This window comes from Dendrobates tinctorius, unplaced genomic scaffold (genome assembly GCF_039654945.1).
Source record: "Dendrobates tinctorius isolate UK_male_01 unplaced genomic scaffold, ASM3965494v1 ptg000093l, whole genome shotgun sequence".
NCBI classification, from domain to species: domain Eukaryota; kingdom Metazoa; phylum Chordata; class Amphibia; order Anura; family Dendrobatidae; genus Dendrobates; species Dendrobates tinctorius.
The window spans coordinates 14049136-14193314 of NW_027361761.1; the positions used below are offsets into that span (position 1 = coordinate 14049136).

Sequence of the window (144179 nt, forward strand, 5' to 3'; positions counted from 1 at the left end):
GAGGAAGATGAGACACAGGCTCGTTGCCAAGAGACCATCCGCCAGCTGGCAGCTGAGCAGAGGGAAAGGGAACAGAGGAGGCTGGCTGTGCTAGGCCCAGATCTGGACTGGAAGGAAAGGTCCATGCTGGTCACTTTGGTCCCCGGGACTCGGCAGAATGGGGACAGGTCCTGAATGTCAACCAGGAACGGGGGTTCTGTTTCATCACCGACCCCAGCCGGATCTCCGACCTTTTCTTTAACCGGAGGGATGTGGAGTCACACCTGAGAAAGGGACACCCTGCTAGAGATCTGCAACCGGGGGAATATGTAACCTTCCCCCGGCATGAAGGGTTAAGAGGCTGGTACGCCATGAACATCCGCTGCATCCCTGAGGATTTTATTGCGGCCTATAAGAAGGAGAAGGCATATGTACCCCCAGCAGGAATACCTCCAACGGTAATGATTGCATCTACCAACACCAGGCAGGCTATATCAACCTCTGTCATCCACCCCATGGTACAGGTAGCTACACCCGCTGTACCACATGCAGCAATTGCACCAGCTGCCACCACCTCGTCCTATGTGAACCCACCAGCAGGAAGAGGATGCTCTAAAGTTCTTCCCTGGAAGCAGCCAAAGCAACCTGCTTCCAGCGCCCCAGGAGGGGAACACTAACACTAAAGATAAATAACTAACTCTTGTTACCCAGGAGGGTATTAGCACCATTGTGCCTATTTTTCTATTTTTGGTTCATCATGTTTTTCACGTTTAACTGTTTCCAGTTTTGTTGTCCAGTCTAATTGGCAGAGTTTACACTTGAACTGTGGAGATCATGGACGCTGAGTGATCCAGAACTGTCATGTAAATAGGTTGCACCTCTTTAGGTGCTCTCTCTTGGTTTTACATAGGACTTTCCTGGAATAAGGACTACCTCATTTCTTTGTTGAATAGGGACATTTCAAGACGAGTTGGCTGGACCAGTGTCTACTCTTTATAGAATTGCACTTAAGAAAAAAAAAATAATGATGCTTAGTATTTTTGTAATAAAGAAGTAAATAGTGATAGGGTTTACAGATTTTACAGAGAATGTTTTATGATGTTTAAGAAAAAAATATATATATCGAAGTCTGAATAAAGATTTAAGATTTCGGGTGACGAACCAGGTAGCCACGGTTGTCACTTAGGGTTTTAGAAAGTAGTAAATGTGAAAGAAAAGAGAAAGTGAAGAAGAAGCGTGTTAATGATGATACTTGAAGTGGTAGTGAGTTATTGCCAAAAGCACTTTTGAATTAGGTACTATAGTAAGGTATAGATATTCAGTTAAATTGTTTGTAACGTTCAAGAATGAGTGCCTCCCACATTGGGAAGTTTAGATAAGAACTGTTTATTAGCATTATAAAAATTTTGTATGTTCCTGTATTTCTACTTTTGTTTTCTTGCAGCCCGCGGACGTGCTGTGTTTAACGGGGGGGTATGTCATGCCCCTGAGGGTTCAGTCGCCACAGAGGTACTGCACCTCCTCCTGAGGTGTGGTATCCCACCATCGAGGTAAGGTGGAGACACCTGACCACGCTCCAATACCTGCATCCCACACAACATAGTAGTGTAGCAAAGCATCCTTTGGTGGCTCCCTGCTTGGAACACGAAGTGTGCTGGGAGGTGGGTGGAGTTTAGTTTGCACTCAAAAGAGCGGTAAGAGTTTAGGATTTAGTCAGTCAGTCAGTCAGTGAGTGTGGCAGACTGTGACAGGAGTGAGAGAGAGAAGATCCCCGAAGAGGGATAGATGAAGGAAGTGCTGCGGCCGACCTCAGTGATCTGGGTCCGCTGGCACAGGGAAGAGACACTAGAACGAAAGCTTGATTCTCCATATGAAAGAAAGGATTGTACGGAACATAAGGACAAAAGGCGGACTAAGGATTAGGGTTAGAGGAGAACCCTTCCCAAGTTCACAGCGCAAGGCCGGGGTCCGGTCCCTGAGGTTGTATGGATACTAATGGTCCTGCAGCAGACACCAGAGGAATAGAAGTAGTCACCACTTTATTCCAACACAAGACTTGGGGCACAACAGCAACGATAGTGAGCCGGGACTTAGCAGCAAGGAGTCCCCGAAGTAGGCTACAGCTGTCTGCCGTACAAGTAGAGTTCATAAGAACAGGACAGGAGGAGGAGCCCCAGTGTAACTCAGTGCTGGAGTACTTCATTTTAAAGGTGCTATAAGAGGAGACGTTCAGAAAAGGCACATATGTTGGCAGAGTGTTGGAAGGGAGTACTTCATCTTGCCTGGAGGTTGACTGAGCTCCTGACCCAGAGGACACGGCACGGATGTGGGCACCTGTACCACCACAGACTGTGAGTAAAGCTTTGGAACTACATGCCCTGGTGTCCTCCACTTATTCCTGCATCAACCTACTGAGCACTACTACATCTCCTGCTCCTGACACTACATCATCTACGTGTCACTTCACCTACACTGCCCTGGGACTACAGCCCTGCCTGTGGAGGGCTATAACATCACTGCTGCACCCCACCATCTGTCCCGGAGGATCTGTCTGCAGCGTCAGCTTAACATCTTCATTGCCGAACACCACAGGTGGCGTCATGAATCACTTATAAACTTTCATCACCATAAGTACACTGCAACAACCCCTTTTACAATGGAGCCCCAGGGCCACCGACCGGGTCGCCGCTGCCGTGACAACTCCCGCTGAGAAGATCAACCGGCCCGGTACCGAGTACCCCACTGCCCTGGTGTCGTGGGCGCTCCATTTATCCTAATTGGAGGCAGTATTAGCCTCCAGTACACATACCTTGGGACATCAAAGGCTTTAGAGAAGTTTATACATATAAAAGAGCCCACAGACATAAAGGGAGGGGGTCACACACAAAGAGCAGAGGGGAGATGTGACAGACAGAGATGATATGGAGATGAGAGAGGGATGGACACAGATGGATGGACTTTTCTACCTAAATATTGTAATGTATGAATAATGCATATGCATTTATTGTTTAAACTGTTTATTACTTAATCTAATCATTTATTAAGTAAATTCAACTAGTTTTTTTCAATTATTGTGTGAGCATTTTCTTATTCATTACAATCCATTTGAATCCGTTACAATACACACATATAGATGAAAAATGTCTAAATGTGAACTACAATTTGTGTTTCTACACAATCACTTACAGAAGGCGTTTGCACAGTAGTAAGAATCTTGTATTCTAGAAAAAAATATGATAGTTCGCAAGCATCAGATACAAGTAGGTAAAACGATAGTTAAAATCATTAAATCATTACTGAAACTTACTGTATACTAGAAAAGGGTGGAGGATGATAGAGATGAATTTGCCATGAATTTCTTGTAATTTGATTTGTCTGAATATAGAAAAGTGAAGGCCATCTTACCAGGCTTAAAGGGGGTTGAAAAGGGTATAAGAAAAGAAAACAAAAAATAATACTCAGTAGAGATGAGTGAGTCTTTAGAATACTAAATTTGACATTTTTGCTGTATTATACCCATTACAATACGAAGAATCAGGTTGGTTTCTCAACTACTGCTCTAGTCATTTTCTATGGGGCCAAGAGCAGCTCTCGAAAGCCCAATAGGGAGTACATGGAGAGGTGGTCGTGTATACACATTACATATCCATTCTAACAATCATAGAAGTGTCCTGTTCTGTTATTGGATGTGGTTCCCAGTGATCGGACTCCCACCAGTTAATAAATTCTCATCTGTTATTGACTCACTTGGTGAGAGACTGGGAGAATGGCTCGATTCTCTCCTGTAACTTATGGTCCATAGAGTCCTTCATAAAGGACACGTGTGACATTTTGCATATTTTTAATCACCTGAAATGGTCCTCTCAATGTTAATAGTTTGTGTGCGATGTAGTAACATTATACTCATCTGTTCCTCATAAGGTGGCTATAAGTGCAATGGATTTCCATTTAAAATAATACAATGTTTTTTCCACAAATCTTTAAAATGATTTCAATGATGTTGCTTATTTCTTGATTACCAACTTTAGCTTCAATGCCCTGTTCTGCTAAGGCATGGAGTTCTCAGTGTCTGGAGCCACCAATTCATAAATTATCTCGTAATCTGTGGATAGATGATAACTTGTTTTCACAAGAGAACCCTTTTAAAGTTTTTCTAAGTAGGTGACAAAGTGTTCACACACGAGGTATAGCACACATCTTATAGGGCATTGGACCGGCTGTGAATCCAACCGCGGGCGTCAGGTCTAGTGTAGCCCCAGGAGGAGCCTTAAACGTGAAGTTCTGCAGCAGTCTCGTGAAGAATAAGAACAGTTCCATTTTAGCCAAGTTCTCTCCAGGGCAACTTCTCTTACCTACAGCAATGAAACATGTGGAAAAGGATAAAAAGTTTATATTGTTCCATGGCTAAATCAAAAGATACTATATCATTTCAGAATGGGCTAGTCTAATAAAATTATAAGTCGGCGATTCCAATCTGAAATTCACAGCATAAAGAGAATACTTTGTACAGACTAAATGTCAGACAATTTTTTCACCACAAGCTTTCTGTATTTAAAAAATATGCTAAAATGTAATTATTATTTATTTAAAATTAACACATAAATGTACAAATTAGAACCACCAGCATCAAAAAGTATCAAAGGGAGATCACTGAAAACAACACACCAAAGAAGGAACAGTGCCTTACTATATAGAGTCACAGTAATATCCCAGCCTGGCTCCGGAGGTTGACAACCTATGTCAACGCAAATGACGCGCCCCCGCTCCACAGTGGCATACCCTACTGTCCCTGTTAGGCACTATTAAAAACAAATGAAAGCATCATTAGCCAAGTAAAATCACTTGACAACCAGGTAAAGTGCCCATCATATCTACATAGCATTTTGAAGAAGTGACCAAACCAAATTGCTAGATCAGATAAATATACTCACTTCATAAAAAATGTCATTTATCTGCATGGTTAATCCCGTGCTTTTTCAATATAGGTCAATACTGACCTCTGTGTAAGGGGGACAACAGTATCGTGGGTACCTGGGTGCTGGGTCCGGAACTGGTAAGGCTGCATCCCCTGTTCCCTGGGGAAAGCTTTAGTGAGGCGGATGTTCCTCCTGACCAATGGGGGATAAAAGGGAAAAGCGCGTGCAGCAGCGGAGTATGGCACGAACAGAGGGCAGTGTGTGGTCAGGAGACCGGTGGGCTCCGCTTCCCCTCCCCACAGAGTACTGGCACTGCAACAGAGCCCCACATTCTGCAGAGGGACCGCTGCCCGAAGAGAAGCCGGGTGTGCTGCAGCCATCGAGAGAGAAAGAGAGGGACTGCTGCACTCAGGGACGCTGCGTGTTCAGCAGCAGTCAGGGAGAGAAGTGCCCTGTCCTGCTAGCACTGTCAGTGTGCAGGTCAATGCCCGTTAGTTCTCCGCTACCGACAGCAGGTATTAGAGACAGACAGAGAGAGGTGCAGTGTGCCGGTGACTACCAGAGAGAAAGATACCATACGCTCCGTGTCCACGAGTATAGCACACGTGCCACTTAAGAGGGACAGGGTACAGGACTGACACTTGCCCCCTGAGTTTTGCCAGTTTTTTTGCTGAGCCACATTGGGCTCATACAGGTCTGTGGCCCTCAAGCTTGTCAGCCACTGCAGCATATGGTCTAGGGGAAGCGGAAGGTACCGGAGACCAACCGCTGCCACCAGAAGATGAGGCATGGCATTGATGCCAACAGAACTCCTTTGGAAAATACACCGCACCTGCCATTGTCGGCGGTATTGACTTCAGAGTCTGAGGAGCTACTGACTTTCTAACTGTATTCACCAGAACCGCCGTTACCTGATCCTTTATTCTTAAACTCTGCATATCCTTTTGCAATTAGACTATTTATTCCCCTGTTTGACCCATTACCTCCCTGCGTGGAATATTCCCTGTTCATTAAAGATTGTTATCCCTTGCTCTGCTCCTGTCTGTCACTGCATCTCGCAGCCTGCTCACATTTGGCATAGTCAGCAGGATGCAGTCCACTGGTGCAGAGGTGGCAGACCAAGCGGTCAGGGGTGTCCCAATGGTCAGTATACCGCTGGGACAGTGTTGAGCAACCTCCCAAGGTTTACAGGGAGCAACACTCTGTTGGGGGACTAAACTGAATGGGTCAGGGGTATGTTTAGGATGCACCCCATGACCCCTGCGATGGAGGCAGAGATTGCTGTGACGGCCCTGGACGGAGAAATGAGGAGCTCCGTCACGTTCCAGACCCCCATGAACAGGACACTTTTGATAAGGCGTTACAAATCTTAGAGAGAATGCATGGAGACCCCACGGATGTGGGAGAATTGCGCATGCACTTGTTCAGGAGTGTTCACAGGGAGGGAGAGTCTGTGACCCACAATATGAACACGCTGCAGGAGATCCACGCTGCGATTGCTAAGCGAGATGGTGTAGATGTAGGCCCTCCTGATATTGTGCTGCGAGACCAGTTAGTGACAGGCCTTAGAGATGTGCTGCTTAAGCAAGCCTTGTGTGAGTGCCTGCGAACTAATCTGCACATGACTTTTTCAGAATTGGGGCAGAAGCGCGCAAAAGGGAGCAGGAGCTGGGGACCGCAACCTTGACAGGGATGGTCCCGAGCCGCGGAGCGCCCACCCCGAACAAGGAAGAGCGGCCCTGTAAATTATGGAAGGGAATACTGAAAATGAGGGCAGAAATCGAGAGTCTGAAGGAAGCCCTTGCTGCTGCCTTGGAGTCCAAACCCATACCCCAGAGTAACTTATGGCAAGGCATAAAAGAAGCTAGAGTAGAGAAGTGTAGTATCCGAAAAACTTCCCATATCGCGGGTTTGAAGAGCGCTTGGAGAGGGGGTATGCTTCCCGTGGAGGACGGTGAAGAAGATGGAAGCACCCACCGGATAAGGGCAGAAGTGAGTGCTGGACGTGTGGAAAAATGGGACACCTGTCCAGACGTTGCCCTACAAGAGACAACCAATGGTGAAGATTCGCTCACCCTCCTGAAGTTCATGCCAACTGGATAGAGCGCTTCCCTTGGAGGAAATGGTACGGAGAGCAGAAGGGAGCTGCATTCAGAGCCAGACAGAGCCACAACATCGGATGCTGAGAAGTGAGGGAGAAGAAGTCGACTGTATCCAGCAAGATGTCTGCGCTGCTCAATCGCATGGAGGCGAATCAGGTGAAACACCAAATTGGATCCAATGGTCCAGTCTGTGAGATCCAACCCTAAGGAGGGGAGAAAATGTCAAGTGTCCCTGAAACGCTCACTCCCACGGTTCCTGACGGAGATGGGGAAGAATCCCTTGCCTAGTTCTTTGACAAGGATAGTTCACCGCTCGCTAGTCCAAGGGAAGTACATAGGCCTGAAGCTCCAGAGATAGCTGCTCCATTGAACCTGGATGTACTCCTGTCCCCTGCGACCCAACCTGACTCTACCACTCAACCTGAAGTTCCGAGTACTCCTAATGAGCAAAGTCAAGAGGAGTTTCGAGGTACTCTGTGTGACCATGCTGGTGATTCGCCCCTGCAGAATGCACAGGACAAATTCTTTTGGCAGAACGTGGTGCAAGAGAGGCAGGAATGGATGCGAAAATTGTGGGCATCGGTCTCATCTCCGAAGAACATAGAGGAGCATGAAGAACGCTTGCCCATGGAATGACGAGTTAAAGGAGAGGAGGAATGTAAGGGGGATGACAGTACCGCAGGTACCTGCGTGCCGGGTACGGAACTGGTAAGGCTGCATCCCCTGTTCCCTGGGGGAAACTTTAGTGAGACGGACATTCATCCTGTCCGAGGGTGGTGGGGAAATAAAAAGGAAAAGCGCACATAGCCTGGGCCGCCTTCAGGGCATGACAGCTCTTACAAGTGTATGGGGCCTGGATGAATAGGGGGGCCCACGGGGCCCGAAATTTTGTTCAGGCTTCTCTGCACTTTGCATGCTGTACCAACGGCCGCCTGCCGGGCCCTCCCCCTTCCCCCCGCTGCATCATGGTCCAGCCAAGCCAGGGCCACCCTCATATGACGTCACACGCTGCTCTTCCTCATTCTGGAGCAGAGGGAGCAGCGTGTGTGCGGTGTGTGCCACGTGGGCCATGGCTGGGAGCAGTGGATGGGCGGCAGACACCAGACACAAGGAGAGAAGAGGCAGCGTGCGCAGGCAGCAGACCAGACGTGGAGGCGGCAGGCGAGTGAGCAGGTGAGTAGTCTCAGGGCAGGGGGGCCCAGTGCAGAGCCAGCCACACTGTAGCAGCATTCCCACTATTGCCCCAGGGTAGGCAGCGGCCAGGGGGGCCCAGTGCAGAGCCAGCTGCACCCACCACAGCCCCAGAGCAGGCAGGGGCCAAGGGGGCCCAGTGCAGAGCCAGCCACACTGCAGCAGTATTCTCACCACAGCTCCAGGGCAGGCAGGGGCCAGGGGGGGCCAGCACAGAGCCAACCACAATCACCATAGCCCCAGGGCAGGCAGGAGCCAGGGGGGACCCAGGGCAGAGCCAGCTGCACCCACCACAGCCTCAGGGCAGGCAGGGGCCAGGGGGGGCCTAGCACAGAGCCAGCTGCAACCACCACAGCCCCAGTGCAGGCAGGAGCCAGGGAAGGCAAGGGCAGAGCCAGCTGCATCCACCACAGCCCCAGGGCAGGGAGGGGCCAGGGGGTCCCAGCGCAGAGCCTGCTGCATCCACCACAGCCCCAGGACAGGCAGGGGCCAGGGGGGGGCCGGCGCAGAGCCAGCTGCACCCACCACAGCCCAGGGCAGGGGGGACCAGCGCAGAGCCAGCTGCATCTACCACAGCCCCAGGGCAGGCAGGGGCCCAGCGCAGAGCCAGCCGCAGTTCAGCAGCATTCCCACGGTGGGGGCAGAATGTGAGGCATGGGGGGCCGGGGGCAGAATGTGAGACATGGGGGGCTGAATGTGAGACAAGGAGGGGGCTGAATGTGAGACACAGGGGGCTGAATGTGACAGTGAGACACAGGAGGGGCAGAATGTGACTGAGACATGGGGCAGAATGTGAGACACAGGAGAGGGCAGGATGCGAGACACATGGGGCAGGATGGATAGGATGTAGACAGTTAGGGCAGGATCGGGAGATCATATGGGGGCAGAATGGATACTCATGAGGGCAGAATGAGAGAAAATATGGCTGGAGTCAGGAATGAGACACATGGGGGCTAGGATGGGGGATATTATCATAGGGGCTAATTAAGGGATATTATTACTGCAGTGATGTATTTATTTTATTTTTTTGATGATACGGTTTTAAATGGGGTGGAGATCCTGTTACTGTGCAGAGTGACACTACGTCGCCTTGTTTTCCTCAACTGGTGTAGTGTAGAAGTTGGGAAAAAAATAAGTAATGTGTTCTGCAAGTGGCGCTCTAGATAACTGTGTTATTTCCTGCAGAGACGAGCCCTGGCTGGAAGACATGATGGTGTTCTGTGCTGGGTGAAAGATGAAAAGCAAAGATAAAGGACTTCACCTAGACACGTCACTGGTGAGTCAGTGTGTTACCTGTACACTTACACCATACGCTATATACAGAGTGCCTTTGTACAATGTCACCAGTGATCACTCTATTACCTGTACACTGGCACTATATGCAGAGGTCCTGTGCATAATGTCACCGGTGATCACTGTATTACCTGTACCCAGACACTGCATACTAAGTACAGATCTCCTGTGTATAATGGCACTTATGGTGATAGTATGGTTTTTCTTTATTAGTGATCAGTATTGTAGTATTCTGTCACTGTGGTGGTAATATGTGGTCTGGTCATGGTGCGGTGGTATTTGTTCCTTGTATGTGGCATTATAGGTCACTATGTGGTGGTAATATGTGGTCTGGACATAAAAATAAAAAATATACCTAAATTGTATTGGATATTTTAACAAATGTTTAATAGGTTAGAGTAGAGTAGGGCCTGGCCAAAAGTCTACCTTGTCGTGGTGGCAGATTTAAAATTTTTTTGACCAAAACTAGAGCTGTTTGCTATGTGTGTGATCTGGAGATGGGAACTGTTAATGTGTGATAGGTGAGAAGTGAAGAGAAGCAAGGTGTGCTGCAGTCATCGAGGGAGAGAGGGACTGCTGCACTCAGGGACACCATGTGTCCAGCAGCAGTCAGGGAAAGAAGTGCCCCGTCCTGCTAGCAACATCAGTGTGCAGGCCCGTGCCTATGAGTTCTCTGCCGACAACAGTGGGGATTAGAGACAGACAGAAAGAGGTGCAGTGTGCCGGTGACTACCAGAGAGAAAGACGCCGTACACTCCGTGTCCATGAGTACAGCACACATGCCACTTAAGAGGGACCAGGTACAGGACTGACACTTGCGCCCTGAGTTTTGCCAGTTTATTTGCTGAGCCACGTTGGGCTCGTACAGGACTGTGGCCAGCAAGCTTGTCAGCCACGCAGCATATGGACTAGGGGTAGCGGAAGGTACCGGAGACCAACCGCTGCCACAAGAAGACGAGGCATTGACGCCCATAGGACCCCTTTGGAAAATACACCGTACCTGCCATTTTCAGCGCTATTGACTTTAAGTCTGGGGAGCTACTGACTTTCTAACCGTATTCACCAGAAACACCGTTACCTGATCCTTTATTCTTGAACTCTGCATATCCTTTTGCAATTAGATTGTTTATTTATTCCCCTGTTTGACCCATTACCTCCCTGTGTGGAGTAGTTCCTGTTCATTAAAGATTGTTATCAGTTGGTCTGCCTCCTTTCCCTCACTGCATCCCGCAACCTGCTCACATATGCAACTAATGAGGATAGCAATAAATTAAGCCTGCAGAAACGTCTGGTCAGAACAAGAATAGGCAGTAACTATTAGGGTATGTGCATATGTTGCGGATTTGCCTATGGAATTTTCTGTGCAGATTCTGCATCTCTTGGCAGAAAACGCAGACAAAAATCAGCGCTTTTTGATGCTGATTTTCATGCGGATTTGTATGCATTTTTGTAGGCTAAATATAGATACATTATGTAACTAAAAAAAAGAATTGTGATGTAATTGCCTTGTCCAACCTCTTCTTTTACATACTCCATTGAAGAATAATGTTTACACACATAGATAGATAGATAGATAGATAGATAGATAGATAGATAGACCTATAGATAGATAGATCCATAGATAGATACTGTAGATATATCAATAGATAGATAGATAGATAGATAGATAGATAGATAGATAGATAGATAAATCAATTTTTTCCTTTTTTTCCTTTTAGATAGATAGATAGATCTATTTATAGATCTATCTATCTATAGACATATAAAAAGAAAAGGAAAAAAGCAGCACACAAACAAATTTCAACAGGGGTGCAGAGCTCTCCCAGGCATGTACCAAACCTTGCATGTAAGAACCTAGAAAAAATGGAGGCATCACACTGTTCAGATCCAGAGTTTAAAGTTGCTAAATTTGTGATGGGCAGCAGTGCCAGGTATTGAGGTGCGAGACTTGTGCGAGTTTCTTGCAAGCCTGACACCGGCCTTAAACACAATATCTGTTTAATTTAAAAAATAATTGAAAAAAAATGTTGTGGGCTCCCGTGCAATTTTCTGTGCCAAAGAGGGAAAGCCAGCGACTGGGGGACGATGTTTATAGCCTAGGAAGGGGTTAATACTCATGGATCTTTCCAGGCTAATAATATCAACTCTCAGCAGTATATTTAGCCTTTACTGGCTAATAAAATAGGGGGACCCCCCAAAAAATGATGTAATTAATAGCCAGAAAAGGCTTTTTCAGACAGCTGCGGGCTGATATTCATAGCCTAGAAAGGGGCCATGGCCCCTTAGGCTACAAACACCAACTCTCAGCCACTCCAGAAATGGCACATCTCTAAGATGCGTCAATTCCGGCACTTAGCCTCTCTCTTCCCACTGCCCTGTAGCGGTGGCATATGGGGTAATATTTGTGGGGTTGATGTCACCTTTGTATTGTAAGGTGACATCAAGCCCAGCTTAGTAATGGAGAGGCATCAAATAAGATACCTATCCATTGCTAATTATATAGCTGTGAAAGGGTTAAATAAATGCAAAGCCAGAATAAAGTATTTTAATGAAACAAAACACTAAACACAGCTTCCCATCTTTATTGTTCGGCTAATCCATGTGATGCCCTAGATCACCTGCAAACAAAAATAATAAACCAACAGTATTCTCCCTATTTCGATGTAATCCATTTAATAACGAGTGTCCCAGGATGATCTCCCCTATAGAGCTGTCACACCAAGAGATGTAACCACTCTACAGGGCCTCCAGTGACACACTGACAGGAGATAATGGCTCCTGCAATGTTATCACTGAGGGTTCACTGGAGTTCATACTCTGACTTTATGGCACAGCTGCATGAGAATTTTCCCACGCAACGGTGCCGCAAGTGACAGCATGAGCTCCACTGATCTCTGACGGTGGCGTGACCCACCGCGGGAGGATACCTGCCGTCATTTTATCACCGGAGGCCCCTGAGAACAGTCACATCTGCCGATGTGACTGCTCTCCACAGGAGATCGTTGTGGGACACTCGTTATTAAATGGATTATGTCTGAACAGGAAGTATAGTACACTATTGGTTTATTGTTTATTTTTCTGCAAGTGATCGAGGGCTTCGGGGATTAGCTGTATTATGAGTATGTACTGTATGTGTTTTTTTTACATTTGAACACACTAGTCGGTTGATGGGAATACTACTGTCCCATCATTGGCTAGCTGTCACTGTAGCAGGCATAGCCGTATGGGACTTGTTGTCCCATCAGACGATGCCTGCCAACACACAAACCTGCACAAACACACAGCCCCGCAGACACTCGCACACAGCACACACACATACACACAGACATGCACATATTCACCGCACACACAAAGTCTCCGCCCACACACTCTTCCTCCTCCCGATCTGCAGCTTTTCTCGCACGCAACTCTGCGGCAAAAGATCTTTTTAAACCTGCAGTTTTGCTGTGGATTTGCCTGACTCCATGGAAGTCAACGGGTGCAGAAACACTGCAGATCCGCAAAAGAATTGACATGCTGCGGAAAATAAAACACTGCAAATCCGCATGGATTCTTTCACAGCATGTGCACAACAAATCTCAATTTCACATTGACTTACAATGGTAGTGCACTACACTGTGGATTTGATGCAATTTCACGCGTCCAAAAATGCTGTGGAAAGGCATCAAAATCCTCAACATGTGCACATAGCCTTAAACTCTATCCAACTAGACACAATCAAAGCAAATAGCACTTAGATGTCATTGTGATCACCCTTTGCTACCATAGCACTCAGAGAAAATGCAGGATGTAGAGGGTGAGTCATTTATATGGATACACCTAAATAAAATGGGAATGGTTGGTGATATCAAATTCCTGTTTGTTGCACATTAGTATATGGGAGGGGGGAAACTTTTCAAGATGGTTGATGACCATGGTGGCCATTTTGAAGTCGGCCATTTTGGATCCTACTTTTTTTGTTCTAATGGGGACAGGGTCATGTGACACTTCAAACTTATTGAGAATTTAACAAGAAAAACAATGGTGTGCTTGGTTTCAACGTAACTTTATTCTTTCATGAGTTATTTATAAGTTTATGACCACTTATAAATGTGTTCAAGTGCTGCCCTTTGTGTTGGATTTTCAATGCAACCCTCTTCTCCCACTCTGATAGCCAGTGGCGTAACTAGAAAGTTATGGGCCCCGGTGCGAACTTTCAAATGGGGCCCCCACATGCCAAAATACATGCACATCTCCGCTCCGTACACCTCGCACACATGCGGCTCCGCTCCGTACACCTCGTACACACGCGGCTCCGCTCCGTACAACTCGTACACATGTGGCTCCGCTCCGTACACCTCGTACACACGTGGCTCTGCTCCGTACAACTCGTACACACGCAGCTCCGCTTCGTACACTTCGTACACACACGGCTCCGCTCACCTGGTACACATGCGGCTCCGCTCAGTACACCTCGTACACACGCGGCTCCGCTCTGCACACCTGGTACACACGCGGCTCTGCTTCGTACACCTCGTAGACACGCGGCTCTGCTCCTTACACCTCGTAGACACGCGGCTCCGCTCCGTACACACGCAGCTCCACTCCGTACACCTTGTACACACGCGGCTCCACTCCGTACACCTCATACACGCGCAGCTCCGCTCCGCACAACTCGTACACGCGCGGTTCTGCTCCGTACACCTCGTACACACGCGGCTCCACTCTGTACACCTCGTACATGCGCGGTTCCGCTCCGCACACCTCGTACACACGCGGCTCCGCACACCTGGTACACATGCGGCTCTGCTTCGTACACCTCGTAGACACGCGGATCCGCTCCTTACACCTCGTAGACACGCGGCTCCACTCCGTACACACGCAGCTCCTCTCCGTACACCTTGTACACACGCAGCTCCACTCCGTACACCTCATACACGCGCAGCTCCGCTCCGCACACCTCGTACACGAGCGGTTCTGCTCCGTACGCCTCGTACACACGCGGCTCCACTCTGTACACCTCGTACATGCGCGGTTCCGCTCCGCACACCTGGTACACATGCGGCTCTGCTTCGTACACCTCGTAGACACGCAGCTCCACTCCGTACACCTTGTGCACAAGCGGCTCCACTCGGTACACCTCATACACGCGCAGCTCCGCTCCGCACACCTCGTACACACGCGGTTCTGCTCCGTACACCTCGTACACACGCGGCTCCACTCCGTACACCTCGTACACATGCGGCTCCGCTCCGTACACCTCGTACACACGCGGCTCCACTCCGTACACCTCGTACACATGCGGCTCCGCTCCGTACACCTCGTACACATGCGACTCTGCTCCGTACACCTTGTACACATGCGACTCTGCTCCGTACACCTCGCACACACACGGTTCCGCTCCATCCAAAATTGTACACACACTGCTCTGCTACATCCACCCTGTAAACCCCTCCTGACCCCACATATAAACTTCACCTCATCCAGCACCATGACAACCATCACAGCAGAGTCCTGCAGACACCGAGGCCCCTGATCATGTGACACCTGACTCCTCCCCTCCTGTGACCTCATCACAGGTCCTGTGCTCACAGAAAAGTACAGCCTAGCGATGTCATTGCAGGCTGTGGGGGGCTTCGGTGGGTGTATCTGGGAGGGCGTGGATGGGGTGCAGGAAGAATAGACTCCCGGGTGGGCCGCCGGGGGGGTCAAAAACGGGACTGCCCCGCGAGAATCGGGACGATTGGGAGATATCATGGTCTGACCTGCCGGTCACCGTGGTAGTTACGCCCCTGCTGATAGCAACACCGCAGAGGAAATGCTAGCACAGGCTTCCAGTTTCCGTTGTTTCAGATGCTTCCACAAACAGGAAGTTGATATCACCAACCATTCCCATATATTTTGGGGTATCCATACAAATGTTTCACCCTGTTATAACACTATCATACACCTGCCTCGCTGCGGAGGTTGATGCCCTAGAATTCGCAAATGGCGCCTCCACTCATTGGCAGCTGGCCCTTCTGGCCTTGTTTAGTGTAGCTGATAGATATGTTCTAGGAACCTCCGCTACCAGGCAGGGATATTATAGTGACTCTATACGATAAGGCACTGGTCCTCCGTGGTGTGTTCTTTTCAGTGATCTCCCTTTGGTGTTTTTTGACAGTAGTGGTTCTAATTTGTACATTTGTGTGCTAATTTGAAATAATTAATAAACATTGCATTTTAGCATATCTTTTAAGATACATAATTCTTGCATTGAAAAATTATCCGATTCAATCTGAAAAGTGTCAACCCAACATTTAAATATGGAGGCACAACCATCCTCGCCTCCCACAAATTCCCCAAAAGGAAGAAACTGTCCCTTTATAGTTTTTCGCATTTTTCCAAAGCATAGTCCAAATAAATCATAAATGTATCCTCAGGGCATCTGCCGTAGGCAGCCTCATATTGAGGAGATTTAAAATATTTTCTAGTAATTTAATTGGTATGATGATGGAGAAATGTCCTTATTTGCTCTCATCTCTCCTCCAAAGTGCTAAAGGAAAGATATCGGAAAGAATAACTCACCGGCTGAGAAAGGTATGAACGCTTCATTCCTTACAAAATTTCCACTGGAATCCAAAAAGTGTTCTGGGTAGAAGTCATCGGCTTTTACAAAGTGATTCTTATCATAAAGTACGGAGGTCAGCAGTGGGATCACCTGTATTCCCTGAAAGTTTCAACATTTGCACAAGTCATATTTAATTACGAACCTCCCTCATTAGTCTTTATTTATTGAAAGGGCATTTGTCAGCAATTTTTTTCTACCTCATCTGAAAGCAGCATAATGTAGGCAAAGAGACTGTGAATCCAATGATGTATCACTTAGTTTACTTGGTGCAGAGATTCTGACTAAATCAGTGTTAAGCATGAAGCAGAGCTGAGAAAGCTGCCCTCACCCCACCACAGCTAACCCCCCCACCATACTCACTATTTACATTGTTTATTGAAAGTGAGCTTATCACAGGAGGGGGCGGAGTCAGGCCAGTGCTTACACTACCAGCTAACCACAGCAATGATAATGTCCTGGTGACAAAATCTTCACTGTATGTAAACAACAACACACTGCCTGATAAGTGACACATAACTGAAATCTGTGTTTTACCCAATCTCATGCTGTCATCAGATTACATACCAAACACCTGCTGACAGATTCCCTTTAAGGCTGGTAATGCAACTGAATAAAGTTTAGTAAAAATATTAAAATAAATAGATTAAAAATACAGACAAAAAACAAAGGCAGCCCACCAGTTCAGGGTAAAAAAATGTGGCTATTTAATTGCCCAAAATGGCGAAGTTTTGGCTCGGGATTGTGAGCCTTTCTCAAGACTGAGCACTGGCAGGTAGCGTAGTCAGGGATAGTCAAGGATAATAAAAATAATAATAATAATAATAATAATAATAATAATCTTTATTTATATAGCGCCAACATATTCCGCAGCGCTTTACAGTTTAACATTTTCAAAACACAAGTCATAAGTAACAACATTAAAAATACAATAATTAAAGCAAAATAAGATGACCCTGCTCGTGAGAGCTTACAATCTACAATGAGGTGGGGGAGATACAAAGCACAGGGGTGTATTTACAATGGTGTATTTGCAATGATGGTCCAGCCATCTTGAGGGCGTGAGGGATGGATGGAGATAATGAATGGGCTACACACGCACACTTACATATAGAATGACTTTGATTAGTGAACGTGATAGGCCGCTCTGAACAAATGTGTTTTGAGGGAGCGCCTGAAACTATGTGTATTGTGGATAGTCCTGATTTATTGGGGTAGAGCATTCCAGAGGATTGGCGCAGTGCGGGAGAAGTCTTGGAGTCGTGAATGGGAGATACAGATTAGTGCAGAGTGAATGGGCTACACACGCACACTTACACATAGAATGACTTTGATTAGTGAACGTGATAGGCTGCTCTGAACAAATGTGTTTTGAGGGAGCGCCTGAAACTATGTATATTGTGGATAGTCCTGATTTATTGGGGTAGAGCATTCCAGAGGATTGGCGCAGTGCGGGAGAAGTCTTGGAGTCGTGAATGGGAGGTACAGATTAGTGCAGAGGTTAGTCGAAAGTCGTTTGCAGAGCGCAGCGGTCGGTTAGGCCGATAAGCAGAAATGAGGGAGGAGATGTAGGGGGGTGCTGCACTGTGGAGAGCTTTGTGGGTGAGAACAAGTACTTTGAATTGGATCCTATAATTAATGGGCAGCCAATGTAAGGACTGGCGAAGAGCGGACGCGTCCGAGCACCTATAGATGACCCTGGCTGCTGCATTAAGTATGGACTGGAGAGGGGATAGTAGAGTGACGTGGAGGCCAATTAATAGAGCATTGCAGTAATCCAGGCGGGAGTGGATCAATGCTACAGTGAACATGTTTTAGGAGGGAAGGGGGTGAGGAGGGGTTAAAGAAGTGTCTGAAGAGACTTGAAGAGCAGTGCATGCTTTTGTGTGTTTATTACGGCAAAGTCACATGTTCCTGGCCATATAGAAAGTGGACATCTTGCTTTGCTGGCGCCATTTGCTCAGTGTTACAGTACAAAGATGTCTCTCTTGCGCTAGAGCTGTTGCTGCTGAAAGTGAACTTGCCCTGTGTGAAATCGATGTCCCAGAAGCAAAGTAGATTGTGTAAATACTGTTTGACCGCCTTCAGAAGCCCTATTAGCTACGACAAATCGTTTGCGCTAAAACTGTGTTTCAGTGGCAAATCAGAAGGCCAGATTTCCACTTAAACATTGTTAGGCCTAATACACTGTTGCAACCATGACGGCCAATTAGCTACTCCAAATAGTTTGTGCGAAAACTGTGTTCTAATGGCCTATCAGAAGGCTATCTTTTCACTTAAAATTTGTAAGTCATAACAGTGTTGTTCAGGCACAGTATCTATGAAAACGAATAGTGATTGTTTATATAGTAACAGGGGACTGACAGCTGTGGGCCTGACGTTGTGAAACAGCAGGGTACAAGAGGGGAAAGCTACTTAAAACATGAATGGAAAAAAATGAGGTCGTGTTGGAAGGTGAAATAGGCTTGGTGTTCGACTTGTATGTGGGTTAGGTGTTAATGTGAATGTAAGCCCATCTGAACAAACACTGTCTCATACTATCCAAAGACCACTGACAACATCAGCTACTTACTGGCCATCTCAACTAACTTTCTTTGGCAGCAGCACAGTGGTATGTCTTGTAGATGAGGCTCAGAAAGAGGATGTGCACCAGTGGATGGCAATCAAGTGGCCTCTCCTCCTCTTCCTCCACCTTAACATCACTTACAGTACAATCCTCAGAGGTGGCACCCCAATCATTCTTGTTTCCCCCCACGTCAAAAATTTCCAAACTCCCAACTTACTGTGGTGAACCTCAGATGGGCCATTATGAAGAGCTGTTCACAAATTGTATTTCATGGGCATCAGAAGTTTGCTCTGAAGAACCACAGAATCAAGAGGTGCAAAGCATCTGCACCAATGCTCAAACAATGCCCCAAATTTTCATGTTGGATCTGGGCAGGGTCGAAGTAGAGCCCAAGCAGAATCCAGACCCTCATCACCAGACATTAACCACTAAGGGTGGAGGTGATCCTAAAGAGACTCAGATACCAGAGGCACACACAGACTGTATTGTCGCATCAGGGCAGGAAGAGGAGGGTGACTTTCAGGGTGAGGAGTGTGAGGACAGATAGGATGACAATGAGGTTGTAGATCCCACTTGGTGTGAACCCTGAGGTATGCAGCTGCGTTGCCACGCAGAAGAGGTGGAGGAGGAGGAAAATGAAGAGGTTATGTTGTGGCATTCTAGAGAGACATGAAGTGAGGCAACCATCACAAGCACTGCATTCTCAGCCCCAACTCTGGCTGTGGCCAGCACCGGTCATGAGTGTGCAGTATGCAAGGGTGGCAATGGTTGCCTAGCCAGGCCATTTTTTGAGACCGCAAAGGATGGCCCAACACACAATATTTGTAAAATTTGCAAAAAAAATTCTGTAGAGTTAAAAATTGCAATAATTTGACAACTACATACATGAACTGGTACATGCATGATCAAAATGCCTTAGTATGGGAATCTCCCGTCCCATCAATCACATCTGCAACTTCTTCCTCCTCTGTCACCATTCCAAGTGTTCACACACAGGTCTCCGGCCGCAGAAATAACAATTGTTTACCCACCACAGTCGGGGTGAGTGAAAGCTGTTCAGCTGTTACGGAAGTAGATATGACTGCTGCTTTTGTGTCACCTAGCACAACACATCTTTCTCAATCCTCCATAACATTTCTGCCTGCACCTCACAGTCCAGCAGTTTGTCCTGTTCTCCATACTTCACCTTCTCTCAGCACTGCAGCCAGCTCTTGGTCCCACAGTTGTGGTCACGTAAAAGAATTTTCCTCTTACACATAGCAAAGCTAAGAGCTTAAACTCCACTATCTCCAATCGGTTGGCAACATAAATGCTGCCTTTCTGCTTCGTGGATACAGACGGTTTCCGAAAGTTGATGGCTGTCGCAGTCCCCCAGTATCAGTTGCTCATTCGCCATTACTTCTAAAAGAAAGCTGTGCCTGAGCTACACGAGCATGTCACCAACATCATCACCCATTCGCTGAAAAAATATATGTCTGCCAGGATGCATTTCACCACAGACACCTGGACAAGCAAACATGGGCAAGGGCGTTACATCTTGCTGACTGAGTACTAGCTGACTGGAGAGGCTGTCAAGGGGCTATTCCACAAGTCTTTGAATCCTCAAGGTTTATGGGGCAAAACTCTGTATTTACCAGTTCCTCAACAGCTTCTGCCTCCTCCACCTCCTTTAAGGCCTCCACCTTTGCCCTAAACCTCTCCCTTTATCAGACATGAGCTCCAACAGTGCAGATAGAATCTCCCCACCTGCATGCTGCACAGCTATGGCCCACCACAAACAGACAGTGTTTAAATTAACATTCCTTGGAGATCTGCGCCAAACGCAGCATGTTGCATTTCGGCGCACTCGGCGCACCTTCAAAAGTGCGCAGTGCACGCCAAAATCCTACTAGCGCATGGCCAGCGCACGATCTGCGCACCCTATGCTAAAGACAGGGTGCGCAGATCGCATGCGTCCATGTGCGATAGTAGGCGGCGATGACTGGATGGGGCGGGCAGGGAGCCGGCAGGGGGCGGGGCTTAGCAGCGCCGTGTGCTGCGTGGAATAAACGCTAGTGTGAAACTGGCCTCATCTGCATGATTTGCAACTGCTAGACAGCTTGAATACATGTGTGGAATGCCAGTTTGTTAGGGAATTCCCACATGTATTCAGCCTGCCTGCAAGTCGCAAATCATGCAGATAAGATGATGAAAACTAAATCTCTGAGCATGCCAAAATACTCGGGGGGGGACAACCGACCAAGGAATATACTCGCTCATCATTAATAACAATATCTCAAATTTCTTGACTGTTGTCTAACACAGGTGGGTGCCTTGGGAGGGTGGCTTATAGTGATCAAGGGGCACTTATGGTACCAGACAAACTGTTAGTGAATATGCAGGAGCTGAGGAACAAATTGAGGAGGAAGAGGTGATGGATGTGCAACAGTCAGGAGATGAAAAGGATAATTACATTCTCTCTGATGTGTGTGGTTGGCGGGAGGGGACAGAGGAAGCAACCTTGAGTGTTACTACGCCACCAACACAGCATGGACTTGGACCTCATGGAAGTGCCCAACATAAGACCACCTTCTTGCTGCACTATCTTCAACACGATGCACGTATTCTTAGGGTTAGAAATAGTGCTGAACACTGGGTTGCCACTCTGTTAGATCCACAGTACAAGAGTAAATTTAGCCAGATGCTTTTCCCCCTGGAAAGGGATGCGTGCATGCTTGAGTATCGAAATATGCTTGAGGCAAAAAGTGTGCATCCCAGTCGTGGACATCCAACCCAGGGAAAGTCAAGGCATCATCACCAAAACATCAGCAGCATCAGCAGTGTAAGTGACATAAGTAATTTCTGTGAGTCGCTTAACACATTTTTTTAGACAAGCCCATGCACTAGCAGAACAGAGTACAAGTCTGTCATGTTGTGAACGACTGGAGAGGATGGTGCAGGAGCATCTGGAGCTCAATAAAAATGCAATCAGGGGTGGTGTTGAGGCTTTTACATTTTGATCTTCAAAAATGGAAGAATGGCCTGAATTCGCCTGTCAAGCCTTGGAGGTTTTATCGTGCCCGGCAGCCAGCGTTTTCTCAGAGCAAGTCTTCAGCGCTGCTGGTGGTGTCCTGATGGATAAGTGCATTCATATGTCCCCTCAAAGTGTATATCACCAAACATTCATTTAAATGTGGTGTCAGAGCACCACTATAATATTTCTACTTTAGGGAAATTGATGCCATTTTAGGAGTGTGCACCAATTATTTTTTGAAATGTGGAGACACCAAGTTGGGTTTTCATCTGGTGGGTTGCCTGAGGAAGGGGTCTCAGAGCACCATTATACTTTTTCTTACTGGGGGAAATGGATGCCACTTTAGCAGTATGTGCCATTAATTTCTTCAAATGTGGAGACTCCAATTTGGGTCTGCTTCTAGTGGGTTGCCTGTAGTGGAAGCGGCCTCGGAGCACCATTATACAATTTCTTCTCTGGGGAAATTGATGCCACTTTAGTCATGTGTGCCAATAATGTTTTTGAAATGTGGAGACTCCAAGTTGGGTCCCATCTATTAGGTTGCCTCTAGTGGAAGGGGTCTCAAAGCATCAGGCCTACACATGTCACTCATCCACCTCTTACTGATCAATTTGTAAGCTAGAAACGCAGGGCCATGACCTGGACCATCCATCCACGCTGCACCATTATAAAATTTCTACTGTAGGTCAATTAATGCCACTTTTCCGGGTGTCTGCCCCTATTTCTTTGGAAAACGTTTGACTCCAAATTGAGTCTCCTTCATGAGTGCTGCCTGAAATTGTCAGGGCTCTCAGAGCACCAGGCCTGCACCACTTATCTACCTGTTACTAATCAATATTTAAGGCCCTGTCCCAGATGTTGTCCCATGCATCCATGATGTGCAATTATATTATTTGTACTCTGGGTCAATTGACTTACCACTTTTCCTGATGTCTTCCACTAATTTGAGTTGTTTGGCAGCTTTTAGGCCCCCCTGAAGGTGTCTATGCAGTTGGTTTTGCCTCCTACTGAATTTAACCCCATGAAGACCCTGCCCATTTTCGTTTTTGCGTTTCTGTTTTTTGCTCCCCTTCTTTCCAGAGCCACAATTTTCTTATTTTTCCATCAATATGCCATGTTGGGCTTGTTTTTTTTTTGTGGGACGAGTTGTACTTTTGAATTACACCATTGGTTTTACCATATCATGTACTCAAAAATGGGAAAAAAATTCCAAGTGCGGTGAAAATGCAAAAAAAGTGCACTTCCACAACGCTTTTTTAGATTTTTTTTTTACCATGTTCACCAAATGCTAAAACTGACCTGCCATTATGATTCTCCAGCTCATCATGAGTTCATAGACACAAAACATGTCTAGGTTCTTTTTTTATTTAAGTGGTGAAAAAAATCCAAAGTTTGTTAAAAAACAAAGAAAAAAACACAATTTTCCGAGACCCGTAGCATCTCCATTTTCCGTCATCTCAGGTAGAGTGAGGGCATATTTTTTGTGTGTTGAGCTAACGTTTTTATTGCTATCATTTTTGTGCAGATACGAACTTTTGATCGCCGTTTATTGCATTTTAATGCAATGTCGTTGTGACCAAACATTCCAGCGTTTTTACTTTATTTCTTGCTACTCCATTTAGCGATCAGGTCAATCCTTATTTTATTGATAGATCGGGCGATTCTGAAGGCAGCGATACAAAATATGTGTATGTTTGACCTTTTTATTGGTTTATTTTGAACTAGATGGAGGCCCGATTCTAACGCTTCGGGTATTCTAGAATATATATGCAGTTTATTTTTGAAGATTTAATAATAATGCAATAATGCACCGCCCAATCCTGATATGTATGGTTCTCTCACCGTCAATCCTGATATCCATGCTACCCCTCAACCCCCTATCCTGGTATGCATGGTCTCCTGACCCCCCAATCCTGGAATGCATGGTCCTCTCACCCCCCAATCCTGGTATGCATGGTCCTCCCACCTCTCTTTCCTGGTATGCATGGTCTTCTTACTGTACTCCCCTTTTGGGGTATGCATGGTCCCCTCACCCCCCAATCCTGGAATGCATGGTCCTCTCACCCTCCCAATCCTGGTATGCATGGTCCTCTCACCTGTCTTTCCTGGTATGCATGGTCCTCTTACCCCCCTTTCGGGGTATGCATGGTCCCCTCACCCCCCCAATCCTGGTACGCATGGTCCCCTCACCCCCCTTTCTTGGTATGCATGTCCCCTCACCCCCCTTTGCTGGTATGCATGGTCCTCTCACACCCCAATCCTGGTATGTATGCTCACCGTCACCCCCCTTTCCTGGTATGTATGGTCCCCTCATCCCCCAGTCCTGGTATGCATGGTATCCTCACCCCCCATTCCTGGTATGCATGGTCCCCTCACCCCCCTATCCTGGTATGCATGGTATCCTCACCCCCCTTTCCTGGTATGCATGGTCCCCTCACCCCCAATCCTGGTAAGCATGGTCCTCATACCCCCGTTTCGGGGTAAGCATGGTCCCCTCACCCCCCAGTCCTGGTATGCATGGTCCTCTCACCCCCCAATCCTGGTATGCATGGTCCCCTCACCCCCCTATCCTGATATGCATGGTCCCTTCACCCCCCTTTCTTGGTATGCATGGTCCTCTCACACCCCAATCCTGGTATGTATGTTCACCATTACCCCCCTTTCCTGGTATGTATGGTCCCCTCACCCCCCAATCCTGGTATGCATGGTATCCTAACCCCCCTTTCCTGGTATGCATGGTCCACTCACCCCCCTTTCCTGATATGCATGGTCCCCTCACCCCCCAATCCTGGTATGCATGGTCCTCTTACCCCCCTTTTAGTGTATGCATGGTCCCCTCACCCCCAGTCCTGGTATGCATGGTCCTCTCTCCCCTCAATCCTGGTATGCATGGTCCCCTCACCCCCAATCCTGATATGCATGGTCCCCTGTTATGATTGAGTCACCATAGGAGGCAAAAATAGAAATGCTAGCTAAGTCCAGAAAACCAGAGAAGTTGGCAGCTATCGGATTGCAGACCCCTGAACCTATCAACACAACTAGCAGTAGCCGCGGGGGGCTCCTACGATGCCCTAGGCCCCTCGATCACAGCCGGAGGACTACATAGCCTAAAGACAGAAAGGGAAATCTAAACTGCCCCAGAGCAGACCCCAAATCAAAAGGCAGCCCTCCACATATAATGACGGTGAAGCAAGAAGAAAGAACAAAACACAGAGAGAAAGATAGACTGAGCAAAGGTGGGGCCCAAGCTAGCTTAGATAGGAAAGGACAGGAAGGCTGCTGTCTGCAATCCGTGAAAAACCCTATGAAAATAAGAGCCAACAAACTGACAGTAAAAAAGGCTCTGAAGATGCTAGGCTTCAAAAAAGGCTATGTCAGTACTCAGGAATATTCTGAAGACAAAGCAACAGGCAAAAGGAGATTCAGCTCACCCCAGCAGGGAATGGCAGAATCCTTAAAAGCAAGGAAAACAAAACACTAATGCAAAAAGGCAAAGCAGAAATCTTAGCTTTAGATGAGCAGGAATCAGACTGGTTTCCTAGAAGTCCAAAGAGAAGTCACCCGCAGGCCAGAAGGGCGTCGGCAGCCTTATATCCAGTCATTAACTCCACTCAGCCAGTCAACATCATCAGCCCCAGGTGTTTGACAATCAGGCTCACTACCTTTCTTCACCAGAAGAGGGAGTTCCTCGGGCCTCAGTAGTGAAGGGGAAAATGAACTCACAACAGTACCTCCCCCTTGAGGAGGGGTCACCGAACCCTCTACCACGCCACCAGGGCGATCAGGGTGAGCCCGATGAAAGGCACGCACCAATCTTTTGGCATGAATATCAGAGGCAGAGACCCAGGAATTATCCTCCTGACCATAACCCTTCCACATAACCAAGTACTGCAGTCTCCGTCTAGCCAGACGGGAATCCAGTACTTTCTCTACCTCATATTCCATGTTACCTTCAACCAATACAGGGTCTGGAGGTGCAACCCCCGGAACAACAGGTTCAACAAACCTCTTCAACAAAGATTTATGGAACACATTATGGATTTTAAATGTGACAGGAAGAGCCAAACGAAAAGAGACCGGATTAATAATCTCCAAAATCTTGTAAGGTCCAATATATCTAGGCTTAAACTTAGGAGAAGCCACCTTCATAGCAATATTTTTTGATGATAACCACACCATATCACCAACCTTAAACTGGGGACCAATGGTCCTATGTCGGTTGGAAAACCACTGGGCCTTTTCCTGGGAGAGAGATAACTTATCCACCACTTGGTCCCAGATCTGGTGCATTCTTTCCACCACAGTGTCAACACCTGGGCAGGCACCACCTGCCCTGAAGAAAATCGAGGATGAAACCCAAAGTTACAAAAAAAAGGTGACATCAAAGTGGCAGAACTAGCTCTATTATTTAAAGCAAATTCGGCCAAGGGCAAAAATGAAACCCAATCATCCTGATCTGCAGAAATAGAACATCTCAAATATGACTCCAAGGTCTGGTTTGTTCTCTCTGTCTGCCCATTGGTCTGAGGGTGAAAAGCAGAGGAGAAGGACAACTGAATTCCCAGCTTGGAACAGAAAGTTCTCCAAAATCTAGACACAAACTGGACTCCTCTGTCAGATACAATGTTCTCAGGAATCCCGTGCAAGCGAACCACCTGTTGTAAAAACAGGGGCACCAATTCAGAGGAAGACGGCAACTTAGGGAGTGGTACAAGATGAACCATCTTAGAGAACCTATCACAAATCACCCAAATAACAGTCATCCTTTGAGAGACAGGCATATCAGAGATGAAATCCATTGAAATATGGGTCCATGGCCTCTTGGGGACAGGCAAAGGCATCAACAACCCACTAGAGCGAGAACACGATTTAGACCGGGAGCATGTCCCACAGGACTGCACAAAATTCCTGACATCACGAGACAAGGAGGGCCACCAAAAAGACCGACTCACCAGATCTCTAGTACCAAAAATACCTGGATGACCAGCCAAAGCAGAGCAATGAACTTCAGACATCACTCTCTTCTTCCACTGGTCAGGAACATACAACTTTCCACTGGGACAACGCTCAGGTTTGTCCTCTTGGAACTCTTCCAGAGCACGTCTCAAATCGGGCGAGATGGCAGAAAGAACTACCCCTTCGCCTAAGATGGTAGCAGGCTTGGTCACCACAGGAGAATCAGCAAAGAAGCTCCTAGAGAGGGCATCAGCCTTGACATTCTTAGTTCCAGGAAGAAAAGAAACCACAAAATCAAAACGTGTAAAAAACAAGGCCCACCTAGCCTGTCTAGGGTTCAAGCGCTTAGCCGACTCTAGGTAAATCAAATTCTTGTGGTCAGTGAGGACCACGACTTGATGCTTAACTCCCTCCAACCAATGTCTCCACTCCTCAAATGCCCATTTCATGGCTAACAGTTCCCGATTCCCCACATCATAGTTACGTTCAGATGGAGAGAACTTTCGGGAAAAGAAAGCACAGGGATTCATTTTAGATGTTACAGGATCCTTTTGGGACAAAACAGCTCCTGCACCAATCTCAGAAGCATCCACCTCTACCTGGAACGGAAGTGAGACATCAGGTTGCCGCAAAACCGGGGCGGAGGTGAATCTTCGCTTCAGCTCCTGAAAGGAAGAAACAGCCTCCGGAGACCAATTTAACATATCAGCACCCTTCTTAGTCAAATCAGTCAATGGCTTGGCAATACTAGAAAATTTTGCTATAAATTTCCGATAAAAATTAGCAAAACCCAAAAACTTCTGGAGGGCCTTCAAAGAAGTGGGCTGAATCCAATCGTAAATGGCCTGTACCTTGGCCGGGTCCATTTCAATAGTTGACGGGGACAAAATAAATCCCCAAAAAAAAATCCTCTGTACTCCAAAAAGGCATTTAGATCCCTTGACATACAGGAAATTCTCCCTCAAGATCCGGAACACAGTCCGAATATGTTCCACATGAGAATCCCAATCCTTGAAGAAGATCAAAATATCATCCAGATAGATAATCAAAAATGTATCGACAAAATCTCAGAAAATATCGTTCATGAAGCACTGGAAGACAGAAGGGGCATTAGTGAGCCCAAAAGGCATCACCAGGTACTCAAAATGTCCCTCCGGAGTATTAAACGCCATCTTCCATTCATCCCCATGCTTAATGCAAATAAGATTATACACCCCCCTGAGGTCAAGCTTGGTAAACCAGCAAGCACCTTTAACTCTGGAGAATAGATCAGAAATCAGGGGTAACGGATACTGATATTTAACAGTAATTTTGTTGAGAGCACGAAAATCAATACAAGGTATTAATGATCCATCCTTTTTGGCTACAAAAAAAAAACCGGCACCTAAGGGTGACGAGGATGGTCTAATATGACCCTTCTCCAACGCCTCCTTAATATAGGATCGCATAGCCTCGTGCTCGGGTACAGATAAATTGAAGAGCCGACCCTTGGGAAATTTACACCCCGGGCTCAGTTCAATTGCACAGTCATAACTCCTATGAGGAGGCAGAGACGTAGACTCATTCTCACTAAATACATCATAAAAGTCCGCCAAATAATCAGTAACATCATGCGACTGAGGAGAGGTGGAAAACACCAAAGCCTCACTAAAGGCACACCGACAACCCCAACTCACCACAGACACAGATTTCCAATCCAAAACTGGATTATGAATTTGTAACCAGGGAAACCCCAGAACAATAGTATCATGCAGATTATGTAACACCAAAAACCTGCAATTTTCTTGATGGTCTGGGGCGATCCGCATTACCACCTGGATCCAAAACTGAGGTTTATTTTTAGCCAAAGGAGTAGCATCAATCCCCCTCAAAGGGATAGGCGTCTGCAGAGGTGTCATCGGAAATCCACAACGTTTAGCAAAATCCAAGTCCATTAGGTTTAGAGCTGCTCCCGAATCCACAAAAGCCTTGGCGGAAAATGTGGACAGGGAGCAGATCAGAGTAATAGCCAGAAGAAACTTAGGTTGAACACAACCAACAGAAAACGTGTGTGCAAAGCGTTTCTCACGTTTAGGACAGACAGAAATAATATGCGAGGCATCTCCACAGAAAAAACACAAATTATTACGCCTTCTGAACTCCTGACGCTGCTCTCTGGAAAAAACTCTATCACATTGCATAGGTTCAGACATCTGTTCAACAGGTGGCAACACCTCTCGTGCAGCTCTGCGTTCGCGCAAACGCCGATCAACCTGAATGGCTAAAGACATAGAATCGTCAAGACCAGAGGGAACAGGAAATCCCACCATAGTATCTTTTACGGCTTCTGACAACCCCTTCCGAAAGAGAGCAGCCAAGGCATTATCATTCCAGGTAGTAAGTACTGCCCACTTTCGGAATTTTTGACAGTACAATTCTGCAGAATCACGACCCTGGTTCAATGCCAGCAGGGTCTTTTCAGCCTGATCAATGGCATTAGCTTTGTCATACAACACCCCAAGGCCTGAAAAAATGCGTTCACATTAGTCAGAATAGGATCATCTGGTTTCAAAGAAAACGCCCAATCCTGGGGATCGCCACGCAGCAAAGAGATGACAATTTTAACCTGCTGCGCGGAGCTTCCTGACGAGTTAGGCTTCAAGGCAAAGAATAATTTACAATTATTTTTGAAATTCAAAAATTTAGACCGATCCCCAAAAAATACATCAGGTGTAGGAATCTTTGGTTCAGCAGCATGTGAATGAGCAAGGTAGGCGGAAATTCCCCGCACTTCCGCAGCGAGCTGCTCCACACGATCAGACAATTGATTTATCTCCATTGAGAGAAAAAAAAATTCCCCCTACGGCCTCAGAGATATAGAGGAAAAAATATACACACTTTTTTTTTTTTTTTATACAATTCTTTCCTGCAATTGAGTACCCTAGGATCTGCGGTATGGCGGGTGATTCTGTTATGATTGAGTCACCGTAGGAGGCAAAAATAGAAATGCTAGCTAAGTCCAGAAAACCAGAGAAGTTGGCAGCTATCGGATTGCAGACCCCTGAACCTATCAACACAACTAGCAGTAGCCGCGGGGGGCTCCTACGATGCCCTAGGCCCCTCGATCACAGCCGGAGGACTACATAGCCTAAAGACAGAAAGGGAAATCTAAACTGCCCCAGAGCAGACCCCAAAGCAAAAAGCAGCCCCCCACATATAATGACGGTGAAGCAAGAAGAAAGAACAAAACACAGACAGAAAGATAGACTGAGCAAAGGTGGGGCCCAAGCTAGCTTAGATAGGAAAGGACAGGAAGGCTGCTGTCTGCAATCCGTGAAAAACCCTATGAAAATAAGAGCCAACAAACTGACAGTAAAAAAGGCCCTGAAGACGCTAGGCTTCAAAAAAGGCTATGTCAGTACTCAGGAATATTCTGAAGACAAAGCAACAGGCAAAAGGAGATTCAGCTCACCCCAGCAGGGAATGGCAGAATCCAGAAAAGCAAGGAAAACAAAACACTAATGCAAAAAGGCAAAGCAGAAATCTTAGCTTTAGATGAGCAGGAATCAGACTGGTTTCCTAGAAGTCCAAAGAGAAATCACCCGCAGGCCAGAAGGGCGTCGGCAGCCTTATATCCAGTCATTAACTCCACTCAGCCAGTCATCATCATCAGCCCCAGGTGTTTGACAATCAGGCTCACTACCTTTCTTCACCAGAAGAGGGAGTTCCTCGGGCCTCAGTAGTGAAGGGGAAAATGAACTCACAACAGTCCCCTCACCCCCCTTTCCTGGTATGCATGGTCCCCTCACCCCCCTTTCTTGGTATGCATGGTCCCCTCACCCCCCAATCCTGGTAGGCATGGTCCCCTCTCCCCCCTATCCTGGTATGCATGGTCCCCTCACCTCCCAATCCTGGTATGCATGGTCCCCTCACCCCCCAATCCTGGTATGCATGGTCCCCTCACCCCCCAATCCTGGTATGCATGGTCCCCTCACCCCCCAATCTGAGTATGCATGGTTCCCTCACACCCCTTTCCTGGTATGCATGGTCCCCTCACCCCCCTTTCCTGGTATGCATGGTCCCCTCATCCCCCTTTCCGTGTAGCTGCGACCAATCAGCTTCGCGGCCCTCTGCACAGGACCAATCAGCAACGCGACCCTGTAGCCACGATCAATCACTGCAGTGGCCCTGTACAAAAATAATGTTAAAAAATAAAAAAAAGCTATTCTCACCTTCCAACGGCCTCCTGTCTTCTTTCCACGTGCCTAGCCTCGCGTTCCCAGTAATGCTTTGTGGCTTAGACCGCTGATGATGTCGGTCTTCTTTATCGCTCTCACGAGAGTGACGTCATCAGCGGTCTAAGCCGCAAAGCATTACTGGGAACGCGAGGCCGGGTGCGTGGAAAGAAGACAGGAGGCCGTCGGAAGGTGAGAATCACCTTTTTTAAATTTTAATTCTCTTTTTTACAGATTAAGGCCTGTGCCTGCCACTGATTGGTCGCGGCCTAGTGGCTTACCGTTACAAACAGCTGGGCCTGTCGCTGATTGGTTGTGGCCTGGCGGGGGCCTGGCAGCCGCGACCAATCAGCGGCCTGCGATTTCGGCTACAGACAGACACGATAAGGCGTTTATATATATAGATGGGGCCAAAGAGGGGTGATTTAAACTTTTTTATTTTTTTGTTTTTTTAAAAACATTTTTTGTTACTTTTGGCATGCTTCTATAGTCTCCATGGGAAATTAGAAGCTGCCATACCCTGATCGGCTCTGCTACCCACAGGCTATTATCAGATCACCTGTATGTAGAATTACTGACTTGCTATGAGCGCCGACCACTTGGCGGTGCTTATACAGTAGCAATCTGGCACTGACAGCCATAAAGATGTCTAGGAGACCTCTGGTTGTCATTCCAACCCACCAGTGACCCGCGATCATGTGAAGGGGATCACCGTTGGGAGGATTTCCAGCCTGATGGCCAGAAGTGTGTGTTAAATGCCGCTGTCAGAGTTTGATATCGTCATTTAATGAGTTAATAGCCATGGATGGATCTCGATTCCACCCATGGCTATTCCGGGCACATGTCAGCTGTTCAAAACAGCTGACATGTCTCAGTAAAGATGTTGGCTCACTGCCGGAGCCCACATCAAAGGTAAGGAAGCGACCTCTGCAGTACTAGTACACCACAGGGCGTAAAGGGGTTAACGGGGTTTGGATTAGTTTGGTGAACTGTTCGGCGAACTTTTGGTGAACATCAGGAAGTTTGATGATCTGAACCAAACCAGACCTTAAAAGGTTCAATTCTATAGTCTGCACTACTGCCCATGCCCCAAATATCCTCCCCTTTCTGTCCCATTGCTTCATAAAATACTCCATCCATACTGGTTGAAATATAACATGACATCCCCGACTAGAAGAGGAAGGAGACTGGGGAAACTGGCCAAAGGCTGCTAAGTGATTATATAAATAGTGAAGAACCACTAATATTTAGTGATACTAAAAGATAAGATTCAATGTTTATTTTTTCACTTACTTTGGGAAGGAGATATCCTCTGAAGTTCACATCCTGAGTAGTAGCGTGGGGCAAATTGGTTGGAACAATGTTTCCAAATCGCTGAATCTCATGGATGACGGCATCAGTATACGGCATCTCTCTACGATGAATGACCTGGGGCGCATTCGATCCAATAACTTTATCGATCTCACTTTGGACCTTTTCTATTTTCAAAACAAATACATAAAACTTTATGTAAAAAAGAATATTTGGTGAGAACTTTCATCCAAAAAAAGATACCATTTCAGCCAGGCTTCCACTTTGGCATTTGATATCATTGTGGTTGCAGGTTACGTAACCATAATATTCCCCCTGTAGTAATAATTCTTTCCATATTCTTCTGTAGGGAAATGTTGAGAATGTAATTTTATCAAAAGCAAAAGTTATTTTTGACACCTAGTAGTTGTATTTGGAAGTTGCGACTTCTTAGACTTGCATCACTGTTACAAATTTTTTTTTTTCTGGTGGGAATTCGTGTGACCATTGTGGTTAGTAGGCCAAAGTAGTATACCATCAATTTTCATGATGGAGGACTTGACTGGTCCTTAGAAATTCTCTGTCTAGCCTCTTCTTTCCTACATTAGGCATGTTATGCACCTAGGAGGCCTCTGACGTCACAACACACCGTTAGGTTGTAAAATCACGACGTGCGTCACCCAAAGTTCTGACTTGTTCTCAAGTGGCACATCATGACTACAAGACATGTGTTGGGATGTCGGAGGCTTAACTCAAGCAAGAAGAGGACAGATCCCTGGCATCATGCTCCAAAGGAAAAAATAGGCCAGAGGTAGCTAGACAGTAGCTATGGTGGAGGGTCACAAGTACAAGGGTGATTATCATTAGTATTTTTTTACTGTATTAATGTTATGATCTGGGGTCTCATCAAGCCGCCAACAATAAACAACATTTGAATTGCATTGGAAGACTTCAGGTGAATGAAATTTCTTGTCTAAACTCAAGTGAACGGCCAAATTCAAATCACTACAACAAAAATACCAATAACAACAGGAGATAAGGAAATCTCCTCTCTCTAGTTTTGTCATAGATTATGCCCACTACATTGAAGTCTAAAGACTGTCTTCTGACTAAAGTTTGTTACGTCTGATGTTTTTATTATTTATCTAGAGGCCTTCAGCTGGATCTCGAGCAATGACAACTTCATGGATGAATGATCTGTAGGAAGTTTGATCTTGTGCCAGCCTGGATAAGTCGACCTTCATCTTGATAGCATAAAGCCATCGGAATGCTGGACTTCCTCTTCACCTTGTCCCTTTTATTTTTCCGAGCATGATGTCCTTCTCCAGTGATTGCTCTCTTCATATGATGTGTCCATAGTAGGCAAGGCATATGTAGCCGGTGTAAAATAAATGTCTGACCTGCTGAGTATAGCTGAGGGAATATGGCTGCTGCAATAATCATCCACAGAAAATAATATAAATACAGATAATGAGAAAATAATGTGTATCACTGTCTGATTTTAAAGCAAAAGGAAGTAAAACTGACACATTCCCACATATAAAGGTGGATCTCTTACTTTGGATTTCTGGATACTTCATCATTAGTAGAAAGCCCCATCTCAGGGTGGTTGTGGATGTTTCCGTGCCAGCGCCGAAGAGATCCGAAACCAGCATTGTTAGGTTTTCATTGGTGAAGTATAATTTAGGATTTGGCTTTTCCTAATATTTAAAATACATAAAGTACATGTTCTTTCAGAAGTCTCTTTGAACTGCTGCTCTAGCAAGAATCCAAACTCAAACATTAATTACAAACATGGAGGAGGGGAGCAGAGAAGCTAGCAAAAGGAGTGTATTTGTAAATATTGATAGCACATGGACTCTTGGCAAAGCAGCAGATCAGGGCAGCGTCTAAAACAGCATGAAATTGGTAGTTGAAACAGCATTTTCAGAATTGTTTTATAGCATTAGCGTTATAACAGTGTGATGAAAAGTCTTTGCATGCAACACTTTTCCCACTATATCTACAATATTGTCTACCATATGTGCTGGACTTCCCATTCACTAGATCGATCTATCTATATATCTATCTATCTATGAATAAATCAATGTAATAAGACTGAAGCATGTCTAGCATTTTGCAGTGTGACACCCTGGTATAGTGCTGATTTATCAGCTATACGGTATGCCAGGTTCATTGGTGCCTGAGTAGGTTTAACTCTACCTATGTTTTTATCTATCTATCAGACCAAAAAAAATGTGCAGCAGCAGCTAAAATGTAAATAGTGGATGCAAAGCCCCCCAGGAAAACCAAAACCTTAACAACTAAGCAAATAGAGGCAGCACTTTAAGGTCAAAAAGTACAATGGTTTATTGACCCAATGTGTTGACAATATTTTATTCCATGTGTGGAACTTTCTCAAGTCAAGAGAGATGGCGAGAGAAAAGAGAAAGAGAGAGGTATAAAGAGTAAAAAGGTGGGTGAGGCGAAGAAAAACTCAGGTTTTTATATTGCAAAAATGAAAAGAAATGTGTGGATACTTAAATATTTCAATCAATTACGAGTGTGGTCATAGTTTGTTCCAATTTTCTCAGATAAGGAGAAAATGGAGAAAGAAAATTATCTGTGTTCTCCATTCTGTCAGTTCATGGAAATCGGACTGCACTCAGATGTCATCCTAGGGCAGTCCAATATTTTCAATGCATTCAATGACTTGCAGGGCCGAGTGCGATCCAACAAAACATCGATATTAATGTATTAATGGCCATCCAAATATTCTTCAGCTGTAGTGTATTTTTCTGTCCTTATTTTGTAACATCTATGTACTTTGACCTGCCAATCCCTACTCTGCAAAAGCAGAAAATAGAGCTCCTTTACCAGCTCTCATCATTTATACAGGCCATCATAGTTCCCATGATTGGATGTGCTATAGAATGTTATGTGCTAGCAGGACCTTATGGGCAAATCTTTATATTAATAATTCTGTTTTATTCCAGGTAAGACTATGTGTTGAGATGTGATCTGGAGAGTAGAGAGGAAAGTTGATCTTATGTAATGGCAGGGAAGCATATTCTGAGGTAGGAAGGCTGTGTACGTTTTAGGAGGTGCTGTGGGGACTTTAGGCAAAAGCTTTGTCTGATGTTATCAAACTTTTGCTTGAAGAATGAGGCAAAGTCTTCAGCTGAGATGAGAGGAGAAGGAGGAGAGAATTGAAAGTATTGAATAGCTGTTTAGGGTTGTGAGACAGGGAGGAATTGAGAGATGAGAAGGTTTGTTTTGCTGCAGTGAGTGTGGACTTGAAAGTAGTGAGGGACTGTTTGATTGTGATGAAGTGCTCGTTGGAATGAGATCTTTTCCATCTCTGCTCAGGAACCGTGGAGGCCAACCTCAGTTTGTTAGTCAGGCTGGTATGCCGGAGTTGCCTGTTGATTGTTCGAGCTTTGGTATGTGTGAGGATGACTGATTCAAGAGCTGCAGCTGTTGTGGTGTTATATAAAGTGGCAACAGCATCTGTATTCTGTAAGGAACTTATATTTGCAAGAAGAAGCAATGATTCAGAGAGTGAGTGGAAATCAAGGTGTTTGAGATTTCTGCAATGATGTTGAGTGGGGATTGCGGAGGAGAGGGAAGAGAATGTAAGTAGGTTGTGGTCAACAAGAGGGAGAGGTATGTTAGAGAGGATAGCTAGGTAATAGAAGTTCATGAAGATGAGTTACAGTGTGTGGTGGTGGTTCTGGGGGTATGGGAAATCTGACAAGTTACCTTTAAGGCTCACCAGCTGAGGTGGATTATCTAAGCCTCACATATAGGTTAGCACATGAACCCTGGGTGTTGAAGTAAAAGAAGGAAGGCACATGGGCAGCGAGAACTGCATAGACTCAGCAGAAATCTCAGGGTCAGCATGATGAATGAACTGAAATCCAGCAGGGATGAAATCAACAAAAAGCACTGAACACAAACAGCACAGAGGGTGGATCGCACCTAGCATAGGACTAGGAGTCTAAGTCCCAAGAAACAGGTGTGTGTCAATGGGCCTTAAATAAGTGTAGGTAGATGATGTCATATATCCACGCCAGGCAGCTTGCAAAACCCAATATGGAGCACAACAGTGGGCAGCAAACTTAGGGGAAGGAAGTGGAGACTGGCATGTAATATAAGATATAAATAAATAATTAAAATTTGTGCTTAATAATGAACCCCTTTAACTTGCAGTGAACTAAAAAATACACACAAATGAATTGGATTGCTCCAAGTTAGGTAGTTATTACCTTGAGGTGTAATCTGAGCGAATGTCTGGACTCCAGAGGACCAGTAAAGAGCACTGTGTGTCTTGATGTGAAGTCAGATTGAATGATGTTTGCCAGATAAACGTGGGTTAATACCATGGCTTTTCAGGAGTGCTATCCCGGCTGGTGACAGACACTCCATGCTCCCCTCTACCAGCGGCACGCCGGCGTGCAGTGTGCACGATGTGAAGCTGTGGTGTGAGATAAGCCAACAGGACCTTCGTGATGTCACCGGTCATGTGATAGATTACAGGAAGCACAGTGGACCAATTCCTCTCCCACTAGTTTCAGAAAAAACACGGTATCCTTCATCAGGGATGGTCCAATGGAGGAATTGGTCACCTTAAATATCTTCTGGTACAACACTTGGGAATCTGAAGCCATCTACCTCAGTGGAGTGTGTGGCGCCCATGAGGGTTCAGTCGCCACAGAGGGAGGTACTGCACCTCCCCCTGAGGTGTGGTACCCCACTATCCAGGTAAGGTGGAGACACCTGACCACACTCCAACACTCACATCCCACACGCACACCAGTAGTGTAGCAGAGCAACCTTTGTGGCTCCCTGTTTGGAACTCGAAGAGTGCTGGGAGGTGGGTGGAGCTTAGACTGCACAAGAGAGCGGGAGAATATTAGGAAAAGGTCAGTCTGTGAGAGAAGATCCCCTGAGAGGGATGGAGTGAAGGAAGTGCTGCAGCAGACTCCTGTGACCTGGAGCTGCTGGCACAGGAAAGAGCCATAGAAAGCCAGATTCTTCAGAAGGAAGATAGTTTAGTACGGAACGTAAGGAGAAGAAGAGAACTAAGGACTAGGTTCAGAGCAGAGCCCTTCCTCAAGTTCTAAGTGCATGGCCGGGGTCCAGTCCCCGAGCTTGTATGGATACTGATGTTCCTGCAGCAGACACTGGAGGAATAGAAGTTGTCACCACTTTATTCCCACCTAAGACTTGGGGGCACAACAGCAACGTGAGTGAGCCGGGACTTGATAGCAAGGAGTCCCTGAAGCAGGCTACAGCTGTCTGCCATACAAGTAGAGTTCTAAGTAACATCAAGAAGGAGGAACTTGAGTTTAATACGCAACTACAAGTACTTCAGATTAGGCGCTGGTGTGGAGACGTTCAAAGAAGTCACATGTTGGAGGAGTGCTGGAAAGTTGAACTTTACCTTGCCTGTGAGTTGGCAGAGCCCCTGACCTGGAGGACATGGCACCAAAGTGGGCACCTGTATGCGCAACAGACTGTGAGTAAAGCTTTGGAACTACATGCCCTTGTGTCCTCCACTTATTCTTGCGCCTTACACCCGACTCTGCTACATCTGCCTCTTTACATCATCTTCCCACTTGCCAACCTTATCTACACTGCCCTGGGACTACAGCTCCACCTGTGGGGAGCTTCAACATCATTGCTGCACCACACCATCTGTCCCAGAGAAGCAACCCTGCAGCGCTGGTCAAACTGACCAGAAACCACAGGTGGCGTCACGAATCATCTCCAGAACTTTATCCCCATCACTCTACCCCTTTTACATTGACCGCCTGAGGCAACGGACCGGGTCACTGCCGCTGTGACATCTCCCATTGTAATCAACGGGCCCGGCACTGAGTAACCCACGGCCTCTGGGGGCGAGTCAAGTGCTGGGTGAGAGCCTGGTCCTCTGGCGTCACTTCATCGACGATGTCCTTTTTATTTGGTCAGGGGATCCAGATACATTGACACAGTTTTTAATGGACATAAATAAAAATCAATATTTTTTAAATTTTAATGCGGTGACGAGTAGGGTGTCAATAAATTTTTTAGATCTTAATATTTTTATAGACAATGGAACTATCCACACTAAAACATATCATAAACCGATTGACTCTAATATCTATATTTCGCTGAACAGTTGTCATTTACCCACTTGGCTCATCAATTTCCCAAAGAGTCAATTTATACGAGCACATAGAAATTGTTCACGAAAACAAGATTTTATAGATGAAACAAATATACTAATGGATAAATTTAAGGGGAAAGGATATAGAGAGGATTTCCTTCTGGCTGAAAGAGAAAAATAAATAATATTCCTAGGGATAACTTACTCCAATTCCTCCATTGGACCATCCCTGATGAAGGAAACCGTGTTTTTTCCGAAACTAGTCGGAGAGGAATTTGTCCACTGTGCTCCCTGTAATCTATCATGTGACCGGTGACATCATGAACGAACTGTTGGCTCATCTCACGCCACAGCTTCACATCGTGCACACTGCACGCCGGCGCGCCGCTGGAAGAGGGGAGCATGAAGTGTCTGTCACCGGCCGGGACAGCACTCCTGAAGAGCCGTGGTATTAACCCACATTTATCTGGCAAACATCATTCAATCTGACTTCACATCAAGACACACAGTGCTCTTTACTGGTCCCCTGGAGTCCAGACATTTGCTAAGATTACACCTTAAGGTAATAACTACCTAGCTTGGAGCAATCCAATTCATTTGTGTGTATTTTTTAGTTCACTACAAGCTAAAGGGGTTCATTATTAAGCGCAAATTTTAATTATTTATTTATATTTTATTGATCACATTGGAGGTGTGTGTTCCTAATTTGCAGCAAGTGTTCCTGTCTCTTTTCTACAGTTACTAGCGCCACCTACAGTCTATACTAGATGTAATATAAGATATTGTACAGATTTTCATGTGTACTACTGATGTATGAAATAATAATATTACAACAGTTACTCTTTCCATTTCCTGTAATCTGTAACAGCCCCAGCTACCATGTGCCATTTATAATACTACAAAATGTACAATTCTAAAATACACTAATGACATCTCAGCAAGCCATATAGCTCCACCACTAGACAAAGTTTTCATATAGTTCTTTAAAAAATAAAACTAAATTGTGTTTTCAACATGAATTATCCGAAACGACAAGGTCAGATCTATCACACATATAACAGTACGTATTTTAGTACCTCTCGTTGTTTCACCAAGAACGAGTCGATAAGATTCCTCTGGTCATTTACATCCAGTTGTTCCCTCTGGTTGGTGAAGGTCTCTCGAATGAATGCGTGTAGTTCATTCATATTCCTGCACGCCTTTTGTGACACATTTGTAAACCAGCGCATCACAGATGGATATGTGTTATAAAGCTGCACAGAAAAAAATAGATCCTTTTGTATTTCTATTTCTAACCAGTTCTTTCCTAAAACTCTTAGGGTATGTTCCTATGGTCAGTAACTGGCAACGCTTTGGATGCAGCACATATCCGCTCCATCGAAAGCGCTGCCGGCTTTTGAATGCAGGTGATTCCGTATGTGTTCACTGAACCTTGCGGAATCACCGCTTCCAATACATTGTGCGGGGATTTATCTTGTGGAGAATGAGCATCTCCACAAGATAAAGAGACATGCTGCAGTCAGCAAAGATGTGCCGCACGTGTGTCTCTTGCAGATAAGCCACGGGTACCGGAACATGCATATTGGAGATGGGATTTCTTCATATCTGGCCATTGCGGGTTGGACGCTGCGGATGTACGCAGCGTTCAACCCGCAACGTTTAATGACCATGGGAACATACCCTTATCCAAGTATACACAGGATAGTTGCAATTATTTTTTTTTTATTTGATAAAGACGCTAGTTCAGAGTTAATATGCATAGTGGAAATACAAACCTTCAACTCATCTTGGTCCTAAGCATTCTTCATTACAGCAGCGCAGCCTCATATCGTGTTATCTCCCAAGAAGTTAAACTTATCTCCAATGGCAGATATCATATGACAGAAGGATTTGGCATGTTGGCGTTCCTTAGTTTTTTAGCAATTTTTAAAGATGTACAGACTCTTAAAGCTACATTTACCCAGATTCCAGGAATCTGGGTATTTGAGATGGTAGGCAAGTATGGTTTCAGTGTGTCCAAACCAGTGTTTATGGAGGAGATAAGTAGGGAAATTTGGCAGCAGTTTATTCCCCTTTCTCCACTAAACACCAGCTGAGTCAATTGAGTATATGTACAGTGGTCAAACATCTGGACACACCTGTTTATGCAAGTTTTCTTTGTTCCTATTGGAATGTGAACATTGTAGAATCAGACTGAAGACAACAAAACCACAACGGACATACGAAGGAAAACGATGAGCAAAGAAATATGAATGAAACAAACCAGAATATGTGTTTAAGTTTATACATCAAAATAACCCTCTTTTAGTCTTATGACAGTTTACACCCTCTAGGCATTCTATCATGCTGCTTCATCAGATAGTCACCTGGAATGGCTTACAATTAGTGATGGGCGAACCCCCCCAAAGTTTGGGATCAGCGGCTTCACCTGAGTTTTTTGTAAAGTTTGTGTTCGGGGCCGGAGATGAAGCGAAGTTGTGTCCGAAACCCGAACTTAAACTTTACAGATATGGGCCATAATAATTATACTTACCTCCTGTCCAGCGACGCGTCCTCCCATCCCGCTTTCTCCTGGCCGCAGTAAATACTACCGGCAGTTAATGAGCAGCCCCGGAAGCAGATGCGGCCGAAAGACAGCGGGTCGGGAGGATACGTCGCTGGACAGGTAAGTATACTGTAATTAATGGCCCTGGACCTGAATCCGAACCAGACCTGAACTGTAACACGGGTTTCCCATGGAAACCCGTGTTCGGGACCATGTGACTTTACAGTTCAGGTTTGCCCATCCCTACTTACAATGAATAGGTCTGTCTCATTAAGAGTTTATTTGAGCAAGACCAAACATTCAGAAAGTGTCTGCAGCAATTAGGTGTGTTTTGCAGAGACAGTGTAGGACACTGTTCCTATTACATGACTTTTCTAAGCCAGAGTATGATAGGAACCACACAACTAAGAGAAATGACAGTCCATCATTAATATAAAACAAAAAGGTCAGCCAATCTAGAAAATTGCAAGAACATTGAAGGTATCTTCAATTGAAGTCATTAAAACCATATATTGCTATCCTGAGGACAGCCCCAGGAAAGGAATTCAAGTAATTAGCCTTGTTGCAGAGGATAAATTCATCAGAGTTACCAGCTTCAGAAATTGCAAATTGATTGCACCTCAGGTAATGTCAACATCAACTGCCCAGATTAGGCTTTAAGAGGTGGCCTTTTAGTTGAATTGCTGCAAACAAGCCACTGCAATGCATTGCAAAAAAGAAAAGCAGCCTTTTGTGGGATGAATAGCACAAGCACTGGACATTAGATCAGCGGAAATCTGTTCTGTGCTCAGCTATGTTTTCGTTTGTTGGATGGTTTCTAGATATGTGGTGCCCCTCAAGCAGCATAGATGGGGAGGTGCAATGGTGTCAGTGAGCTTTGCTGGTGACATTGATTATGATTTATTAAAAATTCAAGCATACTTAGAAAGCATGGCTACCATGGAATTCTGCAAAGATGTGCCATGCTTTCTAGTTTACACTTACTGGGACCATAATTTGTATTGCACCAGGACAAGGAACCAAAACCACATGTTCAGGTTATTTGAGGAATATGTGACTAAGAGGGATATGGATGGAGTGCTGTGAATGATGACATAACCTCCACAATCACCCAATCTCAACCCAATGGACATGGTTTGCAATGAGTTGGATGCAGAGTGAAGGCAAAGCAGCCAACAAGTGCTCAGCACCAGGATCAGACTGGGGTGTCTGGAGCCCACCAGAGGAATGGGTTCTAGGGGCCCACCCTACAGTTATATGGAAATATCTGTCAGTCCTTATGCCCATTATAGTGGAGCATTGTCTGGAAAACACAGGCGGCTCCTGCACATTTATCGTGCGCCCCCATAACTGGGATGTATAATTACAGTAGTTTACATTAATTGGGTTCTTTGGCTAAAACAAGTTATTACCGATCCATGGGCTCCACAGGATAGGTGATCGCTTAGGTCTGACCATTAGTGACTGCATTGATCGGATGAATGAGAAAGTTTGATTCGCCCATCACGATAATGGTATTTAACTATTTCCAGCAACTTCACTGAATCCTGCATGTGTCCAATCTCTATCATTCATCTTTGCAGCATATATAATGGTATTTAACTATTTCCACCAACTTCACTGAATCCTGCATGTGTCCAATCTCTATCATTCATCTTTGCAGCATATATAATGGTATTTAACTATTTCACCAACTTCACTGAATCCTGCATGTGTCCAATCTCTATCATTCATCTTTGCAGCATATATAATGGTATATAGTTATTTCAAGTCACCCTGCTTGTCCCCTTATGCTATTGAGGTCAAGTAACTTTTCAAAGTGGTTTATGATCCATGTAGGCCTGGACACTTGTTTATCTGCTAAATACATTTATTGTGACCTGCGGTCCTAACTTAGTTTGATTGATTGATAACAAGTAAGGAGAGAAAAAAAAAAGGAAGATCTTAGCAGTGGCCTTCTATAAATTCAGAGCTAGCCTGGGGAAAACATTTATGCAGGGGGGCATTTATGTACATGTAATTGAAGTACTCTGGCAGTTATAACATGGCAGTTAGTCAGGGCAGGAGGCAGGTAAGACATATAAATATATCTCTTCCCTGTACATTTGGGCAACCCCAAATATTTACCATATGCATTTGTCTAATTTATATCCTGGCCGCTGCATTTACACACATCCACCGCCCTGGCATTAACTATCTACACTCCATCCATATTGGCCCCTCACTCCTTTCCTCTCCTATGTATAGCACTCATGTTCTTTTCACATTGCTACACAGCACAGATCCATTCAGTCCCACCATTCAACATCAGAGACGCTCTCACAAATCACTTAACCATCTGCTCACTCTTTCTATCCTCCTTCTCCTAGTCGCAGGAGACATTGCTCCCATCCCTGGTCCCCCATGTTATAGAAAGTCAAACCCCCCAACTGCTACACTCAGAAACCCCTGTAATCTCATCAATATTCCCTGCCTTCCATCTGTCTCTCTTAATTGTGCTCTTTGGAATTCTCGCTCAGTGTGTAACAAACTCTCCTTCATTCATGACTTTTTCCTTTCTAATTCTCTTAACTTTCTGGCTCTTACTAAAACCTGGATCCAGCAGTCAGACACTACTGCTGCTGCTCTTTCAAATGGTGGACTACACTTCTCTCAAACCCCATGATTAGACAATAGAGCAGGTGGAGGCATTGGTCTGCTCCTATCATCAAACTGTACCTTTCAGGTTATCCTTCAAGTACCCTCACTTGTCTTCCCTTCTTTTGAGGTCCATGCTGTCAGACTCTACACCCCCTTCTCCATGCAAGTGGCTGTAGTATATCATCCTCCCAGCCCCTCCCATCAGTTCCTGGATCATTATGCCACTTGACTTCCACTGACTTCCACATTTTCTCTCCTGTGACATCTCAACCATCATCATGGGCGATTTCAACATCCCCATTGCTCTTCTCCTCTCCCCATCTGTTAATCACCTTTTATCTCTAACCTCCTCATTTGGCCTTTTGCAGCTTACTAATTCTCCAATGCATGAAGACGGAAACTCCCTCGACTTGGTCTTCTCTCGGCTTTGTGCAGTGGATGATTTTGCGAACTCCCCTCTCCCGCTCTCTGATCACAACCTTCTTTCATTCTCTATCAAGAACTGCCAGGCTGCTCAAGTCACCCCCACTGTCCATATTTGTAGAAACATACAGGCCATTAACACCCAGAAACTTATGAAGAACTTGCAGTCTTCATTGGCCCCTATCTCCTCCCTCTCATGTCCTGATTCTGCATTGAAGCATTACAATGAAACACTTCAAACTGCCCTGGATGAATTTGCTCCTCCTATACATAGAACACCACAACACAGATGGTGACAACCCTGACACACCCTGCAAACACATTTCCTGCAGAGGTGCTCCAGGTGTGCCGAACGTCTGTGGAGAAAATCCAACCTACCAGAAGATTTCATCCATTATAAGTTTATGCTTCGAACATACAACACTGCCCTTCACCTCTCAAAACAAACCTATTTCAACACCCTCATCACTTCACTGTCCAATAACCCTAAACGTCTCTTTGACACTTTTCATTCTCTACTCAACCCAAGAGTACAGGCCCCAACCGCGGGGCTCCGAGCTGACGATCTGGCCAATTACTTCAAAGAAAAAATTGACCAGATCCGACAGGAAATTATCTCCCAATCACCTCATTCCATGCACTGTCCTCCCTCCCCCACTGCACCTAGCTCACTCTCTGATATTGAACCAGTCAGAGAAGAAGAAATGAGCAGGCTCCTTGCATCTTCTCGCCCAACCACTTGCACCAGTGACCCATTTCCATCACATCTACTCGAGCCCCTTTTCCCTGCTGTCACACCTCACCTAACTAAAATATTTAACCTCTCTTTCTCTTCTGGTATCTTTCCCTCCTCATTTAAGCATGCCGTCATACATCCACTACTTAAAAAAACCATCCCTCGACCAAAACTGTGCCACTAGCTATAGACATGTCTCTAATCTTCCCTTCATCTCTAAACTCCTGGAACGCCTGGTCCACTCCCGTCTTATCCACTATCCCTTTGATAACTCTCTTCTCGGCCCTCTCCAATCCGATTTCCGCTCTTTACACTATACTGAAACTGCCCTCACTAAAGTCTCTAATGATCTACTAACAGCCTAATCAAATGGTCATTACTCTATGCTAATTCTCTTGGATCTCTCTGCAGCATTCGACACTGTGGATCATCAGCACCTCCTCACTATGCTCCATTCCATTGGCTTCAAGGACACTGTTCTCTCCTGGTTCTCCTACTATCTCTCTGACCGCTCCTTTACTGTATCTTTTGCTGGCTCCTCCTCCTCCTCTCATCTTCCCCTTACTGTTGGGGTTCCTCAAGGATCAGTCCTAGGCCCCCTCCTCTTCTCTTTGTATACTGTCCTTATTGGTCAAACAATCAGTAGTTTTGGTTTCCAGTACCATCTCTATGCTGACAACACCAAATTATACGCTTCTTCTCCTGACATCACGCCAGCCTTTCTAGAAAACACCGGCGATTGTCTAAATGCTGTGTCTAACATCATGTCCTCACTATATCTGAAACTGAACCTGTCAAAGACTGAACTCCTTGTGTTTCCTCCAGCTAATAATATACCTATACCCGACATTGCAATTTTTGTGTGTAGTTCCATTATTACTCCCCAGCAACATGCCCGCTGTCTTGGGGTCATACTTGACTCCGAGCTTTCCTTTGTCCCCCACATACGATCACTGGCTCGCTCTTGTTATCTGCACCTCAAAAACATTTCTAAAATTCTACCTTTTCTTACTTTTGACTCCGCAAAAACTCTTACTGTTTCTCTTATTCATTCTCGTCTCGACTATTGTAACTCCCTTCTAATAGGTCTCCCTCTTACCAAACTCTCCCCCCTCCAATCTGTCTTGAATGCTGCTGCCAGGATCATATTCCTCGCCAATTGTTACACCGATGCCTCTATCCTTGTGACAGTCATTACACTGGCTACCCATCCACTCCAGAATCCAGTACAAACTTATTACCCTCACCCACAAAGCTCTTCATGGCTCAGCACCACCCTACATCTCCTCCCTTGTTTCAGTATACCACCCTACCCGCGCCCTCCGTTCTGCTGATGACCTGAGGTTAGCATCCTCAATAGTCAGAACCTCCCACTCCTGTCTCCAAGACTATACATGTGTTGCACCAATTCTTTGGAATGCACTTCCCAGATCAATACGATTAGTCCCCAATCCCCACAATTTTAAGTGTGCCCTGAAAACGCATTTATTCAGACTGGCCTATCGCCTCAACACATTAACCTAATCTATCCCTATGTGGCACAGCCAAAAGTTTTTACCATAACCTGGTTCCCCGCATTATGTTCCCACATGCTTTATGCATCCATTAGCCCTCTGTGTCTGTACTGTTACACACTTAACATTATGGCTGGTCCATACAATCAGGGCAACTGTTACCACCCACCTTTCGTGTCTCCCCTTTTTTCCTCATAGATTGTAAGCTTGCGAGCAGGACCCTCATTCCTCTTGGTATCTGTTATGATCTATGTGATTATGGTTATGCTGTAATGTCTATTGTCTGTACAAATCCCCTCTGAAATGTAAAGTGCTGCGGAATATGTCGGCGCTATAGAAATAAAATTCATTATTATTATTATTATTATTATAAGTTTTATTGTTGATAGGACACTTATTCCCATTTTAAAATGGAGCGGCAGGTGGGATGTCTGACCGCAGCTCCATTCATTCTCTTTGGGGCTTCTATAAAAAAACAAGTGCAGCCACTGAGGGAATGAATGAATCAGTTATGAAGTCGGATATGCCACTCCAGTCTAATAGGGATAAAAAGTTCCACATTTTCCTGAATGGGTCCAAGTAGTTAGACTGCCATCAATAAATACGTTATCACTTATCCTTTGGATAGGTGATTACTTTTTTCCACAGGAAACCCCTTGTAAGTGCATCTCTGCCACTGTGTACAAAGTATTTAATCTCTAAGGCCGGAGTCACACTGGTGATTAAATCGGATGAATGCAATGCGATAAAAAATCTCATTGCATTCATCCCAATGTTATTCTATGGTGCTGCTCCCATCATGCGTTTTTTTTTGTCGGATCCATTCCTCGGAGTGAGACAATCGCAGCATGCTGCAATTGTCACCGATTTTCGGATCGGACTCGCCAATGCAAGTCTACGGGGGGCGAGAAAAAATCGGATGACAAACGGACCAGATGTGTGACTTGCGATAAAATCGCACCCAGTGTCCTTTACCAAAAGCCGGCAAATCTTTTTACAATACAGTAAAATCACAGAGACCGGTCAAATAAAGAAACGAAAGAATAGATCTAGACACACACATATATATATATACTGTATATATATATATATACATACATTTATATATATATATATATTTCTAATTCATACAGTTCTTCTTAGCAGTATAGCCGCTGAAATATTTGCCGGCTTTTGTAAAATCATTCTCCTACCTGACATGAAATGACACAAGGTTTGCATACAGTTAACCATTTAATTTCATGTTTTTTGTTAGATGTCTATCACTAGTAATTAGATGAGGGTTTGTGGGTTAAATTGTGGAGTTGTAGGGGTTAATTTAAGGGGTTAATTTGTTGTATAAAATTGCGGGTACTCCCTGCAGCCTCAGTGACGTCAGCGGGAAACCCCGCAATTTTATACAACGAATTAACCCCTTAAATTACCCCCTACAACTCCAAAATTTAACCCACAAACCCTCATCTAATTACTAGTGATAGACATCTAAAAAAAAACATGAAATGAAATGGTTGACTGTATGTAAACCTTGTGTCATTTCATGTCGGGTAGGAGAATGATTTTCCAAAAGCCGGCAAATGTTTCAGCGGCTATTCAGCTATGAAGAACTGTATGAATTAGAAATATATATATATATAAATGTGTCTCTATGACATGTATGTATATATATATGTATTCTATGTGTCTAGATCTATTCTTTAGTTTGTGTTGGAAAACCTGTCATTGGGCTCCATTATATGTCCATTTTGGAAGCCTGCGAGAAAATCTCACCAGACGGATGTCAAATGGATGCTTAGATGTGAGTAAAATCACATCATCACACGAAATTCGGCTGACAGATGGATCCCTGGTGAAGAAACCTTTGTGCGATTTCGGTCAGTCAAAATTGGACCGATTTTTTAATCGTTTAGTGTGACTCCAGCCTAATGGAAATAATCTTCTCCTAATTAATGTCAGAGAGAACAAATGAATGTCATATACAACACAATCCACTATACCGAGACCAATACCACCATATGCAGGGAAGAAATACCACCAGATCATGACCAGACCACATAGTGACCGAATAATACTACATACAAGGGAAAAACACCGCTACAACATGACCAGACCATATATTACCACCACATAGTGACCGAATAATATAACATATTACCAGCATAAAGCGACTGAATGATACCACATACAAGGAGAAATACTGCCACACCATGACCAGACCACAAATTACCACCACATAGTTACCAAATACTACAATACTGATTATGAATACAAACCAAAATACTAACAACACTGTTATTACCACCAGTGACATTATACACAGTACCTCTGTGTATAGTGTCAGTGTATGGATAATACAGTAATCATTAGTGACATTATACACAAGAGCTCTGTAGCTCTGTATATAGTGTCAGAGTACAGGTAATACAGTGATCACTAGAGATGTTATACACATATGAGGATGCCAGAATGCATATATGAGGGGCCACGATGGATATATGGGGGAAGGGCAGGACAAGGGACCAGGATGGATATATGAGGAGCCAGGATGCATATCTATGGTACAGCCAGGATGCATATGGGGGGGAAGATGGATTTATAGGGGAGGGTGGCAGGACAAGGGACCAGGATGCATATATATAGGGGCAGGATGGATATATGGGGAGCGGTCAGGATGGATATATATGGGGCAAGGTTGCATGTATGTGGGGCCAGGATGGATATATAGGGGGACAAGAGATCAGGAAGCATATACTGTATATGGGGGGCAGGATGGATATATGGGGGAGGCAGGACAAAGGACCAGGAAGGATATATGGGGGTCAAGGAGAGATATATGGTGGGGCAGGACAAGGGACTTATAAGGGCCAGTGTGTTCCGCTGGGGAAGCAGAATGAATATCAGGGGGCCAGGCTGGAAAAGGGGCATAGGGGGCATGACTGGTGCATTTTATAAATAAAGGGGGACAGGCTTTGGCATATTATAAAATATAGAGGGCCAGGCTGAGCGAGATTATTAAATAAAGGGGCCAGGATAAGGGACTTAATTACTGTTCGAGGGCCAGAATGAGGAACATGATATATTAGTTTATGGTGATAAGTGGGGAACATGAATTTCTTTAGGGTCCAATTAGGGACATTATTACTACTGTAATATAATTTACTTTTTGGGAAACGGTTTTCCATTGAGGGAACAAAAGGAAGGTCCTGTTACTGTGCCCTGCACTACGTCACTTTTCTTCTTCATCTGACGTAGTCTAGACGTTAGGAAAGAAGTGATGGTGGTCTGTGCTGGTTGAAGAAGAAAAGCAAAGATGAAGCACTTCAACTACAGACATCACTGGTGAGTCAGTGTATCAAATGCACATGCACACTATACAATATATCCTACCCTCCGTATGTGCATCCATCCTGGTTTACCCCCATATGTGCATCCATCCTGGCCCCCCCATAGGAAAGAGAGAGAAGCTGGTGATCACTGTATTACCTGTACACTGACCCTATATACAGATCTCCCATGTATAATGTCACTGGTGATCCCTGTATTATCTCTACACTGACACTATATACAGAGCTCCTATGTATATCACTGGTGATCCCTGTATTACCTGTACACAGACACTATATACAGATCTCTTGTGTGTAATATCACTGGTGATCCCTGTATTACCTGTACACTGACACTATATGCAGAGGTACTGTGCATAATGGCACTAGTGATCACTGTATTATCTGTACCCCCTTATGTACATCCATCAAGCCCCCCCATATGTGCAACCATCCTGGCCCAGCCATATGTGCATCCATCCTGGCCCCCCATATGTGCATTCTTCCTGCCCCCCCATATGTGCATCCATCCAGGCCCCCCATATGTGCATCCATCCTGGCCCCCCATATGTGCATCCATCCTGCCAGCCCGTATGCGTATGTGCATCCATTCTGCCTCCCCCCGTTTCAGAGAGAGAAGATAAAAAAGATTGCTCTTGCCTGCCTGCGCTTCTGGCAGCGTCCTCCTCCTCTGCAGGTCTGGTGCGTTCTTAGTAAAATGGCCACCGACATAGCAGAGGCCGGTGGTGAATGTGTGCACCCTTTGCATGTGGCGCATGACATTTACATCATATGCAGGCGGCTCCTACACATCTATTGCGCGCCACCATAACAGGGATGTATAATTACAGCAGTTTACATTAATCAGGTTCTTTGGTTAAAACAAGTTATTATCGATCCATGGGCTCCACTGGATAGGTTATCGCTTAGATCCGATCATTAGAAACTGCACTGATCGCAAGAATGAGGAAGTTTTATTGTTGATAGGACACTTATCCCAATTTTAAAATGGAGCGGCAGGTGGGATGTCTCACCGCAGCTCCATTCACTCTCTTTGGGGCTTCTATAAAAAACAAATGCAGCCACTGAGGGAAAAAATGAATCAGTTATGAAATCGGATATGCCACTCCAGTCTAATGGGGATGAAAAGTTCCACATTTTCCTGAATGTGTCCAAGTAGTTAGACACCCACCAATAAATACGGTATCACTTATCCTGTGGATAGGTGATTACTTTTTTCCACAGGAAACCCCTGTAAGTGCATCTCTGCCACTGTGTACAAAGTATTTAATCTCTAATGGAAATAAAGAACCTTCTCCTAATTAATATCACAGAGTACAAATGAATGCCATACACAACACAATCCCCTATACAAAAACCAATACCACCATATACAGGGAAGAAATACCACCACAACATGACCTGACCACATAATGACCAAATAATACCACAAACAGGGAAGAACTACCACTACAACATGACCAGACCACATAGTGGTCTGCTGCTAGAAGCGCAGGTAGGTAAGAGCAATGTTTTTTTCTCTCTCATACAGGGGGCAGAATGGATGCACATACGGGGGACAGGATGGATGCACATACGGGGGGCCAGGATGGATGCACATACGCTGGTGATGATGGGCACTCACTCGGGACGTGCGCCAAGTTGGTTCAGGTGCTCTCACCCCTTTTTTTTCTCCTCCTCTCCTTCCCATAGCCAAGGGCCCACTGGGGATTCCCATGGTTCCCCACCAGGCCAATCCAAACCTGCTCAACACCTTTGGGGACCTTCAAGACTGCTGTAAAGCCATTCGATGTGACACCTAAGGCCTCTTTCACACTTCTGTTTTTTACAATCAGTCAAAATCCGCCAGGTTTTGAAAAAAACGGATCCGCAATTTTTTTTGCGGATCCCTTTTTTTTCCCCATTGACTTTCATTATTGGCGGATCTTGACGGATTGCCCTCCGTTTCATCTGTTTTTGTGCGGATCCACCATAATGTTGCTGTCCGTCAACATCCTCAAAGATTTCCAAACGGAGCTTGCAACGTTTTTTTGGCCAGCGGATCCTCCATACACTGATTTAACCCGAAATTCTGTCTGGGTGCCGGACAAAAAAATTCTCTCTCTCTCTCTCTCTCTCTCTCTCTCCTTCCCGGCCAGCGGTTCCTTTAAATTTCCTCATTTTGCGGATCCGTCAAAAAACGGATCATGTGGCATCCGTTAACATCAGTTAAGAACGAATCCGCTGGTCCGCCTTTTTGGCGGATTTTAACTGACACAAAAAACTGAAGTGTGAAAGATGCCTAATGAAGCTGTGTGTGGGTAAAGGGTGTAAAGCCGTCATTAGAATAAAAGGTGGCACTTTGAAGATTTTTTAGGGTCAGTATAAATTCTGGTTTGGCTTGTTTCCTTACTTATTTTTGACATATGTGTTTTTTCGTTGTTTTTATGCCTTCAGTCAGAATCTATAATTTATACATTGAATGGAGAGGCGCTACAAACTTTCACAGGCAAGGGACAAAAACACAGTTTAGAAATCTGTTTTGAAAATTATAATGTTAAGAGTGGGGGTACATTATGGGTTGCAGCCTCACCAATCACATATTACAAATCTTATGAATGACCGAAAATGCTATTTCTCATAGACAGTATGGAGTTGAGGTGCTCACCGTAGCCATTGGGGTACCAGCTAATTGGACATTTTCATTATTCATCTTTACCAGCTTCAAAAGTGTTGGATCTTCATAATCAAATCGCTTACTCAGTAAGATGGTGACCATTATGTTCGATACAGCAGCATTTAAATTTAAGATGTTATCAAAGGGTTCACCTGGAAAAACAGTGAGAAGACAAGGGTATGCAAGGGTATGAATTAAAAAAAAACTGACAAACACATCCGAACAAGACAAAGCAAGAGTGGACAGGTGCAAGCTGCCGTGACTGCACAACATACAAACAAAAGAAGGCAGCTGCATCTGTAAGGGCTAAGATGTATTTTTCAATTTGGAACAAATGTAATCACCGAATTTCGATATTTGAGTGAATCTGTCCAAAAGGAATTTCTAGAGATTTGCTCATGTCTACTCTGTCTCTATTCAGAGACTGAACAGACATCCGTCTGAGATGGTTTAGTGAATCCTGCATTGAGCAGGGAGTTGGACACGATGACCCTTGAAGTTACTTCCAACTCTATCTTTCATTGATTCTATGATTCTAATAATCAATAAAGAGCAATAGGGTTCTGTTTTCTGTGGCCCACCCTTTTGTAAAGTAGACTCCAGATAGATGTTGGACCTTGAGAATCGTCTCCTCTGATGGGCTCATGACACAGTAAGTTCTTTTCTTGAATCTGTGCACAAAGAAAGTCTAATGGAGCCATTCACCAACCTTTGTAAGATCTGAACTTTTGTACCAAAAAATTTGATTCTTCAGAAATATTGTTTTCGATGGTTTCCTTCCCCATTCCAAAATCTCGAAGTGTTGACAGAGTAAACCGTCTCATTGCTCTCCAGTTATCATTGGAAGCAAAAAGAATTCCTGAAGACAAATTATATAAGAAGGTAAGATATTAGAGAAGTAAGGTGACAACCAATACTTTATGTCTACTAGTTGACTCAAAACATCTTAAAGACCCAAAAGGCCAAATTTCTAAGGTGTTGAAAAACATTTTGTCATTATTAACAAACCAATGTCTACATATGTGGTCAAAATTGTTGGTACCCCTCATTTAATGACAGAAAAACCCACAATGGTCACAGAAATAACATGAATCTGACAAAAGTAATAATAAATAAAAAATCTATGAAAATGAACCATTGAAAGTCAGACACTGCTTTTCAACCATTCTTCCACAGAACTTTAAAAAAAATAACACTCATGAAATAGACCTGGACAGAAATGATGGTACCCCTGAAAATAATATCACAAATGTGAGTATTCTGAAATAGCCTTCTCTGAGTCCTGACCTAAATCCTATTGAGCATCTTTGGGAAGAGCTGAAACATGCCGTATGGAAAAAGCAACCTTCAAACATGAGACAACTGGAGCAGTTTGCTTTTGAGTAGGGTGCTAAAATATCTGTCTAGAGGTGCAGAAGTCTCAGTGACAGTTCCAGGAATTGTTTTATTGCAGTGATTGCCTCAAAAGTTTGTGCAACAATATATTAAGTTAGGGTACCACCATTGTGGCTTTTTCTGTCATTAAACGAGGGGTACCAACAATTTTCACCACGTGTCTGCTTACAATGAGAAATTTTTGACGAAAGTCGTATGTGAGTGACTTAGGATGTGCAAATTTCTAAATTGTATCTCTTAGGCTAGGTTCACACTAGCGTTCCGCAGGGCTGCAGAGGACAGCGTACTTCCTCCTTTCTTCCTCTGTTAAGCCCCGCCCACTGCGGCACCTTTTCCATTCAGCGTCGGCATGCGTCTTGCATACCTATCTTTAACATTGGGTACGCAGGCCATGCGAATGTATGAAGATGCCTGAGCATGCGTCGCTTTGATGCTGCGACGTGCTGCGACGAATGCAACATGTTGCATTTTGTTGCGGTCGGCGCAGCGTCAAAACGATGCATGCGCAGGCATCTGCGTAAAGTACATTCTCATGGCATGCATGCCCAATGTTAAAGATAGGTACACAGGACGCATGCTGACATAGGCGGAGCTGAATGGAAGAGGTGAGGCAGTTGGCGGGGGGCTTAACTGAGGAAGAAAGGAGGAAGTACGCAGCCCTCGGCAGCCCTGCCGAACGCTAGTGTAAAACTAGCTTAACAGATTCAATCCTACAGTAGATTATGTTTCTTTACTCTCCGGTCAGTAGATTTTAATTTTTGGCAGAAGTTGTTAAATATGAGGTGATATGGAAAGAAAGTCACTTTAATATTAACCAGTTGAACAAGAAATTAAAGTAAATAGTAGATCAAGAAATGAGAAAAGAATAAAACCAGAAAGCAAACACATGACCTTTGATCAGTACACAAATGATTATGTAGGTTCTTGTACTAACCTGCCAGAGAACGTCTTTGAGTACGTGTGAGGGCTAGTTGAGTATGTGTAAATGGATTTGACTGTGAAGTGATTTGCCAAACTAAGGGAAGAGTAAGATGGCTGTAAAACTCAGACCGGGCTCACAACACAATGCTCGGACTGGCCATTGGCCTTCCTAACCCGAGCGTGACAGCAAGTATTTCAATGCCTCTGTCCCGCTAGGACCACGAGAGCCATTGGCCAGTTTAAGCATTCCGTTGGAATTTCCATCACAATTATATGGTCATCTGACTCTTCCCTAAACCTCACTGTTTCCTAAGATTATTCATAATTTCCCACACTTGCATCTCTATTCATGGGATACACTTAAGCCTCACTCCAGTCTGAACAGGAATGACCACTTTCATGCATATTTGCAAAGTTTATGACCAGTTTTTGACCTTTTTTTCAAACTGTCCAGAAGTAGGCTTATTTTGCTCATCTAATCTTGGGACAGGAGGAAAAGAAGGAGGGAAAAGGGCCTCAATTCATCAAAGCTTTTAGCCAGAATTCTGGCATAAAAAGCTGTGAAAAGTCACACATTTTTTGAGAACACAAGCTTGCCCAAAACTGTTGTAACTTTTACGACTTTCATGTCAATTTCGCCCAGCTCTAACAAACTGTCTGGAGCTTAGGTGGTATGGTGGTGTAAAGGGGTATGGTGACCCCTGCTTGTCTAATTCATGATTTAGCCAAGTTGTTCCTAACTGATTTTCAGTTTTTCACTTCTTGAACAAAAGCGATGCATGAAGGGAAATGTTGCCTACTAATACTTTTTATTTTATTTATATTCATTTTAGTGTTATTTTAAAAGGTATTATTGTAATTGATTTATTTTTATATTCCGAAATAGGAATGCTGATCATGTAAAGTAGGAGTTGTTACCATTTCAGAACCAGAACGGATCGTTCTAGTATATTGTTGTTATCGCAAGCTGAGCTTGGAGGATAGATCTGGTGCCCACATGAGATCAACTTGAGTTTAGAGACCCACAATTTTAGTTGAAGATTTCCAGACCAGACAACCTTTTTAAAAAAGAAATTAGCTACTAAAGCAAGTTCAATCCTCCCCCCAATCTGTGGTAATTTTATGACCGTTACCTTGTCGTTTGAATATTTCATCAAACAATGCCACTTTAGGTCTTCCTGAAAATCCATCTCCATGATTGACAAGGGCGTCTTTTATAGCCTCAAGCCCACATATGACAACAACTTTCTCTACTCCTAATTGTAAGGTGTACACGGGTCCATACTTCTTAGAGAGCTGAAAAGTGAAATTAGTTTTGATTAAGTTTAATGATATTTCACCTGTTTTTTTTGTGAACATGTTCTAATAGTAGAACAAACATTATTATAGAAGTTTTCTGATTTTATGTTAATAAACTTGCCATCTGGCCAATTTTATGTTTTGTGCTTTTACATTTTTCTCCTCTTTTCCAAGACCCATAACTTTAATCTGAACATCAGTACGATTATGTCAATGCCCAAAACATAGTTTTATAGATATAGATTTTATTGTTTTAAAGACTAGTTGCGGTGGTATTATACTCTCTGCAGGTTACATTTTGGATTGCAATAACCATGTAATTAAAAGGATCATCAATTACCAAACAATACTCTTCCCTAGCATGTCTCTACTTTACTAAAACCTACATTAATTTCCTGCTACCTTGACATTGCTGATGGTGCAATATTTAATGGCAACTAAACTAGTGATGAGTCATTGGTAGGAGATATGCCAAACTGATATCCAACAAATGATTTTTTTAACCACTTGCTTATATGAAAAAAATGACTTTATATCAGAATTAGTGATAGGCGAGCACTAAAATGCTTGGGTACTCGTTGCCCAGGTCAAGCAAATTGGAATACTCGGGTACTCAGACAGAACAACGAGCCCAATGTAAGTCTATGGGAGACCCGAGCATTTTTACCGCAATCCCCGCCGGGGGTCCTTTTAAGGTCTAAAAACGTCTGAAAATGACAGAAACACTGCTCAATTGACACGGAGACATCATGGGGATCGCCCCTGGAAGCATTCCTGGCTCCTAGTTCACAGCTTTAAACAATGCTGTCAGAGTTTCATGCCATTTTTACCGTTGCACCAAAAAACATACCAAAACTAAACCAAAACGGATTTTGCTTGGAAATATGTTAAGATACATCCTATCCAGGCTAATGACTTGTATATAAGGCAAAATAATTAACCCCAGACCAAAATGTTCCTCCTCCACTTGGGCTATGTTCAGACGCAGCATTTGGGCTATGTTCAGAAGCAGCATTTTTGAAGCCTTTTTCAACTTTTACATTGCTTTCAACCAAAGCAAATGCATTCACTGGGAAATGTCATTGTAACATTTACCAACCCTAGCTGGCCATGTGGTGTGTGACACATAAGCAGACATATCTTGTTTCATTTATGAAGGAGGGACTCTTAAAGTCACAGAGCCTATTTTTACAGGGGCATCAGGCAGCATTAATCTGCTTAAAGGGCCATTATTAAACAGTGGGTCTCCCAATCTGTTATAGCCTATGCAGTGAGTGGATGGGCTGCCAAGAATTACTACACACACCAATACTCCTTTCACGAGATGTCCAGGAGGGCTTCTATAAAAAAAATGTTGCATTGAATGCAAGGCCTGTCCTACTACCAAGTCATGTTCACCCCAATAAGCCTTTTAACTCACATACTGGATGGGCACAGGAAAATCCACTTCACATTATTCATTTTTTACTCCCATTCTCTTTTCTTATGCATTGACTGCAAGGCCTGCCCTGCTGCCACGTCATATGCACCCCAATAACCCCAATCCCCCTTGGAAGAAACATGGAGGACGGCCTCTTAACAAAAAATGTCCCATTAAAAAGGAGCGGGTCTCCTAGACTTTTAATGCCCATACACCAAGTGTGTTGGCTGGCAAACATCCCTGTGGGGTACACCTCAACCCTTTCCATAACAATATTTAACGCCCAGCAAACACACCCACCCTTGTTAGGATTTTGACAATGGCTGTAGCAGCACGGAACACGTTATTGCTTGTGATCTAGTGGCGGCGAATGATGAGATATGGAGGAAGGCCTGATTAAAAACCATGCCCAATTTAAAGGAGCGGTTCTCCTAGACTTGGAATGCCCATACACTAAGTGTGTTGGCTGTCAAACATTTTACCCTGTGGGGTACACCTCAACCTTTTCCATAACAAGTCTTTTACCCCCAGCAAAACCACCCACCCTTGTTCGTGTGACGACTCATTGATTGGACCCTCTGGGCCGTGATACCAACCCACCCCGGGCGAGCTGACCTAGTGAGGACCACCCCCATACAAGGAGCGTCAGGGGTAGGCCCAGGGGAATAAAGTACCACGACTGCTGAAACCAGGTGGCCAGCTCGAAGGAGGCATGAGATGGTGCAGGACGCATACTGGGAAGCATGCCTGGGTACAAGACAGAGCAGAGCACGTTTTGGAAAGCACATCTGGGTACAAGACAATGCAGAGCGCGTGCTGGGAAGCATGCCTGAGTACAAGACAGAGCAGAGCGCATGCTGGGAAGCACGCCAGAGTACAAGGTAGTGGACCTGAGTCCAGAGAGCCACCATACAGGCACCAAGAAGGCCTGGCAAAGAAGCAAAGCGATAATCATGTGCCACTAAAAGGAAGAGGTGATCTGATAAAGCGAATGCGTGCCGAGACTTCCGGGTCAGATCCTCCAGGACCATAGAGATATCAGAGTAAGTGCGGGCGCAATCAGAGCTGCAGGTTGTGCGGAAACGCGCTCGATGGGACTTGGACCTGTCACGCAGCCGCAGAGTCAAGTGTTGTGAGCTCATCTGTTCATTCATCTTTTGTGTCCGAGGATCTCCCTCTTCTGGTGAAGGAAGGTAGTGAGGCTGATTACCAAACACCTGATCAGGTGGATGGTGACTGGGTAACGGGAACTTCTGACTGGATATAAAGCAGCCGACGCCCTTCTGAGTCGCTGCTGTTTTCTCTGCTGGATTTTTGGAGATCAGTCTGATTCCTGCTTCCCAAAGATAAGTTTTTGCTCAGCTATTGAAATTATTAGTTTTGGTTTTGTTTACCTTGTTTTTTGGAGATCAGCCATCCCCGGCCGGGGGTGTGCTGGATTCTTTTTCCTTGATCAGTGCTCTCTTTTGCTCTGCTTCCAGAATATTCTGAGTGCTGATATATGGTATGAAGTCTAGTGACTTCAGGGTCCTTTTTGCTTATCAGTTGTGTTGGTAATATTTTTTAGCAGGGTTTTCTCGGATTGCAGACAGCAGCTTTTCTGTCCTGTCCTTTTTAGTTAGCTTGGGCCCCATCATTTGCTCATCCTATCTTTCTATCTGTGTTAGTGTTTTCATCTTGCTTCACCGTCATTATATGTTGGGGGCTGCCTATTGCTTTGGGGTCTGCTCTGGGGCAGTCAGTTTTTCCCTTTTCTCTCTTTAGGCTTATGTAGATCTCCGGCTGTGACGAGGTGTCTAGGATCACCGTAGGAACACTCCACGGCTACTGCTAGTTGTGTGATAAGATTAGGGGTCTGCAATCCGCTAGTTTCCAACCTCTCTGTTTTTCTGGGCTGAGCTTGTGTTTTGTTTTTTCCTCCTCGGTGACTCAATCATAACAGTCAAGAGCGCACAGCATATGCGCGCATCCTACGCAAGACCGGAAGTGAAGAAGTTGGGCGACATGCACCAGCTCTGGAAGTACGCGGTGAGAGGGGCGTAACAGCTCGGAATTCAACAATGGCTGTTGCAGCATGGAACACATTAACACTGGTGATCTATTGGTGGCGGATGATGAGACGTGGAGGAAGGCCTGATTAAAAACTATGCCCAATTTAAAGGAGCATGTCTCTGAAGAAAAATATCTCTTTCTTACTTTCAAGTAAGAGCACGGTGAGGATAAAAAAGAAAAACGATGTTGAATTGTGGATAAAATAAATCTTGTTTAATTGTTCATTCAAAAAGTGATTACAAAAGTGAGTTCATGACATGCAATAAATATATTGAAGGAAAAACAAGCATTCAGTTATTCTTACATGTGGCTTGAGTTGAGCAGCTGGTCCGTGTATTTGAGAGTCTCCAGCTATGGGAGATATCCTGAACAAGAGTTAGGCTGGCTTTTATACTATTTTGACCCATAGACTTGCATTATGATCTGTCCTATAACCACATACGGTGATTTGCCGCTTCATTCGTAGAATTATTAGAAGCTTCTGGAATACGCATATAGTTATTTTTTGCAATATGCATATAATTAGCTATGCATTACCTTAGCCTAAGAATCTTAAGCCTATGGCCTGTAATTTTTTAGAACCATTCACAACCTCTAAATAGTCACATATTGACAGTTCTGACAAGTGACCTATAGGTTTGACAAGCAGGGAACAGATGTATCAGCCAAAATCCTCAGAATAGCTCACTCATCCACTGACCAGAGTTTCTGCTAGCTAGTTAGACTGCATATGTGAATTAATCTATATTTTTTTATTATAGAAATACTGATATTTTACAGTCTCCTAGACTTGGAATGCCCATACACTAAATGTGTTGGCTGGCAAACATTTTCCCCTGTGGGGAACACCTCAACCTTTTCCTTAACAAGTATTTAACGCCCAGCAAAAATACCCACCCTTGTTAGGATGCTGACAATGGCTGTAGCAGCACAGAACACGTAACGCTGGTGATCTAGTGGCGGTGGATGATGAGACGTGGAGGAAGGCCTGATTAAAAACTGTGCCCAATTTAAAGGAGCGGGTCTCCTAGACTTGGAATGCCCATACACTAAGTGTGTTGGCTGTCATCATTTTCCCCTGTGGGGTACACCTCAATCTTTTCCATAACAAGTATTTTATGACCAACAAAACCACCCACCCCTGTTTGGAATTCGACACTGGCTGTAGCAGCACGGAACAAGTTAACGCTGGTGATCTAGTGGCGGTGGATGATGAAAAATGGTGGAAGGCCTCATTAAAAACTAGGCCCAATTTAAAGGAGCTGGTCTCCTAGACTCATAATGCCCATACACTAAGTGCATGGGCTGACAAACATTTGCCCCTGGGGGAGTAAAATTGTTAAAAATATTTTATGGGCATCATAGACACCCTTGCCAAAAATTAGACTGCCTATAACAACATAGAACCCGTTAACCCTAGTGATATAGTGGCGGAGAATGAGGAGACATAATGATAAATCATACTGAAATGAAACAAAGAAATAAAAAATGTGAATCCACCTATTAAAGAAAATAACAAAAGGGAGCACAGGTTCATAGATATGAAGCCAGAATGTGTTCAGCAAGATATGTTAGTTCCTAGCAGCAGCTCAGAGACAGGGATATAAATAAAAATATAATATAATAGGATTTCACTATTTTTATATTGGAGAGGTATACACTAGGTCATAAGAGGATGATTCACAGATAGGAAAAATGGTAAATATAAGAATAAATGTGAAGAATATACATACATCTCAGTTTTATGACAGTTCCCCCTAGGGGAGTAACATTTGTTTTGGTTTCAAATTAGTAACGGGCATCATAAAAACACCCTTGCTCAAAAATTGAGTGACTTTTGCATCACGGAATACATTCACCCTAGTGATCTAGTGGCGGAGAATGAGGAGACATCGATGAAGGCCTCATTAAAAACTATTATCAATGTAAAGGAGCGGGTCTCCAAGACTTGCAATGCCCATACACACAGCGCATGGGCTGACAAACATTTCCCCATGGGGAGTACATTTTTTAAAACATACTTTGGGCATCATAGACACCCTTGCCAAAAATAGGACTGGCTGTAGCAGCACAGAACACGTTAACCCTGGTCATCTAGTGGCAGAGAATGAGGAGACATTGATGAAGGCCTCATTAAAACTAGGCCCAATGTTAAGGAGCGGGTCTCCTAGACTTGTAATGCCCTTATACGCAGTGCATGGGCTGACAAACATTTCCCTTATGGGGTGTACATTTTTTAAAAATAAACTATTAGCATCATAGACACCCTTGCCAAAAATTGGACTGCTTGTAGCAGCACAGAACACGTTAACCCTGGTGATCTAGTGGTGGAGAATGAGGAGACATAATGATAAATCATACTGAAATCAAACAAACTAATAAAAAAATGTGAATCCACCTATGAAAAAAAATAACAAAAGGGAGGGGCGAACACAGTTTCAAAGATATGAAGCCAGAATGTGTTCAACAAGATATATTTGTCCCTAGCAACAGCTCAGAGATAGGGATATAAATAAAAATATAATATAATAGGATTTCACTATTTATATATTGGAGAGGTGTACACTAGGTCATAAGAGGATGTTCCACAGATAGAAAAAATGGAAAATATAAGAATAAATGGGAAGAATATATGTACATCTCATTTTTATTAGATTTCCCCCTGGGGGGTAACATTTGTTTTGGTATCAAATTAGTAATGGTCATCATAAAAACACCCTTGCCAAAAATTGAGTGACTTTTGCATCAAGGAATACGTTCACCCTGGTGTTCTACTGGTTGTGGATGATTAGGATGAGGATAAGGAGGATGATAACACCAAACAGACCAAATCAGGAAGCGGATACCCATGTGTGGTTGTGAAGAGGAGCATAAGAATACACCTCCACAAAAAAGACAATGTATTTGAGGTTATGTTTTGCTATTTTCATTCGGTGGTGTACAGAAGTCTTTCCCAATCCAGCCCTTGTTCATTTTTATAAGAGTCAGCCTGTAAAATCTTACCAAACATTGCACTTCTTGTGACAGCACCCCTTGCCTCTGTGGCGACACGATGGGAGGGTCTGAGAAAACTGTCCAAGAACTTTGCCATTGTTCCCCTCTCTGAGCCAGATTGTACTTCTGCTACAAGGGCCCTCTGGTACAGCAACATTTTTATACACCTGTCTGCCTCTGGAAGAAAAGATTGAAAGTTTTCCTTGTATTGTGGGTCTAGAAGTGTCACCAACCAGTAATGAGTGTCACCAAAAATTTTTATAATGTGAGGGTCAAGGGAAACGCAGCGCAACATAAAGTCAGCCATGCGTGCCAGACTACTAACAAGCAAGACTTCGTGTCCTCACCAACAGGATGACTGACCATGCTGTCCTCCTCCTCCTCATCCTCCTCCTCCCTGTCCTCAGGCCATCCCTGCTGAACAGACAGTATGACAGCTGTGCTTGTAGTACCGTCTATAGTTCATGAAAGTAGCTCCTCCTCCTTCTCATTGTCTACCAATCCACGTTGCGATGATATGAGGCTGGGCTCAGTGTAATCACTCTGTATAGTTCCTTGCTCCATGTAGTCTTGCTCTGCCTGCAATGCACCATCTTTAATTGTGAGCAGATAGGTTTTCAGAATGCTGAGAAGTGGGATGGTGATGCTAATTATGGCATCATCGCTGCTCACCATATTGGTGCAGTCCTCAAAGTTCTGCAACATGGTACATATGTCTGACACCCATGTCCACTCCTGAGGTCTTATGTGTGGAGTCTGAACTGTATATTGACAGCCTTTTGATGCTGGTAGTCAACAACTGCCCTCTTCTGCTCACAAATCATTTCCAACATATGCAGTGTAGACTTCCAACGCATGGGGACATCACACACCAGTCAGTGAGCTGGATGCTGCAAATGCTGCTGAATCACGGCAAGGGCGGCTGAAGCTGTAGCTGACTTTCTAAAATGGGCAGACAGACAGCATACTTTCCACTAGCAGATCTGGCAGCTCCGGGTAGCTTTTGAGAAAATGTTGAACCACGAGGTTAAGCACATGGGCCAGGCAAGGTGCGTGTGTGAGCTCACTTTGTCTCAGAGCCAGCACCAGGTTCTGGCCATTGTCAAACACGACCATGACTGGCTGTAGGTTCAGCGGTGTCAACCAAATATCTGACTGCTCTTTCAGCGCTGTCCACAACTCTTCTGCATTGTGCGGCTTGTTATCTTTGCAGATTAGCTTCAGCACAGCCTGTTGCCGCTTGGCTGAGGCAGTGCTTCCAGCTTCTGACTGATGTGTTCATTTCAGAGATGGAGCCTGAAGAAGAGGAGGAGGAGGAGGTGCAGGAGCTGTAGACTGTGGGGGCAAACTTGATTGAAGTAGGGCCCACAATCCTCGGCATGGGGAGGATGTGTTCCATCCCAAGGTCCAACTGGATCCAGGCTTCCACTATGTTAACCCAGTGTGCCGTCAGTGATACGTACCATCCCTGCACACAGGCACTTGTCCACGTGTCCGTGGTTAGGTGGACTTTCCCAGTAACAGCATTGTTGAGGGCAAGGGTAATGTTGTGGGACACATACTTGTGTAATGCCGGTACAGCACAATGGGAGAAATAGTGGTGAATGGAGACAGAGTACCTTGGGACGTCCGCCGCCATCAGGTTGCAGAAAGCTTCCATCTCAACGAGCCTAAAAGGCAACACTTAGAGCGCAAGCAGACGAGAAATGTGCAAATTAAGTACTGTGGCCTGTGGGGCATTGGCTGGGTATTTCCTCTGGTGTTCCAATAACTGGGGTATAGACACCTGAAGGCTGGGCTGGGACAAGGACGTGGATGGGCTTGATGATGGTGCTAGTTGACTGTGGGCAACAACAGGTGCAGGACCCGAGACATCTTCACAGGCATGGTGAACTGGGGATTGGCTTGTACGCAAAAAAGTGGAATAAGCAGTGTTGTCATCTGCAGACAGTGTTCCTGGAGCCTGGGGTTCGGCCCACAAAGTCGAGTGCTTTGCTGCCATGTGCCTAATCATGCTGTAGGTGGTCAGGCTGGTAGTTTTGCTACCCCTGCTGATGCGGGCATGGCAAGTGCTGCAAATGGCCTCTTCAGGGTTATTGGCAGAGTCTTTAAAAAATAACCAGACTAAGGGAGATCTAACAGTTGGAATGGCAACTTCTGTCCTGTTGGTGTTACGGGGAATGGATGCATGCCTTCTGTCTGCGACAACCACACTGCTTCTTCCTGCTTCCTGCCTGTTTGGGTAATATGCCTTCTTCCCCATGAGTGCTGCTGGCCTCGCTCTGCATGTCCTCCTGCCAGGATGAGTCAGTCACTATGTCATCCACCACCACGTCTTCCACACTGACTTTCTGCCAATTGTTAAACACAAATTAAAAACACATGTGACATGCACAAATGTGAACAAGTCGGTCAGACAGTGTTCACACCACCCACTGACTGAAACACAAAAAGAAAGCACAGAATAACACGTGTGCAAAAATACCCTGCAGTAAAACATATGACAATAATCAGCAAGTGCCAATTGTGTCTCATCATCGTCTATCTCTTGTGACCATGGCTGCTCAAATGGAAAACTGATTAGCTCTTCGGAGTGTCCGAGTGTGGGATCAGTTGTCTCAGGGCACTCGGTATGGTGGGAGGAAGGAGGATCTGAGTGTGCAATATCCGGTCCACACTCACGGCTACTCAGACTTGAACGTGTGGAAGACATGGAGGTGGTTGTGGTGGTGGTGGTGGTGGCTAACTGACTCGAAGCATTATCCGCTATCCAACCAAGAACTGTTTCACACTGCTCTGGCTTCAATAGTGGTGTGCTGTGGTCCCCTAGTAACTGGGATAGGAAGGTTGAGCACGAAGATGTGGGTCTTTGCTGTTGCCCACTTTCAGCTTGGCCACGGCCTCGTCCTCTGCAAGCACCACAGCATCATATCCACTTCCCCGTCCCTTGCCCCTTGCCTTGCCCATTTTAAATGGACTACTGAAATATTTGAAAAGCTCAATACAAATGGATTTTTTTCGAGAAAAATTACCGTATATGTGATCAGTATGCCTGCAAAGTGAAGATTTTTCCACCACAGATGCACCAGGCCTCAGCCTGAAATAACAGACTGCATAATTTTTTTTTTATTTTTTGGATAAAAAAGACTGCTGGATATAACGAGAGTGACAGACTGCCAAAAAAAGGGAAGTTGGCCTAAAATGCCTCAATTTTTGTCACATGGATGTATGAGGCGTGTTGCATTAACTAGTGCTCTATTGCTCTACAGTTTCACCCAGGACACACTTATTGGGGTGCACATGACACACTGTGTTGTTTTTTGCGGGGTGATCTGTACTTTGAAATTGCATCATTCATTTTATCATGTGATGCACTGAAAGGTGGGAAAAAAATTCCAAGTGCATTGAAATTGGAAAACAAGGGCAATTCCACAATTATTTTTATATGGTTTCTTTCGTTACCATGTTTACGATATGGTAAAAGTGACCAGGCAATATGATTTTCAAGGTCAGTACGAGTAGGTAGACACCAAAAATGTCTAGTTTTTTGTGTTTTTTTTTTTTAACGTGGTGAAAAATTTTTGGAGATTTGCAAAAAAAAAAAATCATTTTTACTTTAAGCCCCTAATGTCGATGCCGGCAGCTCATAGTCCAAAAAAGGGCTGACAGATTCCTTTTAATGATTTTTGTAATCTCATACTTTGTGCTATAATGTGTACTAAATGTGATATTCTTATTGTCTCCCAGTTTGTCTTTGGTTTTGTTTGCAATAAGATTCTCTCTATTTGCCAACATCACATCTTTTTTTACTTTTTCTAGTGTTCTAGTGTTCTAGTGTTCTTCGTTTATTTCCTCTATCCCTATTGGTCAAACAATCAGTAGATTTGGTTTCCAGTACCATCTCTATGCTGATGACACCCAATTATACACTTCTTCTCCTGATATCACGCCAGCCTTTTTAGATAACACCGGCGATTGTCTAAACTCTGTGTCTAACATCAATGTCCTCACTATATCTGAAACTGAACCTGTCAAAAACTGATCTCCTCGTGTTTCCTCCCTCTACTAACCTACATATTTCCAACATTGCCATTTCCGTGTGTGGTTCCACCATTACGTCCCAGCAACATGCCCGCTGTCTTGGGGTTATACTTGATTCAGAGTTTTCATTCACCCCCCACATCCGGTCACTGGCTCGCTCTTGTCATCTGCACCTCAAAAATATTTCTAGAATTCGACCCTTTCTTACTTTCGACTCTGCAAAAACTCTTACTGTTTCTCTTATTCATTCTCGTCTGGACTATTGTAACTCTCTACTAATCGGTCTCCCTCTTACCAAACTCTCCCCTCTCCAATCTGTCCTGAATACTGTAGCCAGGATCATATTCCTCACCAATCGTTATACCGATGACTCTACCTTATGCCAGTCCTTACACTGGCTACCCATCTACTCCAGAATCCAGTACAAACTTATTGCCCTCACCCTCAAAGATCTCCATGGCTCAGCAACACCCTACATCTCCTCCCTTATCTCAGCCTACCACCCTACCCGTGCCCTCCATTCTGCAAATAACCTGAGGTTAACATCCTCATTAATCAGAACCTCCCACTCCCGTCTCCAAGACTTTTCATATGCCGCGCCAATTCTTTGGAATACACAACCCAGGCTAGTACTATTAATCCCCACAGTTTTAAGTGTGCCTTAAAAACTCATTTGTTCAGACTGGCCTATCTCCTCAACGCATTAACCTAAATATCCTTGTGTGGCTCATTTCAAAATTTTTTACCATAACCAGGTGTCATGATCCAGGACGGGATTTCGCTTTGACCCGTCCTGGTTAGACTATGGGTTAATTGTGCTGCCTCTCTCTGGAAGAAGGAGGCTATTTAGTGCTCACTGGACATGGGTCCGGTGTCAGTCATACTCCTGCCCTCGGCTGAGTTAAGTGACCTCTTGTATGCCTTGTGCCTGATAACTTGTTGCCTGCTTGGTTGTGATCTGGTTCTGTCCCTGTTACGAGTTCTGCCTGACCCTCTTGTACTGCGCTACCCCTCGTGTATGACTCTCTGGTTGTGACCCGATTTCTCTCTGCTTGTCCCCTTGGTACTACGTTGCCCTCTTGTGTATGACCTTTGGCTTTGTCTGACTACCCATCTGTTTGTCCCTCCTGTGCCTCTTTTGCCCGTACTGTTGTGACCTCCGTTTTGCCTGACTCTGAGTTGTTGTATGGTGTCCTGTCATATCTGAAAGCAGGACGCTAAGCCACGCCCCCTTGCAGTCACATGACCATAGGTCCTGTGCAAGCTTGTTCATTTTCAGTGTCCGCAGGTCCCGTGCCTCTTTACTTTCCAGCGCTGACTGTACCCTGACACTATTAGCTTGAAGCACGCATTGTCACCTCTGCTGCCCGCTCCACAGGTATCTTTTAGCACTGCTTCTGTACTCAGGACACGCGCACTGGCTCTATCAGCAAGTGTAGTGCGGTGTCTCTGACATTAGGTTCCTCGAACCATGTTCTCACACGCTTTTTGCACTTAATAGCCCTCTGTGTCTGTACTGTTACATATTTAGACTGTTCACTGGTTCATGCAGCAACAGGAACACCCGATTCTTACACTATGGCTGGTCCAAACAATAAAAACAATGAAGGCAATTGTTACCATCCACCTTTCGTGTCTCCCCTTTTCCCTTATAGATTTTTAAGCTTGTGAGCAGGGCCCTCATTCCTCTTGGTATCTGTTTTGATCTATGTGTTTATTGCTATGCTGTAATGTCCATTGTCTGTACAAGTCCCCTCTATAATGTAAAGTGCTGCGGAATATGTTGGCGCTATAGAAATAAAATTATTATTATTATTATTATTATTATTATTATTATCATCCTCTGTCCACTAAACGGTTTTGCACTATATCCATTTCGTTATCTAATACAGCTGTAATTGATCAATTTCTCTTTGTTCTTATAAATTCTCCCTTGGGAATATTACTCACTACATGGGCAGGATGAACTTGCTCTAAGAATCGTATTGCTGTCTGTGTCTTTCCTGAAAGGGGGTGATGAGAACTTTATTCTTGTCTTTCTCCACTGACAAAGTAACATCTAGGAAGTTGATTTTATATTTGGTGTATGTATATGTAAAATTCAGATTGTAAGTATTAGTATTGATATACTGTACAAACTATTTTGCTTCCTCCTCACTCCACCTCCAAACAAACAAAAAATCAGCAATATATCTGCCCGTCCACTGGAGTTTTCCATAATATGGGTTCATAGTAGAAAACATATATTTTTCTTCCCATAGGGCCACTGTGGGATTTACCAGTGATGGGGTAAATCCCCCCCTATACTGATGCCTCTTTTCTGGATCTAGAATTCTTTATTAAAGGAAAAATAGTTTTTAGTTAATAAGAAATCTGCTGAGAAAGATTCGGGTTTGGGGTACAAGCTGGCAACAAAGCAGTTACACGACGAGATTTCAGAAATCTCATGCACACACGTTGTTTTCTTTTTTTGACATCAGGATTTTGTGCTTTTTCTGGACGTAGAGTATGTCACTTCTTTCAGCGTTTTTGCAGCATTTTTCACCCATTGGCTTGAATGGGTGTTGAAAAAAACGCAGCTAAAAAGTAGCAAAAATGCAGGGATCATTATTTGTTTTTTCTGCAGAAAAGTCATGGACATTAGCATGGACAAAGATACAAAAATCGCACCAAATCTGCACCAAAAAACACACCTAAACCTGCATTTTTGCCGCAGCCAAGAAATCAGGTTTTGCCGCAGAAAAAAAAAAGCAGCAAAAACGCCCAGTGTGAACATAAAAAAGGCACAAATTCAAGAATACGGAAAAACAGGTAATAAAACTGAAAACCAGAGTAAAAATGGAACAAATGCATTAAGAATAAATCTCACGATCCCCTTTCATCATTGCTGTTTCTCTATATCTCTGGAGTAATTAGTTTCTTTTTAGTGGCTTTTGTTTTGCGCCTTATTCTCTATACATTTTGCAGCCCTCTAAGTTCTATTTCTTTTTCTTAAGCCTTTTTTTCAATTATTTTTCCTCAACAGATTTACTTATCGAAATGTTATACACAAATTCATGAAAAGCGACATCTGCCGAATGTCGCCATTTTTTTGAGGGGGCAAGCGTCTCACTCCTGCTACCATCTGGAGTATGATTTCTGGATGAGTTTTTCGAAACCTATTTAAAGGATTTGTGATTTGTGCTGATGAAAAGTAACCAAAAATGGTTAAAGACAAAAATAAAGACATTTTTTTTTTTTTCTTTTTTTGCACAAAATTCATGGACAATGTTCCCCAATTTGAGAACATCAGCGAATATCTCAAGACTAATGACTTCAATAAATCACAAATGATAAATAGGGTCTATAATATCCTATGACTTACATGTAAACTCATGACCTGTTGTCTCCTGTTTTTCTCTCCTGTTTTCCCATTCCATATTTCCCAGTCATTTCTAATATTAGTTGGAACCAGTTGGATGTGTAAATATATATAACACTTATAAATATGGTAGATAACACAAGATCCACTATTCAAGATAAATGATATCACAGCTCACCTCCCCCTACTGTACAATGACTGATAACACCTCTATATACAGTAGATAACCTGAGATTAACAACAGGTGATATCACAGCTCACCTCCTCCTCCTACTGTACAATGTCTGATAATACCTCTATATACAGTAGATAACCAGAGAATCTCAACATGTGATGTCAGAGCTCACCTCCTCCCACCTCCTCTACAATGACTTATAACCAGACAATCCAAGATTCACAATTCACAGCAGGTGATGTCACAGCTAACCTCCTTCCCCTCCTGCACAATGACTGATAATCTAATGTCATAGATCACCTCCTCCCCCTACAGTACAATAACTGATAACTAGACAATCAGAGACCACACATAACACAAGATCCCCCCATTCACAATAGATGATATCACAGCTCACCTCCTCCTCCTGTACAATGACTGATAGCCATATATACATAAAATGTGATTCAATTTCTCTTGCTGTTGTGCCAATGGAATAAACAACAGGTAGAAATGATAGGAAGGTCACTAACATCCATGTGTCTGCTCAGTAAGAGTGTCTAGGGTTCCCTTTTTTTGAGCAGTGTATATACAGTATATATACTCAAGCCAAGTATGCTATATGAAGAAAGTCTACAATAAAGAAGCCCTTCTAAATATTTACTCTCTTCATTATGAGGCTTATTACATTCCCATTCCTTCCAGGCAGTAGAATCATAACCGTTTTGGATAATGTAGTCAATATACTGAATGTTACCTCGTGCATTGTCAGATATGGTCTCTTCATGTCTAGAATGTGCAGATTTCCAATGATTGGTAGCGGTCGAGGTCCGGGGGGCAAATTATAAGCATTTTTTTTACGTCCAAAGAAAAACAGAACAAAAAAAAGACACAAAATAATAGACAGAACCAGTGTGAAGGGATCAGATGGGATCATAATGCCAGGAAGGGTTTCTGTAGAAAGACAAATAGAAAGATATACAGTAAATGTGCAAACATCTATCTATCTATTCTATGTATCTTTCTAGTATCTATCTATCTATGATCTATCGATTGCATGTCTTTCTTTATTTTTCTTTCTCTTATTTACACAGAATACCTACATCTATTAATATCTACATTTATGCTTACTGTACGTTGTAATGAAATGTCCCCGACTGGATCCTGCTCTTCAGTGTGATTTTCCAGTTCTGATTCACATTATATAACATCGAAAATGTGATGTGATATTTACAACCCGCCCAGATATTCGGGCCAAGAAATTGTTTTCTTTGAGATTTGCGGTGCCATGGAGCAAAGTTTTCCCATAACAGAGTTCAGCTACAAATTAAATTTGACTGACTGGAGGACCCAACATGTCCATGAATAGCACAGACCTGGGGTGATGCTGCAGAGGAATTTCAGATTGGTGGTCTACGTTCTCATACACATGTGGTAGCTATCTGCTGATCGTAGGTTCAGCGGATTGCTATTTTCAAGCTAAAAACTGAAATGTTGGCACGCTTGGGGGTGACGATGACTGTCAGGTCACAGCGGGTCCATCACTGGGCGTATCAACGTGACAAATCCCCTCATACCAAAATGTTTGATCTATTGAATCTGGTGCAAAAGCAGTTGCAGCCAGAGTACTCTACCCCTGCGCAGATGGTAGAGCAAGTTGTGATTGACCGATTTGTGCATTCCTTTAAGAAGAAGACTTGGATTGCCCTGGGTGATCTCCAGAACACCAATGAACTGGCCTGACTGGTTGAGAGGTATTAGGGGGTTGAGGGTTCCTTGGAAAAGCAGCCTATTCCATACTGTGGGTCCCAACAGGGGGCAGAGACCCAAAAGGGGGTATGGTGTCCAAGCTTCAAAGGGATGGGGATGTAATGCTGAAGGTCATTCCTGGCAATATTATATGCTGGAAATTTTATGGTCCAGATGATATAGCCACCCTGACCTCTGTGCAAATGGACTGTAGCCTAGGATGCCGCTGTTCAAGTTATGCATTTCTGTCCTGAAGTGTGAACTGTCCACCCAGAGAGAGTCATCAATCTTGTCCCAGTAAAGTAAATGGTTGGTAAGTAATTGGACTGCTAGACTCAGGGAGTTTGGTGACCCTCATAAGAGTCCCATTTCTTCTCCATCTGATCCCAGGAGGAAGGTTGACATTCGCTGCATTTATGGGGATACTAAAAATTGAAGGTAAAAGGACATCTGTTTTGAATAGGTCACCGAGGAGGATGGTAGAAATAGGATGGCCACCAGGAAACCAGATAGGTTGGTCGCTTAGCAGATTGCGGACCCCTAGTCCTAGCAACACAACTAACAGTAGCCGTGGAGCGTACCTATGATGCCCTAGACGCCTCGGCACAGCCAGAGAACTAATTAAGCCTAAAGCAAGAAAGGTGAAATCTAAACTGCCCGGGAGTAGAACCCCAAAGAAATAGATAGCCCCAAACATATATTGTCAGTGAGACAAGATGAGGTACAAACACAGGCAGAAAATAGACTGAGCAAATGCTGGGGCCCATACTGTCTGAATAGGGCAGGAAAGACACTGTCTGCAATCATGCAAAAACCCTAAAGAAATCCAACACGTCTGATGTACAAAAAACACTGAGGTCTCATGACATCTCCCCCACTATATCAGCATTCTGGTGTGAACTGGCAGCAAAGCAAAAGAGACTAACATAACAGGGGACTGAACAAAATGACACAAGCTGTAACATATGGAGCGGGGTCCAGCACAGCCCCAGCAGAGAGCATGCTGAACCATCACAGCAAAGCAGAAAGAGTCAAAAACAGATCAGATGCAAAGGATTAGCAAATGAACAACTTAACTGAAAATGTAGGATAAGGCAGGAGACAGCAGACCTCAAGATGCACAAGAAGAACTAATCACCAGCAACCACTGAGGGAAGCCTGCTCACTTATATCCTCCCAGTCAGTAACCCCTGATTTCCAATCATCTTCGTCAGGTGGCAGACTTTCAATCCGGCCAGCTCCACTACCCACAGTAACCACCAGAGGGAGCCCCAACTCAGAAGTCAGATCCAGGGAATTCACAACAGTACCCCCCCTTGAGGAGGGGTCACCGAACCCTCATCCACACCATCAGGCCGATCAGGATGGGCCCGGTGAAAAGCACGAACCAATCTCTCAGCATGAATGTCAGAAGCAGAGACCCAAGAATTATCCTCCTGGCCATAACCTTTCCACTTGACCAAGTACTGGAGTCTCTGTCTAGCCAGACGAGAATCCAATATCTTCTCTAACTCATACTCCAAATTACCCTTAACCAATACATGGTCAGGGGGCGCCACCATGGGAACTACTGGCTCAACAAACCTTTTCAACAAAGATTTATGAAAAACGTTATGAATCTTAAATGTAACTGGAAGAGCCAAACGGAAAGAAACGGGGTTGAGGTTTTCCAAAATCTTAAAAGGTCCAATGAACCTTGGCTTGAGTTTTGGAGATGCAACCTTCATAGGAATATTTTTTGAGGACAACCAAACCTTATCACCCACTTTAAACCGGGGACCAATGGTCCTATGCTGGTTGGAAAACCGTTGGGCCTTTTCCTGAGAGTGGGACAACTTATCCACTACTTTGTCCCAAATCTGCTGCATTCTCTCTACAACAGAATCTACACTTGGGCAGGCCAAAGCATACGTCTGCCCCGAAGAAAACTGAGGATGAAACCCAAAGTTACAGAAAAAAGGAGACATCAAAGTGGCAGAACTAGCCCTATTGTTTAGCGCGAATTCAGCCAAGGGCAAAAATGAGACCCAGTCATCTTGATCAGCAGATATTAAACATCTCAAATAAAATTCCAAAGTCTGGTTTGTCCTCTCAGTTTGCCCATCGGTCTGAGGATGAAATGCAGAGGAGAATGATAACTGAATTTCCACTTTGGAACAAAAAGCTCTCCAAAATCTGGAGACAAACTGGACTCCTCTGTCCGACACAATGTTCACAGGAATTATAATAAATTTTATTTTTATAGCGCCGACATATTCCGCAGCACTTTACATTTCAGAGGGGATTTGTACAGACAATAGACATTACAGCATAACAATAATCACACACAGTAGATTGTAACAAATACCAAGAGGAAAGAGGGCCCTGCTCGCAAGCTTACAGTCTATGAGGAAAGAGGTAGACACTAAAGGTGGGTGGTAACAGTTGCCCTGATTGTATGGACCAGCCATAATGTTAAGTGTGTGACAGTACAGACACAGAGGGCTAATGGAGGCATAAAGCATGTGGGAACATGATGCGGGAAATCTGGTTATGGTAAAACTTTTGGCTGTGCCACACAGGGATAGATTAGGTTAATGTGTTGAGGCGATAGGCCAGTCTGAATAAATGCGTTTTCAGGGCACGCTTAAAATTGTGGGGATTGGGGACTAATCGTATTGACCTGGGAAGTGCATTCCAAAGAATTGGCGCGGCACGTGTAAAGTCTTGGAGACGGGAGTGGGAGGTTCTGACTATTGAGGATGCTAACCTCAGGTCATCAACAGAACGGAGGGCGCGGGTAGGGTGGTATACTGAAACAAGGGAGGAGATGTAAGGTGGTGCTGAGCTATGGAGGGCTTTTTGGGTGAGGGTAATAAGTTTATACTGGAGTGGATGGGTAGCCAGTGTAATGACTGGCGCAAGGTAGAGGCATCGGTGTAATGATTGGTGAGGAATACGATCCTGGCTGCAGCATTCAAGACAGATTGGAGAGGGGAGAGTTTGGTAAGAGGGAGACCGATTAGAAGAGAGTTACAATAGTCGAGACGAGAATAAATAAGAGAAACAGTAAGAGTTTTTGCAGAGTCAAAAGTAAGAAAAGGTCGAATTCTAGAAATGTTTTTGAGGTGCAGATGACAAGAGCGAGCCAGTGATTGAATGTGGGGGGCAAAGGAAAGCTCGGAATCAAGTATGACCCCAAGACAGCGGGCCTGTTGCTGGGGAGTAATAGTGGAACCACACACAGAAATGGCAATGTCGGGTATAGGTACATTAGTAGAGGGAGGAAACACCAGGAGTTCAGTCTTTGACAGGTTCAGTTTCAGATATAGTGAGGACATGATATTAGACACAGCGTTTAGACAATCGCCATTGTTTTCTAGAAAGGCTGGCGTGATGTCAGGAGAAGAAGCGTATAATTGGGTGACATCAGCATAGAGATGGTACTGGAAACCAAATCTACTGATTGTTTGACCAATAGGGGCATTGTACAAGGAGAAGAGGAGGGGGCCTAGAACCGACCCTTGAGGGACCCCAACAGTAAGGGGAAGGTGAGAGGAATCATAGAATCATAGAATCATAGAATGGTAGAGTTGGAAGGGACCTCCTGGGCCATCTGGTCCAACCCCCTGCTCAAAGCAGGATTCGCTAAATCATCCCAGTCAGATGTCTGTCCAGCCTCTGTTTGAAGACTTCCATTGAAGGAGAACTCACCACTTCTCGTGGCAGCCTGTTCCACTCATTGATCACTCTAACTGTCAAAAAGTTTTTTCTAATATCTAATCTGTGTCTCCTCCCATTCAGTTTCATCCCATTGCTTCTAGTCTTTCCTTGTGCAAATGAGAATAAAGTTGATCCTTCTACAATGTGACAGCCCTTTAGATATTTGTAGACAGCTATTAAGTCTCCTCTCAGTCTTCTCTTTTGCAAACTAAACATTCCCAAATCCTGCAACCTTTCCTCATAAGACAGGGTTTGCAGACCGGTCACCATTCTGGTCGCTCTTTTCTGAACTTGCTCCAGTTTGTTGATGTCTTTTTTAAAATGTGGTGCCCAAAACTGGACACAATATTCCAGATGAGGTCTGACCAAAGAGGAGTAGAGGGAAATAATGACTTCACGTGATCTAGACTGTATGCTTCTGTTAATACATCCGGCAGGAGGAGGAACCGGCAAAAGATACAGTAAAGGAGCGGTCGGAGAGATAGGAGGAGAGCCATGAGAGAACGGTGTCCTTGAGGCCAATGGAACGGAGCATAGAGAGGAGGAGCTGATGATACACAGTGTCGAATGTTGCAGAGAGATCCAAGAGAATTAGCATGGAGTAATGACCATTTGATTTAGCTGTTAGCAGATCATTAGAGACTTTAGTGAGGGCAGTTTCAGTGGAGTGTAAAGAGCGGAAACCGGATTGGGGAGGGTCGAGAACAGAGTTTTCTGAGAGATAGCGGATAAGACGGGAGTGGACCAGGCGTTCCAGGAGTTTAGAGATGAAGGGAAGATTAGAGACAGGTCTATAGTTAGTGGCACAGTTTTGGTCGAGGGATGGTTTTTTAAGTAGTGGATGTATGATGGCATGCTTAAATGAGGAGGGAAAAATACCAGAAGAGAGAGAGGTTAAATATTTTAGTTAGGTGAGGGGTCACAGCAGGGGAAAGGGACTGGAGGAGATGTGACGGAAATGGGTCACTGGTGCAAGTGGTTGGGTGAGAAGATGCAAGGAGCCTGCTTACTTCTTCTTCTGTGACTGGTTCAAAATCAGAGAGTGAGCTAGATGCAGTGGGGGAGGGAGGACAGTGCATGGTATGAGGTGATTGGGAGATAATTTCCTGTCGAATCTGGTCAATTATTTCTTTGAAGTAATTTTCCAGATTGTCAGCTCGGAGCTCCGTGGTTGGGGCCTGTACTCTTGGATTGAGTAGAGAATGAAAAGTGTCAAAGAGACGTTTCGGGTTATTGGACAGTGAGTTGATGAGGGTGTTGAAATAGGCTTGTTTGGAGAGGTGAAGGGCAGTGTTGTATGTTCTAAGCATAAACTTATAATGGATGAAATATTCGTGTAGATTGGATTTTCTCCACAGACGTTCGGCGCACCTGGAGCACCGCTGCAGGAAACGTGTTTTCACCGTGTGCCAGGGTTGTCGCCATCTGCGTTGTGGTGTTCTATTTATAGGGGGTGCAAATTCATCCAGGGCACTTTTAAGTGTTTCATTGTAATGCTTCAATGCAGAATCAGGACAGGAGAGGGAGGAGATAGGGGCCAATGAAGACTGCAAGTTCTTCATAAGTTTCAGGGTGTTAATGGCCTGTATGTTTCTATAAGTCTGGACAGTGGGGGTGACCTGAGCAGCCTGGCAGTTCTTGATAGAGAATGAAAGAAGATAGTGGTCAGAGAGCGGGAGAGGGGAGTTTGCAAAATTATCCACTGCACAAAGCCGAGAGAAGACCAAGTCGAGGGAGTTTCCGTCTTCATGCGTTGGAGAATTAGTAAGGTGCGAAAGGCCAAATGAGGAGGTTAGAGATAAAAGGTGAGTAGCAGATGGTGAGAGGGGAAGAGCAATGGGGATGTTGAAATCTCCCATGATGAGGGTAGGAATGTCACAGGAGAGAAAATGTGGAAACCAAGTGGCAAAATGATCCAGGAACTGATGGGAGGGGCCGGGAGGACGATATACCACCGCCACTCGCATGGAGAAGGGGGTGTAGAGTCTGACGGCATGGACCTCAAAAGAAGGGAAGACTAGTGAGGGTAGTTGAGCGATAACCTGAAATGTACATTTTGGTGATAGGAGCAGACCAACGCCTCCACCTGCTCTATTGTCTGATCTTGGGGTATGAGAGAAGTATAGCCCCCCGTATGAAAGAGCAGCAGCAGCGGTAGTGTCTGACTGCTGGATCCAGGTTTCAGTAAGAGCCAGGAGGTTAAGAGAATTAGAAAGGAAGAAGTCATGGATGAAGGAGAGTTTGTTACACACTGAGTGAGAATTCCAAAGTGCACAATTAAGAGAGACAGATGGCATGCAGGGAATATTAATAAGATTAGAGGGGTTTCTGAGTGTAGCAGTCGGGGGATTTGACTTTCTATAACATGGGGGACCAGGGTTGGGAGCAATGTCTCCTGCGACTAGGAGAAGGAGGATAGAAAGAGTGAGCAGATGGTTAAGTGATTTGTGAGAGCGTCTCTGATGTTGAATGGTGGGACTGACTGGGTCTGTGCAATTTAACATTGTGAAAAGAGCGTGAGTGCTATACATAGGAGAGGAAAGGAGCGAGGGGCCGATATGGATGGAGTGTAGAGAATTAATGCCAGGGAGGAGGATGTGCGTGAATGCAGCGGCCAAAATAAAAATTACACAAATGCATATGGTATATATTTGATGTGCTCCAAATGTACAGGGAGTAGATGAATATAAATGTCTTACCTGTCTCCTGCCCTGTCTAACTGCCATGTTATAACTGCCAGTAGTACTTTGATACATGTACTTCGATTACATGTGCATAAATGCCCCCTGCATAAATGCTCCCCCTAGCTATGTCTGAATATATAGGAGGTTAAGGCTAAGATTTTTTTTTTTCTCTCTTCTCATTAATCAATCACACTAAATTGAGACACCAGGACCCAATAAAATGTTGTGTGTTATGAGTCACCGAAGGAGGAAAAAACAAAATACTAGCTAAGTCCAGAAAAACCAGAGAGGTTGGCAGCTATCGGATTGCAGACCCCTGAACCTATCCACAACAACTAGCAGTAGCCGTGGGGGGTTCCTACAGTGCCTAGACCCCTCGATCACAGCCAGAGAACTACATAGCCTAAAGACAGAAAGGGGAAAAACTAAACTGCCCCAGAGCAGACCCCAAAGCAATAGGCAGCCCCCAACATATAATGACGGTGAAGCAAGATGAAAACACTAACACAGATAGAAAGATAGGTTGAGCAAATGATGGGGCCCAAGCTAACTAAATAGGACAGGATAGGAAAGCTGCTGTCTGCCATCCACAAAAACCCTATCCAAAATGAGCCAACCGACTGATAGGAAAAACAGGCCCTGAAGTCGCTAGGCTTCAAAAGACTATATCAGCACTCAGGTATATTCTGAAGACAGAGCAAAAGATCAACAGATCAGAGACAAAAATGGAATTCAGCTCACTCCCGGCCGGGGATGGCAGAACTCCCAAAAAACAAGGCAAAACAAAAACAAAACGGAAGAGTACAAAGCAGAGCAGAAAAACTTAGCTTTGAGACGCAGGAATCAGACTGGTCTCCAAGAATCCAGCAGGATCACCAGCAAGGCAGAAGGGTGTCGGCTGCCTTATATCCAGTCCTCAATTCCAGCCACCCAGTCATCATCTAGCTGCCCAGGTGTTTGATAATCAGCCTCACTACCTTCCTTCACCAGAGGAGGAAGTTCATCAGACCTCAATGGTGAAGGGAAAAATGAACTCACAACAGTACCTCCCCCTTGAGGAGGGGTCACCGAACCCTCATCCATGCCACCAGGGAGATCCGGGTGAGCCTGGTAAAAGGCACGCACCAATCTTTCGGCATGAATATCAGAGGCAGAAACCCAGAAATTATCCTCCTGACCATAACCCTTCCACTTAATCAAATACCGGAGTCTCTGTCTAGCCAAACGGGAATCCAGTATCTTCTCTACCTCATATTCCATGCTACCTTCAACCAATATAGGGTCAGGAGGTGCCACCACAGGAACTACTGGTTCAACAAACCTCTTCAACAAGGACTTATGAAACACATTATGAATTTTAAATATGACAGGAAGAGCCAACCGAAAAGAGACCGAAATAATAATCTCCAAAATCTTGTAAGCTCCAATAAATCTAGGCTTAAACTTAGGAGAAGCCACCATCATAGCGATATTTTTTGATGACAACCAAACCATATCACCAACCTTAAACTGGGGACCAACGGTCCTACGCCGGTTGGAAAACCGCTGGGCCTTTTCCTGGGAGAGAGACAACTTATCCACTACTTGGTCCCAGATCTGGTGCATTCTCTCCACCACAGAGTCAACACCTGGGCAGGCAGAAGGCTCCACCTGCCCTGAAGAAAATCGAGGGTGAAACCCAAAGTTACAAAAAAAAGGTGACATCAAAGTGGCAGAACTAGCTCTATTATTTAAAGCAAATTCGGCCAAGGGCAAAAATGAAGCCCAATCATCCTGATCGGCAGAAATAAAACATCTCAAATACAACTCCAAAGTCTGGTTTGTTCTCTCCGTCTGCCCATTGGTCTGAGGGTGAAACGCAGAGGAGAAGGACAACTGAATTCCCAGCTTAGAACAGAAAGTCCTCCAAAATCTAGACACAAACTGAACTCCTCTGTCAGATACAATGTTCTCAGGAATCCCGTGCAAGCGAACCACCTGTTGCAAAAACAAAGGCACCAACTCTGAGGAAGATGGCAACTTAGGGAGTGGTACAAGATGGACCATCTTAGAGAATCTATTACAAATCACCCAAATAACCGTCATTCTCTGAGAGACAGGCATATCAGAGATAAAATCCATTGAAATATGGGTCCATGGCCTCCTGGGCACTGGCAAAGGCATCAACAAGCCACTAGAGCGAGAACAAGGTTTAGACTGGTAGCAAGTCCCACAGGACTGCACAAAATTCCTGACATCATGAGACAAGGTGGGCCACGAAAAAGACCGACTCACCAGATCTCTAGTACCAAAAATACCTGGATGACCAGCCAATGCACAGCAATGAACTTCAGACATCACTCTCTTCCTCCACTGGTCAGGAACACATAATTTTCCACTGGGACAATGCTCAGGTTTGTCCTCCTGAAACTCTTCCAGAGCACGTCTCAAATCGGGCGAGATGGCAGAAAGAACTACCCCCTCGCCTAAGATGGTAGCAGGCTTAGTCACAACAGGAGAATCAGCAAGGAAACTCCTAGAGAGGGCGTCTGCCTTGACATTCTTAGTGCCCGGAAGAAAAGAGACCACAAAATCAAAACGTGTGAAAAACAAGGCCCACCTAGCCTGTCTAGGATTCAAGCGCTTGGCCGACTCCAGGTAAATCAAATTCTTGTGGTCAGTAAGGACCACGACTTGGTGTTTGGCTCCCTCCAATCAATGTCTCCACTCCTCAAATGCCCATTTCATGGCCAACAGTTCCCGATTCCCCACATCATAGCTATGTTCGGATGGGGAGAACTTTCGGGAAAAGAAAGCACAAGGATTCATTTTAGATGTCACAGGATCTTTTTGGGACAACACCGCTCCTGCACCAATCTCAGAAGCGTCCACCTCCTCCTGAAACGGGAGTGAGACATCAGGTTGCCGCAAAACCGGAGCAGAAGTGAATCTTTGCTTCAGCTCCTGAAAGGAAGAAACAGCCTCCGGAGACCAATTCAGCACATCAGCACCTTTCCTAGTCAAATCCGTCAATGGCTTGGCAATACCAGAAAAATTAGCTATAAATTTCCGATAAAAATTAGCAAAACCCAAAAACTTCTGGAGGGCCTTCAAAGAAATGGGCTGAACCCAATCATAAATGGCCTGTACCTTGGCCGGGTCCATTTCAATAGTTGACGGAGACAAAATAAATCCCAAAAATGAAATCCTCTGTACCCCAAAAAGGCATTTCTATCCTTTGACATACAGGGAATTCTCCCTCAAGATCCGGAACACAGTCCGAACATGTTCCACATGAGAATCCCAATCCTTGGAGAAGATCAAAATATCATCCAGATAAATAATCCAAAATTTATCCACAAAGTCTCGGAATATATCATTCATGAAGCACTGGAAGACAGAAGGGGCATTAGTGAGCCCAAAAGGCATCACCAGGTACTCAAAATGTCCCTATGGAGTATTAAACGCCGTCTTCCATTCATCCCCATGCTTAATGCGAATAAGATTATACGCCCCCCTGAGGTCAAGCTTGGTAAACCAGCAAGCACCTTTAACTCTGGAGAATAGATCAGAAAACAGGGGTAACGGATACTGATATTTAACAGTAATTTTGTTGAGGGCACGATAGTCAATACAAGGCCTTAATGAACCATCCTTTTTAGCCACGAAAAAAAAAACAGCACTTAAGGGTGAAGAGGATGGTCTAATATGACCCTTCTCCAATGACTCCTTATTATAGGATCGCATAGCCTCGTGCTCGGGTACAGATAAATTGAAAAGCCGACCCTTGGGGAATTTACACCCCGGGTTCAACTCAATTGCACAGTCATAACTCCTATGAGGAGGCAAAGACGCAGACTCATTATCACTAAATACATCATAAAAGTCAGCTAAATAGTCAGGAACATCATGCGACTGGGGAGAGGTGGAGAAAACAGGAGCATCACTAAGGGCACACCGACAACCCCAACTCACCACAGACAAAGATTTCCAATCCAGAACTGGATTATGGATTTGCAACCAGGGAAACCCCAGAACAATGGTATCATGCAAATTATGCAACACCAAAAATCTGCAATTTTCTTGATGGTCTGGGGCGACCCGCATTACCACCTGGGTCCAAAACTGAGGTTTATTCTTCGCCAAAGGAGTAGCATCAATACCCCTCAAAGGGATAGGCGTCCGCAGAGGTGTCATAGGAAATCCACAATGTTTAGCAAAATCCAAGTCCATCAGGTTCAGAGCTGCTCCCGAATCCACAAAAGCCTTTGCGGAAAATGTGGACAGGGAGCAGATCAGAGTAATTGCCAGAAGAAACTTAGGTTGAACACCACCCACAGAAAACGTGTGTGCACAACGTTTCTCTCGTTTAGGGCAGACAGAAATAATATGAGAGGCATCTCCACAGAAAAAACACAGCTTATTACGCCTTCTGAACTCCTGATGACGAAACTCTATCACATTGCATAGGTTCAGACATTTGTTCAACAGGTGGCTACATCTCTCGTGTAGTTTTGCGTTCACGTAAACGCCGATCCACCTGAATGGCTAATGATATAGAATCGTCAAGACCAGAGGGAACAGGAAATCCCACCATAGTATCTTTTACAGTTTCTGACAAACCCTTCCGAAAGAGGGCTGCCAAGGCACCATCATTCCAGGTAGTAAGGACCGCCCACTTTCGGAATTTTTGACAGTACAACTCTGCCGAATCCTGACCGTGGCTTAATGCCAACAGGGTCTTTTCAGCCTGATCAATAGCATTAGGTTCATCATACAACAACCCCAAGGCTTGAAAAAATGTTCACATTATTCAGAATAGGATCATCAGGTTTCAAAGAAAACGCCCAATCCTGGGGATCGCCACGCAGCAAAGAGATGACAATCTTAACCTGCTGCGCGGAGTTCCCCGACGAGTTAGGCTTCAAGGCAAAAAATAATTTACAATTATTCTTGAAATTCAAGAATTTAGACCGATCCCCAAAAACACATCAGGAGTAGGAATCTTTGGTTCAGCAGCATGTGAATGAGAAAGATAGGCGGAAATTCCCCACACTTCAGCAGCGAGCTGCTCCACACGATCAGACAATTGCTTCATCTCCATTGAGAGAAAAATTCCCTCTACGGTCTCAGAGATATAGAGGAAAAAATAAGCACAAAGAAAAAAAATTCTGACACACTTTTTTTATTTTTCTTTTTTTTTTTTTACAATTCTCTCCTGCTATTGAGTACCCTAGGATCTGCGGTATGGCTCGTGATTCTGTTATGAGTCACCAAAGGAGGAAAAAACAAAATACTAGCTAAGTCCAGAAAAAACAGAGAGGTTGGCAGCTATCGGATTGCAGACCCCTGAACCTATCCACAACAACTAGCAGTAGCCGTGGGGGGTTCCTACAGTGCCCTAGACCCCTTGATCACAGCCGAAGAACTACATAGCCTAAAGACAGAAAGGGGAAAAACTAAACTGCCCCAGAGCAGACCCCAAAGCAATAGGCAGCCCCCAACATATAATGACGGTGAAGCAAGATGAAAACACTAACACAGATAGAAAGATAGGTTGAGCAAATGATGGGGCCCATGCTAACTAAATAGGACAGGATAGGAAAGCTGCTGTCTGCCATCCGCAAAAACCCTATCCAAAATGAGCCAACCGACTGATAGGAAAAACAGGCCCTGAAGTCGCTAGGCTTCAAAAGACTATATCAGCACTCAGGTATATTCTGAAGACAGAGCAAAAGATCAACAGATCAGAGACAAAAATGGAATTCAGTTCACCCCCGGCCGGGGATGGCAGAACTCCCAAAAAAACAGGCAAAACAAAAACAAAACTGAAGAGTTCAAAGCAGAGCAGAAAAACTTAGCTTTGAGACGCAGGAATCAGACTGGTCTCCAAGAATCCAGCAGGATCACCAGCAAGGCAGAAGGGTGTCGGCTGCCTTATATCCAGTAGAGTTGAGCGAAACGGGTCGAAAAAATTCAAAAGTCGCCGACTTTTGGCAAAGTCGGGTTTCATGAAACGAAACCCGACCCTAGGATGAGGTCGGCCACGAGGTCGGCGACTTACGCGCCAAAGTCGCGTTTCAAAAGTTTGTTTTGCGCTCTTTTTCAGCCAATCAGGATCCACGGACACTGTGGGCAACGTGATGACATAGGCACGGGTCACCACCATCTTTCAGAAGGGCATGCAAGTGATTGGCTTGCTTTGGTGGGCGTCACAGGGGGTATAAAAGGGCGTGCACGCCGACCGCCATCTTACTTCTGCCGATCTTTGTATAGGGAGAGGTTGCTGCTGATTCTATAGGGAGAGCGTTAGGCAGGGAAGAAGACAAAAGAACTGCTTCTGCTGCTAGCGATTTGGCCTGCACAACACAAAAGTCACTGTGTGTGCAGTGCAAGGGGAGGCTATATTGTGGTGTATCAGTGGTGTTGGTTGTTGGGCTGCCTTCTAAGGCTTCCTGACACGCTGGCATTGCTGTTTACCCACTGCTCCGCAAACTGCTTTTTTAAAAGCAATCCAATCTCCCTTATCCTCTAGTCACTTTTGTCACAGTTGTGCCATCGAGCGTGTCACATAGCGCTCAGATATCACTGGGCCTCACACAATCTACAAGTGTCCAGTGTCCAAAAGTGTACGCAGAGATTCAAAATCTCCATTATCCTCTCGTCACTTTGGTCACAGCTGTGCCATCGAGCGTGTCACATAGCGCTCAGATATCAGTAGGCCTCACACAATCTACAAGTGTCGAGTGTCCAAAAGTGTACGCAGAGATTCAAAATCTCCATTATCCTCTCGTCACTTTGGTCACAGACAGTTGTGCCATCGAGCGTGTCACATAGCGCTCAGATATCAGTAGGCCTCACACAATCTACAAGTGTCCAGTGTCCAAAAGTGTACGCAGAGAATCAAAATCTCCATTATCCTCTCGTCACTTTGGTCACAGGCAGCTGTGCCATCGAGCGTGTCACACAGCGCTCAGATATCAGTAGGCCTCACACAATCTAAGAGTGTCCAGTGTCCAAAAGTGTACGCAGAGATTCAAAATCTCCATTATCCTCTCGTCTCTTTGGTCACAGGCAGCTGTGCCATCGAGCGTGTCACATAGCGCTCAGATATCAGTGGGCCTCACACAATCTACAAGTGTCCAGTGTCCAAAAGTGTACGCAGAGATTCAAAATCTCCATTATCCTCTCATCACTTTGGTCACAGGCAGCTGTGCCATCGAGCGTGTCACATAGCGCTCAGATATCAGTGGGCCTCACACAATCTACAAGTGTCCAGTGTCCAAAAGTGTACGCAGAGATTCAAAATCTCCATTATCCTCTCGTCACTTTGGTCACAGGCAGCTGTGCCATCGAGCGTGTCACATAGCGCTCAGATATCAGTAGGCCTCACACAATCTACAAGTGTCCAGTGTCCAAAAGTGTACGCAGAGATTCAAAATCTCCATTATCCTCTCGTCACTTTGGTCACAGGCAGCTGTGCCATCGAGCGTGTCACATAGCGCTCAGATATCAGTGGGCCTCACACAATCTACAAGTGTCCAGTGTCCAAAAGTGTACGCAGAGATTCAAAATCTCCATTATCCTCTCGTCACTTTGGTCACAGGCAGCTGTGCCATCGAGCGTGTCACATAGCGCTCAGATATCAGTAGGCCTCACACAATCTACAAGTGTCCAGTGTCCAAAAGTGTACGCAGAGATTCAAAATCTCCATTATCCTTTCGTCACTTTGGTCACAGGCAGCTGTGCCATCGAGCTTGTCACATAGCGCTCAGATATCAGTAGGCCTCACACAATCTAGAAGTGTCCAGTGTCCAAAAGTGTACGCAGAGAATCAAAATCTCCATTATCCTCTCGTCACTTTGGTCACAGACAGCTGTGCCATCGAGCATGTCACATAGCGCTCAGATATCAGTGGGCCGCACACAATCCACAAGTGTCCAGTGTCCAAAAGTGTACGCAGAGATTCAAAATCTCCATTATCCTCTCGTCACTTTGGTCACAGGCAGCTGTGCCATCGAGCGTGTCACATAGCGCTCAGATATCAGTAGGCCTCACACAATCTACAAGTGTCCAGTGTCCAAAAGTGTACGCAGAGATTCAAAATCTCCATTATCCTCTCGTCACTTTGGTCACAGGCAGCTGTGCCATCGAGCGTGTCACATAGCGCTCAGATATCAGTGGGCCTCACACAATCTACAAGTGTCCAGTGTCCAAAAGTGTACGCAGAGATTCAAAATCTCCATTATCCTCTCGTCACTTTGGTCACAGGCAGCTGTGCCATCGAGCGTGTCACATAGCGCTCAGATATCAGTAGGCCTCACACAATCTACAAGTGTCCAGTGTCCAAAAGTGTACGCAGAGATTCAAAATCTCCATTATCCTCTCGTCACTTTGGTCACAGGCAGCTGTGCCATCGAGCTTGTCACATAGCGCTCAGATATCAGTAGGCCTCACACAATCTAGAAGTGTCCAGTGTCCAAAAGTGTACGCAGAGAATCAAAATCTCCATTATCCTCTCGTCACTTTGGTCACAGACAGCTGTGCCATCGAGCATGTCACATAGCGCTCAGATATCAGTGGGCCGCACACAATCCACAAGTGTCCAGTGTCCAAAAGTGTACGCAGAGATTCAAAATCTCCATTATCCTCTCGTCACTTTGGTCACAGGCAGCTGTGCCATCGAGCGTGTCACATAGCGCTCAGATATCAGTAGGCCTCACACAATCTACAAGTGTCCAGTGTCCAAAAGTGTACGCAGAGATTCAAAATCTCCATTATCCTCTCGTCACTTTGGTCACAGGCAGCTGTGCCATCGAGCGTGTCACATAGCGCTCAGATATCAGTGGGCCTCACACAATCTACAAGTGTCCAGTGTCCAAAAGTGTACGCAGAGATTCAAAATCTCCATTATCGTCTCGTCACTTTGGTCACAGGCAGCTGTGCCATCGAGTGTGTCACATAGCGCTCAGATATCAGTGGGCCTCACACAATCTACAAGTGTCCAGTGTCCAAAATGTACACAGAGATTCAAAATGTCCATTATCCTCTCGTCACTTTGGTCACAGGCAGCTGTGCCATCGAGCGTGTCACATAGCGCTCAGATATCAGTGGGCCTCACACAATCCAAAAGTGTCCACTGTCCACAAGTGTGTGCAGAAATTCTAAATCTCCCCTGTCCTATAGACACCTTTTACCTTGTTTTACATTACTATATAGTTTGTTGGATTTTGTCTACATTTCTACCAAAAATGAGGAAGGCTGGTGGAAGAGGCCGTGGAATTGGGCGGGGGTTGGCAGCTGGTAATGATGGTGTTGGTGGTGGATCTGATGGTAGTGGCAAGAGCAAAATAGGACCGAGTGCAGGAGGTGCTGACCCTGCGTCATCGTCTGGCTACATAAGGCCTCGAACGCTTAGTTTTCTAGGAGTTGGCAAACCGCTTTTAAAGGCAGAGCATCAGGAAAAAGTTTTGTCTTACATTGCTGACTCAGCCTCCAGCTCTATCGCCTCCTCTTCTTCAGTTGTAAAAAGTAAAAGCACTGAGTCGTCATTGGAGGCTCATGTTCATGAACCACACCTTTCCTTGTGTCCTTCACCCCAACCAAGATTGAAGGATGACGCAGGCCATCCTACTGATTACTCCATGGAGCTGTTTTCACATACCATGCCTGGATTATCAAGTCAAATGGTGAATTACCCAGGCCAAGATGAATCTGACATGGAGTGCACTGATGCACAGCCGCTGATGGATGATTCTGCTGGTACATTCACTCAGAGCACTACATTGTCCTCGCAGTGTACAGAGCCAGATTTTGACCCTGATGAGACTCAGGTGCCCCTTCCCGCACACTATACCACCATACACGGTGACACAGAGGAAGGTGCACATGACATAGAAGAGGAGGTGATGGATGACCCAGTTGTTGACCCAGATTGGCATCCATTGGGGGAAGAGGGTGCTGCTTCCAATAGCTCAGATGAGGAGCATCCACAGCAGACATCGACATCGCAACAGCTGTTATCTGGCAGGCCCGGAACACTCCAAAGACAGGTTCCAAACATCAAAAGAGTTGCTGGACAGCTTGTCCAGAGGGTCAAAAGATCACAGCGTGCTAGGCCGCAAAATGTCTGCCAAAGTAGGAAGAGTGCAGTGTGGCAGTTTTTTGAACAAAATCCTCATGATCAGGCCAAGGTTATCTGTAAGAAGTGCGCAAAGACCTTTAGCCGAGGGAAAAATCTGAAAAATTTGAATACCAGTTGCATGCTTAGACATTTAACCAGCATGCACTTGCAAGCGTGGACACAACACCAAACCTCAAGTGCCACATGTGCAACTGATCACAACGAAGGTAGTCAGCAACGCTACATTGTTCCCCCACTGTAAGCCCACCGGTTAGCACAGCAGCAAATGTTGAGGTGTCGTTGCAAGGCCACAGCAGTCAGGGAATCCCACTGTTATATCAACGAAAGACTGATTCTAGGCCATCAGAAAGAACACCAACTCCATCACCATCATCAACCCTCTCTCAGTCCGCCCTGTCCATCGCTACTTCCACCATATGCAGCTCTCAAGTCCAGCTCACCCTCCCAGACACTATGAGTAGGTCAAGAAAGTACTCAGTCTCTCATCCGCGTACACTGGGTTTGAACGCCCACATTGCCAAACTAATCTCGTTTGAGATGATGCCCTTTCGGTTGGTGGAAAGCACAGCTTTCCGCGAACTCATGGCCTATGCAGTACCACACTATGACCTACCCAGTCGCCACTTCTTCTCTCGCAAAGCCATCCCAGCCCTCCACCATCATGTGAAAGACCGCATTGTCCATGCACTCAAGCAGTCAGTGAGAAGAAAGGTGCACCTCACAACTGATGCATGGTCCAGTCGGCATGGCCAGGGCCGTTACGTGTCCATCACTGCGCACTGGGTTAATGTGGTGGATGCAGGGTCCACAGGGGACAGCGGTGGTGGGACAGTGCTGCCTAGCCCACGGTCTAGGAAACAGTTGGCTGTAGGCGTTCGACCCTCCTCCTCCTCCTCCTCCTCGTGAAGCGACAGCTCGTCCACAGAGCGCAGTCGTACAAGCACTCCATCTGCAGCTGCCACAGTTGCACACGATGTGTCCCCCTATCGAGCAGCTAGTGGAAAGCGTCAGCAGGCTGTGTTGCAGATGATGTGTTTGGGCGACAGACACACCGCCGAGGTGCTGGCCGAGTACTTGAAGCGACAAACTGAGTCATGGCTGGGCAGTGTACATCTTGAGGCAGGCAAGGAAGTTAGTGATAACGGCCGTAATTTTGTGGCAGCCATAGCCCTTTCAAAACTCAGCCACATACCTTGCTTGGCTCACACCTTGAACCTGGTGGTGCAGTGCTTCCTCAAAAATTATCCGGAGTTAACAGCCCTGCTCCAGAAGGTGCGAAGACTATGCGCGCACATCCGCCGGTCGCCTGTACACTGCGTTCGTATGCAGAAGCTGCAGCGATTGCTCCACCTTCCCAACCACCGCCTCATTATCGACATTACAACAAGGTGGAACTCCACCCTGCACATGGTGGAGCGGCTGTGCGAGCAGAGGCAGGCCATAATGCATTTGTGGGAGGATACACGGCCAGGCACTTTGAGAGCAGACATGGAGTTGACAGGCGTGCAGTGGTCGAAGCTGAAAGACCTTTGTAAAGTCCTTCAGTGTTTTGAGGAATGCACACGGCTGGTAAGCGCAGACGACGCCATCCTAAGCATGAGCATCCCACTTATGCGTCTGGTCATGCAAACTTTGACGCACCTTAAGGAGCAGGCGTCTGCAGCCAATGTTGATGAGGAGGAAGAGGAGGAGGGAATCCTTGATGACATTCAGCCATTGTCTGCTCAGGGACCTCTCCTGGACGAAGAGGAGGAGGAGGAGGAGGATGATGGTGATGATTACTTAGGGGAGGAGGATGCATCTCGTGGGGCAAGTGAAAATGTTGGCGTGGCAAGGTCTGGTACAGGGTTTGTGCGTGACTGGAGGGATGTGGATTCGCCAGAAAGTGCTCCTCCACCCAGCACTCGCAGTGCATCATTGACACCGGGAACATTGGCCCACATGTCAGATTATGCCTTGCGGATCCTAAAAAGGGACCCCCGCATTGCCAAAATGATGAACGATGACGACTACTGGTTGGCCAGCATCCTGGATCCACGCTATAAAGGCAAATTACAAAACATCATGCCACAGGAGAACCTTGACCTAATATTGGCTAATAAACAAGCAACTCTGGTAAATCGGTTGCTTGAGGCATTCCCAGCACACAGCAGCGGTGATGGTTCTCACACGAGCCGTACGGGCCGGGGGCAGCTTGGCAGAGGTGTTCGTGGTGCACACAGCAGAAGTGGCGTTGGAGACAGGGGTTTCATGACAATGTTGTGGACTGATTTTTCAAATACCGCTCACACAACTGGTAATACTGCATCGATGGAAAGTGACAGGAGACAGCAGTTGTCAACTATGGTTACAAACTACTTTTCCTCCCATATCGATGTTCTCCCACACAGGTCATTCCCCTTTGACTATTGGGCCGCTAAACTGGACACCTGGCCTGAATTGGCCCAATATGCCTTACAGGAGCTCGCTTGCCCAGCTGCAAGTGTGCTATCGGAAAGAGTCTTCAGTGCAGCTGGATCAATCCTGACAGAAAAAAGGACCCGTCTGTCAACCCAAAATGTGGATGATCTAACCTTCATTAAAATGAACCACGCATGGGTTTCCAAGGATTTTGTCCCACCTTCCCCTGATGACACATAGGGTGACAGAAAAATGGCTTGCTTTGGTCCACCTCTTCCTGGTACTTCACCTATTTCGCCTTTTGCATCAGCTGAATGTCCAACATCAACATATGCCACTTTCTAAAACTCCCTAACTGTGCTGCCTCCCCCCCCATGGCCGGGGTCACCACCTACCGCACGACACCGTGCGAGTGCCGTTGCCCTGGACAGGTGGGTAGGCCGACTCTTGGGCGCGGGCACTGGCACAGGGTCCCTCATAGTGCAATCAAGTGTCTCTGACGGCGGTGGTGCACACCCGCCGTCAGACACACCGCTGTACTATGAGGGGCCCAGTGCCAGTACCGACGCCCACGAGTGGGCCCCCCTTGCTTGGGCAGGGCCCCAGCATTTGCAATCTTTACCTCTCCCTGTGTAATCTGGGCCGTCAAATCCATACTGTGCCTGACACCGTCTGAGCCTGCCTCCTGAGACATATATTTTGAATGTGTACGCTATCCATACATGTTATCCGGGGATACGGTACCCTTTCTAACATTTGTGCAATGACGTGCAATCCATACTGGGCCTAACACCGTCTGAGCCTGCCTCATGCTGTATAGACATATATTTTGAATGTGTACGCTATCCATACATGTTATCCGGGGATACGGTACCCTTTCTAACCTTTGTGCAATGACGTGCAATCCATACTGGGCCTAACACCGTCTGAGCCTGCCTCATGCTGTATAGACATATATTTTGAATGTGTACGCTATCCATACATGTTATCCGGGGATACGGTACCCTTTCTAACCTTTGTGCAATCATGTGCAATCCATACTGTGCCTGACACCGTCTGAGCCTGCCTCCTGAGACATATATTTTGAATGTGTACGCTATCCATACATGTTATCCAGGGATACGGTACCCTTTCTAACCTTTGTGCAATGACGTGCAATCCATACTGGGCCTAACACCGTCTGAGCCTGCCTCATGCTGTATAGACATATATTTTGAATGTGTACGCTATCCATACATGTTATCCGGGGATACGGTACCCTTTCTAACCTTTGTGCAATGACGTGCTATCCATGCTGGGCCTAACACCGTCTGAGCCTGCCTCATGCTGTTTAGACATATATTTTGAATGTGTACGCTATCCATACATGTTATCCGGGGATACGGTACCCTTTCTAACCTTTGTGCAATCATGTGCAATCCATACTGTGCCTGACACCGTCTGAGCCTGCCTCCTGAGACATATATTTTGAATGTGTACGCTATCCATACATGTTATCCAGGGATACGGTACCCTTTCTAACCTTTGTGCAATCACGTGCAATCCATACTGGGCCTAACACCGTCTGAGCCTGCCTCATGCTGTATAGACATATATTTTGAATGTGTACGCTATCCATACATGTTTTCCGGGGATACGGTACCCTTTCTAACCTTTGTGCAATCATGTGCAATCCATACTGTGCCTGACACCGTCTGAGCCTGCCTCCTGAGACATATATTTTGAATGTGTACGCTATCCATATATGTTATCCAGGGATACGGTACCCTTTCTAACCTTTGTGCAATCACGTGCAATCCATACTGGGCCTGACACCGTCTGAGCCTGCCTCCTGAGACATATATTTTGAATGTGTACGCTATCCATACATGTTATCCAGAGATACGGTACCCTTTCTAACCTTTGTGCAATCACGTGCAATCCATACTGGGCCTGACACCGTCTGAGCCTGCCTCCTGAGACATATATTTTGAATGTGTACGCTATCCATACATGTTATCCAGGGATACGGTACCCTTTCTAACCTTTGTGCAATCACGTGCAATCCATACTGGGCCTGACACCGTCTGAGCCTGCCTCCTGAGACATATATTTTGAATGTGTACACTATCCATACATGTTATCCAGGGATACGGTACCCTTTCTAACCTTTGTGCAATCACGTGCAATCCATACTGGGCGTGAGAACGGCTGGCGAGCTGTTAAGCAAGCTACAGCACCTGTCCAGACAAGTACAGGGATTCCCCAGCGAGGAGACTTATTTGATTGTTTTCAATGTTGGGATAGCAATTTTTGGGGAGCACTATACTCTGGAGAATGATAGATGGGGCCCACCATACACTGGAACATTCCAAAGGTGGACATCAGACACTGGAGCAGCATTTACAGGGCCCATTATACACTAGAGCATTAGAAATGGGGCCCATTATGTTTGGAGCATTATTTGGGCCCATAAGACAGTGGAGCTTCATCCATGGGGACCAACATATACTGTAGCATTATGTGGCGCTCATCATATACTGTTTCAAACATTATATGGGACCAATGATTCTGTATGGAGAAATAGATGGGCCTCGTCATGAGATGTAAAAAGTGAGGTATTTTTCATTGTACTATACCGCTATTTCTCTGCCGTATCGGAGCATGATGAGTTGTGGTATGTGTTAAAGGGGCGCTCTTTCGCCCAGGGCACATGAAAACCTGGAGCCAGCCCTCCCCCCCCACAGTTTGTAGCCAAATAACCCCCAATTTTCAGTGCGTAACTTGTAATATGAAGTTAATTAAGGTTGACAAGCTTAAGAAAGAAGAATTGATGCTTTTGGCATTCAAATGGGCACTGTAGGTGTGTTTCCTGTCCTCCTCTCACTGCCGACTTTTATTCCCCATTGACTTACATTGGGTTTCGTGTTTCGGGACGACCCCGACTTTTCCCTATAATCTGACGATCTTGCTCAACCCGACTTTTGGAAAAGTCGGGTTTCACGAAACGAAATGCGACCCTAAAAAACCAAAAGTCGCTCAACTCTAATATCCAGTCCTCAATTCCAGCTACCCAGTCATCATCTAGCTGCCCAGGTGTTTGGTAATCAGCCTCACTGCCTTCCTTCACCAGAGGAGGGAGTTCATCAGACCTCAATGGTGAAGGGAAAAATGAACTCACAACAGTTGTGGTCAAATAAACACATGTCCAGCACTACATGGATCATAAAGCACTTTGAAAAGTTTCTTGACCTCACAACATAAGGGGACAAGCAGAGTAAGTTGAAAAAAACTATATACCAGATATAAGCTTGCATAGTTGAAAACACATAGATAGCATTCAGGATTAACTGCTTGGTGACATTGAATGGAGACACAGGAGTGGATTCAGAGCAGAGATTGGAAAAGCTGGTTACCTGTATGAAAAGAATAGAAATGCGTGTCACATTCATCCATGTTATAACTGCCAGTAGTACTTTGATACATGTACTTCGATTACATGTGCATAAATGCCCCTGTTCCCGTGCAAACGAACCACCTGTTGTAAAAACAAGGGCACCAACTCAGAAGAAGATGGCAACTTTAGGAGTGGTACAAGATGGACCATCTTAGAAAATCTATCACAGATCACCCAGATAACAGTCATTCTCTAAGAGACAGGGAGATCAGAAATGAAATCCATTGAGATATGGGTCCATGGTCTCCTGGGCACCAGCAGGGGCATCAACAAACCACTAGAATGAGAACAGGGCTTGGACTGAGAACAAGTCCCACAGGACTGCACAAAATTCCTGACATCACAAGATAAGGCAGGCCACCAAAAAGACCGACTCACCAAATCTCTGGTACCAAAAATACCTGAATGACCAGCTAACGCGGAGAAATGAATTTCAGACATTACTCTTTTCCTCCACTGGTCAGGGATATACAATTTTCCCATACGGCATCGTTTTGGTTTGTCCTCCTGAAATTCCTCCAGGGCACGTCTCAAATCGGGTGAGATCGTGGAAAGAACTACACCCTCATTTAGAATGGTAGTAGGCTCGGTCACATCAAGAGAATCGGCAAAGAAACTTCTAGAAAGGGCGTCCGCCTTAACATTCTTAGTGCCCGGAAGAAAGGAGATCACAAAATTAAAGCGCGTAAAAAACAAGGCCCACCTAGCCTGTCTAGGATTCAAGTGCTTGGCTGATTCAAATAAATCAAATTCTTGCAGTCGGTGAGGAGCACAACTTGATGCCTAATGAAAAGAAAAAACACGGCACTCAGTGAGCAAGAGAGGAGGTGCACAAGTAAGGTATCCAACCAAATGTAGAAAAAGTATAGAACTTGGCACTCAAAATTGAAAGCAGTTTAACAGTTCCTTTATTGTATTTGCATCCAAATCAACACATTCCTTGAACGTTTTCAGTCATATAACAGACCTTCATCAGAACCAGATTCTCGGGTTGATTTAACTAGTGCACATTGCAAAGAGAAAAACACAAAAATTGCAGTTAAGAACTAATAGTACAAAAGAAATAGCATAAACAACGTTGACAGGATGCCACAAAATATTGTATGACGTAAAACATGAAATATATAAGTCGAACAATGAGTCACTTCTTAAGTTTAGAGTGCTGAAACTGAGGTTCAGGTGGGCTCAGTGAAACTCCTTCATTTCCATGGGCTGTGATTCAAAGTCCGTGGGTGAGGTTTACTTAAGCGCTATGATGTGGAGCATCAAGGTGAGGTGAAGCTTGCAAAAGGAAAAAATCCAAATGCTGTGGATATGTAGTCATGAGTAGACAAACTCGTGGTACTGAAAAAAAGGAGTTGAACAATAAAGGTAGGATTATACAAAATATGAGCACAGTACTATTATAAAATAAAGATAATGAAGGTGAAACTCATAGTAAATCATGAGCAATCGTATGATACCTGAGTGTGTAACTAGATGACTTAATTTAGTGTGCTTCTGCCATTTTGAGCCGCTACTCGGTAGATGCCTGTTTTTTCTCAAGTCATCTTGGCAGACTTTCAACCCGGCCAGCTCCACTACCCATAGTAACCACCAGAGGGAGCCCCGACTCAGAAGTCAGATCCAGAGAATTCACAACAGACATCTCCTCCAGGCATTAGAAGCTCAGGCTTGGGTCTACAACCGGTAAGTCAGAGTGAAGCAGTTCATACCTGGGGACTAAGTCCTTGTACTAATTCCGGCCATGGAGAGTAAGTTCATGGCCAAGTGGCAAGGGCCTTATGAGGTGGTTGAAAAGCTTGATGATGTGAACTACAGGATTCATCAATTGGGAGATGTAAGCCATACCAGGTCTACTACGTCAATCTCATCAAACCATGGCAAGACACAGAGCCCGTTGAAACTCAATGTTTTATGGTTAAGTCAGAAGCCAAGGTTGAATGAGTCATAATTGCGGAGATGCTGTTGACGACCAGAAAACAGCAGTGTCAGAAATTTCTATTGCACAAAAGAGACCTGTTCTCATAATTGTTGGGGTGTACAAAGGTCATAGAACACAAGGTTCTGACAAAACCCCATGTGCGAGTGAGTTTGATGCCCAATCAAATACCCGAGGCCTGATTTCCAATGAAGTAAGTCATTCTTTTTAAACTCAGAGTTACTGAGGAATCCAAAAGCAGATGATCTATCTCAATTGTCCTGGCTCCAAAACCCGATGGAAATTGAAGATTCTGCAATGATTATAGGAAGCTGAATGCAGTCTCAAAGTTCGACTCATATCTGATGCCGTGTGTTGATGAGCTGATCGAGAGACTTGGGCCGGCAAGGTACATTATCTCTTTGCTAAATCCAATGAGGTATTGGATAATCCCTAAGGAAGCCAAGGAGAAGACTGCTTTTTATACACCCGATGGATGCTTCCAATGTGTCCGGATGCTGTTTGGACTGCAGGGAGCTGTGACTCTTTTCAGAGGACGATGAACCGGATCCTAGCACTCCATAAGAATTACACGATGGCATACCTGGACAATATTGTAATCTTCAGCCTACATTGTGCAAGTCATTTTCAAAAGGTCTAGGTGGTGTTTGATGCTCTTAGGAAGGCGGGGTTTTCAATAGATCCAAAAAACTGTGCCATGGGGAAAGAAAGAGCCAAATACTTAGGATATGTAGCAGGTAGAGGCCAGATCAAACCCCAGATCAGTAAAGTGGATGCAATCCAGAACTGGCCTAAACTACTCTCAAAGAAGCAAGTTACAGCCTTTCGAGGAATCATGAGATACTACTAGAGATGAGCGAGTATACTCGTTAGGATTCGGTACTCGGCGAGTAATGCGGTACTCCTGGTACTCGAATCCTAGCGAGTAAATTTCACTACTCGCCTAACAATATTCGGATCTCCCACCCGGCATGTGTTAGCAAATCACAGTAAAGCTGCCACCTTCTTTGTTGTGGCATTACTGTGATTGGCTGGCCGCGCAGCATCATAGTCATAGCCTATGATTATGTGTGTGCGGAGAATGTGTGCGGGGGTCTCTGAGGCTGTGTATTTGTGCTGAGAATGTGTGCAGGGGTCTGTCTGCGGGGCTGTGTGTGTCTGTCTGAGGGGCTGTGTGTGTGTGCTGTGCGGGGCTCTGCCAGGCTTTGTGGGTTGTACGAGGCACTGCCAGGACTGTGCAGGGCTGTGCCGGCCTCTGCCTTTGCTATGTGGGGCTGTGCTGGCCTCTGCCGGGGCTGTGCCAGCCTCTTCCAGGGCTGTGCCAGGCCTGTGACGGGCAGTGTGGGGCCTGTGCCAGGCCGTGTGGTGCTGTGCGGGGCCTGTGCTGGCTGTGCCGGGCCTGTGCCGGGCTGTGCGAGGCCTGTGCCAGCCGGTGCGGGCTGTGAGGGGTCAGTGCTGTGCTGTGCCGGGCTGTGCAGGGCCTGTGCTGGGCCATGCCGGGCTGTGCGGGGCCTGTGCCAGGCCATGCCGGGCTGTGCGGGGCCTGTGCCGGGCCATGCGGGGCTGTGCAGGCCTGTGCCAGCTGTGCGGGGCCCGTACCAGGCTGTGCGGGGCCTGTGATGGGCTGTTCGGGACCCGTGCTGGGCTGTGCGGGCCTGTGCTGGGCTGTGCGGGGCCTGTGCCAGCTGTGTGGGCTGTGCGGTTTCTGTGCCGGCCATGTGGGCTGTGTCGGCATCGTCTGATGGGACTGCTTGTCCCATCCGGCTATGCCCACTACAGTGACAGCATTAGCGGATGATGGGAGAGTAGTATTCCCATCATCCGGCTAATGTGGTGAATGAAAAAAAAAAAGACATACAGTAGATACAACATATAACATACAGTACATGCACACAACATACAACACATAACATAGAGTACATACTCACTGCACACACCTAATTCCCTCAAGCCGTCAAATAATATTAAAATAATAAACCAACCTATACTCACCTTTCCGCCATAATATATTAATACCGAGAGTCCCATGTTGATCTCCCGTGGAGAGCTGCCACATCAGCTGATGCGACCGCTCTCCAGGGGCTCCAGCGATACAGTGACGTAGATAACCCTCCGCGCTGCATCACTCCGCCGGGAGGTCACAGGAGTTCACCTGTGACTTACGACAGCACTACAGCGTGGGAATTTTCTCACGCAGCAGTGCTGCCGTAAAGTGAACTCAATGATACACTTCGGGAGGGCTATCTCCGGTCAGTGTGTCATTGGAGGCCCTGTAGAGCGGTGACATCTGCTGATATGACTGCTCTATAGGGGAGATCGTCATGGGACACTCGATTTTTAAGAGGGACTGCGTCAGAAAGGTAAGTATAGGTTGGTTTGTTTTTTTAATTTTTTGCAGATGATCGATGGCTTCGCTAGGATCTGGGCGTACAATAAAAATTATGAAAACCCGTGTCGTGCTTTATTTCACTAAATCTTTTTTCTGGCTGTGTCTTTTTTTAACCCTTTCCTACTATAGGATTAATAATGGATAGGCATCTTATTGACGCCTCTTCATTATTAACCGGGCTTAATGTCATATATATCAATAGATATATAGCCATAGATTTATAGCCCCGCACAGCGCTGCACAGCGCTGCACAGCCCGGCACAGGCCCCGCACAGCCCCACACGGGCTTGGCAAAGCTGGCACAGGCCCCACACAGTCTGGCACAGGCCCAGGACCGCCCGGCACGGCCCTGCACCACCCGGCACAGGCCCCACACAGCCCAGCACAGGCCCGAACAGCATCGACAGAGGCTGGCACAGCCCCACACAGGCCCGGCAGGGCCCACAGAGCCTGGCACAGGCCCCGCACACACACAACCCCACAGACTCCCGCACACATTCTCCGCACACACATAGTCTCTGCTCACACACATTCTCCACCCACACATTCTCTGCCCATTACTTGCATTTTCCATAGACTTACATTGGACTCGCTACTCATTACTCATTATTTCTCAGGAGATGCTTAGGGAGGAGCACCCTGTTCTCTACCTGCGTAGGAAGCTATTCGCATGTGAAAAGATTTATTCCATCTTAGAAAAGGAATGACTGCTGGTTTCCAGCACTACAGGATTTCAGCTTCCTTGTGGAACTTTGTGCTAAAAAACTAAATGGTAATACCAATGCCTTTTCGGGAATCCCATGTCTAGTAGTAGAAGCTCTCAAGCCCCATGGCTTTAGGCAGAAAGAGAAAGGGAGGTAAGGCAGCTATAGGATAATTTATGGGGGGAATGTATCACAGATGGAGTATTGTTCTTTTCCGCATAGCACTAAGAGGATTGTTTGGTGCATCTGGGCCAGGTTTTACGGGCCAGACATACATTACAATAGCCACAGGTGGCCGGAGCCTGCCGATATTTACTGTGGGAATTACAAAGGTGGGGGGGCGGCAGGGCACAGCCTGTGGGCTGATGCATTAGGTAGATGCATCTCCCATGTAACCTATTATACATACATATAACTGCACAACATATTCTGGGTGCTGAGTGGTTCCGTAACACGTAACAAATAGTATAATTGGAACCGACACATCTTCCACTACAGCTAACTCAGCAGTAGTGATGAGCGAACGTGCTCGCCACTACTCGTTACTCGCCCGAGTATCACTGTACTTGGTGTACTCGGCAAGCACCGAACATTTCTGGGATTACTCATCAGGAATTCGGGTCTCCACCCTGCTTTTTTGGCGGACTTTAGATGCAGGGATTGTCGGTCAGGCAATCAAATGCCGCAGCCATCTTTGTTGTGGTCGTGCAGTAATTGGCTAGCCACACAGCATCATCAGGGATAAAAGAGACCGGACACCGCCCCGCTAGGCGCATTCAGCTCCGGATTTACATAGTGTAGGGAGAGCGGCTGCCGAGATAGGGTCAGATTTGGGGATTTATTAGTCAGTGTGGGGTCTACCATACTACTGAAATCCAACTAAACCAACACTCCTTATAAGGACTAATTCCAGAGTATATAGGTTGCAGTGGTAAATAGGCAGGAGATTGTACTTTGCTCTGTACGTATCAGTGCAAGGCCTGCAGGCACTGTGTGTGTGTACATATCATTGCATACATCAAGAGGGTCCATTCCCTTCCTGTGTGTTCGTGCTGCTGCTGCTACTTGTAGGATATATACCTAGCCTCAGGTCTAATTGGCCTGGAAAATTTAATTGGCCAGGGTTAATAGAGCTTTTTTTCTCCAGAGCCCTTTTTCTTTCTCCATTTGTTTTTTGACAGTGCACAATACAGCCAGATCCTTCTCCTAGCACAGCGTGAAAATCCTGCAATTTTACAGCAGTCCCAAAAATCACTTTTGAGTGCGCAGAGAAATATTTAATTTTTATGTGGTACGGTAGAGTCAATTTTTTTTGTGTCTTACACAATTTCTTGACACCATTTTGCTGACCCCCCCCCCCAAAAAAAAAAAAAAAATACATACAGGCAACATATTCATCAGAAAAAAGGAAGACAAGAAGCTATGTCTAAAATATACCAAATTTTTATTAACTTCATATTAAAATCAAGTGAAATGAAAAGGGGGATCATAGCATTGTATAAAAAGTGCAGACACTATGACAGAATAAGCCAAACCCTGACGGTAAAGTGCAAAAGTAGATAAAAAAATGCCTATGAGGCGAACATCTCATAAAAGCATAACAACATGCATAGACATGGGCATGCGAGGGGTTAAAAAATTTAACCTCCTATTTAGCTCCCTTATTCAAGAGAGCCAGAATTTTATAATATATCATACAAATAAATAAATAAATGACATAGGTGTCAAAGTATGCAAATTCGTGCAACGTTTATAATATATCATAAAGATAAATTATGTAAAGAGGTAGGTACAGTTGTGGCCAAAAGTATTGACACCCCTGCAATTCTGTCAGATAATACTCAGTTTCTTCCTGAAAATGATTGCAAACACAAATTCTTTGGTATTATTATCTTCATTTAATTTGTCTTAAATGAAAAAAACACAAAAGAGAATGAAGCAAAAAGCAAAACATTGATCATTTCACACAAAACTCCAAAAATGGGCCAGACAAAAGTATTGGCACCCTCAGCCTAATACTTGGTTGCACAACCTTTAGCCAAAATAACTGCTACCAACTGCTTCCGGTAACCATCAATGCATTTCTTACAATGCTCTGCTGGAATTTTAGACCATTCTTCTTTGGCAAACTGCTCCAGGTCCCTGATATTTGAAGGGTGCCTTCTCCAAACTGCCATTTTTAGATCTCTCCACAGGTGTTCTATGGGATTCAGGTCTGGACTCATTGCTGGCCACCTTAGAAGTCTCCAGTGCTTTCTCTCAAACCATTTTCTAGTGCTTTTTGAAGTGTGTTTTGGGTCATTGTCCTACTGGAAGACCCATGACCTCTGAGGGAGACCCAACTTTCTCACACTGGGCCCTACATTATGCTGCAAAATTTGTTGGTAGTCTTCTGACTTCATAATGCCATGCACACGGTCAAGCAGTCCAGTGCCAGAGGCAGCAAAGCAACCCCAAAACATGAGGGAACCTCCACCATGTTTGACAGTAGGGACCGTGTTCTTTTCTTTGAATGCCTCTTTTTTTCTCCTGTAAACTCTATGTTGATGCCTTTGCCCAAAAAGCTCTACTTTTGTCTCATGTGACCAGAAAACATTCTTCCAAATCGTTTTAGGCTTTTTCAGGTAAGTTTTGGCAAACTCCAGCCTGGCTTTTTTATGTAGGAAAAAAAACACGGCACTCCAGAGTAAAAGGAAGGTTGTTCAGTGCTCAAGTAAGGTTTCCAACCCATAAATATGTACAAAAATACTTGGCACTCAAAAATGAAGAAGCAGTATATTCTTTATTTAGCATCCAGACAAAAGTAGACTCATATCGTATGAATGTTTTCGGTCCAACAATGGACCTTCATCAGAAAGGTTTTTTGGTTTCTTTTGGCAGAAAACTGCAAAAGATACCGATAGAGTAATAGATATCCTTAGGTGGTAGCAAAGTCTATGCTGCTGGTATTATATAGAGGCTGGAGCACGAGTCTATCTGGTTGGAATTAGATAAATGTGACTGGATAAAGCAGGGTTACAGGAATGGGTTAACAGCGCTAGGAGTGCAGGCTCTGCAAACAGATACATCGCTTAATGCCTGCAGGAGAAATCCAGGGTGCCGCCGTGTGAGGAGGATAGCAGCATAGACTTTGCTACCACCTAAGGATATCTATTACCCTATCGGTATCTTTTGCAGTTTTCTACTAAAAGAAACCAAAAAACCTTTCTGACAAAGGTCCGTTGTTGGACTGAAAACGTTCATACGATATGAGTCTATTTTTGTCTGGATGCTAAATAAAGAATATACTCTTTCTTCATTTTTGAGTACCAAGTATTTTTGTACATATTTATGGCTTTTTTATGTCTTGGGGTAAGAAGTGGGGTCTTCCTGGGTCTCCTACCATACTGTCCCTTTTCATTCAGACACCGACGGATAGTAAGAGTTGACACTGTTGTACCCTCGGACTGCAGGGCAGCTTGAACTTGTTTGGATGTTAGTCGAGGTTCTTTATCCAACATCCACACAATCTTGCGTTGAAATCTCTTGTCAATTTTTCTTTTCCGTCCACATCTAGGGAGGTTAGCCACAGTGCCATGGGCTTTAAACTTCTTGATGACACTGCGCACGATAGACACAGGAACATTCAGGTCTTTGGAGATGGACTTGTAGCCTTGAGATTGCTCATGCTTCCTCACAATTTGGTTTCTCAAGTCCTCAGACAGTACTTTGGTCTTCTTTCTTTTCTCCATGCTCAATGTGGTACACACAAGGACACAGGACAGAGGTTGAGTCAACTTTAATCCATGTCAACTGGCTGCAAGTGTGATTTAGTTATTGTCAACACCTGTTAGGTGCCACAGGTAAGTTACACGTCCTGTTAATTACACAAATTAGAGAAGCATCACATGATTTTTCGAACAGTGCCAATACTTTTGTCCACCCTCTTTTTCATGTTTGGTGTGGAATTATATCCAATTTGGCTTTAGGACAATTCTTTTTACGTTTTTTCATTTAAGACAAATCAAATGAAGATAATAATACCAAAGAATTTGTGTTTGCAATCATTTTCAGGAAGAAACTGAGTATTATCTGACAGAATTGCAGGGGTGTCAATACTTTTGGCCACAACTGTAGATGAATGAGAGAACATTACCTGGAGTGCAGGCTAGGAACCCCCGCCCGTTTTGCATTGGCTTTTTCAAGGGGTATGTCTCATAAGGTGACAGGACAGGGTTTATAAGCTGTTACAGGTAGCAGCTGCTTACCAGCACTTCTGGCCGGATGCCTGCGTCGCGTCATGCGTAGCCACGCCTCCTCCCAGTCCGACGTGTCAGGACAGGGGGGAGGGAACCGCCGCATAGAGATGCGTTACCATGACAGCGCTTACACAGGCCCCTGGACAGAGCGCTTATCGCTGCATAACATGTGTGGAGTGGCAGATCCTGGACGGGAATGAAAAGAAATGTGTGAAGAAAATCTGTGTGTATGTGAACATGAATGTAGTAAAGAATGAGTGAAAGAAAGGTGAAAGAAAATTAAACATAAAAGGAATTAAAACGCATATATTATCCAAAATATCTAGTCAAATATTATTAGTAATAAGAGATGAGAGTGAATAAAGTGCGTATATATAAACCTTTGAATGTGCTTAATCCTTAGTATGGATATATAAATATATACAATTAATTCTGTTCTGTCCCCACATGAGGCGAATGGAGGTGTAGTTGAGTGGGGCTTGGAGAGATTCCTACCTTCCGTTTCCTCGATGCAGAGCAGACAGGACCATTGTTGCTGTTTTGCTGTTCATGCGTCCGGAGAGATGATACACACCAGATATTGTGAAGTCCAGACTTGTTTATTGGAAATCTGGACATACTGCATATGATTGGTAATGTAGTACTTCTCCAGAAATGCAGGTGTAACAACCCAGGTGGTACAGCAAGATGTGTGCAGCAAGATGATTCAGCAAATTTAACAAATTGTGGTAAAAAAACTGATGCCTTCCACAGCCTGGTAAGCGTGTCTCTCCTGGGTGAAAAAGAAACTAGTAATGGCCACCGGCAGGAAGAGAAGGAGTCACTGACCTGGAAGTGGGAGGCATGAATTAATTAGCTGCCGTCTGCTATACAGAAAAGGACAGCAGGTGGCAGCAGACCAAATGCAAGACTGAATACAAAGAAAGGTAACATAACACAATTATATAAGCATACAATCATAACCTTAGATGGAAAAGCGCAAATTCACATATAAATCATAAAAAATTGATAAATAATAAATAATAATAAAAAAGTAAAAAAGAAAAAAGAAAAAATATGATAAATATATAAGACATGAGTAGGTAAATAAAGAGAAAGTCCAGCTTGATCCAGACACGAAATAGCAAAGCCACTAAAGAAGACTCAAGGTCTCCAAAAATTCATTTTTAAACAGCAAACAAAAAGGCAGCAACACTTACCTGCCCAGATCTAGGAACAAATGCACAGCAAGGTGCAGCCAGCCCATAAAGCAAGATGTTAGCAACACAGGTGCAAAATACCAGATTAACAGCCACTCTCCACCTACCCATTCCTGGAGGGGGTGACTGCCCAGTATACAATTGCACAATAAAGGCCCGCATAGGGTGCTGTTCACACAAGGGAACTGCATAGTGTCTGGTTCACAGCCTATTAGTCACACCCCTACTATTCGAATTAGGCGGGTTGGCCAGCACACCCTCAATGCATCCCAGTGTGAACACCCCTCATACGAGACCAAACGAGTCTGGGCTCGGCTGCACCCCGAAAAATATAGTGCAAAAAGTACAAAATTAGTGAGGTATTAGCTGATATTTTGGCCAAAATACGTGAGCCCGTAAACTGTGCCAAAGTTCCCCATGCTTAAGGGTCCCTACACTAAACTAAAATGTGTAGGTGGAGAGTGGCTGTTAATCTGGTATTTTGCACCTGTGTTGCTAACATCTTGCTTTATGGGCTGGCTGCACCCTGCAGTGCATTTGTTCCGAGATCTGGGCAGGTAAGTGTTGCTGCCTTTTGTGTTTGCTGTTTAAAAATTGATCCAGACACGGCAGCAATTAAGATAGATTTCTGTGATATCCAGGAAAAAGCTCCAACCGTAATAGAGACCTCATCATGCCACAATTAGATGGAAAAAATCTGCAAAAATTAAAAAAAGTTAAAATCTTATAACATTATTTAAAATACAAGAAGGGATGAGCTACAAGAACGAGGTGAAACTAAGAACCTCATTGAGACCATTTGGCTGAACTGATCCAATTTTTGAGATCTAACGAGTCTCTAGCTGTGCTAGGGCCCTTCTCCAATTGCCTCCCCTGAAATCATTATATATCTTAGCTATGTCAAATGCTTTTAAAAGACTGGTGTCACAATTGTGCATTGTTTTGAAATGCCTTGGTATAGTCTTAAGGGAGGCTATATCCTCATTGCTTGATGTACTAACAATGTCGCGATAATGTTCCCTTATTCTTGTTCTCAGAGGTCTCAATGTAAGGCCTATATGTACCTTAGGACAAGGGCAAAAGGCATAATATATTACCCCTATCAAGTTGCAGGTGATGTGCTGCGTAATAGCAAAAGTGATCTTACCATTACAGGACTTGAAGGTGGTGGCCCGAATCATATTCGAGCAGGCAATACAATCACCACATGGGTAAAAGCCCCACTTGGGGCCCTTGGATGAAAATGCTTTTTCTGTTTTAGGACCGGAGTAGTAGCTACGGACGAGAATATCCTTGAGGTTGAGGGATTTCCTGTAAGTAGAGATGAGCGACTGCCTTCTTTCGGGTCGAGTCGGGTTTCATGAAACCCGACTTTCGCAAAAGTCGGGTCAAACGCAATCAGCCGATTATCGTGAAAAGTCGAAGGCCAACTGAAACACGAAACCCAATGAAAGTCAATGGGGAAGAAAAGTTGGCAGTGAGTGGAGGACAGGAAACACATCTACTGTGCCCATTTTAATGCCAAAAACATCAATTCTTATTACTTAAGCTTGTCAACCTTAATTTACTTTATAATAATAGTTAGGCATTGAAAACTGGGGGTTATTTGGCTAAAGTTGTGGGGGGTAGGGCTGGCTCCAGATTTTCGTGGGCCCAGGGCCAAAGAGTGTCACTGGGCTCCTTTAACACATGCCACAATTCATGATCCTCTGATACGGCAGAGAAATAGCGGTAAAGAACAATTAAAAATACTTCACTTCTTACATCACATGACTGATATTCATTTTAAATTCTCCAATAGCTCCAAAAATGGACAGTATATTACTCCATACAGTATTATGGTCACCGCATAGTGCACCATACAGAGTAATGAGGCCCATATATTTCTCCATACAGAATCATTGGTCCCATATAATGTTCGATACAGTATATGATGAGCTCCACATAATGCTACAGTATATGTTGGTCCCCATGGATGAAGCTCCACTGCCTTTTGGGCCCAAATAATGCTCCATATATAATGGGCCCCATTTCTAATGCTCCAGTGTATAATGGGCCTTGTAAATGCTGCTCCAGTGTCTGATGTCCCCCATTTGGAAAGCTCCAGCATATGATGGGCCTCACAGATGATGCTCTAGTGTACAATTGGTCCAAATAATGCTCCATATATAATCTGCCCCATTTACAATGCTCCAGTATATGGGATGGACCCCATGGATGATGCTCCAGTGTCTTATGGGCCCAAATAATGCTCCATATAAAATGGGCCCCATTTCGAATCCTCCAGTGTATAATGGGCCCTGTAAATGCTGCTCCAGTGTCTGATGTCCACTTTTGGAATGCTCCAGTGTATGGTGGGCCCCATATATCATTCTCCAGAGTATAGCGTGCCCCAAAAATTGCTCCCAACCTTTAAAACAATAAAATAAGTCTCCTCGCTAGGGAATCCCTGTACTCTGGACTCCTTGTCTTCCCCATCTTCCATCTCTCTGCACTTGGACTGTTTAGGCAGAGGGCATACAGACGTGATGTCATCACGCTCTCTGACCAGAAGGTCACGGTCAGGAAACGCGGAAGACATCACGGCCGTGGAGCGGGGAGAGGTAAGTATTTCAACTTTGCAAGTGCTGTGATCCTGAGCAAGCAGGGGGGGCCCACTCGTTGGCGACGGCACTGGCACAGGGCCCCTCATAGTACGGCGGTGTGTTTGACGGAGGGTGGGCCCTGCCACTGGCAGAGACACTTTTGCGTTCTATGAGGGGCACTGTGCCAGTGCCGTCGCCCATGAGTATGCCCCCCCACCTGCTCAAGGAACCTGCACTTTCATCTGCACCTTCCTCTTTGTCACCGTGTAAGGTGGTATAGTATGCGGGAAGGGGAACCTGAGTTTGATCAGGGTCAGATTCTGGCTGTGTATAGTGCGAGGGGAATGTAGTGGTCTGGGTCAATGTACCAGCAGAATCATCTAGCAGTGGCTGGGCATCAGTGCACTTGTGACGCCCCCAGGAGTACGGTCGCCACAGTGGCATTACCTTCCTCCTAGGGAGTGTGATGTCATGCATGGGAGCAACGAAGGATCTCTCTATCTCTCTAGCAGTTAATCCTTGCACTTAGGTAGGAAGGAAGGATCATCCCTGCTCTGCCGCAAGAAGAATTCCAAAAATTGTAGAGGTTTCAGCGTGGTTTATTCTACGCATTTCAGGGTTCAGGTCACCCCTTCATCAGGACATACCACAAATATTGTACAAGACTCATAGGCATACAGTGTTTAAGTACACATCAGCATTTGAAAACGACGCCCAATGGATCAGATGACACCCAGTGTCAAAGTTCAGGCTCATCAGAAAGTTCACATGAAGATTAAAAGTCATCAGAGAAATAAAAATTAATATCTTACACAGTTAACCTTATTTTTGTTTGTAGAATAACAAAATTGAAAAAGAGAGATATCATGGAAAGAGAAAAAAAAAAGGTGGCGAGAAACAGTCTCACTGAGAAAAAATGTGGAATCGAACTCACATAGGAGTGATAGAATAAATTCAGAGGTGAAGGCACTTACTTGCTACTGAGCTGGAGGGATGGACTCTTGAAGAGCACAGATTGCCAGCGTTGAACCATAGTTAAAATACTTTTTTATTAATAAATATTAAAATAATTTTTTTAGATATTAAAAGTGGAAATGAGTTTGTCAAGTTATTTGGAAGTATATTATACCACAAAAAGAAATTTTCTTAAATGAAAAGAGGAGAGAATATAATTAAGAAATGGGGAGTTAAAACAATGAAGCATACACCAAATGAGGCTCTGGTACAGAATATAAAAAGCAATTATAAAATGAGTTTATAGGATCCTGAATTAAACTGACTAGAGAGATGCTTAAAAAAAAAAACCTTTTAAAATGTGAAAGCGCAAACAGCTTCGGCCTCTTTCACACTTCAGTTATTTGCATCAGTTAAGATCCGCTAAAAAGGGAGAGAGAGAGAGAATTTTTTTTTTGTCCGGCACCCAGACAGATTTTGGGGTTAATTCAGTGTCTGGAGGATCCGCTGGCCAAAAGAACGTTGCAAGCTCCGTTTGGAAATCTTTGAGGTTGTTGACGGACACTAACATTGTGGCGGATCCTCAAAAAAACGGATGCAACGGGCGGCAGTCAGTCAGGATCCGCCAATAATGAAAGTCAATGGGGAAAAAAACGGATCCGCAAAGAAAAATGGCGGATCCTTTTTTTTGCAAAATTGGCGGATCTTGACTGATTGTCAAAAACGGAAGTGTGAAAGAGGCCTTCTCTGTGCTGCCAAGAAGCAACTTCAAAGTCAGAGGACATCCTGAGCTGAGGAAAGTTCTATACAAAGATCTCTAGAACTTCATTTCATTTTGCCACTGATAAGGAGCAGACATAAAGGAGCCGGTTAATGCGGAAATTATATATATATATATATATATATATATATATATATATACACTCACTGGCCACTTTATTAGGTACACCATGCTAGTAAGGGGTTGGACCCCCTTTTGCCTTCAGAACTGCCTCAATTCTTCGTGGCAGAGATTCAACAAGGTGCTGGAAGCATTCCTCAGAGATTTTGGACCATATTGACATGATGGCATCACACAGTTGGCGCAGATTTGTCGGCTGCACATCCCTGATGCGAATCTCCCGTTCCACCACATCCCAAAGATGCTCTATTGGATTGAGATCTGGTGACTGAGGAGGCCATTTGAGTACAGTAAACTCATTGTCATGTTCAAGAAACCAATCTGAGATGATTCGAGCTTTATGACATGGCGCATTATCCTGCTGAAAGTAGCCATCAGATGTTGGGTACATTGTGGTCATAAAGGGATGGACATGGTCAGCAACAATACTCAGGTAGGCTGTGGCGTTGCAACGATGCTCAATTGGTACCAAGGGGCCCAAAGAGTGCCCAGAAAAAATTCCCCACACCATGACACCACCACCACCAGCCTGAACCGTTGATACAAGGCAGGATGGATCCATGCTTTCATGTTGTTTACGCCAAATTCTGACCCTACCATCCGAATGTCGCAGCAGAAATCGAGACTCATCAGACCAGGCAACGTTTTTCCAATCTTCTACTGTCCAATTTCGATGAGCTTGTGCAAATTGTAGCCTCAGTTTCCTGTTCTTAGCTGAGAGGAGTGGTACCCAGTGTGGTCTTCTGCTGCTGTAGCCCATCTGCCTCAAAGTTCGACGCACTGTGCGTTCAGAGATGCTCTTCTGCCTACCTTGGTTGTAACGGGTGGCAATTTGAGTCACTGTTGCCTTTCTATCAGCTCGAACCAGTCTGCCCATTCTCCTCTGACCTCTGGCATCAACATGGCATTTCCGGCCACAGAACTGCCGCTCACTGGATTTTTTTTCTTTTTCGGACCATTCTCTGTAAACCCTAGAGATGGTTGTGCGTGAAAATCCCAGTAGATCAGCAGTTTCTGAAATTCTCAGACCAGCCCTTCTGGCACCAACAATCATGCCACGTTCAAAGGCACTCAAATCACCTTTCTTCCCCATACTGATGCTCGGTTTGAACTGCAGGAGATTGTCTTGACCATGTCTACATGCCTAAATGCACTGAGTTGCCGCCATGTGATTGGCTGATTAGAAATTAAGTCTTAACACACAGTTGGACAGGTGTACCTAATAAAGTGGCCAGTGAGTGTATATATCACATGGAGATATCGAAAATGTTAATGTGTATGTATCAATATTTAGTAAGACCGATCATGTCCATTTAGAAGCATTCGAGTAAACAGAGGGGTGTAAATTTAAAGACAAGCAGAAAAGGATTATGATCCAAAGAGAGGATCACTTCACTAGGAGTGAGAGGAAACGGGCACATCTGATCAATTCATGGAGAGTCCAGAGGACAAATGCTTCTCCAATCATATGGAATACAGCTGACAGGTTCAAGCATCAGCAGAGCGCAAAAAGAGTTTGGCTTCCTAGAGAGGCACAGAAACTTATTCATCACACTGAGAAGCACATAAAAATGTAAGCAAAGCCTTCCAACTAGAGTTGAGCGAAACGGGTCGAAAAAATTCAAAAGTCGCCGACTTTTGGCAAAGTCGGGTTTCATGAAACGAAACCCGACCCTAGGATGAGGTCGGCCACGAGGTCGGCGACTTACGCGCCAAAGTCGCGTTTCAAAAGTTTGTTTTGCGCTCTTTTTCAGCCAATCAGGATCCACGGACACTGTGGGCAACGTGATGACCTAGGCACGGGTCACCACCATCTTTCAGAAGGGCATGCAAGTGATTGGCTTGTTTTGGTGGGCGTCACAGGGGGTATAAAAGGGCGTGCACGCCGACCGCCATCTTACTTCTGCCAATCTTAGTATAGGGAGAGGTTGCTGCTGATTCTGTAGGGAGAGCGTTAGGCAGGGAAGAAGACAAAAAAACTGCTTCTGCTGCTAGCGATTTGGCCTGCACAACACACAAGTCACTGTGTGTGCAGTGCAAGGGGAGGCTATATTGTGGTGTATCAGTGGTGTTGGTTGTTGGGCTGCCTTTTAAGGCTTCCTGACGCGCTGGCATTGCTGTTTACCCACTGCTCCGCAAACTGCTTTTTTAAAAGCAATCCAATCTCCCTTATCCTCTAGTCACTTTTGTCACAGCTGTGCCATCGAGCCTGTCACATAGCGCTCAGATATCAGTGGGCCTCACACAATCCACAAGTGTCCAGTGTCCAAAAGTGTGCGCAGAGATTCAAAATCTCCATTATCCTCTCGTCACTTTGGTCACAGGCAGCTGTGCCATCGAGCGTGTCACATAGCGCTCAGATATCAGTGGGCCTCACACAATCCACAAGTGTCCAGTGTCCAAAAGTGTGCGCAGAGATTCAAAATCTCCATTATCCTCTCGTCACTTTGGTCACAGGCAGCTGTGCCATCGAGCGTGTCACATAGCGCTCAGATATCAGTGGGCCTCACACAATCCACAAGTGTCCAGTGTCCAAAAGTGTGCGCAGAGATTCAAAATCTCCATTATCCTCTCGTCACTTTGGTCACAGCTGTGCCATCGAGCCTGTCACATAGCGCTCAGATATCAGTGGGCCTCACACAATCCACAAGTGTCCAGTGTCCAAAAGTGTGCGCAGAGATTCAAAATCTCCATTATCCTCTCGTCACTTTGGTCACAGCTGTGCCATCGAGCCTGTCACATAGCGCTCAGATATCAGTGGGCCTCACACAATCCACAAGTGTCCAGTGTCCAAAAGTGTGCGCAGAGATTCAAAATCTCCATTATCCTCTCGTCACTTTGGTCACAGGCAGCTGTGCCATCGAGCGTGTCACATAGCGCTCAGATATCAGTGGGCCTCACACAATCCACAAGTGTCCAGTGTCCAAAAGTGTGCGCAGAGATTCAAAATCTCCATTATCCTCTCGTCACTTTGGTCACAGCTGTGCCATCGAGCCTGTCACATAGCGCTCAGATATCAGTGGGCCTCACACAATCCACAAGTGTCCAGTGTCCAAAAGTGTGCGCAGAGATTCAAAATCTCCATTATCCTCTCGTCACTTTGGTCACAGGCAGCTGTGCCATCGAGCGTGTCACATAGCGCTCAGATATCAGTGGGCCTCACACAATCCAAAAGTGTCCTGTGTCCAAAAGTGTGCGCAGAGATTCAAAATCTCCATTATCCTCTCGTCACTTTGGTCACAGCTGTGCCATCGAGCCTGTCACATAGCGCTCAGATATCAGTGGGCCTCACACAATCCACAAGTGTCCAGTGTCCAAAAGTGTGCACAGAGATTCAAAATCTCCATTATCCTCTCGTCACTTTGGTCACAGGCAGCTGTGCCATCGAGCGTGTCACATAGCGCTCAGATATCAGTGGGCCTCACACAAACCACAAGTGTCCAGTGTCGAAAAGTGTGCGCAGAGATTCAAAATCTCCATTATCCTCTCGTCACTTTGGTCACAGCTGTGCCATCGAGCCTGTCACATAGCGCTCAGATATCAGTGGGCCTCACACAATCCACAAGTGTCCAGTGTCCAAAAGTGTGCGCAGAGATTCAAAATCTCCATTATCCTCTCGTCACTTTGGTCACAGGCAGCTGTGCCATCGAGCGTGTCACATAGCGCTCAGATATCAGTGGGCCTCACACAATCCACAAGTGTCCAGTGTCCAAAAGTGTGCGCAGAGATTCAAAATCTCCATTATCCTCTCGTCACTTTGGTCACAGGCAGCTGTGCCATCGAGCGTGTCACATAGCGCTCAGATATCAGTGGGCCTCACACAATCCACAAGTGTCCAGTGTCCAAAAGTGTGCGCAGAGATTCAAAATCTCCATTATCCTCTCGTCACTTTGGTCACAGGCAGCTGTGCCATCGAGCCTGTCACATAGCGCTCAGATATCAGTGGGCCTCACACAATCCAAAAGTGTCCACTGTCCACAAGTGTGTGCAGAAATTCTAAATCTCCCCTGTCCTATAGACACCTTGTACCTTGTTTTACATTACTATATAGTTTGTTGGATTTTGTCTACATTTCTACCAAAAATGAGGAAGGCTGGTGGAAGAGGCCGTGGAATTGGGCGGGGGTTGGCAGCTGGTAATCATGGTGTTGGTGGTGGATCTGATGGTAGTGGCAAGAGCAAAATAGGACCGAATGCAGGAGGTGCTGACCCTGCGTCATCGTCTGGCTACATAAGGCCTCGAACGCTTAGTTTTCTAGGAGTTGGCAAACCACTTTTAAAGGCAGAGCATCAGGAAAAAGTTTTGTCTTACATTGCTGACTCAGCCTCCAGCTCTATCGCCTCCTCTTCTTCAGTTGTAAAAAGTAAAAGCACTGAGTCGTCATTGGAGGCTCATGTTCATGAACCACACCTTTCCTTGTGTCCTTCACCCCAACCAAGATTGAAGGATGACGCAGGCCATACTACTGATTACTCCATGGAGCTGTTTTCACATACCATGCCTGGATTATCAAGTGAAATGGTGAATTACCCAGGCCAAGATGAATCTGACATGGAGTGCACTGATGCACAGCCGCTGATGGATGATTCTGCTGGTACATTCACTCAGAGCACTACATTGTCCTCGCAGTGTACAGAGCCAGATTTTGACCCTGATGAGACTCAGGTGCCCCTTCCCGCACACTATACCACCATACACGGTGACACAGAGAAAGGTGCACATGACATAGAAGAGGAGGTGATGGATGACCCAGTTTTTGACCCAGATTGGCATCCATTGGGGGAAGAGGGTGCTGCTTCCAATAGCTCAGATGAGGAGCATCCACAGCAGACATCGACATCGCAATAGCTGTTATCTGGCAGGCCCGGAGCACTCCAAAGACAGGTTCCAAACATCAAAAGAGTTGCTGGACAGCTTGTCCAGAGGGTCAAAAGATCACAGCGTGCTAGGCCGCAAAATGTCTGCCAAAGTAGGAAGAGTGCAGTGTGGCACTTTTTTGAACAAAATCCTCATGATCAGGCCAAGGTTATCTGTAAGAAGTGCACAAAGACCTTTAGCCGAGGGAAAAATCTGAAAAATTTGAATACCAGTTGCATGCTTAGACATTTAACCAGCATGCACTTGCAAGCATGGACACAACACCAAACCTCAAGTGCCACATGTGCAACTGACCACAACGAAGGTAGTCAGCAACGCTACATTGTTTCCCCCACTGTAAGCCCACCGGTTAGCACAGCAGCAAATGTTGAGGAGTCGTTGCAAGACCACAGCAGTCAGGGAATCCTACTGTTATATCAACGAAAGACTGATTCTAGGCCATCAGAAAGAACACCAACTCCATCACCATCATCAACCCTCTCTCAGTCCGCCCTGTCCACCGCTACTTCCACCATATGCAGCTCTCAAGTCCAGCTCACCCTCCCAGACACTATGAGTAGGTCAAGAAAGTACTCAGTCTCTCATCCGCGTACACTGGGTTTGAATGCCCACATTGCCAAACTAATCTCGTTTGAGATGATGCCCTTTCGGTTGGTGGAAAGCACAGCTTTCCGCGAACTCATGGCCTATGCAGTACCACGCTATGACCTACCCAGTCGCCACTTCTTCTCTCGCAAAGCCATCCCAGCCCTCCACCATCATGTGAAAGACCGCATTGTCCATGCACTCAAGCAGTCAGTGAGCGGAAAGGTGCACCTCACAACTGATGCATGGTCCAGTCGGCATGGCCAGGGCCGTTACGTGTCCATCACTGCGCACTGGGTTAATGTGGTGGATGCAGGGTCCACAGGGGACAGCGGTGGTGGGACAGTGCTGCCTAGCCCACGGTATAGGAAACAGTTGGCTGTAGGCGTTCGACCCTCCTCCTCCTCCTCCTCCTCCTCCAGAAGCGAAAGTTCGTCCACAGAGCGCAGTCGTACGAGCACTCCATCTGCAGCTGCCACTGTTGCACATGATGTGTCCCCCTATCGAGCAGCTAGTGGAAAGCGTCAGCAGGCTGTGTTGCAGATGATGTGTTTGGGCGACAGACACACCGCCGAGGTGCTGGCCGAGTACTTGAAGCGACAAACTGAGTCATGGCTGGGCAGTGTACATCTTGAGGCAGGCAAGGTAGTTAGTGATAACGGCCGTAATTTTGTGGCAGCCATAGCCCTTTCAAAACTCAGCCACATACCTTGCTTGGCTCACACCTTGAACCTGGTGGTGCAGTGCTTCCTCAAAAATTATCCGGAATTAACAGCCCTGCTCCAGAAGGTGCGAAGACTGTGCGCGCACATCCGCCGGTCGCCTGTACACTCCATTCGTATGCAGAAGCTGCAGCGATTGCTCCACCTTCCCAACCACCGCCTCATTATCGACATTGCAACAAGGTGGAACTCCACCCTGCACATGGTGGAGCGGCTGTGCGAGCAGAGGCAGGTCATAATGCATTTGTGGGAGGATACACGGCCAGGCACTTTGAGAGCAGACATGGAGTTGACAGGCGTGCAGTGGTCGAAGCTGAAAGACCTTTGTAAAGTCCTTCAGTGTTTTGAGGAATGCACACGGCTGGTAAGCGCAGACGATGCCATCCTAAGCATGAGCATCCCACTTATGCGTCTGCTCATGCAAACTTTGACGCACCTTAAGGAGCAGGCATCTGCAGCCAATGTTGATGAGGAGGAAGAGGAGGAGGGAATCCTTGATGACATTCAGCCATTGTCTGCTCAGGGACCTCTCCTGGACGAGGTGGAGGAAGAAGAGGAGGAGGAGGAGGATGATGGGGATGATTACTTAGGGGAGGAGGATGCATCTCGTGGGGCAAGTGAAAATGTTGGCGTGGCAAGGTCTGGTACAGGGTTTGTGCGTGACTGGAGGGATGTGGATTTGCCAGAAAGTGCTCCTCCACCCAGCACTCGCAGTGCATCATTGACACCGGGAACATTGGCCCACATGTCAGATTATGCCTTGCGGATCCTAAAAAGGGACCCCCGCATTGCCAAAATGATGAACGATGACGACTACTGGTTGGCCAGCATCCTGGATCCACGCTATAAAGGCAAATTACAAAACATCATGCCACAGGAGAACCTTGACCTAATATTGGCTAATAAACAAGCAACTCTGGTAAATCGGTTGCTTGAGGCATTCCCAGCACACAGCAGCGGTGATGGTTCTCACACGAGCCGTACGGGCCGGGGGCAGCTTGGCAGAGGTGTTCGTGGTGCACACAGCAGAAGTGGCGTTGGAGACAGGGGTTTCATGACAATGTTGTGGACTGATTTTTCAAATACCGCTCACACAACTGGTAATACTGCATCGATGGAAAGTGACAGGAGACAGCAGTTGTCAACTATGGTTACAAACTACTTTTCCTCCCATATCGATGTTCTCCCACACAGGTCATTCCCCTTTGACTACTGGGCCGCTAAACTGGACACCTGGCCTGAATTGGCCCAATATGCCTTACAGGAGCTCGCTTGCCCAGCTGCAAGTGTGCTATCGGAAAGAGTCTTCAGTGCAGCTGGATCAATCCTGACAGAAAAAAGGACCCGTCTGTCAACCCAAAATGTGGATGATCTAACCTTCATTAAAATGAACCACGCATGGGTTTCCAAGGATTTTGTCCCACCTTCCCCTGATGACACATAGGGTGACAGAAAAATGGCTTGCTTTGGTCCACCTCTTCCTGGTACTTCACCTATTTCGCCTTTTGCATCAGCTGAATGTCCAACATCAACATATGCCACTTTCTAAAACTCCCTAACTGTGCTGCCTCCCCCCCCATGGCCGTGGTCACCACCTACCGCACGACACCGTGTGAGTGCCGTTGCCCTGGACAGGTGGGTAGGCCGACTCTTGGGCACGGGCACTGGCACAGGGTCCCTCATAGTGCAATCAAGTGTCTCTGACGGTGGTGGTGCACACCCGCCGTCAGACACACCGCTGTCCTATGAGGGGCCCAGTGCCAGTACCGACGCCCACGAGTGGGCCCCCTTTGCTTGGGCAGGGCCCCAGCATTTGCAATCTTTACCTCTCCCTGCTCCTCCGCTGTGTAATCTGGGCCGTCAAATCCATACTGTGCCTGACACCGTCTGAGCCTGCCTCCTGAGACATATATTTTGAATGTGTACGCTATCCATACATGTTATCCGGGGATACGGTACCCTTTCTAACCTTTGTGCAATCACGTGCAATCCATACTGGGCCTAACACCGTCTGAGCCTGCCTCCTGATACATATATTTTGAATGTGTACGCTCTCCATACATGTTATCCGGGGATACGGTACCCTTTCTAACCTTTGTGCAATCACGTGCAATCCATACTGTGCCTGACACCGTCTGAGCCTGCCTCCTGAGACATATATTTTGAATGTGTACGCTATCCATACATGTTATCCGGGGATACGGTACCCTTTCTAACCTTTGTGCAGTCACGTGCAATCCATACTGTGCCTGACACCGTCTGAGCCTGCCTCCTGAGACATATATTTTGAATGTGTACGCTATCCATACATGTTATCCGGGGATACGGTACCCTTTCTAACCTTTGTGCAATCACGTGCAATCCATACTGGGCCTAACACCTTTTGAGCCTGCCTCCTGAGACATATATTTTGAATGTGTACGCTCTCCATACATGTTATCCGGGGATACGGTACCCTTTCTAACCTTTGTGCAATCACGTGCAATCCATACTGTGCCTGACACCGTCTGAGCCTGCCTCCTGAGACATATATTTTGAATGTGTACGCTATCCATACATGTTATCCAGGGATACGGTACCCTTTCTAACCTTTGTGCAATCACGTGCAATCCATACTGGGCCTAACACCGTCTGAGCCTGCCTCCTGAGACATATATTTTGAATGTGTACGCTATCCATACATGTTATCCGGGGATACGGTACCCTTTCTAACCTTTGTGCAATCACGTGCAATCCATACTGGGCCTAACACCGTCTGAGCCTGCCTCCTGAGACATATATTTTGAATGTGTACGCTATCCATACATGTTATCCGGGGATACGGTACCCTTTCTAACCTTTGTGCAATCACGTGCAATCCATACTGTGCCTGACACCGTCTGAGCCTGCCTCCTGAGACATATATTTTGAATGTGTACGCTATCCATACATGTTATCCAGGGATACGGTACCCTTTCTAACCTTTGTGCAATCACGTGCAATCCATACTGGGCCTGACACCGTCTGAGCCTGCCTCCTGAGACATATATTTTGAATGTGTACGCTATCCATACATGTTATCCAGGGATACGGTACCCTTTCTAACCTTTGTGCAATCACGTGCAATCCATACTGGGCGTGAGAACGGCTGGCGAGCTGTTAAGCAAGCTACAGCACCTGTCCAGACAAGTACAGGGATTCCCTAGCGAGGAGACTTATTTGATTGTTTTCAATGTTGGGACAGCAATTTTTGGGGAGCACTATACTCTGGAGAATGATAGATGGGGCCCACCATACACTGGAACATTCCAAAGGTGGACATCAGACACTGGAGCAGCATTTACAGGGCCCATAATACACTAGAGCATTAGAAATGGGGCCCATTATGTTTGGAGCATTATTTGGGCCCATAAGACAGTGGAGCTTCATCCATGGGGACCAACATATACTGTAGCATTATGTGGAGCTCATCATATACTGTTTCAAACATTATATGGGACCAATGATTCTGTATGGAGAAATAGATGGGCCTCGTCATGAGATGTAAAAAGTGAGGTATTTTTCATTGTACTATACCGCTATTTATCTGCCGTATCGCAGCATGATGAGTTGTGGTACGTGTTAAAGGGGCGCTCTTTCGCCCAGGGCACATGAAAACCTGCAGCCAGCCCTCCCCCCCCACAACTTTAGCCAAATAACCCCCATTTTTCAGTGCGTAACTTGTATTATGAAGTTAATTAAGGTTGACAAGCTTAAGTAAGAAGAATTGATGCTTTTGGCATTCAAATGGGCACTGTTGGTGTGTTTCCTGTCCTCCTCTCACTGCCGACTGTTATTCCCCATTGACTTACATTGGGTTTCGTGTTTCGGGACGACCCCGACTTTTCCCTATAATCGGACGATCTTGCTTGACCCGACTTTTGGAAAAGTCGGGTTTCACGAAACGAAACGCGACCCTAAAAAACCAAAAGTCGCTCAACTCTAGCCACCACCACTAGATCACCATGGTGACCGTGGTCCATGATGCAACAGCCTCGTTATTCTGTTAAAGGGTTTTTTTGAATCTCGTAAAAAAATGTTTACACATTATGTTGATGTGTACACCCCAGGGGGAAATGTTTGTCAGCCCATACACTTAGTGTATTTTTCATTACAAGTATAGGAGACCCGCTCCTTTAAATTAGGAAAATAATTTTTTGGAGCTCATCCTCCATGTCTCTTCAGACTCCACCACTAGGTAACAGGGTGAATGTGTTTCGTGATGCAAAAGCAAACGGCAAAGTCGGGTTTCACGAAATGAAACGCGACCCTAAAAAACCAAAAGTCGGTCAACTCTACTTCCAACCATTAAAACTTAGTATTAAAATCATTTGGGTAATATTTAGTTCTACAAATATATAAAAAATGATAATAATAAATATATATATATAAAATATAACAATATATATGAAAAAATAGTCAGCACACATACGTGACCGGGCCAATTTTTTAAATTCTGACCAATGTCACTTTATGTGGTCATAACTCTGGAATGCTTCAACGAATCCCAGTGATTTTGATACTGTTTTTTCGTGGCACATTATAATTTATGATAATAGTAAATTTAGATTGATATGTTTTGTGTTTATTTATAAAAATATCAGAAACTTGACAAAAATGTAAAAAAAATTTGCAGTTTTCAAACTTTGAATGATTATCCCTTTAATCCAGATAGTCATACCACAGAAAAACATGAATAAATAACATTTCCCACATGTCAGCTTTACATCAGCACCATTTTTAAAACTGTAATTTATTTTGTTAGCCTTTTAGGAGGTTTAAAAATGTGGCAGCAATTTTTCATTTTTTCAAGGAAATTTACAAAATTTATTTTTTTGAGGGACCTATCCAGGTTTGAAGTGACTTTAGGGATCCTATATATTGGAAAACTCCAAACGTGATACCATTTTAAAAGCAGCACCCCCTGACATATTGAAAACTGCTGTAAGGTAGTTTATTAACCCTTCAGGTGATTTTTAGGAATTAATGCAAAGTGGTGTAGCCGGAATGAAAAAGTGTTTGTTTGCCACCTAAATGTCGCTAACTTCTGAACTGACTGCTGGAGTTGGGAGACTCTAAGGCCGCTATTTGGCCATGAACAGCTATGGCAAACATCAGGACCACACAATCATGATCTCGGTGTGTCAATTAGATTAAAGTGCAAGCCCCCACAATCTTTTAACCATTTATTTGATGTAGTCACTTTTGACAGCAGCAACTAAGGGGTTAAACAGATATGGACGGTGCCAACACCGATCATTTGTGATACAGCAAGTTGTCAAATAAAGTGGACAGCTGAAAGCTGCTGGATTGCCACCTTTATGGGGATGATATTCTCTTATATCTCAGGTCAGTATATATACGTATTGGTGGCCTTGAAGGGGTTAAAATCCTGCGAAAATCAGATAAAAACTTCAGTAATTTCATTAAGACCATGAGGTTTCAGGCTGCCAAGCTTGTAAATCCTATAAACCTCTTTTCTGTTCAGCTTCATGACTCTGTTGGGGATATGTGCTGGGATGTGATCAATAGGACTAATTTTTAGGGCCTTAAAATCTTTATTATGTAACAAGGTATAGTGCCTAGAAAGGCCATGGGTAAGTAGACCATTTTTAATATTATATCGATGCGAATTAAGTCGGAGGTGTAATGCTTGTGGGGTTCTCCCGACATATTGTTTTCCACAGGGGCATTCAATAACATAAATCACAAAGTCGGAGTTGCCGTTCAAGAAAAAGGTGACAACAAAACTCTCTTTGGTAGTGAAAGAAATAATATTCTTAGTTCTGTGATTAATATTGAGGCTGCAAAGGCAATTCTTGGTGCCACATTTAAATATGCCCTTATTTGCGACCTCATTAACATTAATATTTCTTTTCAGGCGACTGTGGGCTATTAGGTTCCTGATGGTGGGAGCCCTTCGGAATGTGGTAGAGGGATTCATTGGGAGGAATTTATTCAATATGGGGTTGTTAAGCAAAATATGCCAATTTTTTTGAAGAACATCACGAATATTTTTGTGCTCATCAGAATATTGTGTAATGAAATTCAATACATGCTTGTCCAGAATGGGTTTTTTTTCTTTATGTGCAAGTAACGAGAACTGATCTAGTTTTGCCGAGTTTTTGAAGGCACTAGAAATAAGATAAGAAGGATATTTTTGGACAGCAAATTTATTCTTCAGTATATTAGATTGTTCCTTAAAATCATCAGCAGAGGTACAATTTTTTTCCCTGGCTGGCGACCCACACTCCATGTCAGATTCATCTTGCACTGGGGAATTCACAATTTGACTTGTTAACCCAGAGTCATGTTTATCTTCTGCTGTCTTCACTCCGGACTGGTCATGCGGGGGTTAATCTCCTCAGCCTCGTTCTGGAGCTAGCTGGGCTATTTCAATCCCTCACAGCCTGCTGACCAGTGTTAGTGATAGCTCAAGCTTGCAGTTTAGAGCCGCTGACCCTTGTACCCTGGTGATCCTCCTGCCTTTGACTGATATTCACGTGTATGACCCGGACTGATTTCTGACCCCGTCTCTTGGTATTCGTCTCTGCTGTTACGTTCCCTCTCTGGCATCTGACTCCCTGGCTTGTACCCCGACCACGTATTTCGTCTCACGTTTTGGACCCCGTGCTCATGTTCTGGCTTTCTGACTCTCGGCTTTGGTATTTTGACTACGTGTATTGCTGCTCCTTCTGGTACGTCTGCTCCTGCTAGTTTCTGACTCGGTTCATCTGACTATTCTCTCTCGTTACCTGTGGCACCTGTGCTGTTGCTCAGGGTTGCTGCTCTTAGTGTGCAACCTCTCTTCCCTCACCAGCTCCCCCTGGTGGAGGTTTCACTACACCCAGGCATGGTATGTGAGAAAGAGCTACATGGACTAATGTGAAGTGTGGCCTGCTGCATCATTCAATTTTGGTGGGGGTGAAGGACACAAGGAAAGGGGTTCTTCCTGACCAGGAGCCAGCACTTGATGACTCAGTGCTTGCATTTTTTTGAAACTTCAGAAGAGGAGGGCATATTAGCTGGAGTCTGTTTCGGCAATGTAAGCCAAAACCAGTTCTTGATGCTCCGGCTTTAAAAGCGGTTAACCTACTCCCAGAAAAGGTAGCCTTCCGGAGCCAGACCATGATGCAGGCTCAACACCTCCTGCCTTAGCTGCTATTGTGCTTTTGCCACTACCAGCAGATGCACCACCACCACCATCAGTACCAGCTGCCCCCCCCACGCCCACGTCTGCGGCATCTTCCACCATACTTCCAAATTTTGGAGAAAATGTACCCAAAATAACATCAGATATATGGTACTGTATCAGAAGCGTACAGCTGTATACAGTCAAAGGATAATTGTCAAATCTCCCTATATATTTCATGAGTCACACAGAGACGCTCACAGGCTCAGTATGGATTAGACAAGAATATAAAAAGTAGAAAAAGGGTACAGTATCATCAGATACCAGGTATATATAGTATAGATTAAGCATTCTAAATGTATATATTTCAGGAGGCAGACAGACACTCTCAGGCTCAGTATGGATCACAACACAATATAAAAAGCAGTAAAACGGTAATGGATCTGAAGTGTACAGCTGTACACAGTGTAGGGGTCATTGTCAATCTCAGTATTTATTTCCAGAGTCAGAAACAGACTCTCACTTGGTCAGTTTGGATTAGACCAGAATATAAAAACCAGTAAATGGGTAATGTATCACAAGCATTGAGCTGTATACATTGTTGGGGTAATTTTTAAATCTACATATAAAATGCAGGAGTAACCCACAGACTCTCACACGCTCAGGATGGATCACACCACAATATAAAAAGAAGATCCGCAAGAAATAATCACACATGTGGGCCAATGTGCCTGGTGTCAATGACACACTTAGAGTGGTGGGTGGAGGAGGACTTTCTGGCAGAAAGGGTACAGTATCACCAGATACCAGGTATATATAGCATAGTCTAAACATTAAAAATGTCCGTCTATATATCAGGAGTAGTGTTGAGCCACCCCGCTTGTGTTCGAGTTTGGTTCGGTTCGTCGAACAGGAGGCAAGTTCATTGAATGTTCGTCGAACGTTCGACGAACACAGTCGTACACCATTGAAAACAATGGCAGGCAAACACAAACACACAAAAACACATAGAAAACACATACAAAACACCTTAAAAGGTGTCCCAAAGCAGACAAAATGCTCAGAAGACGCAAATAACATATGGAAAAGGGCAACTACATATAGAAAAGAGGTGGAGGAGTAAACGAATGAGGAGACACAGATATAGGCATGTCATGCCCTTATAAAGTCAAGAAAGGCTGGAATAAAAATCTAAAATACAAAAAAATTCTAGAATTCTAAAATCGAAGACGATCATACACCGTTGGACTTCCCACCATAAATTATGCCAACTGCCAATCGGGCGGAGTTATTCCCACGACCCTCCGAACAGCGTCCATGAAGGCAAAGTCTGGGATTCCAATTCTTCCCCGCGAACAAGGATTTCCCAGTAAGTGCAGGTCAACCAGAATTACGGAATTAGGCCTAACCATAATTCCAGAAAGAATGTTCAAAAATTAAGTGTCCAAACCACAGTTGCTGTAGCTTGCTTAACAGCTGGGCTCCTCTGCTGAGTAGCACACAGTTCTTACATAAACAGGCGGCATAGCTAGGTTTATGGGTGGGCTCCTCTGCTGAGCAGTAGACACAGGTACTAGGCCCAAAGTATTGACTGGGTTAAGTGGAGTTAAAAAATGGTTCTTACATAAACAGGCAGCACATCTTGGTTCATGGGTGGGCTCCTCTGCTGAGTAGCAGACACAGTTACTAGGCCCAAAGTATTAACTGGGCTAAATGCAGTCAAAAACTGGTTCTTTCATAAACAGGCGGCATAGCTAGGTTCCCGGGTGGCCTCCTCTGCTGAGTAGCAGACAATGCTACAAGGCCCAAAAGGATTTTCTGGACAAGATGCGGTAAAAAATTGTTAGAAACACACATGGTGCAGCTCCTTGACTGGTATACTACACCGCTGGCTACCAGACACCGCTACTATGCCATGAAGCTGTCTATTAACATTGAACACCATTATTAATGTGAAAATACAGTAACGCTTTTGGTGAACGAACCGTTCTCGAACAGAACCTCGAACAGCCGAATTTTAAGCAAAGTGTTCGAGTTCGACGAACGGCTCGAACTCCGCTCAAAGCAGCTCGAATTTGAACTTGGCGAACAGTTCAACTCGAACACCGCTCATCTCTAATCAGGAGGCAGACTCAGACGGTCTCAGGCCCAGTATGGATTTGACAAGATTGTGGAAAGTTGAGAAAGGGTACAGTATCACCGGATAACAGGTATATATGTAGCATAGTTTACACATTAAAAATCTCCGTGTTTATTTCCGGAGTCCGACAAAGACACTCACAGCCTCAGTATGGATTAGACAAGAATCTAAAAAGTAGAAAAAGGGTAATGTAATTGAAGCGTACACCAGTATACACTGTTGGGGCATTTTTAAATCTTCATATATATTTCAGTCTCAGTAAGACAGTCTAGACTCTCCGCAAGAGGAAACGAGATAGATACAAGTACAGACAGAAAGTCGAGTTATTGCAGAAATTTTGGAATTACTAATCACGGGAAAAACTCCCGGGAGAATTCTCAGAGGCGATGGTGAGCCTCAATTACTTTGCCTGTGGAGACAGCGAAAACAGTTCTTTGTGAAGAAACGGTTGCTGTTCGCAGTACCGTGGATCCCATCACCATTACTCATCTCCATCAAATTGTGATCACAGGGAGAGAAGTAGACATGGTCCTTACTGCCTATCATGATCTGTCAGGTAACTTTGGAGTGCAATAGACAGAAGCCACAGGCCGTAGGCGATTCTATTGGATTGGCATGAGAGGGCACATTTAAAAATGTGGGCAGGAATGTCACACGTCAGTGAATAGGAAAACTGTGAAAGCTGATGATAAACCACACCTGCATCTCATTGTGAGTCAACGTCCATAACAAATGGAAGCCATTGATCATCTGAAGATAGAGCCCAGCAGGACAGGGCATAGCTACGTCTTAACCATCATCTATCAGTTCACCAAATTTGTAGTGGCAGTCCCAGTGAAGGATTTAACAGCCAAGACTACACAGCGGTGGAGCTGGGAGAGGTAAGTATTGCCTGTGCTGGGGCCCTGAGCAAGCAGGGGGGGCCCACTCGTGGGCGGCGGTACTGGCACAGGGCCCCTCATAGTACGCCGGTGTGTCTGACGGCGGGTGTGCACCCCCACCATCAGAGACACTTGATTGTACTATGAGGGACCCTGTGCCAGTGCCGTCACCCAAGAGTGGGCCCACCCACCTGTCCAGGGCAACGGCACTCGCACGGGTGCGTGCACCAGGTGGTGACCCCAGCCCTGGGGGGGAGGCAGCCCAGTTAGGGAGGTTGAAAAAATGGCATATGTTGATGTTGGACATTCAGCATCTGCAAATGGAGGAATTGGAGAAGTCTGAGGAAGAGGAGGACAAAAGCGAGCCATTTTTCTGGCAACCTATGTGTCAGCAGGGGAAGGTGGGACAAAATCCTTTGAAACCCATGCAGGGTTCATTTTAATGAAGGTTAGATCATCAAAATTTTGGGTCAACAGACGGGTCCTTTTTTCTGTCAGGATTGATCCAGCAGCACTGAAGACTCTTTCGGATAGCACACTAGCAGCAGGGCAAGCGAGCTCCTGTAAGGCATATTGTGCCAATTCAGGCCAGGTGTCCAGTTTACAAGCCCAAAAGTCAAAGGGGAATGACCTGTGAGGGAGAACATCGATATGGGAGGAGAAGTAGTTTGTAACCAGAGTTGACAACTGCTATCTCCTGTCACTTTCAATCGATGCAGTATTACCAGTCGTGTGAGCGGTACTTGAAAAATCAGTCCACAACATGGTCATGAAACCTCTGTCTCCAACGTCACTTCGGATGTGTGCACCACGAACACCTCTTCCATGTTGCCCCCTATGGCTCATGTGAGAACCATCACCGCTGCTGTGTGCTGGGAATGCCTCAAACAAGCGGCTTACCAGAGTTGCTTGTTTGTTAGCCAATATTAGCTCTAGGTTCTCCTGTGGCATGATGTTTTGGAATTTGCCTTTATAGCATTGATCCAGGATGCTGGCCAACCAGTAGTCGTCATCGTTCATCATTTTGGCTATGCGGGGGTCCCTTTTTAGGATCTGCAAGGCATAATCTGACATGTGGGCCAATATTCCAGGTGTCAATGATGCACTGCGAGTGCTGGGTGGAGGAGTACTTTCTGGCAAATCCACATCCCTCCAGTCACGCACAAACCCTGTACCTGACCTTGCCACGCCAGCATTTTCTCTTGCCCCCTGAGAAGCATCCTCCCCTAAATAATCATCCCCATCATCCTCCTCCTCCTCTTCTTCCTCCACCTCGTCCAGGAGAGTTCCCTGAGCAGACATGTCTGCCCTCAAACTGCCTGCCCTTGTATCCTCCCACAAATGCATTACAGCCTGCCTCTGTTCGCACAGCCTCTCAACCATGCGCAGGGTGGAGTTCCATCTTGTTGCAACGTCGATAATTAGGCGGTGCTTGGGAAGGTGGAGCAATCGCTGCAGCTTCTGCATACGACTGGAGTGTACGGGCGACCGGCGGATGTGCGAGCACAGTATTCGCACTTCATGGAGCAGGACTGTTAACTCCGGATAATTATTGAGGAAGCACTGCACCACCAGGTTCAAGGTGTGAGCCAGGCAAGGTATATGTCTCAGTTTTGAAAGGGCTATGGCTGCCACAAAATTCCGGCCGTTATCACTAACTACCTTGCCTGCCTCAAGATGTAGACTGCCCAGCTATGTTCGATAGTGGGACACCTCGTGTGCAACACTGGCAGCTGCGGATGGAGTGCTCGTGCGATTGTGCTCTGTGGACGAGCTTTCGCTTCAGGAGGAGGAGGAGGGTCGAACGCCTACAGCCTACTGTTTCCTATACCGTGGGCTAGGCAGCACTGTCCCACCGCCGCTGTCCCCTGTGGACCCTGCATCCACCACATCCAGTGCGCAGTGATCGACACGTAACGGCCCTGGCCATGCCTACTGGACCATGCATCTGTTGTGAGGTACATCTTTTCCACTCACTGATTGTTTGAGTGCATGGACAATGCGGTCTTTCACATGCAGGTGGAGGGCTGGGATGGCTTTTCGAGAAAAGAAGTGCCGACTGGGTAGGTCATAGCGTGGTACTGTGTAGGCCATGAGCTCGTGGAAAGCTTCGCTTTCAACCAACCGGTAGGGCATCATCTCTAACGAGATTAGTTTGGCAATATGGGGGTTCAAACACAGTGTACAACTTTAACTATTTACAGTCATATTTGCATGATGTTGTTTTACTCTGGCTTGATGGTGCATCTTCCTGACTTGGAAGAGGCGTCTTTTGCTGCGGTTACAACTTGGTGACTTGGTTGTGGTTGCAGCCTGGATGGGTTCTGCTGGTGAACCTTTTTCTGTTGTTGCTGAAGTGGTAGATGGTAGTATCATAGCTACTACTGCCCCCTGGTCTTCTTTGTGGGCTTTCAGCTCCACTGGGATCGGGCACACATGAAAAGCGTACCAACCTCTCTCACCATAATGCCTGGTAAAAGAGACACGCTCCCCTGGGAAGAGATTACGGTCTGGGTGCCCCCTGATGAGATGGGACTCCACATCCCTACGGTTGACAAAGAGATCTGGTGCTTTTTCTGAGTCCTGGATGAAACCCCAACCTCTGTCTAGGTCAAAGCTCACCAAAGTACCCCAACTCATAGGTTCCGGTCTTCCATGTGGACCCTGCGGACTTGGACTTTGGCCTGCAGGTTCCTCTCCTCTAAGGCCTTCCACTGGGCCTGCCGCTCTCTTTCCTCCTTCTCTAGTGTCAGGACCTGCCGGCGGCAGAACTCCTCCTCTGTCATGGGGAACCCCATCAGGTCTGAACCCCTCTCCTCCCATGGGATCACTTCCAGTCTGCGGCATACTGCTGGAAGCGGGTGTTCTAGCATCACAGGTTCCAGCAGCCCAGCCCTGGGTTGTACCATCCGATCCCCGGCAACATCTACTACCACCTGGCCATATTTGGGGGATGGTGGTGGTCCTATGGGCCCTAGCAGGGCATCCCACTTCCCAAGGGCACCACCCGTGCCCGCTCCTCCAGTGCCGTTGTCATCTGCCGCAGGTTCCGGTGCAGGGGGTACCGATGGCGTGGGCACCTGGGATCCGGCGGCTTTCTCCAAGACAGTCTGCGTCCACCTGGAGATGGTAGCCAGTTGCATGCACAGGAACCGGTGTGTCAGCTCCTCCACCTCTCCTTCCAGGAGAGCCAGGTCAGTCCCAGATGGATGGCTGAAGCGTTGATCTTCTGGGCCGGGGGAGCTTTCTACTACAACCACGCACCCTACAGGCCTGCATCCTCCACTCGCCATGATGTTCTCCTGGTGCTCTGCCTTCTCTGCTCTGTTTCCTGCCTCTGGGGTTTCTCCTCCCACTTCCGGGGGCAGTGCCTTTTTCCTTTTCCGCCATACCAAGTCAGGAGGTGGACCCCTCTGGCTGTCGGCCATGATGCTGTAGCATAGAAATACAGGCAGGGGAGGTTTATGGTGTTTTGCCCTTGTCTGGGTATCGCCCATGACAGCACACCTCACTGCACACCACGTGGGACTACAATGGTGGCCATCTTTACAGTTTAATTTACAGTCCAATAAATTCACTCCTTTACACATTCTGTTAGGTGCACGGGACACTTGTTAAAGGGTCGGTTCATCCTGTTCATGACGCCAAGTTGGATCGCCCGCCAGGGCAGTTTGGATACTCGGTACTGGGCCAGTTCTTAAATGGGCAGTGTCACGGCAGCGGTGACCCAGTCCTTGGCCCTGGGCGTCCAAAAAAAGGGGATATTTACAGGGGAAAAATAAAGAGTTTGTGATAAAGTGTTTGTGACATCACCTGTGGTTTCTAGTCAGAGGTGACCAGCACTGCAGTGCAGAACCTCTGGGACTGGTGGTGGGAAGCAGCAGAGTCGGAATAGCTCTCCACAAGCAGAGTTTTTAGTCCCGGGGCAGTTGTGATAGAGAAGATGTTGTTTTTGATGATGATAGATGTAGCAGTGCTGAGTAGGTGATGCAGGAAGAATGCAGAAGATACAGCTGGGTGCAGCTCCAAAGGTTTACTCATAGTTCTGATGCACACAGATGCCCGCTTGGTGCTGCGTCCTCCAGGTGAAGGGTCCAGTCAACTCCCAGGTAGATCAGGATCCACCTTCTCAGGACTTCCTTCAGTGTGTGCCTTTCCTGGCCATTTCACTGTTCTGGCTTTTCTACTCCTCTTCCTTCCCAACACCCAACTGTGGCTTGTGGCTAAGGTACCTATAGGTGCCTCTACCTCTGGCATGCTGAGTCTGATAATATCTTCACTAGGCTAGGGGACCGGTACCCCACTGCAATCTGATCCCTCCACCCAACGTTAGTCAGCGTGGAACGAACCCCACGGGCAGTATGGTCACTGTGCTGTGCCTCTAGGATCCCTTCCCTCTTCAGGGAGCTTCCTTCAGTCTTTTCCTTCCTAGCAGCTCCTCTCACCAGGAGCTTCTTCACTCACGTCCTTCCACTTCCTCCCCTCCAGGAAGACTCCTGTCTTAACTATTCTCCTGCTCTCATCTTACTAACTCCACCCACCTCCCAACACCCTTTACTACCCAGGCAGGGTGGAGATCCTCCTCCCGTAGGTTACATCCAGGGTGCCCTGCTGCTATAGGGAGTGTGTTGGATGCAGGTGTTAGATTCCTGTGAGGTGCCCCCCTCCTTACCTGAGAATGGGGTACCACACCTCTGGGTGAGGTGCAGTACCTCTGTGGTAACTGAACCCTCAGGGTGCCACATCACTGCTTCATCTATTGGCTTTACGAGGATATTCCATGTTGCTTCCATTATTTTTGGAGACTTATGACAAACCCCTATCAGTAATAAATTATTTTTTCCCCTCCCCTTTTCTCCACCCACAGATACTCTACATTTTCATTAGATTCACATATATTATCACGCAGGGTGGGTTTTAAAAATGATTTTACATATGTGCACACACCCCTCATCGCTTATTTGTACAGTCATTTCTGAACAGACTATAGCAATGTAATTTAACCGCCCAGTTATGGCTCTCATCCAACTATGTCTCAGATATCCCCACCATGTCATATTTATGTTCCAACATAAGTATTAGTATACGTGTACTTTATGCATCTCTCTGTACCTCTATTCTTTCTTAAATTATTAACTGTTCTAACCCCACCCCCAATTTCTTTATTTATGCCCAGGTCTCTATCTGCACTGTCTTCCCCTCCTATAAAATGAATACCCTCTCCCAACCTTCTAGCCATTTTGTCCCACAGCACAACTGCACCCTCCCCATTGAGGTGCAGCCCGTCCCTAGCATAAAACCTGTAGCCAACTGAGAAGTCAGCCCAGTTCTCCAGGAGCCCAAACCCCTCCTTTCTGCACCAATTCTTGAGCCACTTATTAACCTCCCTAATCTCCCATTGCCTCTCTGGCGTGGCACGTGGTACAGGAAGTAATTCCGAAAATACCACCTTGGAGGTCCTTGCTTTAAGCTTGCAGTCTAATTCCCTGAAATCATCTTTAACACTAGAAGTCCCAGAGTGGGGTCATTTAACATTTCTACCTTTGGAAGCCAGAGCCGGGTCGAATGACCTGAAGGATTTTATCTAACATCCTATAATCACTGTCTTTTGTTCTGTAATTAAGGCCACTACTGTCGCACCACAGGAGGTTGTTGTTTTCCATTGAGTTTAGCCTTTTAGTTTCTAGTTAGTTCTATTCAGTTTATTGTATTTGATAATATAAAGACTATACATATTGTATTTAGTTTAGTTTTATTTGAGAAAAAAAGCACTGAAACAATGAATCATTTTTTATATATTTTAAATAGAGAATTAGAAATTTTAGAGCAAGGTACAGCTGTGAGTAATGACCAGAAGCATTTGTGTCTAAGTCAAGAGGACTGATATGTCAGTGTGAAAAATATACAAAAGAACAACTGTTATTTGCCTCCATGCTTTTTATTTTTGATATAAAAATAATAAAAAAAATACAAGGAATAAAACAATTCCACACATATTTACAATAGGCTGCAGTGGGGGCTGCATGTGTGTTTGAGTGGCATTTCCTTCTTGTGTGACTAGCATTTCAGCACTCACCGAGCAGTCTGTCTGCACTGTCGGAACATACCTGGCACTGCCTGGGTATGTCCCTGGTACATTTGCCACACATGTATTTGTAGCAGTCAACACATCTCTCAGTTGCACAATTGTTCGTGCATCGATGGTTGACCTGACACTTCGCCCTTTTGCCAGGGCAGGGTGTGGAAGGTTGTTGTCGAATGAGTTTCTCCTTGCGTGCCTTCTTTTCACTCACATGAGAGCCACCTAACTCTTTTGCAAGCTCAGCCATCCGGTTGAAGGACTATGTCTTCTCCATCTGAGTCACAAGGGTTGGTGTTGCTCAGGATCAGTTCCAATGCCAGTTGAGTGGTGAGCCTTCTCTGCATTTTGTTTCTTGTGAACAAAATAGGTGAAGCAGTCACCTATGTATCCCCCACAGCACAAAAGGCTGCATGCAAATTTGCTAAGGTGTTAGCAACCTTATGCATATCCCCCGCACAACAATGCAGCTAGGGGGTGGACAGACACACTCAGGAGCAGCTTACATTCTTTTGCTCTTTTACAAGACCTTTGTTGAGGTGGATCAACACAATTTGTTTCGTTTTTTGTCTGTCATTTTTAACCCACTTCTTTCACATCTTTTTTTAAAAGAAAAACATAAATAAATTCTTTTAGAAAAACTTGAAAAATTGAAACAGATTGTATGTTTCACAAACTATATGTACATTTGGCAAAATGACCTGGATAATGCAGCACAACATCATGGATCAGCAGCAAAAGGTCATATCTCTCCCAAAAAACACTTCATGTGTGCTTCAAAACAAAATGTGTGGTTTGTACAAATTGTCAGTTCCCTCAAAATGCAAAGTCTCTTGACCTGTGTTTCACACAGTGTTTTGAGGATGAATGCAGCTCTACTCCCCCCTGCAGATTCCTCAGACAATGGCCACATTTACAAATGAAAGGATGCTAATTGGAGCCATCAGAGTCGTCAGTTCGGACTAAGGGTCATTTGACCCTCTTTCGGGACTTCAGGGGGAGCTCAAAATTTCTGGGACTTCTAGTGTTAAGGACCTTCCACTTACCTCTAACTTTGTCATTTGTGCCAATGTGCACCTTGACTGCTGGGTCCTCATCAGCCCCTCCCAGTAATCTGTCAACCCAATTAGCGATGCGTCAGACTCGAGCGCCAGGTAGGCAGGACACCATTCGGCAATCCCTATCTTTGTGACTGATTGCCCTATCTGTTCTCCTAATAATTGAGTCCCCCACTACCAGCACCTGTCTGGCCTGACCTGCTCTCCTATTTTCCCCCTTATTGGAGCAGACACTCCTCTGGTTTTCAGAGGACATGTCTTGCTTCAGCAGTGCTACCCCTGCACTGACACTCCCCTCATCTGCCAACTTAGCAAACTTATTGGGTTGTGCCAGATCAGGAATAGCCTCCATGGCACTCTTCCCTCTACCCTGCTTTCTAAAGGGGTCTTTACACATAGCGATATCGCTAGCGATATCGCTAAAGCATCACCGATTTTGTGACGCAGCAGCGATATCGCTAGCGATATCGCTAAGTGTGATACTTACCTCCAACCGGCTCCCCCGCTGATTATCGCTGATCGTGCGAGATCGTCCAGTTCCATTTCTCGTCGGGCGCTCCCTGCTGGCACTGACGAGCGATGCGTGGACGCGGGCGGGAGGACGTCAGGATCGCCATGTCCGAAAGGTAAGTAACGACCGCTGCTGCGTCGCTACATCGCTGTGAGATCTGCCTGTGTGACAGCTCACTAGCGACCATTTAGCGATGCACCAGCGATCCTGACCGGGTCGTATCACTGTCGGGATCTCTGGTGCATCGCTAAATGTAAAGGGGCCTTAACTGTCACCCAGCTTGCTTCACTGTCCTGCAGCTCCAACCTAGCATCCCCTCCTCATCTATCCTATTGAGCGTCTGCTCAGGGAGCAGAAGACTCTTTTCCATATTGTCTATGGATCTCAATGTTGCCAGCTGCACATTTAGATCCAGTATCTGGGCTTCCAAATGCACAACGTGCTCACATCTCGCACAGCAGTATGCACCCTCGACCAGCTGGTCAAGGATTGAATACATTTGGCAAGATGTACACTGGATGGCATTGGCAATAGTGGAGCACATGCCTAATGGGGATTGCACCAGACAGAAAAGATAAGTAAAAATAATTAAAAAGTATTAACAAAATATAACAGCAATTCAGTAATACCATCCTTGGAAACTCCCTGAATCCAAAGTCACTGAATCACAAGTCACACACTTGCGACCGTTTGACTTACACTCAGCTCGTTCACACTCGCTCAGGCAGAAGATTTAAAGAGATTTTTTTTCCCTTCACCAGCAAACCACCCTGCTGCTCAATGCACTTCCAAAAATGGAAGTCAGACATATGTAACATCCTCAAACTTTGAGGAGTCCACCAAGATGTGAGCGGCGATGACACCATAATTAGCATCACCATCCCGCTCATCTGCATTCTGAAAAGTTCTCTGCTCATAATAAATGAGGATGCATTGCAGGTAGAGCACGAGGACAAGGATCAAGGAACCATGCAGGGTGATTACACACAGCCCAGCCTCATGTCTTCCCAACATGGATTGGTTGACAATGAGGAAGAAGAGGAGGAGGAAGAACAGGAGCTACTTTCATGCGCTATAGACAGTACTACAAGCACAACTGTCATACCATCTGTTCAGCATGGATGGCCTGAGGACAAGGAGGAAGAGGAGGAGGAGGAGGACACCTTGGTCAGCAGTCCTGTTGGTGAGGACATGGAAGGCTTGCCTGTTACCAGTCTGGCTCGCATGACTGACTATATGATGTGCTGCCTTTCCTGTCACACTTGTATTGTTAAAATATTGGGTAACAGTCATTACTGGGTAATGACACTTTTAGACCCACACTGCAAGGAGAACTTTCAGTCTTTTTTTCCAGAGGCAGACAGGTGTACTAAAATGGTGCAGTACCAGAGGGCCATTGCTGCTGAATTGTTAAAAAAAATTCCCATCTCAAAACACTGGTGGCAGAGATAATAGTTCATTGACCAACCAAGAAGGACAGGCAAGAGAGACACAACTCAAATCCAGCAGAGGCAGGGGAACACTGGCAATGTTCTGGGACAGTTTTCTCTGACCCTCTCATTGCCCTGGCCCTGAGGCACAGGGTAATCTCACAAGGAATGTAATGTTTTCTAAGATGCTGAGGGAGTACCTTGCTGACCGTATCAATATCCTCTGTGATTCCTCAGTGCCTTTTAATTATTGGGTATCCAAGCTGGACACGTGGCATGAACTGGCTCTCTATGCCTTGGAAGTCCTGGCTTGCCCTGCCGCTAGCATTTTGTCAGAGTGAGTTTTTAGTGCCGCTGATGGAATTATCACAGATAAGCGCATTCGCCTTTCAATGAAAAATGCAGACAGGAGGACTCTTCTAAAAATGAACAAGGGATGGATTGGGCCAGACTTCTCAACACCACCAAATGATGACAGCGAAACATAAACTCCAATGTAGGGTTTTTTTGGGAGGTGTATTCCCATGCACCTCTTCACAACCAAACATGGGAATACGTGTCCTGATTTTGGCTATTTGGTGTCCTCTTCCTCCATCTCCTCATCCTTACTGCCCACCACCACTCGAACACCAGGGTGAAAGTATTCCGTCGGGCTCCAGCCACCCTATTTTTTAGCAAGGGTGTTATGATGCCCCCCAAATTTAAAAAAAATGTACCCCCCCAAGGGTAAATATTTGCCAGCCCATAGACTTAGTGTATGGGCATTCCAAGTCTAGGAGATCTAATCATTTACATTGAGCCTATTTTTTAATAAGGCCTTCTTCCACGTCTCATCATCCACTGCCACTAGATCACCACTAGGTTTAACGTGTTTCGCGCTGCTACAGCCAATGCCAAATTATTAACAAGGGTCATTGGTTAGGCTGGGTGTAAAATTCTTGTTCAGAAAAAGGTTGAGGTGTACCCCACAGGGGAAATGTTTGCCAGCCCACACAGTGTATGGGCATTCCAAGTCTAGGAGACCCACTCCTTTACATTGGGCCTATTTTTTAAGGATGCCTTCTTCCACGTCTCATCATCCACTACCACTAGATCACCACTAGGTTTAACGTGTTCCATGCTGCTACAGCCAGTGTCGAATTATTAACAAGGGTCATTGGTTATGCTGCTGGGCGTAAAATTCTTGTTCTGAAAAAGGTTGAGGTGTACCCCACAGGGGAAATGTCTGCCAGTCCATACACTTAGTGTATGGGCATTACAAGTCTAGGAGACCCGCTCCTTTTTAATAGGACATTTTTTTTTATGAGGCCCTCCTACAGGTTTCTTCCAAGGGGGGATTTGGGTTATTGGGGTGCATATGACTTGGTAGCAGGGCAGGCCTTGCAGTCAATGCATAAGAAAAGAGTATGGGAGTTCAAAATGAATAATGTGAAGTGGATTTTCCTGTGCCCATCCACTATGTGGGTTCAAAGGCTTATTGGGGTGCATATGACTTGTTAGCAGGGCAGGCCTTGCAGTAAATGCATATGAAAACAAAATGGGAGTACAAAATGAATAATGTGAAGTGGATTTTCCTGTGCCCATCCAGTACGTGGCTTCAAAAGCTTATTGGGATGCATGTAACTTTGGGGAAGCCAGGCCTTGCATTCAATGAAACATTTTTTCAGAAAGCCCTCCTGTACCTCTCGTGAAAGGGGTATTGGGATGTGTCATAATTTTTGGCAGCACATCCACTCACTGCATAGGCAATAACAGTTTAGGAGACCCACTGTTTAATAATGGCCCTTTAAGAATATTAATATCACCTCATGGCCCTCTTCAAATAGGCTTTGTGACTTTAAGAGTCCCTCCTTCATAAAGGACACAAGATGTGTCTGCTTATGTGTCACACACCACATGGCCAGCTAGGGTTGGTAAATGTTACAATGACATTACCCAGTGAATGCATTTGTATTGGTTGAAAGCAATGCTAAAGTTGAAAAACGCATCAAAAACACTGCGTCTGAACATAGCTCAGGTAGTGGAAGAAAGGTTTGGTCTGGGATTAATTATGTTGCCTTATATACAAGTCATTAAGGCCTCTTTCACACTTCAGTTTTTTGTGTCAGTCAAAATCCACCAAAAAGGCGGACCAGCGGATCCGTTGTTAACTGATGTGAACGGATGCCACAGGATCTGTTTTTTGACGGATCCACAAAATGAGGAAATTGAAAGGAAGAGAGAGAGAGAGAGAGATTTTTTTTTGTCGGGCACCCAGACAGAATTTCGGGTTAAATGAGTGTCTGGAGGATCCGCCGGCCAAAAAAACGTTGCAAGCTCCGTTTGGAAATCTTTGAGGATGTTGACGGACAGCAACATTATGGCGGATCCTCACAAAAACGGATGCAATGGACGGCAATCCGTCAAGATCCGCCTATAATGAAAGTCAATGGGGAAAAAAACGGATCCGCAAAAAAAAATTGCGGATCAGTTTTTTTCAAAACCTGGCGGATTTTGACTGATTGTAAAAAACGGAAGTGTGAAAGAGGCCTAACCTGGAAAGGATGCACCTTAGGGTATTTGCACACGTTGCGGAATCTGCTGCGGTTCCGCAGCGGTTTTGGTTTTGTGGTTCCGCAGCAGATTCTGCTGCGTTGTACAGTACCTTTATTTCCTATGAGAAAAAAAAAAACATGTGCACATGCTGCGGATTTTTCCGTGCTTAGCTCCTCTCAGTGTGTTTCTGCAGCCATGGAGGATGGTCACATCTCAGGATGTGACTGTTCTCCATGGCAGATCGTCGTGGGACCCTCGTTTATGGACTGCATCGGACCAGGGAGTATGAATTTGGTTTGTTTTTTTTCCTCTTTTCTAGGTGAACGAGAGCGTCGCAATGGATTGAGGGTATAATAATATTTTTGTCAAAAACTTTTGTCTTTTTATTTCATTAAATGTTTTTTTTGTCTCTGTGTTTTATTTCCAATTTTACCGCTTTGGATTAATAATGGATCGGTGTCTTCTTGACGCCTCTCCATTATCAACCGGGCTTAATATCACCGATCAAAGGTGACATTAACCCCTTTATTACCCCACATCCCACCACTGCGCGGGAGTTGGAAGAGAGGGGCTAAGTGCCGGAATTGGCGCATCTTATAGATGCGCCGTTTCTGGGGCGGCTGCGGGCTGGTATTTGTAGCCGGGGGGGGCCCAATATACATGGCCCCTTCCTAGGCTATGAATATCAGCTCGCAGCTGTCTGCGTAGCCTTTCTGGCTCTAAAATATAGGGGGACCCCACGTGATTTTTTTGGGGGGTCCCACCATTTTTTAGAGCCAGAAAGGCTGCGCATACACTACAGCCTGGGTACATATGGTCTACATTAACCCATCCCAGCCAACACGTAATTGAGGAACCCAGGACATATTTTGGATTCTGTTTGGGATATTGATTATGGTAGGGATTGTACTAAGTGTAGGGATTAGTGTAGGGATTAGTGTAGGGATTATGGTAGGGATTGTACTAAGTGTAGGGTTTAGTGTAGGGATTAGTGTAGGGATTGTACTAAGTGTAGGGAATAGTGCAGGTATTAGTGTAGGGATTAGTGTAGGGATTATGGTAGGGATTGTACTAAGTGTAGGGATTAGTGGTGGGATTAGTGTAGGGATTAGTGTAGTGAATAGTGTAGGGATTAGTGTAGGGATTAGCGTAGGGATTAGCGTAGGGATTATGGTAGGGATTAGGGTAGGGCTTATACTAAGTGTAGGGATTAGAGTAGGGATTATGTTAGGGATTGTACTAAGTGTAGGGATTAGTGAAGGGATTAGTGTAGGGATTAGTGTAGGGATTGTGCTAAGTGTAGGGATTAGTGTAGGGATTAGAGTAGGGATTAGAGTAGGGATTATGTTAGGGATTGTACTAAGTGTAGGGATTATAGTAGGGATTAGGGTAGGGATTAGGGTAGGGATTGTACTAAGTGTAGGGATTAGTGTAGGGATTAGTGTAGGGATTATGGTAGGGATTAGGGTAGGGGTTGTACTAAGTGTAGGGATTAGTGTAGGGATTAGTGTAAGGATTATGGTAGGGATTGCACTAAGTGTAGGGATTAGTGTAGGGATTAGTGTAGGGATTATGGTAGGGATTGCACTAAGTGTAGGGATTAGTGTAGGGATTAGTGTAGGGATTATGGTAAGGATTGTACTAAGTGTAGGGATTAGTGTAGGGATTAGTGTAGGGATTATAGTAGGGATTGTACTAAGTGTAGGGATTAGTGTAGGGATTAGTGTAGGGATTAGTTTAGGGGCTGTACTAAGTGTAGGGAATAGTGAAGGGATTAGTGTAGGGATTAGTGTAGGGCTATGGTAAGGGAAGAGATTAGGGTCAAGGTTAGGGCTAGTGATTCGGGTAAAGGGTAGCGTTAGGGTTAGGGGTAGGGTTAGGGTTTTTTTTTGTTTTTGGTCGGTAAAGATTAGTGTCGGGATTAGTGTAGGGATTATGGTAGGGATTGTACTAAGTGTAGGGATTAGTGTAGGGATTAGTGTAACGATTATGGTAGGGATTGTACTAAGTGTAGGGATTAGTGTAGGGATTATGGTAGGGATTGTATGTACTAAGCGTAGGGATTAGTGTAGGGATTAGTGTAGGGATTGTACTAAGTGTAGGGAATTGTGAAGGGATTAGTGTAGGGATTAGTGTACGGATTATGGTAGGGATTGTACTAAGTGTAGGGGTTAGTGTAGGGATTAGTGTAGGGATTAGTGTAGGGATTGTACTAAGTGTAGGGATTAGTGTAGGGATTAGTTTAGGGATTGTACTAAGTGTAGGGAATAGTGTAGGGATTAGTGTAGGGATTGTACTAAGTGTAGGGAATTGTGAAGGGATTAGTGTAGGGATTAGTGTAGGGATTAGTGTAAGGATTAAGGTAAGGGAAGAGATTAGGGTCAAGGTTAGGGCTAGTGATTCGGGTAAAGGGTAGCGTTAGGGTTAGGGGTATTTTTTTTTGTTTTTGGTTGGTAAAGCTTTTTTTTATTTTTTTGTTTTTTAGTTTTTGAGGGTTAACATAGTATCTAATGATTGGATTCTCTACATTATAGGTCCGTGATTTTCCACCCATATGGGACCCTTCTGACGAGGCCTACAAGAACCGCTATTACCGCGATCACTGCAGGACCAAAGTGTTACGCCAGCTGTATCCTGACTGGGATTCGTGTAACAATGCAACACAGTTGCAAATTGGTAATTAGAATCTTCGTTTTACACTCCAAGGACATTACGTAGGTAAATAATTTTTATTTCTAAAAAGTATTTTAAAGCAATCTATCCTCTATTTGTAGGTGGTATAACACAATCGGCATTTGTATTCAACACTGCATACAACTGCACCGTTATTTTAATTTGTTGTGCCCACATAGAACAGCATAGTAGAGGAGATGTGATGAATTTCCCTCTCCACTATGTGTACAAACAGTGGAGGTTGTAGCGCTGTTCCCGTACAGGTGACACGTGTTTTGCCCCCACAGCATGTCACTTGTCTTGCGTTTGCACTCTGTCTCTGCAAGATAAGTATAATACTATATTGATATTATGCATTTTTTTCTCAAACAGCTCTCAAGACAACATTGACCCTCCGGCAGAGGAAGATTCGGAAGAGGCATCTGGACCTTCAACTGGAGCTGCTGTGAACTGTTCTTCAGCTGGTGAAGATGGTTCTGGTGGTGCCCCATTGTCATCAGATGCTGGGGCATCGTCGTCCGCCGCTGCCGAAAAATCTGTAGTAGTGGAAACAGTTGGTAGAGGAAGGGCTGGCGGTCCGGTGGCAGGAGAGCCCAACCAAAAAAAAAACAGAGGATAAAGCAATAAAAGCGGCAAATGAGACGCTAGCCTTGATTAAGAAGTTAACCACGGAAGACAAATTCGACTTTTTCTCTTTACAAATAGCTAACAAGGCTCGCTCCCTACCATCGAAACGCCAGAACATTTTCACAAGCCTGGTCCAGATATCGCTTACAGCGTTACATGATCCCATGCCTATTTTGCCATATGATGACATTTTGATGTCGGTTTTGGGACTATTCTGAAAAAATAACGAAGGCCAAACACAAATTCAACAATATCAAGCCAGTCGCCCATACACTAGTGAGCTGCTTGGACCACCAACAAATCATACTTACAATCAGGATGAATCATCAAACTATGGGTACTACCCACAGTACCAGAATTTAAACTAAATAATAAAGTTTGTGGTTGACCTTTTTGTTGTTGGCCCAAAATGTTTGTGGCCATCTGTTATCTTTCAAATTGAAAAATCAATTACAATGTTTGTCATAAAGTTTATTGCTTTTCAAATAAATTTTTATTGATACATTTACTTTGTGTTCTTTCTCAAAATTAAAGGGGGCTACACTACGGCTACATACGGCCAGTGTCATGGGAACATCATGACAACACTATTGGGTAGAGTCAAAGTATGGTCATGGTGTAAGTTAACGGGACTATGGGACCTAGCTTACAACAAATGTTTCCTTATCCATAGTGGGGGTCGGGTGGTCCTGCCGGTGCTCATAGAAACTATGTTGTTATCAATCCAAAAAAAAAAAAAGACGGGTCCTTCTTTGCTGCCGCTCAATCTTCTTCTCTGATCTTTCACTGCTGTTCAGGCTGCCCAACACCAGCACAGGAGTACTGCCAGTGCACGGCACCTTCTGGACTCATAAAATAGTCAGTAAAGGTTTCTCTCACACGCACACCCGAGTTGGATGGTCTTCCCACATGGTGCACTGGATTACATTGTGGCTGCTGGTACTTCACATCTACCTCGGAGCTGTACTCACGAGCGTAGTTGTGGAGTACACAGCATGCCTTAATCACGGCGTCAATGGCGTCTGGATCCAACTGGATAGCAGTGTGAAAGATCCTCCACTGACTAGTCAAGATCCCAAAGGTGCATTCCACATATCTTCGTGCACGACTCAGCCGATAATTAAAAATCCTCCGCCGGGCAGTCAGTCCCCTTCGTGGGTATGGGCGCACCAGGGTTGTCATTAATGGAAAGGCCTCATCCGATACCATCACAAAGGGCACTGGATGTGTGGAACCCGGTAAAGGTCTTGGGGCTGGGAGCGTTCCGCCATCTCGAAGAATTTGCTGTCCAACATGTGATGTTCGCAACACCCGAGAATCCCCAGTACTGCCATAAGCACCAACGTCGATGGCAACAAATTTGTAATGAGCATCAGCCACCGCCATCAGGACCACTGAAAAATACTTCTTATAATTAAAGAAGCATGATCCTAATAGTGGTGGCTTCAGCACTCTTACATGTTTACCATCAACTGCACCTATGCAGTTTGGGAAATTGGCCACAGACTGAAAGCCTGCTGCAACCTGCAGCCAAGTCTCCTCGGTCGGGGAAGGCATCACCATGGGCTGCATCTTCTGCCAGATGACGGCACATGTGCACCTCACAATTTGAGAGATGGTGGATTTACCAACTCTAAATTGGAGGAGTAGGGATGTGTAGCTCTCTCCTGTGGCCAAATACCTGAAAAGAAAAAAAAAGTGAGAAAAGTCACACAAAAATGTCATGTAACCTGTCAGCATGTATGGGCGCTATAGATGCCTAACCGCCTTTCATGTCTTCTATGAAGTATTCTATGTTGTCGCTAACACCACGGTGTAAAAATAAAGCTGGAAAGAAACACGCTGACATGTACATAGACCCATTAATTGGAGTGTGTCTACCTGTGTCTGTGTCTCTGATACATGTTCAAAATTTAACAACCCGTACCCGATACACTGATGTGTGAAAGGAGCGTAATGATATTCAAACCGAAAATTATTTACTTACCGCAAGGTGATGAGCAGCCTTTCCTCAGCAGTGATGGCCTTCCTCATGACCGTATCAGCAAGTGTAATATGAGGACCCAAGATTTCAAGGAGATGATCAAAGGCGGTGATTGGAAGCCGGCAGGACACAAACTTGTCCGGATATCTGGAAAGTAAACCAAAAAAAAATGGTTAGTTAATGATTATAGACATTTTACATTGTAAAATTGCTTTACATATTTGGCAACTTACCTCCTCAAATCATTATAAAGAACGTTAAGATGCCCTTTGTGGGTTCTGTCCACTAAGAGTGGGTGCACCCAAAATTTACGCCCTTGCTTTCTCCTTCTGCGCTGCTGCTGAGCCTGAAATAAAAATATACTTTTAGTACACAGCACACTCAAAAAACAAAGACGTGAACAATTTTATGATTCATAACCCTAATCCCAAAAATAGTCTTAATCAAAAACATATTCTAAAATCTGATTTCCCAAAAAACACCAATCCGAAATCTATTCATAATCCAAACAATAATAACAAACCTAACCAAACCACAACCATAATCCAAAACCCAACCATAACTCTAATCCCATACGCAATCCATAATCCCATACCCAATCCAAAGTCTGTTAATAATCAAAACAATAATCAATAACCTAACCCAATCACAACCCTTCAAAACCCAACCATAACCTAATCCCATACCCGATCCATAAGACCATACCCAATCCCAAGTCTATATTATCCAAACACTAATCAATAACCTAACCCAATCACAAGCCTAATCCAAATTCAAACCATATAACCCTATTCCCAACAAATCCCAATCCTCTCCATTATCTAATCCCAAACATGACCACGGTCCTTATCCAAAAAAATAGCAACCCTAACGTTATGAAACCCTAATCTATTACCTGCTCTCTGTGCTGCATCAGGATTTGCAGCAAACACCCCAGCATGAGGATTCTGAAGGGCCTGTGGACTGTTTGGCACTGCACGCTGTAATCTTCATCCTGCTGGGCACTCTGCTGCTCATTTCTGTCACTCATCATTCTTTTTTTGTTAAAAGCAAAATGGAGGCTGGGGGGGTTGGAGCAGGAAATTACATCACTTTTTTTTTCCTTGAGTATAGCTTGTCCAACTTTATTTATATTCTTCTTTGAGAAAACCGCAGATAATTCTGCAAAAAAAAATCGCAGTAAAAACCGCAGCAATACCGCAGCAAAACTGCAGCAAAACCGCAGCTAAACCGTAGCAAAACCGCACTTGCGGTTTCTGCCAAGAGGTGCGGTTTTTGCAAAACCAAACATGCAGGAAAATTTCATACATGTGCACATAGCCTTAACATATTTCCCAGCAAAATCCATTTTGGTTTCGTTTTGGTATGTTTTAAGGTGCACCTATAAAAATGGCATGAAACTCTTACAACATTGTTTAAAGCTGTGAACTAGGAGTCAGAAATGCTTCCAGGGGCGATCCCCATGATGTCTCTGTGTCATTTTGAGACCTTGAAAGGACTCCCGGGGGGGATCGCGGTAAAAATGCTTAGGTGGTCTCCCACAGACTTATTGTCACATGGACCCGTCCTGTGTGACACGACCCACAGGCTGGTAACTAAGACAACAAGACACGGCACGTGTAACTGTCCTGTGTGACACGACCCGCAGGCCGGTAACTAAAACAACAAGACACGGGGGAAGGGGAAACAGTTACAACGGTGGGTCCTGCGATAAGGAACAGGGACGTGGAGACCTCCTGCTCTCCCCTGTGTCAGTGTCCCTCACACTCCTAATGTTCCCTATACAGGCTCCTCACCTGCCGCCGATCCAGGAACCTGTCACCCTAGCACACCCTACACCTATCCTTTGCTAGGGAGCTGGGTGATGCAGGCACTGGCCCCACCACTGTAATAATACACACCAGGGAAAAAGACAAACAGGGAAACACCACTTAGCTTTGCTCTGTTGGTCTTGCTCCCAGCAACAGAGTCCACCACCAGAATGCAGCTTTCCTCCTGAATAGCTGCCACCAAGCTCTGTCAGAGTTGCAAGGAAATCCCCTTCCCACTCCTTCCACACCAGGACTCTGGCTTTGCTGCAAGGAACTCTCTCTAGCTCCTTCCTCCACCAAGGATGGTTGGAGGTGACCACTATCACTGACAGTGATAGCAACACCTGACACTCTTTTATAGCAGAGCCAGAGCAATCA

The 144179-nt window shown here is 45.3% G+C and overlaps 1 protein-coding gene across 4 annotated transcripts; it reads right to left on the reverse strand.

Moving 5' to 3' along the window:
- Positions 1-2979: 2979 nt before the first annotated feature.
- On the reverse strand, positions 2980-70972 carry LOC141098567 (cytochrome P450 2K1-like). 4 transcript variants are annotated; one of them, XR_012234285.1, is made up of 11 exons: positions 70868-70972; positions 70489-70685; positions 55544-55706; positions 52804-52953; positions 52086-52246; positions 39316-39492; positions 33665-33806; positions 32110-32294; positions 16028-16169; positions 4667-4778; positions 4217-4331 (listed from the first exon to the last, which is right to left on the reverse strand). XR_012234285.1 is itself a non-coding variant. In XM_073586470.1 (10 exons), exons 2-10 carry the CDS (start codon positions 70666-70668, stop codon positions 4153-4155), a joined length of 1479 nt encoding a protein of 492 aa, XP_073442571.1. In that variant the 5' UTR covers positions 70669-70685; positions 70868-70972; the 3' UTR covers positions 2980-4152. The 4 variants fall into 4 exon arrangements, 3 of the variants coding, with proteins under 3 accessions (XP_073442571.1, XP_073442572.1, XP_073442573.1); XM_073586470.1 differs by lacking the exon at positions 4667-4778 and having other exon boundaries at positions 2980-4331; XM_073586471.1 differs by lacking the exon at positions 4667-4778 and having other exon boundaries at positions 2980-4331; positions 70863-70911.
- Positions 70973-144179: the final 73207 nt, after the last annotated feature.

Excerpts from the sequence above, each read along its gene's own strand:
- LOC141098567 (XM_073586470.1), bottom strand. The coding sequence starts at position 70,668 with ATGATCCCATCTGATCCCTTCACACTGGTTCTGTCTATTATTTTGTGT. Across the intron at positions 39,493-52,085 it reads CTGGTACCCCAATGGCTACG|CTTTATAACACATATCCATC; the intron begins GTGAGCACCTCA and ends TTTTCTGTGCAG. Across the intron at positions 32,295-33,664 it reads GAAGTATCCAGAAATCCAAA|AAAAGGTCCAAAGTGAGATC; the intron begins GTAAGAGATCCA and ends TTTTGAAAATAG.